Genomic DNA, 144,179 nt, shown 5'->3' with positions numbered 1-144,179 from the left:
AGTATTTCTCCCAATTTTATGAACACTTCAGCAGGAGCATTCAGGTATGTTTGCACTGGTTTAAAAGATTAGCCGACTCTCGCACTGTGCAAGAACTGCCAGTATCCAGACAGGAACAATAGAACTTCAGTCTGAAGACTGGGACAAACTGTATCTCCCAAATCAAAGTATGGGAGTTTGGTGATGCAGAACCACATTAAGACCCTTGTAGATTCTCGGTCTATTTATCTTCATCAGTTCTCACTGCAGTAATAATCCAAAATACTAAGATTATAAAGGTATTTCCTGCACTTATATTTTCAATGAGTGAGTGATATTTTGTTGAAGGGCGCATGATGTCACAAAATTAAATTGCAATAAGTATACATGTGATGAAGTAGTAGTTATGTCTTAAATGTATTTAACTTGGATGGTATATGGATTTTGATTTCCCTCACATTTTTTCAGGTGTTTTTTTTAAAAAACCTTGAAATATATTAATAAACTCCAAACGTTCCATAAGCCCTAGGCCAGTATTTCTCAACCTTGGCAACTTTATGATGTGTGGATTTCAAGTCCCATAATTCCCCAGCTAGCATGCTGCCAAGGTTGAGAAACACAGCCCTGGGCACTGTTAATAATATGAGCATACCACAGTAATATATTCGTATCCGCTTTTTGATGAAAGTGCACAAGATAACTGAGGTTTATGATTGAATTGTACTGAAACCTGAAAACATATTAATCAAATATGTCCTTTAAGGGTTAGCTGCAAGGTAATTCATATTATCTTATTAAGTCATGGTATGTTTAATCATAATTTACTGAAACAGTCACAAGAGACTGGTTCACATAATACGCTAAACCAGCAAACCAATAATATGTAGTATGTATGTATGTATGTATGTATGTATGTATGTATGTATGAAATCTCACCATGTGTAAACCTAGCTGTTACCAGATATCTTATATTTTTCAAGGGCATGTGGTTTGTTTAGGCTCATCATGTTGTATGAACCTACTCAATATGATTGCATTAACTACTCAACTGTGTCTTATTCATAAAATCAGGATGAAACAAAGCATGGTTTACAATCGTATATAAATCTGTCCCACAGGCTCCAGCCAGAACTCTGATAACTGCCTTCTGAATGACAGCTTTGAAGCTATCATTAAAGACACAAGCCATCTAGAACACTTCATATTAATCTGTCCTGGAAGTGATTAGGCAGGCCAGTTTCTCCAGAAATGAGCACAGCCAAAACAGAGGCAGCATTCATGTCCCATGAAGTTAATTATTGAATTAACATGTTTTCTGAGCTTGCAAATACAGTATATGAAATCATCAACTAACCAAATATGCTAGTCTTGTACAATATACAAGATGAAAAGCAGTGACTTGGTTAAGTATGTAGCATGACTACAGATACAAAGCTGTAGAAGGCAATAGTGGATTGTTTAGCAATAAGCTTCAGGCTGTAAAGTTGCTGCTTTAAGGATGAATGGAAATTCCCACGCAGGGGGTGTAACTCTATTCTATGTTTTCAGAATGCCCAACTCACTATAGCTCCATTTTCAATCAATCATTTCTTGGCTCAACTTGGTCTTACTGTACAATATACTGCATGTACTGAGCCACCATCCTTCCCCAATACTATTGTTTGGGCAATAGGCAAATTCATTTATTTGAATTGATCAACCACATGTTGAGTAATAAAGGAAGGAAGAGTTCAAAGAAGAACAGCTCATGAAAATATTATGCTTTAAATATAATCATCTTAAGGATTTGAGGAGGGAGGGAGAAAATCAAAGAACACCCCAAAAGTGGACTTCTCCAGCAACTCGATGGAACAGTGAATGTGTGTTTGTGGATATTTTTAAGAAATATTTTAATGTTATACATTATATCGGTGACATTGGAAACAAGTGTATCCAGAAAAGCAGAAATAAATAAATAAGTCAATTGCAACACATTGCTCACTTCAGTTGTTCTCGGAATACAAGTTGGGTTGGATCAGGTTAATGTTTGCATAAGAGATTATCAAACAACTGCAAGGCTATAGACTATACTAAGAAATTGAAAAATGATCTGGGAAGAAACTTATAGCTAACTTTTCAATCCTGTTCACACAAAAACTACACTGGTACAGCCATGCAATCACCAGAAGTCATATTTGACACAAAGAAAACTTTGCCTTTCAGTGGTATACAGAACCTCATTGTATATCATTATAAAAATGTCATAGCCACGTTGATAACAAAGTTTCTTATTTATCCATTTTGCCTTCCTACAATAACTATCACATCCTCACTAACTCTGAAGAATAAGTTGGGCAGTATGAAATATCAATCTTACATTCATCCATTTAAATAAAGGCAGTTCTGAAAGTCTAGGTCCAGAGAGGTGTGTGTGAGCACACAGGCACATACACACACACTCCTCGCAAAATAACAGAATAACACATAAGAGACCTTGGAAGTCTTCTAGCCCACCCCCCTACTCAGGCCCAACACCCTGCCTATGGGCTGTGTTAAATCAGGATGGAGCATTGTAACTACAGAACTCTATGCTCCTTACTCCTTGGCCATATTGGATGGGACTCCTGGGAGCTGTAGTTCAGCAGCACCTGGAAACCCACCGACAGCTGTCCCGTGCTATTGTGAGTTTAGGATCACACCGAGTGCAATGAGACTCTACTGCTTCAGGTAAACAAAATGCACGCGGGGAATAAAGACGTCCCTTCCTGATCCATATTTGGCACTGCAAGAAGGGAGATGAAGCTGTAACGTACAGGTTCAAATCTTGTAGTCACTTACTCTCTGTGTTAGATGTATGGGGAGGAGGAGGCGGGACAGACGGTGTGGAGGGAAGCTGTCAACCAACATCTAATAAACCAACTTTTTTCCCCCACTGATAAACCGAGGGTGTGGGGGTGAGAGCTGAAAATGGCATCCTTCAATCCTGTTCATGGAAGGAAAATGTTCCCAACCTCAGCCTCTTAAAGAAGGACGCTCTCATTCGGAAAGAGAGGGGTGGGGAAAGGGAAAAGATGAAAGATCACGAGTTTCTGAATTTCCCTCGGCTGGACTTTTTGAAAGCCATTCCGACTTCGCCGAACTTCATTCTCTGTCGGCTGGGGATTGGTCAATCGGAGCTGAAACTCCACCCACCCTCTTTCCAAATCCCTCTCCCGTGTCCGTCGCTTGACTCTTGCTTCTTTATGTCCGCGGAGAAGGGACGGCGACGAGAAAAAGGAAAGAAAAAAAGGGGGGGGGGAGAGGCTACGATTGAGGGACTTTTAACGTCACTGGCATTAAGAGCCCCTCCGCTGGCTGCGGTGCTAAAAGAGAGTTTCCAGAACTCCTGTTTTCTCTCCGGCAAGTTTTCTTCAGTGGAAAAAAAAAAGACTTAAGAAAATTCAGAAAGGCGACAATCTGTGTGGTTTCCTCGCCACCCCCTCCAGGACAGGTAAATTCTGAAGATTAGAATTTAAAGTTTTTATACACTCGGCAAGTCGCGGGTAAATTTTAGTACGTTGTGCGGAGGAATGTGGGAAAGGGAGAGGAGGAGGGAAAAGAAATTATGGGGTAGAGCTGGAAAGGTTGAAGAAGACATTGAAAGAGATGAAGGTTATGGTGGTGATGGAGATGGGACAAGGAAATTAAGGGGAAGAAGAAGTAAATGGCCCCATACATACATACATACATACATGTGTGTGTGTGTGTGTGTGTGTATATGTATATGTATATGTGTGTATATATATATGTATGTATGTATGTATATGTATATGTATATGTATATGTATATGTATATGTATATGTATATGTATGTAGGGGACCGTGAGAAAGGGTAGCAGAATGAGGAACGAAGAAAAGATAGTAAGATGGAGAAATGGTTTGAGTCCAAGACAGATGTACCATGTGGAGCAGTCAGGGGTGGAAAAAGAATAACTGCTGAGGTAGAAATTGTGGTGTATGTGTGTGTGTAAAATCGGTGGGATTTTATATCATACGCTTGAAGGAATAGGACTCCTTAACTTTTTCAAGCATGAAACAGAATTTCTTTTTAACTGTACAGTGTGGAGTGTGATCATGTGAATAGAACTAAGTACAGTAGTACTTTAAGATGCCAGACTCAAACATGAGCCTGTCTGGAAAAAAAGTATTCCACACACACACACACAAATGTTCATACACAGAGAGAGAGAGAGAGAGAGAGAGAGAGAGAGAGAGAGAGAGAGAAACCTCTCATGTTTCTGCTGTGGCTTATGAGTCTAATTTCTTAGGCCTGGAAGCAACTAGAGATCTTCCAGATGTTGGTAGTTCCACTTCTAGACAGCATTTTAATTTAGTGTTTAACTAAATAGCTTATGTTTTAATTGCTGACTTGCTAGTGAAAATTAGCAAGAAAGCAGTCCTTCCAGCAAATATTCTGGATTTCATCTCAAAACTGGAATACAGCAGGATTAGATCCTTTTCAGACTATCCAGACTCTCTTTCCACTTTTTATATTCCTATCTTTGGGGGTGGCTTGGATTGCAGATATCCCAATCAAAGAGCCATCTGGACCTTTTCCTTCCATTTTTGTTCATTTGTTTGCTAGAACCCTTTTTTCAAAGTAGTGTTTCTGGTTGAGCCTTTGAACTTGTAAACTGAAATACATTCTAGTGCTAACAGGCTGTTCATGTTTTGTGTAACTATGACCGTCTGGATAACAGACAGGAATTTTCTAAAACAAAAGAAAACGCTGATCATAGTTTCTAATTTCACTCCTAATTGTTTTAGGATTCTTGTATCAAGGCAAGACAGGAATAAAACAAACCTGTTGTTCAAGAATGCCTTTTAACTTTGAGAAATTAAGATAACTTTGCCCAACTCATCACCCTCCATATGTGTTATGTTTTTTCCCCTTCATCTGTGGCTGGGTTGAGTAGGCATGATGAAGATTATTGTGTGTTACATCTGGGGGAGGGGGATTTGAAGTGGACAAATCAGTGTGGACACTGGCGAAAGCAATAAAAGAGATGTAAAACAATAAGTGCTATTTAGAGTCACATTTGGAAGTAAACAGCATTAGATTAAGTAGTAAAGTAAACAATCTTATGAGAAGAAAGGGGAGGGGAGGGAGGGAGGGAGGGAGGGAGGGAGGGAGGGAGGACCCCAAGGTAATTCTGGAATCAGGTAGCACCTAAACCAAATAAATTAATTAAATTAAAAGATGGATGGAGAGAGAGAGAGAAAGAGAGACAGATGCCAATGCAGCCATTGTTTATCTGTATAAACTTTCCTTACACAAAAGAATAACTAGATTTTGGGTTCCTGATAAATTCAAAGGAATAGGAAGAACTTTTGTTGATTATGTTGCTCCCGGGGAGCAGAGTTTGGGAGAGTCCCTGCAGTAGCAATTTAGGCTGGTTGGCAGGAAAAAGAAGGAAAGGAGGAGCAAAACCAAAGACGGATGATAAGGAGGCACATAAAGCTGTGGCTTTTGGAAGAAGCCAAAGTTCTCTAGCAAGAGCAGGCTGAGGTGGCTGCTGGCAATGGGGCATCAAATCCAAAAGAAAGCAATGCTTTTGAGTTTCTGAAAGTTGTGCTGGTTAAATAAGAGTTTGTGTCAAGAAACAGAAAATAATCTCCTGCTTGGCCTGTCACAGCTTTGGAGCAGATTCCACCTACAAGTATCTTCCTCTCCTCTTTTGCTTCCGTCTTCTCCACCCCTATCTCCTATCAGCATTTTGTTTCATATTTCAGCATATCCTGAATGCCATCACTCTGCTAAACAAATAATTCCCTCAACCCTGTCAAATTATTTACTAAATCTGCAGTACTACTAATCTCATCATTCCCATCACCCGTCTCCTTCCATTTATGACTATATGACTGTAAATTTGTTGCTTGTATCCTTATGATTTATATTGATATTGATTCCTGATTGCTTATTTGTACCCTATGACTATCATTAAGTGTTGTACCTTAACATTCTTGATGAACGTATCTTTTCTTTTATGTACACTGAGAGCGTATGCACCAAGACAAGTGTGTGTCCAATCACACTTGGCCAATAAAAAATTCTATTCTATTCTATTGTCATGATGATATTAGTGAGATCTGCTAGGCCTCAGTGAAAGGAGGGTGATGGAAGGTAACTGAGATGAGATGGAGAAAAGTCACAATTCTTGTGGATTGTTTAGAGAAGGACAAAAAAAAAATCATAGCTTTTCCCACTAGCATGGGCAAATTTTAATCTCCCTTCCAGGAAAGAAAATTGATAGTTTTGGCTACTTTTCAGTAAAATACAAGTCTGATACAGTTAAGCAGGATCCAACTAGAACAGCTTTTCCTGATCCATGTAATAGATTGGTTATCTATCCTACCATTGTAGAGGGTCATATGTATTTAGTCTTGTTGTTTCCCTTATACTCATCAGAAGAAAGGAAGACCTGTGACATCATTACTGACAAGGGACACAAGGGATGCTACCTACCTCTCCCTCTTCGTGTGACATGTCCTGCAAAAATGTGTTACTTGATTGGGTGTAGGGAACCACCATGGACATAACTTGGAGAAGGCATCCAAACACCTTTAGAACAACAACAGGTACAGAAGCAATGGGTTATGCCCAAGAGCTGGGAGAGGTAGTAGAAAAAGATTCAAATTGGCTTCCCTCTGACTTCCTGGAATATAAGAGAGAGGATAGTCCCAAAGATGCTTTTTCAAAAGGCATCTGGACTTTCTGGTTTTTCTTTGAAGACATTTCGTTTCTCATTCAAAAAGCTTCTTCAGCTCTGAGCTGACACAGCTCCTTGGATGAGAAGTGAAACATCTTCAAAGAAAAACCAGAAAGTCCAGTTGCCTCTTGAAAAAGCACCTTTGGGACAACCATGACCTGGATGACTGTGAATCTCCATAGACATGAGAGAGGGATAGGAAAAACAGAGGCATCTATACTTCTATTAGTATAGATTATCTCAATAAAGTATAGTTCTAGCTTTCCTGGGAGTCAGTTCTTGTTCTGTTCTACCTCATTGGGTCAAAGAGCCCCCATCCCCAAATATGCATGGGGATGAAATCCAGCAAGATGTCCCAATTACTCCTATCACCTATATGTATGCAATCCTTTTATTATGTTTTGATATGCATGTTTCCTCCTAGGGAGAAAAGCTATGGTAAACTTAGACAGCATAGTAAAAAGCAGAGACATCACCCTGCCAACAAAAGTGCGTATAGTCAAGGCTATGGTTTTTCCAGTTGCAATGTATGGCTGTGAAAGTTGGACCATAAGGAAGACTGAGCCCCAAAGAATTGAAGCCTTTGAACTACGATGCTGAAGAAGACTCCTGCGAGTCCCTTGGACTGCAAGACGATCAAACCAGTCAGTCTTAGAGGAGATCAACCCTGACTGCTCTTTAGAAGGTTAGATCCTGAAGATGAAACTCAAATACTTTGCCCACCTAATGAGAAGGAAGGACTCACTAGAGAAGAGCCTAATGCTGGGAACAACTGAGGGCAAAAGAAGAAGGGGACAGCAGAGAATGAGGTGGCTGGATGGAGACACTGAAGCAGTTGGTGTGAGCTTAAATGGTGGTGGGGAGGGTAGAGGACAGGAAGGCCTGAAGGAAAGTTGTCCATGGGGTCACGATGGGTCGGACTCGCAACTAACAGCAACAAATGCATGTTTCCATCAGCCTAGGGGACCATTACTTTCTTCTGTTTATGTGTATAGGCTAAACTTACAGGCCACTAAAACACTGAACTGCTTCTTTGCAACCCAATCACATTCCCCTTAAAAAGCAGTTAGTATGTGCCATAAATTCCAACTGAACTTACTCAGGTTTTTTTTTTAATATTTGCCAGCTTCTAAACTTAGTAGATAAGAGTAACCCTGAATGAACAAATAGAGCAAGAAAAAAAAAGGAAAAACACACAGAGCTGGGACACCACTTAGTGATTCAGTAGCTATTCCTGCTCTGCCTTTCTGACTTTTCCAAGGTGAGCCACAACATAGAAAACAAAGGAGACATTTGAAGAGATTTCTGGATATAGTTAAGTCAGCACAATGGGGGAGAGAACATTTTCCACTGAGAAAAGTGTATAAAGAAGCATTTCATTAAGCCAGTACATTAATAATGTGCAAATGCTAGTAATATTTCAAATATCTGGCACTTTAAAATGTTGGATATTGAGCAAAAACAGATGCATGTGGGCTTAAGTACATGCCAGTCAGTGTGTAGTGTTGTATAGACTTTGGTTCACCAAAGCAGTATCTATGCAGGATTGTTTCCATGTTCAAAGAGTTAGTTTGTAAAATAGCTTTCCTATCCTGATGCTCTCCAGATGTGACACTATAATCCCAATATTCCAGCAACCAATTACACTTATGGAAACACTGAATGTTGTCACAAAGTCCTAACTACTTGAAAGGATTGGATCAACTATAAGCACATCTGGCCAGGGCATCTTCATTATTGAAATCAGGAATAGGAAAGAAGAATTTTGCTTTCCTCAACCAGATGTCCTTGGATGTATTTAACTACAACTTTTGTAATATTTGGCTAACATTTGGATAATGGCAAATAGCATCATGGTGACTGTACCATTGAGGGCAATGGCAGGTGGCAGTGCTGGGTTCAGGAGTTAAGCATGGTCAGATGTGGTTTGTACTGGAAGGGAAGACAACCAGGAAATCTCAGGATTTTGGGGAAGACTGAGAATTTTTTAAATATTATTTCATTATTTATTTATTTAGTGAATTTATTTGCTACCCATCTCTTAATGAAATGACTCTGGGAGGCTTCCAGCATTAAACCATTAAAATCCTGGCAAATATCTCTAAAACAATAAAAATAGAAACCCCAATCAAGATAAAATTGTAGTTAAAAGATGGAGAGGGAGGGAACAGGATTCTTGGGATGGAAGGTGAGTTTGCTTTTTAATTCAACTACCACTGCTCCTCCGTTTGGGCCTCAAGCCATCTGGCAAAGCCTGGACTTCAGGCTCTTGCAGAAGGTCAGATGGGTGAGAGCCAATCTCATCGGAGGGGGCAAGGATGTTCCAAAGGGCAGAAACCACAGCAGAGAAGGCCCTTTTCCTGGACCCCACCAGCCGGAATTCCTTGACCGAAGGGGTTCACAGCATGGGTCCTCTGCTGGTGTGAATAGGGAAGGCTAGTTCCAGTGAGGTGAGATAATTTCTCAAATAACCTGGATTCATGCCATGCAGGCCTTTAAAGGTAATATCCAACACCTCGAATTGTAGCCAGAAGCAGACCAGCGGCAAGTGTAGCTCGCACTGTGGTGTAACATGGGTCATCCTAGGGACCCCAAGAATTGCCTGCACCGCCATACTCCGCATCAGTTGAAAATATACACTGGGAGAGTATCCTGGGAGAAAAAACAAGAACAAACTGTTTGATAAGAAAACTGCATGGATTGGATATGTCTGTAAGTCATCAAAAGTTGACTTTGACTTGACGGTATCCTAACTACTTTACTTTGCCCCAGAATCCCATGTTAGGAAAAGATCCTCTTAAGTCACATATAGCTAGGATAGGGATCAGAGGCTCTGCAGAAAAAGAGTTGGGAAATTCTTGCAAGATGATGCATCCCCGGCCAATCATTTGCCTCTGACCTGGAGGGTACAGACATAGAGATATAGCGTATTGCAGCAAATTCTGCCATCAAGCTCTATTTCAACCTAACAATAATTCCAGCCAACATTACAGAGGAGGCAAAGAAGAAAGTCATTTCACCTATTAATATGTAATCTCTCTAGAACTGTTTGATCAACTGCACAGTGTGTTAAATACAAATGTAAATGTTGCAGACAGAAAACCATCTCTGCCACCTGGTGGAGGACTCCAGAAGGAATCTGCTCAATGTACTATGTAACTTTTCTCTTCCTAACCTTGTGCGTTGTACTTTCATCACAGACTAGGCAGCGTCCACTTTCAAATTCATCGTTTTTTAAAATAGTTTGGGAACTTCAACTATGACTTTGTCTCTTTTATCTTCTCTGTAGGATGCTGTGTGGCAACAATCCAGGCTCGGGACATGAGATGTGAGACTCCCACTGTGGCCCTTGTTACTTGCTGCCCCCATGGTTTTGCTGCTTCTTACAAAAGAAATTGAGAAATTGAGAAAGAGAGATGGTGGAAGACGGATCAGCTCAATAATATTGATTTTCCAGCTTTGCACACATTGAGTCAGACAAGTGCAAACACTGTTTTAATGACCATTGCTGTTCAAAGAGAGAAACCGGGATGCTCCTTCAAACCTTCAAGAAAAAAATCAGATAAGTAGCTACATGAAAACTCTGAAAGGTCACTATCAAATTGGACCGGGGAGAACAGTGCAAATTAGGCAACATTGTCCTGGAAGAAACCCAGAAGTTCCACGATAGACCTATTTTTTTAAATTCTTTGTTAAATAGTCTAGAAGAAAGAAGAACAGCGAAAGAAAACATAAGCAATGGGGGCTGCAGGTGTGTGACCATTCTTAAGTTACACCCGTACACTTCCAGATTAACATCAACCTTTTCTGAAGGACACATTGAATTTCTGGGTTGGGTTTTTGTCAATTGGCCAGGAAATGAGTCTTGGAAAGCTACCCGTGATTGGCTGGGTGTCTGGCTCACACAGCAAACGTCGATTCAAAACAGAGTTGACCCCAGACATGATCAGCCCACCACTGGGGGACTTTCGTCACACCATGCATGTGGGACGTGGTGGTGATGCCTTTGGAGACACCTCTTTCCTTAGGAACCATGGTGGAGAGGAAGTCAAACCCCACAATTTCTTTGCTCGGACATTGTGGCATGTCAGGAGGAGCCCGCTAAGGAACCGGGGAAGCCGAAACAGGGATCAGGGCTCTTCTGCACCTCCTGCCATCTCACCCATCATCAAGAATGCCGTGTCACTGCCTCAGCTCAATCAGAGTCACTATGACAGCGATGATCTTGGTGTAGCATTTGCCTTCAAGAAACCCCCAACGAGCTTCTCTGACTATGGTAGGTGGCTTCTAAGGTAACTCATTTGAGTCAAATGGGTTATCTTGCTTTAGGTATTCATTCTTTCTGTGCTTTGGTTTATTTAGATCAATGTTTCTCGACTTCGACAACTTTAAGATGGGTGGACTTCAGTTCCCAGAATCCCCTTGCCAGCATGGTTGGCTAGAGAATTCTGGAAGTTGAAGTCCACACGTCTTAAAGTTTCCAAGGTTGAGGAACACTGACTTAGATACACGACAAAAACATTTCATAAGCACACTCAAATAGACATTTCAATAATATTTTTAGAAGTCTATACTTTTTGGATTGACAAGTGCCATACTGCAGTATGTGTTTAAGGGAAGTCTATCACACATTATCTTACATTACAGTTTCTACCATTCTCTGCTGCAGTAATTTTCTTTTCTCGGTCTCCCATTCTTTTCTTGAAAACAGATTTGTAATATGTGATTACCAAATCATTATTTTGAATAATATACTGGCTCTTAAATCGTAGCATTGTCTTAGTACATATTCAAATGACATCTTTGAAGAGTTCCTCAAAGGCTTTGCAACAAGAAGTTCCTATAAGTATATAAGTCTATTTTTTTTAAAAAAGTATAAAATAAAAGACTGAAAATGGAGTGTTTCTAGTAAGAAATCACAATGTGACTCATAGCTTTCAGATGTCCTTTTTGTGGCCTTTCAGCCAAGTGCCAGCAGGCATCTGAGAGTGCTTTAAAGTTTCATCAATTTTTTTTGTCCGGTGGTTCTTCTGCTACATATTTTCAAGTCTACACAAATTTTATAAGTCATATGTTTCCAGAATGTACTTGGTATTTTCCTGGAATGATAACGATAAGGCCAGAAATAGCTACAATTATTTTCTGGTTTACCCAACAATCCATAGACAGCAGATTAGAAATGGGAAGTGTGGTTATAAATGGAAAGGAAAGGGAAGGGGTGGGGTCATCTCAAATGGCAACTATGCATGAGATTGGCAAGTGCAACCAAAATGAAGCAAGTATGTTGTGAACAGTCTAGAAACTGCAAAAATAATATTGTTAGAGCAACTTTTGCTGCAGAATAAACACCAGTACAGATGGTCTCCCATGCCAATTATTTCTTAATGCTTAATATATCTTCAGCATCCTTGTTTATCTATTTGCTAATAACTTTTATTTTTATCTATTACTATATTGTTTATTCTAAATCAAAACCTTACCATCTGCAGTTGAGTAAACTACATCAGTGGTACATAATCAAAATAAACTTTGGAAGAATTAACTTGATAAAAAACAGAACAGAAATAATTCAGAGCAATAAGATCTACCTGGAAGGAGGGGGGTATAAGGTGGCAACATAACCTTAAATTTTAAAAGTGAACAGAATGTAAAAAGCTATTGCTAAGCTCTAAATAACCAGCAACTAAGAATTTTGCAATCAGAATAAATTGAGACCTAGGATATGTTCAACATTGACGTGAGAAATGGCTACCTGTGTACAAATTCTGCATCAGGAAGACAGAATCCCTGGAAAAGAAGGGCCTTCCAACTCTCATATAGAAATACATGGCTACAATCAGCCTATGTACTATATAAGCCAGGCATTTCTCCATGCGTAGGTCACTTCACTTTATGCTGGATGTAAACAGAGGGATAGGAGAAAAAATAAGATGTGATCTCTCTCCACTTATAAAAATGCACATTGCATACCTCCTGATTATAGCTTTTTAGACTTGTCTGTAACTGCATGTAGACATCAACGCATACCTATGTTGCAAAGGGTTGATGGATAAGTGTGGGTTGCAGAAGGTTGCAGACAGGCTGATTGTTGTGACCCAAGCCCAAGTAGGTAGTAAGAAACTCAGTCCGTGAAAAAACGAACAAACTTTATTCGAACTGCTGAGAATTACTTCATTCCCAGCGTCGTTCAACTCAAATTAAAACAAATGCCTCCCAACGCAAATTCCTCAGTCCTATCGCAAACCTTGGTCCAATTAGGAAAATTGCCAAAGGTCTTTCTTGGCAAACATTCAGAAGTCACAAAAATAAATGCAAGATGTAGACAAAGCAGAAGACGAAGCTACCAACATTGCTTTCTGGCAAAGCCCAAATGCCCTTACTGGTCTGTTTTAAGCCTTATGGGAGGGGCCAATTGTCTCTTAGCCTTACTCCCTAGTTATTCTTTTTGCTTGAGCTGCTCTTGCCTTCTGGCAGCTCTTCTCGTGTGCATTAGAAACAGGCTCCTCCTGTTCCTCTGCCTCTGGAGGCCCTGGAGTCCACACCTCACTCCCCGATGGCCCTGGCATCACCTCAGCCTCATCACTGTCTGACTCCATTGCCAGCTCCGCAGACTGCTGGCTGACCACAACACTGATGCACATATTTCCCATATCTCAACTACATGTTTTGCTGAGATGTGCATCCTGCATGCTGATTTACTGATCCAACTTCCTGTTGGCTTGGCTATTTGAGCATCCTCTAGCTAGAACATTCAAATTCACAGAAATATAAATGCAACAGCTATGCAACTATCTCTGGACAGGCAGACACATATGTTCCCCGACAAGTAGCGACTCTGACGTCTACTCCAGGCTAATGGCTTTAATGCTGTAAATGTATTTGATTAGCATCATCTCAAATGAGATGCTTTGTTCCACTGATTTCACCTGAACCACATTGGAATCCTTTTCAGCTGAAATTGGTGTAACAATAAAATACTTTGAATCAAAAAATAGATCATGACTTTGACATTGAGCTTTCAGAAGTTGGACATTTCATTACTCCACTGTAAACAAAGAATTAACTCTGGATCTATGCTAATACATGCAATGACATATGTCTATTTGGAGATTTGGTAAATATGTCAAAAGAAAAGTTATTCAGAGCAATGGAGAAAAATCATCATCAAAGGTTTTGGGGTTTTTTTTAAACTAGTTTTGGAAGTTAAGTCTTAATGAGCAAATGCAATCAGACATGCATCAGTGGAAACAGATCTGGGATCAGGTTATAAATCTGTGCTGTTTTGCTAGGTTTGAGTAGATAGATATGAAAGATGTTGGGAAGATTAGTGCTGGAAACATGGCCTGTGTTGAGCAAGGGAATTTGTATTCAATACAGAATGCCAAGCAAGCAGCTGATAGGAAAAGAAAAGAATCTGTATGTAAAGGAAGGAATTTATGAAACAGGAATATTTGGATCACGAGAGGAAACCAGAATGAAGTAGAACAGATCTCCTCCCGTGTCAAATGCTAAACCTAGATGTTGCTCATATGTTTCCAGACAATCTTCTGTGCACCCACCTAATCAACATAGGAATAGAATTGGACACAGAATAGTCCAATTCTGATCTCAACTCAAAACAGTGGAACATGTTCAGGTTTTATGCTGTTTAATTGGCAGCTGCTTTCTTTACCTCCTGTGGTGTCTGCATCTGCAGTAGAAAACTGCAGCATTTGCATTGAGGTGGGACCAGGAGAATCACTCTGAGCAACTGCAGCTGTACAGTTATCTTTGCCCACATTGCCAGTCTAGTCTTCTTGTTCTTTCCCCGGCTTTCTTCAAAAGAGACACGCGACAATGCTGCCCTCTGTTGTACATGATGAATTGTGCAGTTGTTGCAATAATCACATTCCCCTTTCCAGCTTTTTACACTTTATCATCCCTCCTAGCTGCAAATTCCAGCTTCATGAGCAAAGTGCAGAAAAGATAAGGTTAACCAATCATTTAGAGAGAAAACTAGTTCCCCATTTTTTCTGCTTTTATCCATTCGATCTTCAGAGTGTAATCAAACCTGCGGTTCCATTGCTCCCAATGTATTTGCTCTCTAAATAAGCATGACCAATATTTCATTGCCCAGGCCAGCTGCCTCTGATGCATAATTCATACTGCTCTTAGAATTACATGTTTAGCAACAGGCAGGAGGATATTCACAGAAGATCTTGACTAAGGCAGTGCCTATGTACCTAAGGCATCTTTATTCCAAAGATGAGAATGAGTGAAATGTGCCTTGGAAAATTAAGTAAGCAGACTGTACCATCATAAGATCATTTATTATGCTTTTTAAATAAAAAAGCAGGGTGTAAATATTTTAAAATAAAACAAAGGGTCAATGTGATGGAATGTGTACCTGGAGAAGAGCTTTGGCAGCACAGGACTTTCCTCGGGAGAAGGCAGTAAATTCTGTCAGAGGCCCAGATTAAGAGACTGCACAGTCCTGAGCTGGATGGGGACGGAGGTAGAGGTTCTGAGTAACCACACCCTAGAATCTCTCAGGATATATCTAGTAGGTTATAGCTTTAGTTTGGCAAGATTCTGTCAGATTAGAGGCAGAAGATTCTGTCAGATTAGAGGCAAGATTAGATATAAGCAAATAAAGAATTGAATTTGATTGGATTTCGGTGTGTGGGCTCTGGGTTTGGACTTGACAGTCAGCTAGATCTGTCTTTACCAATAATCTCTTTTCCCCGTAGAGACCACCCAAGATTTTTATAGGATGTTCATAGACTTCCTTGGTTCCTCCTGGCACATGTTTCTTTGGCAACTGATATTCAAAACATAATGCTTCCCACAATATAAATCAGGGGTCTCCAACCTTGGCAACTTTTAGACTTGTGGACTTGTGGACTTCAACTCCCAGAACTCCTCAGCCAGCAAAGCTGGCTGAGGAACTCTGGGAGTTGAAGTCCACAAGTCTGAAAGTTGCCAAGGTTGGAGACCCCTTATATAAATAATACACAGCCTTGAAGGCACCATGTTTGGAAAGACTGCTCTATGAAGACAATCTAGCACTTTTTATATTTAATGGAAGATCTGTCACATTATCCCTTTCATTCTTTCTGCCAATATGTGACATAGAGTAATACTGATTAAGGATAGGAGGACAAATGAGCCAGAATGTCACAAAATAGCCTACTTTGCATCTTTTAGATACGAGAAATCCCATTGTTCAGGAATCATAATCAGAACTCGCACAGCAGATTGAACAAGGTTAAAATTAAAATGAACAATAAATCACCGTTTCTGGTTCAATACGTTATGATATTCTGCCAATGGGTTAGCACTTTGTAATATCAGGCGCAGGGGCATTCCAGAGGGAGGGGCAGCAAATGACATCATGTATGTGTTCATATTAACCCACAACAGCCATGACTTACAAACTGATGTTAAATGGCATGCTGCCAGCATGTAACAGAACTATTTTTATGATGATGTTAATATTCCTGATTATGGGCCCCATGAGTTTATATATTTTTAAGAGTATAGTATGTCTTCAGTTTTAGTCTAGAAATAGAATACATATATGCCATGTGGAAATAGACACAAGATGTATGCCATAAAATGGGAAAACAGACACAGAAATGTAATATAACGCTCTAATTCTGAACCTGTTTCTATATATTTCCTTTACTGGCTCTGGGAGTTCACTGTTGAAGAATGGCTCCTAGGTTAACTCAGGGATGAAAAATTTGCTCTTGGCACCAAGCACAGTTCATTAGGAACAGCTCACAATCCCCTGAGCTGTGACCAATTTGCATATTTTAGCTGTATGCTATTAACACAAATGTGCATGAGGTGGCAAATGTGAATCAATGTTAGTCTGGCATGGTGCACTTGCTCCACAATAGTCTTATCCTGAAATGGTAATCTCTTGCAGAGAAATCTTGACTAAGCACTAAGAGGAAGAAATAACTCACCTCTCTACCTTGCTCTCTCGTCTCCTCCCCACCACATCCAAAAAAAAAACTACATTTGTGGGCTTAAAGAAAAAAAGAACCATTTTGAAATCTGATCCTAGAAATCCCAGGTGCAGTCAAATATATATGATTGGTTTTCATTTCCTTGATTATTATTATTTTTTGCCTTTAACCCAATTGCTGTCACATTGTCAGCCTTTTGCCCAGATATTTGCAACATGAAAGCTACAGTTATGAATAGGGTACATGAAAAACCTCTAGTTTCCCTAGCAGGGGTGAAATGCTCCCGGTTCGGACCGGATCGGCTGATCTGGTAGTGATGGCGGCAGGTGGTTCAGAGAACCGGTAGCAAATATCCCTGCCCCCCCCACATGCCCAGCTGAGCCGCGCGACCATCAGGTTTTTTTTTTACTTTTAAAAGAATTTTTCCTTCGGCCAAAAAAATGCTTTTAAAAGTAAAAAAAAAAGCCTCTGATGATCGTGCGGCTCAGCTGGGATCATCAGAGCCTTTTAAAAGAATTTTTTCTACAACCTATTCGGCCAAAGAGGTTGTAAAATATGCTTTTAAAAGGCTCTGGCGATCCCAGCTGAGCTGCACAATCATCAGAGGCTTTTTTTTCTTTTAAAGGCAAAAAAAATGCTTTTAAAAGAAAACAAAAGCCTCTGAAGATTAGGCAACTCAGCTGGGATTGTCAGAGCCTTTTAAAAACATTTTTTCTACAACATAAAAATGCTTTTAAAAGTAAAAAAAAACAAAAGTCGACCACGCCCACCCAGTCACATTACCCCACCACCAAGCGACACCCACAGAACTGGTAGTAACAAATTTTACATTTCATCACTGCCTAGAATTATGAAATAATATCGACCTGCCCTCATAATATTTCACATTCCACAAATATAGAACTGTCACCTTCCGCTATAACAGATAATGCAGAGTAGTAGTTTTCTTTTTTTCTTTTTCTCATTATTGATTTCATTGTCTTTTAGGATTAGAATCTGGATTCTGCACCATTCCACGTGTTCCCCGGTCTGAGAAGCCTCCTGAGAGCTGCCATCCTGCTGAGTCGGCATTGCAGCGTTCAGATTCCTTGCTGTCTTTCCGCCTGGATCTTGGCCCCTCTCTCATGAGCGAACTTCTTCATGTCATCAGCTTCTCAGGAAGCAACAGCTTTGACTGCAAGGAAAAGAAAGAAAGCGAAGAGAGTAAACGCCCAAGCAGCAGTGAGTCTCATTCTTCCCTTCATATCAAGAGCAACTGGTCAGAGGATTCACTACCTGAGAAGTCAGAATCTCGTCATGGTAATGGTGAAGAAAGCCAAAACGTATCGAGCCTTTTGGATTACTCCGAGCTTAGATCACCCTTGGGACATTTGGCCTATGCCAATGGAGATTCTCATTCTATAGAGATGTCTGAGGAAGGATCTCCCTGTTTGAGAAGCCGGAGTTCTAGTTCTGAACTGGAGGCAGTGCCAAAAGAGACCTATGGGCAAAAAGGGCACCACAAGGACTGTAATATGGAAGCAAGAGAATTCAACCATGCTGCCCGTGTCTTAGCATGCCATTATGGGGCAGGAAGCACCTACTGCAGTCCATCTCCCCAAGAAGATCGAAGGAGACAAGCCTCATGGGAAAGCCCAACTGCCAACTCATGGAACTTGAAAGTAGGTGCACCTGAGCAACAGGAATATTCTACTGGGTGGCGACAAAGGGGAGAAAATGTGGAGGAGGAGGAGGACGAGGAGAACCACAGCAAGTCTGACAGTGATGAAGAAACCATTGTTAGAGAGGGACACAGTGATTCCTTTGACTATGTTGATGAGGAGGATGAAGATGAAGTTAAGGTTTGAACGGACATACATGTTCTCTTGTGGCCTCTTAGGAGATATCAGAGCAAAATGAGACAATGTAAAGCTATCTGGCATTCTGGATATGTGCAGATTCACAAGGTTAGCCTTCTTTCCAGATGATAAGTTCTATAGAGTGATAAGTTCTATCACACTTACAGAGTGCCAGGCTAGGAAAGGCAGATGGAGGACCGAAGTCATTTCTCTACCTTGGTCTCTCTCCTCCTCCTTGCTTTGTGGGTTTAAAAAAAGAAATAGAAAAAAGGAACAATTTAGAACAAACAAAAAAGTATTAATTGCTGACAGTTAAAGATGCTTATGACTTCACATGCTCCTTCCTTTCCCACTGGCTGATTGATTTCATCATAACAGATGATACCATTATTTTTCCATTCCCTAGAAATAAAAACATTTATACTTAAGAATAGAGACCACTGAGACCTTTCATATATCTATCAAATAACTATCAGGAAAAATGCCACTTAAAAAAGAAGAGTCTAGAAAAGGGAAGAGAAACCGTACCTCCATTGGGACAATATTCTCCTAACAGCCTTGCGCTGAAAATAAAGATCAACTCAACTATTTTTCCAATCCAAGATACTGGGACACCAGATAGGCAGGATGGTTCCTCTCCTCTTTTTACAAGAAATACAAAATTTGGATTGGATCTGAAACCAGTTCATCAGCACCCTGTCCATTTTTCCTGCATCAGAACTCTGATTGAGATGGGATTATTATTTGTTGTTTATTATACACCCTCAGAAGGAAATGCAATCTTAGTCTTCCAACTGATAGCATTCCAGGGAAATCTCTATGTTAAGCTTGCTGTTGTTTTATATACTTCCAGAGAGTGCACAGAATTCAGTTTATGTTATGGATCTAGTTTACTGACATGGGAGGGCTGAAATATAACTTTCCATCCTGTATCTCCTAATTCAGGCATTGGCAACGCAAAAACCTAAGTAACAGCTTGTTTCTAGCACTTACAGCTTTGCACAGCTACTGCAGCAGTTTATCCACAGTGCTTGTTCAGGAAGAAAAGGAAATTATTTCTTAAGGTAAAATCAGATTCTGAAACAGGGCTGCTTTTCATGCTTCCATGTTCCAAGAGGACAGTTTACACGTTGCCTTGGGAAGCCTTCCAGGTAGCCCCTGGATTTGCTGCTAGTGCCATATACAAGGCTGTTGCTTAGCTGAGAAAGAGGCTGAGTACTGCACAATCCCTGCAATGATTCCACTTCACAATTACGATCTATAGCGTGGCTTAAACAGGGAGGACAGCATGCATAAAGTCATCCTTGTCTGTTTCCCTTTTCATTTAAACCTCGTGGGTCTGCTACCCTGCACAACTGCATATTCTTGGAAGCAACTCTTCTCCATACTAGAGAAAGAGGGTCAATGAAATCTAAAAAGGCAGCTTTGCATGTCTTCGGCCAAATGCTCTACCAACATTAGGGTACGTGGTGGCTCAGTGGCTAAGACACTGACCTTGTCAATCAAAAGGTCGGCAGTTCAGCAGTTCAAATCCCTAGTGCCACATAACGGCATGGGCTCCGGTTACTTTTCCCAGCTTCTGCCAACCTAGCAGTTCAAAAGCACATAAAAAATGCAAGTAGAAAAATAGGGACCCCCTTTGGTGGGAAGGTAACAGCGTTCTGTGTGCCTCTGGCGTTTAGTCATGCCGGCCACAGGACCAAGGAGGCGTCTTCGGACAGCGCTGGCTCTTCGGCTTTGAAATGGAGATGAGCACCAACCCCTAGAGTCGGGAACGACTAGCACATATGTGCGAGGGGAATCTTTACCTTCTACCAATATACTTCTGCACTTCTGCCCACTGATATAAATAACTTTCATTGATCAGGCAATACTCTGACTCCCCCTTTGCCTCAAAGACCATTCAGATAACCATAAGTTATATACCAGGGGTGTCCAAAGTTTTTTTGGTGAGGGCCAAATACAGAAAAATAAGCAAAGGCCCGGGCCACACCATTGAACGGGGGGGGGGGAACACGGCTAATTTTTTGTACCAGTTCTGTGGGCGTGGCTTATTTTGGGGTGTGGCTTGGTGGTCATGTGACTGGTGGGCGTGGCTAACTGCTCATGTGACTGAGTGGATGTGGCTATGGGCATAGAAACTACTCAGAGGGCTAAAAAAAGTAATTTTTGACCAGTCCTCACACTTATGACCATCCTCACATTTATGCCCATTGCAGCATTTTTAACAACCATATCACTCATTTCACAACTGCTTCTCTTCACCACGGTTACAAGATAGGGTGCAAAATGTAAAGATAGTTGTAGGTGTGAGGACCAGTCAAAAGTGTGAGGACAGGTCAAAAATAACTTTTTCAGCCCTCTGAGTAGTCCTTATGCACAAAATGCTGCAACAGGCATAAATGATGACCGGTCATAAGTGTGAGGACTGGTCAAAAGTGTGAGAACCTGTCAGAAATCACTTTTTTCAGCCGTCTGGGTAGTCCCTATGCACAGTTTAGGCTTAAGTATATGAAAGTTTGGTGGTTGAGACACGAAGGACTTCACAGAGATGGCTATCAGTCATTCTGGATCTCAGTCTGCTTTTGTTCTGATTTAACAGAGAAAATGTTTGTTCACATATGTATGTTGAGCCGAACAGGCTCATCATTCTTTTTGCGTGGCGTCTCATCAGAGGAAACTTGGCATGATCCAAACTCTGATAGAAGTCAGGGAGGGAGAGAAGCTGATGTTGACTCTTCAGAGAATCATCACATTGCATTTCAATCAGTTCTAACTGCAGACTCTCCTCCACTTCTTCTGCATCCACCAGGAAGGGGGTCGAGAACAGCTTGATTTGTTTTTCAATGACAGAAAAATCTTGAAAACGCTGGTTGAATTCTGTCACAAGAGATGTAATTACAGAAACATATTTCTCCTTTTTAGCAGAAAGGTCTGCCTTTGGAAAAGCAGACTTGATTTCAGACAGCGCAGGGAAGTGTGCAGTTTACAATATGTGGATATCATCTTCATTTAAGGGGGGAAAATGTTTCATATTCATTCATCTTGGCCAGGGGTGTCCAAACTTGGTCTCTTTAAGACTTGTGGACTTCAACTCCCAGAGTCCCTCAGCCAGCAAAGCTGGCTGAGGAACTCTGGGAATTGAAGTCCACAAGTCTTAAAGAGACCAGGTTTGGACACCTGATCTTAACTTTGTTTTGTATTTGGTATGAACTTGAAACTCCCTTCATTATTCCCTGCCCAAGGGGTGGAGGCGCGAGGAGCCTCGCCAGGTGGCCCGAGGAAGGCGAGGGTAGAACTGCTGGGGTCGGGCATAGCCAGCAGCCTCTTTCTCGCTCGCCGTCGCCTCCTCCGCCCCCTCCCTTTGTTATTCCCTGCCCAAGGGGTGGAGGCGTGAGGAGCCTCGCCAGGCGGCCCGAGGAAGGCGAGGGTAGAACTGCTGGGGTCGGGCACGGCCAGCAGCCTCTTTCTCGCTCGCCGCCGCCTCCTCCGCCCCCTCCCTTCGTTATTCCCTGCCCAAGGGGTGGAGGCGCGAGGAGCCTCGCCAGGCGGCCCGAGGAAGGCGAGGGTAGAATGTTGGGGTCGGGCACAGCCAGCAGCCTCTTTCCCGCTCGCCGCCTCCTCACCTGTTTCTCGATGGCTGTCACTGCCGCCACGCGTGTCCGACATGGGGAGGCGTGAGGAGCCTCACCAGGCGGCCCGAGGAAGGCGAGAGTAGAACTGCTGGGGTCGGGCACGGCCAGCAGCCTCTTTCCTGCTCGCCGCCTCCTCACCTGTTTCTCGATGGCTGTCACTGCCGCCACGCGTGTCCGACATGGGGAGGCGCGAGGAGCCTCACCAGGCGGCCCGAGGAAGGCGAGGGTAGAACTGCTGGGGTCGGGCACGGCCAGCAGCCTCTTTCCCGCTCGCCGCCTCCTCCGCCCCTTCCCTTCATTATTCCCCGCCCATGGGGAGGAGCCGCGAGCCTCGCAGCGAACCACCGGGCAAGCACCGGGAGGCGGCCGAAAAGGGCCATATTCAGTTATACTTTCAAAATTTGCTGCGGGCCAATAAAAACTGACCCGCGGGCCGCAGTTGGCCCGCGGGCCGTAGTTTGGACACCCCTGTTATATACCCTCCTTAAGAGAAGCAGTATCTATGAAATTATCCTTGAGGGGAAGATCAGACTTTTAATCTGAAAGTATCTCAGTATGTAGTTTATTCTCACAGCAACAGTTGACCACCCCCAAAAGGAGAAAAAATGGGTAAAATTTTTCTCTCTGGCTAATTATAGCAGTGATCATTTTTTACACGGAGATATTTTGGAAGCATCGCTAGTTGAGATAAGTCAGTCTGAATCATGTCTTTGTGCTCATTTTGAAGGGGCTCTCAGACAGTTATGTTGGCTGGGAAAGAAGGGTTATCTTGTCCTAGGCATGGAAGAACATGAGAATTAGGCTCCTCACTCCCCCTCCCCCTACATATTTTCAGAAGATACTCATACATTGCCTTCTTCCAGCTCCCAACCATCTGCCTGCATTTTTTCCTGACCAAATCACTCTCTCAAGGAACTATTCTGCTGAGAAACCAAAGTAAAGATGTGGATGTCATACAGCAAACTCTTTAGCGGATTAGCTGCTATGAAAAAGAAATGTTGCCAAAGGATCTAACATGCGTGGCAGTGAGATTTCTCTTATCAACTGAAATCAAGTTTTAAAAGCGGGTACAAGTATGTTTTAACATTCTTCCTTCCCTCAAAAAGGATCCTTGAAGTTGTTTGTTTGGGTTGGTTTTAGCTAAGCAAACCAAAGCAATCATAGTACATGGAGATTCACACCTCCACACCTTAATTGATAATTAAGATAAGGTGATAATTAAGATTTTTTCTTCTTCTTTACCAATGTCTGTATTACCAGTAGGGTATCTTTTTGCAGCCAAAGACTGTAGCTCCTTGGAGATAAATGAGGGGGCACATAGACAGGGATAAAGAAATAATTAATAGGATCCAAGCCCCCCAAAAGATATAGATATTTGCTCTGTCTCTTGACACTCATTGCCAGTTTTTGGTTTACTTGCTAACACCTTTCCCACTCTCTTCCAAGTAACAGGCCATAGATAAAGGAAGATCTCTGTTAACCAGAGGTTTGAACAAATCACTTACATCAAGGGTGTCAAACTTGCATCGTCACGGCACCGTCATGTGACATGTCGGGACTTTTTCCCCCTTCACTAAACCAGGCGTGGGCGTGCCCCAGTGAGTGATGCATCCGGCCTGCAAGGTTGACAGCCCTGATTTACATCCTATGATAGGAATACAAACTACCTACCTTGGTTATAATGTCCTTGTGCAGGGGTGTGAAACTCGATTTCATTGAGGGCCGCATCAGGATTGTGTTTGACCTCGGGGGGGGGGGGGGGGCAGGGTGAGTGTGGCCAGGGTGGGTGTGGCCAGCTCGACATCACTTATTTTGGGGGCGCCACTGGTGGCCCAAGCACTCTGCCAGCAAAAATGAGCTCCCAAGCTCCGTTTTTGGCTGTGATGGCAACCGGCAACCTTCTGCCAGCAAAAGGAAATCTGCCCCTGGCCCTCGCGAGCTCTGTTTTCGGCTGCGATGGCCTCCTGCAACACTCTGCCAGTAGAAACGGAGCTCAGGAAGGCCGCACGTGGCCCTCCCAAGTTCCATTTTCACTGGCAGAGGCACCGCGGGCTGGTCCTTTGCTGTTTCTAGGGCAGCCACACAGGCCAGATCTAAGCACCCCCCAGGCCGGATCTGGCCCCCAGGCCTTGAGTTTGATGCCCCTGTCCTAGTGAGTCCAGGTAGCCTTCATTTAGCAATCTCCTTGTTTAGCAACAATTCACAGTTGCAACAGTAATGAAAAAGGAACAGTTATAACCAATATTCACATTAATGACCTTTGCGGGTCTATAAAGCAAAAGAAAGCTGAAGTAAAATCATTAGACACCATCAGGGATTCACTTAGTGACCACTTCATGTAACAACTACGGTAGTTAAGTGAGTATTACCTGTATAGAACTCTGTCCTTCAGAACCACTTTATCCCATAGTCCTGTCTCGTGAGGTAAACCATTTATATATTCTGGCACTTTTTCAGGAACTTGAATTAGTAAAAGTGCTTTTCTACAGGCTTATTCTTGGCTTGTCTTCCTGAGATTTGGATTCACTGGAGCATTAGATGACAGTCTCTGACTACATTTGGGATGCCCTCTGATAATATGGATTCTTTGGAATGAACAAGTTCTTTCCATGTTCACAGAAGAATTTTTTCCCTTTTTTTTTTCCTTGTGGCAAGCAGAGATGTCTGGGAGATGAGATCACCAAAATGTCCCTCACAGCACGGTGATTGTTCACAAGTTGGCAGCAGCTGGAGGAAGCCTAATCCTGCAGTAAGCTGTACGTGGCAGGAGGAGGGAGAAAAAGCAGGCAGAAAGAGAGAGACTATAGTCAATAGGCACTATGTGGCGACATCCAGCTAACTGATTTTTTGTGGTGGATGGCTTATAACAGGCTAACTTCAACCCCACTGCCTAAGCAACAGAAAGGACTGTAAACAACACATCACTAGTGATTTGGCATTTAGCTGGTATTCCTGATGGCTAGAGATGGACTTTAGGAAGGGTTGTCTTAAACACTGAACAAGGTGGGATGTTAAGTACATCTTTGCAATCAAGTGCACATTTTTTTTTAATAAAAATTAATTGGCTATATAAAGAGCTAAGCCATAGGCTTATCTAGTACTGATATTTGCACTGGCTGACATTGATTCAACAGGCCCTTTTCATAGCCCTATCTGGAAAGATTGAGAATTGAAACTGGAAATCTAGTATATAAAGCTGATTGCATCCCACAAAATAACACTATTAATAGAAGCTTTTTCTCCCTATATATAAAGGAGGTTCCCCTTCCCCAGTCGCTGCTATTTCAATGATTTTCACATGCATAAATATCAACAGCTGCTTGTGATTTTTTTAAAGTGTGCATTCTAAATGCAAATGGTATTGAACATTATGTCTAGCATGACCCTAACAGCTTGAAAATCTGTAGAAAAACTGCCATATTTATATTGCTTGCCCATTTTTCCAATGCTACCCTCAGCAATTTGGAAATCTTAGCAAACATCTGTCTGCTCTGGGTTATCGGATCAGTTTCAAAGTACAGATTCCGTCCTTTTCTTCTATATATTCCTGGCACTTGTTACCATTCTTACTGTCACAATTTTTTATATGTAAATCTGTATATATAGACTGGTTGGTGTCCTTGTGGTTCTTTGGATTTCAACTTCCAAGTATATTCCAATTCTCCCGAGGCAGTTTTAGGAGTCAAGAATACACAAGCTTGTACTAGCCCACACTTATTTGTGCCATTTAGATTTTGCTTCTCAGCAACTCAATATAATTTTTCTATAGAATAAAAACATTCTGTTTGGGTTGAGATGAAAGCATGACTAATCACTGTACCAGGCTCCTAAGAAGAATCTCATCTAATAAAGGAGCATGTTTTAGCTCTGACTAATCCTTGATACATCAGAAAGTTTAGTAACTCAAATAATCAAAGGAAGGATTCTTTTTTCTGCACAGAATTACTTCTAGTTATTTTACTTTAACAAATCCAAGTTACTAATGCATTTGTCTGAAAGTCCTCACATAAACTCACATTTGACAGAAAATGTATCACATGAATCCACAAGTCCAAAGCATTCATAATCCCCTTTTGATTCACCACCACTGCAATTTACAAAGGGTTCAATGCCCTATCATTAATGCTGTTGTTTTTTTAATTTTGAAAAAATACCTTATGTCCACCATTCCAATAGGTTCAAGCGCATTATTTATTCTTAGGCCGCATTATGTTAAACCAGATTGTATAATCTTATATACAGTACGAGATTTGTACAAACATGGTTTACAGGCCAGAACTGGCTGGATTCACACTATAAGTTGCAACCAAACAAAACACATACAAAGCATGCTATGTGAAGCAGATTTTCATGATCAGTAATTCATCCCAGCTAAGGAGAACATGCTGAAACGATGTGAAAATTTAAAACCTACTTTAGTGGATTAGAGTTAAGAATTCTCTAAAGCCAGATCCCAGGTTCATCAGAACTTCACTAGATTTTATTTTTATTTTTTTGTAGCAGATAGCATCTGTCTTTCATGCAGGTATCAGAAGCTTTATTCTCCCAACAATTATCTGCCTCTCCTTCCCACAGCTGGAATAAGATAAGCCTTGGCAAGATTTGAGTTAATTGCTAACTATCTGGAATTTCCCATGAAGATAATGACAGGGAGAGATAACAAAGGCAAATGGAGGAAGATGCTTTCCTTTATTTGGAAGCACTTTTAACACCTGGTGGCTTGTTTCTCCAAACTGCAAGGCCAGATACCAAGATGAGGCTGTTGTTACACAAGACAAACAACCATCTTTAGGCTGACGAGTCAGGAAGCGCTGCTGCAATATGATGTCAGCTGCAGAATGCAGATTGAGCTGTTGCTTTCTAAAGCAGCTTTCTTCAACCTTTGCAGCAATACAGCAGGAATCTTTGCTAAAGCAGAAGCTTAATAGATGCAATAGCCCTAAGAAATAGGGACAAAAAAAGCAAATATAAATAATAGGGGCCAATTCAAATCTTGGCTGCTGCTTACAAATATGCTGTACCCTGGAATTAGGACTTTTACCTTCAGGTAAAGGGATTGCCATTTTTTTCACCTATTCATGGAAGCAATAGCCCAATAATAAAAATCTACAAATAGATTTCTAGACTTCAATTCCCAGAATTCCCCAGTCAGCACAAAATTCATGCATCTTAAAATTGCTAAGCTTGAGAAACACTGGTCCAATCCAAACTTCTCCAGCCTAGGCCTAGCCACATGCATTGTGCTAAAGCTTATTTGAATGATGGGGGCAGTAGCCAAAACATGAACAAGGTACTTGATGGTTGAAAGCAGTTCTATCAACCAGATGCATCATCAAAAGGGTGTTTGAGGACCCATAGGATTGGTTCACATAATATGTGCGGTCATGGTTTGTTCCAATTGTTCTGATAAATTAGTCACAATTGTTACATTCACACATTATAATAGCAATAGTTTAGAAACTGCAGTGATAGGATTTGCAAAATGGGTTAAACAAAAATCATATAAACTTCACTGAAATGTGTAAATTTAATGGGACTTTTCCTCACAACCATCTTAACATGCAATTTTTTTAGTTCTTGTACTAGCAGAAAATCCGCTACCATAAATTGCCTTGCCCCATATACCAACAGCAGTTCCAGTAGTGGGTTTCAATTTCGGTCGCTAACAGTTCACTGGCATGCGGCGGGAGCTCACATGCACAGAAGCTTCTGGGCATGTGCAGAGACATTCAGGTGGGTGGGCAGAGCCTCCCGCTGCTGCCACTATTGGTTTGCCCAATCCGGAGCGAACCGGTAGCCACTCACCACTGGTACTTTCTTATAGTTTTAATGCAGGACAAGTTAAGGAATGTTACCCCTCCCTCCAAAAAAAAAGTCAATGCAGTCCTAGGCTGCATTAACAGAGGAATTTATCAAGATCACATGAAGAATTAGTACCGCTATATACTGCCTATATACTGCCACACTTGGAAAACTGCATCCAGTTCTGATTGTCACAATACAAAAAAGATCTTGAGACTCTAGAGAGTGTAGAGAAGAGCAACAAAGATGATTACGAGTCTGGAGGCTAAAACGTAGAACGAACATTTGCAGGAATTGGTATGTCTAGATCAGTGGTGAAATCCACTTACCTTCACTACCAATTCAGGAATGGGAGCACGTGTGCCTCTTCTGCGCATGCGCAGAGGGTAAAAAATGGGGCGTAATGGTGTGCTGGCGGGTGGGTGGAGCCTCCCGCCACCGGCACTACCAGTTCATGCAAGCCAGATAGATCTGGCCGGATTTCACTGCTGGTCTACACCAGGGGTGTTAAACTCGCAGGCCAAATACATCACATGCTGGCCATGCTCACCCCTGGTTTAGCAAAGGGGGGGGGAAGTCGTTTTTTTATTTTTTTTATTTTATTTTCGCATTTGTATACCGCCCTATCTCCCTAGAGACTCAGGGCGGTTCACAGCCAGATAAAAATACATATAAATACACAATAAAACATCCATTAAAAAACTTATTACATAAGGCCGAATGATTAAAAATAGCAATACAAATAATAAAACCCCATTAAAACCAAATTCAAAATTTAAAAATTCTAGTCCAGTCCTGCGCAAATAAATAGATGTGTCTTAAGCTCGCGGCGAAAGGTTCGGAGGTCAGGAAGTTGGCGGAGTCCTGGGGGAAGTTCGTTCCAGAGGGTGGGAGTCCCCACAGAGAAGGCCCTTCCCCTGGGCGTCGCCAGACAGCACTGCCTAGCCAACGGCACCCTGAGGAGTCCCTCTCTGTGAGAGCGCACGGGTCGGTGCGATATGTCACATGATGTAACAACATGAGTTTGACACCCCTGGATTAGACTAACAATGAGAAGGACTAGGATGACCTGACTGCAGTTTTCAAACATTTGAGAGGCTGTCACAAAGAAGAGGGGGGCAATCTATTTACCAAAGCACCTGAGGATAAGATAAGAAGTAATGGATGAAAACTTATCTCCAACCTAGAACTAAGGAGAAATTTCCTGACAATGGAAACAATTAATCAGAGAAACAGCTTGCCTTCAGAAGTTGTGGGTGCTCCTTCACTGTAGGTTTTTAAGAAGAGATTAGACAGCCATTTGTCTGGAATGGTATAGCATCTGCTGCTTGGGCAGGGTGTTGAACTAGAAGACCTCCAAGGTCCCTTGCAAATGTTATTCTGTATTCTGTACTCTAATTAGTAGTTTCTCCTGCCTTCATTTCCTTGATCACCATCTTCTCATCACTCGCTTGTGGGAAAATGACAAACACTTGAGGGGGAGGGGGAGTAGCAGGTTTGGGCAAATGTAGATGAATGCCCAAGATAGAGGGCGTAGCAATTTCTCAAGTTGTCCAAATAATAATTTATCTGTGACCTATTAATCAAGGTATTTCTGAATATAAGACTGACTCCCTTTTGAAAGAGCATTGTGTCCTAAAACAGTTTTGGTAGAAGAGTGTGATTGAAATGGGATGGATGATTTCACAGGAGCCACTCCTCCTGACTTGCAATGGGTCAGCCAGCTGAGATTTTGCAACTCCTAGAGAGTTCCTGTGGCAGTAGGACCTCTCTGTGGTGGGAGAAGAGTGAAATGTCAGCATTCCAGAAAACTCCTCCTGCAGAAAAGACTCTGAAACCAACATCTTTCAAAGTTCTTTTACTAGCATAGGTAAACTGGCACAGTTGGATGAAAACCGAAACTGGGGATTCCGGTTCATCCCTCAGTAATACAACCCCCAAAATCTCCACCCTCATGACCCCTCTGCCGGTCACATTCTCCAATCCTCAACTGTCCCATGTCGAAGCATCACTCCAGCCACTCCTTCTCCAGATGCGAATTCAGCCTGACCTTGACCGGCAGGAAAAATGTTATGTCTAATCATCCCTTGCACTACCACCCTCCTCCCCTCTTTTCCCACAGAGGAGAATGTGGCAGCGTGTGGAAGCCTTTGGCCTAGTATGGCTTCCAAAGCTGACAGGCATCCCCCCCTTGAAGAAGAAAATACATCCTAGAAAACAAAACAGACAAAAGCCAAAAATGGGGTTAACGTCTAGTACGTCCCCTTCTAACCCCCTCTCCCACCCCCCCAGGATGGGATTCTTATTGGTAGGAGAAGTCAGGATGGCACTTAGGTAAGAACAAAACAACTGAACTTGATGCCCTGTGGCAGGAATGGCCAGGAATTCCTCCAATAAATCTCTTGTTCATGGTTCCTGTTGGCTACAGGGAGGATCTGGCTGTGCTATCAAGAGAAGAAGGCTTCCCACTTCCTCCAAAGTGATTGCTGCCACAGACAGCAGACAAGACGTGTACCTCCCACTACTTCTGCCTACTGTGTCCTGTATTGCTGCTCAACTGGGGTTCCATTGATCCCTTAGCAGCCAGATCAAGAAGGAAGCCCAATCTGGGGTAGGGTTGAAATAAGAAAAACAATAAGAAGATATTATAATCCTGAGTATACAAATTTGTTTTAAAATGAATGGCATTTGCCTTTGATTTACATCAACTTGCAATCTGAAAAAAACAGATTTTGCTGCCTCTGAGGGCTGAAGCCCTTCACACAAAAGTATTACTTCTATTGTAAGCTTGCAGCAGCCAAGTCAGTTTTTATATATGATTAAACCTACTAATACCACCACTGGTATTTATAATTTTTAAATTATTGTTGCTGCTTTTATTAAAATGGCCCCTGTAGTAGTCCACTGATCAGCTCTAGAAGATGTGGTTGATGAGTTTCCAGGTTCTCCTAAAACAAAAAGCAGAACAGTGGCAGAGGAATATGGGCACTACACAGAAGGGGGCACGTCTACAATGCCAAGTACCCAAAAGGAATTGGAAAGATCTGACTCTGATCTCATCATTAACCATATTTCCAGGGAAGCATCACAGTTCATGTTCATAACAAAAGCTATGTTGGGAAAAGAGGAAAATGCTATTCCAAAATGAACAGTTAAAAACTACTCTAAACTTCCTCTGCTACGGGCTGAAAATGAGATGAAAGCAACAGTATTTAAACATTACTTTAAAAGGGTTAGCAGGCATATTAGAGAGATATGATGATGAGCCCAAAGGAAGACTATCAGGGAGAGGGACAAGAACTTGCCAGCCCTTAGAGGTAGCCCAGACAAGCACCAACCATGAGTACTAACACTACCTTTATTGTAAGACTAAGGAACAGCATCTGAAAGTACAGCTCTGTGTCTTCACTTTTACTGTCGAACAAACTAGAGGCTCCTTCCTGAGACATTTGCTATGCTTCCCCATTTCTATTACAGGCTAAGCTGCCTCTTATCTGACCATTGCCTGGGAGGCGGCTGCTGCTCCTTGTCCTGTCTCCCAAGGACATTCTCACAGACCATCAGAATCATTATAATGCAGAACAGTATTTCCTTTCCTGCTACATCCAATAGGTTCCTTGGCTTACATTCCTCCTTTTAGAAAAGTTAGGCTTTCTTGCTCCCTTTTTACAGTATATAACACTTGTTTTTGCTTATGATGTTATTTTAGCTTCTTTTTTATTCTATCTACTTCTTTTAACCGAGCTGGATTCTTGTGTTTCTTTGGATTATCCCATATCTGTGCCCAGAACTGCACTGACGGATGCAATGCAGTCTCTCCATTGATTATTATTTGTTATTTCTGATTCTGGATGTTGTACTTTCCAGAATTGATACATTCGCTTCAAATATCCTCTTCTTGTTGGATTGATCTGTTAATAATAGTAATTTCTTTGTTTTCAATCTCTAGATATTTGTGATGGGTAAATACTTTTTCTTCCAGCAGTTCTGCAGCTGTTGGCCCTGCTTGTTTAGCTAACAGTCCTGACTCCTGCAGCCCATTTTTCACCAGATATCCCAGGGGTGAAATCCAGCGGGTTCTGACAGGTTCTGGAGAACCAGTAACGGAAATTTTGAGTAGTTCAGAAAACGGGCAAATACCATCTCTGGCTGGCCCCAGAGTGGTGTGGGAATGGAGATTTTGCAGTATTCTTCTCCTGCCCTGCCCACCAAGCCACGCCCACAGAACCTGTAGGGAAAATTTTTGAATTTCATCCCTGAGATATCCAGGAACTCCAACACCTAGCATGATCTTGGTTGCCTAGGGTGACAATCAAGCCAGTATGTGTTTCTGTAATTTATGTCTCACCATATATTTTTTATGGGAGAAACACTCTTCATCTCTAGCTCCTCTGGTGAGACATGTCAAGTATGGTTGAACCTCTAGCATAACTCTAATCTTCCTCAGAGCACAGAAGCCCCACAACCAAATAAAAGTTATCATGGTTCATCACACAGTTAGCCAGATGTTCAAACTGAATTTGGCATTTTTGTCCACCTTTGCAAGGACCTTGAATAGGAAGGTGTGGACATTTGATGGTCTTAAAGGTATTGTCACAAAGGATGCAAGCAGCTCCAAGCAAAACTGCCTTTCGTCATTGACTGATAAGGGATTTTGTCAATGCCAGTGGTGTTCAAGTTGAATTCCAGTTGTTTTGGGATTGCATCCAAGGCAGCTATTATTATTACCATAGTACTACCTTTACTTTTTTTTTTTTTTTTTTTGCCACAATCGTTCTACAGAATTTCTATTTGTAGGTCTTTGAATTTTGTTATTTTCTCCAGTTCTTTCTCTTCTATTCTGTTGTCTCAAGGTCCATTATCCAGACTTTTTTGTCTTTCTTATCGACAGTTGTTAAGTCTGGGGTATTATGTGACAAGTGCCTGTCTGTTTGAATTCTAAAGTTCCAGGGCACTTTAGTTTTCTCATTTTTTATTACTTTCTCTGTTTCATTGGTCCCACCAGTTCTTGTTTGCAAACAAATAATATTTCTTGTAGACCTTCCAATGTAACACTGCTGCTACTTTGTCATGCCCTTGCTTGCAGTGAGTTTGTGCAATCTTCTTGCAGCAGCTAACCAGGTGAGCCATTGTTTCTTCAGCTATTGCTGTCTTCTCAATTCTGGTTTTGTATCAGGGGTGAAATCCGGCAGGTTCTGGAGAACCGGTAGCAGAAATTTTGAGTAATTCAGAGAACCAGCAAATACCACCTCTGCCTGGCACCAGAGTGGGGAGGGATTGGGAATTTTGCAGTATCCTTCCCCTGGAGTGGGGTGGGAATCAGGAGTAGGTTCTACTTACCTGCGCTACCGGTTTGCAACGGGAGCGCATGTGCATGCGCTTCTGCACATGTGCAGATCATTCATGAAGATGTCTGGGCGGGTGGACGGAGCCTCCCACCGCCTTTACTACCAGTTCGCAAGAACCAGACCAAAGCGAGAGCAACCCACCATTGGTGGGAATGGAGTTTTTGCAGTATCCTTCCCCCACCACACCCATCAAGCCATGCCCACCAAGCCACACCATGCCCACCAAGCCACGCCCACAGAACTGGTAATAAAAAAATTTGGATTTCACCACTTCTTGTATGCATTATTATTATTATGACTCGTCGCACAGTCACCCAAATGTTCAGACAGGGTTGGGCACTTTGGTCTACCTATCAAGTCCTTTCCAAGGCCCTGGGATAGGCAGATTTGGATGTTTGTTGGTGTTACATATATCATCACAGGATAGAAACTGTTCTGAGTAAAGCTGCCTTTTGCAATTGATTATTATTATTTATTGTTATTGTTGAATAGGTATCATGGGTTGTGTATATTTGGGGACTAGAAAGAAACAATACTCTATGAGAAAAGAAATTTTAATGGAACATGAAGAGAAAAACCTTGCTATTTTGCCTTCGTTATAGATTAGCATATATTCCTTTTTACACAGGATGATCATATATTCAAAAGGGACTCAGAGAACAGCCTTTCGTTTGAATGCATTTTCAGTTCAGCATTTCACTAGTTGTGAGTGAAATATTAAATACAAACTGAACTACAATATAGCAATGTACACATAGTAATTGGTTCCACAGTGTATATATTATAGTTAGCTCTTTTTCATGTTTTAAGAACAGCCTTTGCTCTTCAGAGCTCGCCATATATTTTGGGCTATAATTCCAATCTTCCCCAAACAGAATTAATTAGTGTTCTGGTTAGATTTGATTGGACAAATACTCCAACACAACTGAAGATGGCAGAAAGGTTAGTCCTAGCAAGACTCATGCATCGGTTAAGAAATCCCATATGCAAGTTTCAGGAAAGTTTATTTACTTGTTTATGCTACACAGAGGGAAAATAATGTTTAAAAGATCCTTACTGTGTGTACCAAGCTACAAATCCCTAGAATTAAGTAAATAATATCAGGGGGTCTTTTGCAAGAACGCCTATATAAATGATTGCATTTTTGGCTCATCTAGGACAATAAATGGCACACAAAGCATCCATAAAAATTGTGAAATGAAGTCATAAATTGTGCAAACAAATAATAATGTTTTCAGGTATAAACTTTTACGTGTTTTAAGTGAGGTATAAACTTTAAAGAACTTTTATGTGATTTGAAAGTGTATATTCACTGCTCTGCATAAAGACATATTTTCAGATCCTTCTGGAGAAGCTCTGGGGGAAAATGGTAATGCAAATTTCTAGTTTTTCAGATATAATGGATGCCTATTACTAACTCCTCATTTCCATATCAATCACTGCATCAGTAGTGACACTGTTTTTAAAATAGCCTATAGTCTAAAGGTTCCTTAAATATTAACAAATTTATTGTGAAAGATATTACAGCAATAATGCATTTGTTATGAAGAATACTCTTCTTCCACCTCTCTTAATTCCAAAAAAGTACATTTTATCTAGGAATGTACTTAATAAGGATTCAGCACAAAATAGTGCATTCAACCTTTCTGAATCCAGTTGGGATTTAATCACTGGGGAATAACAAAGGCTTGGCTGGGTAGTCTAAAAAATATCCCAGAAAAAACAGTAGTAAATACTTCCATATTATGACTAAGGTAATTGCAGAGATGTGTTCATGAAACCAACCAAAGTCAAGGCTAAACTTGACTCTCCTTTTTTTAATGTATTTATAATTGCAGTCTACAGTATTTCATTTCAACATTTTTAAATATATGCTTTAATAATGTGCTTGGTAATCTTTACTTTGGTAACTGGTAATCTAACACAGCGGTATACTAATGATACGAGAATGGTATCAATGAACGCATCAGATACTTTGACTGTGAACATCACACAATAAGCAGTAATTGGTGCTACTTCTAACCTGTGCAATAAAAATTAAATCTGTACTTTGTAAACTGAGAGCACAAAAATGTGTTCTATGGAGGAATAACATTGAATAGATGAATGTATGAGGGGAGTAAAAATGAAAATGTCCTCCATGGGGCCTGGGTACCATAACTTCATCTTCTAAGGCTAAATCTTCTGAGGTTCTCTGGGAAATTGCGGGAAGTTTCTTCACAAAAGTCGGCCACACTCAGCATCTTGCAAAGATAACAGCCTTAAAGTCATATTCTACAGTTGAATATCAAGCTGGAAACCATATGTCTGAAATACATTAAATAGAACATATTCTTTTTGATTGCCTTTGCAATAATGCGACAAAGCTGGAATAGGAGAGTGGAGACTGAAGTGGAAAAGCTGCTACTTAGTGGAGGGAGGGAAACCGAGAGATTGAGACTGTGAAGTGGAGAGAGAGAGAGAGGGAGAGACAATTTGAAACTCCCCAATAAATGGCCTGCTGCAGGAAACTGGCTTCTAAAGTAGGAACTTCAGACAGCTGAAAAAGAACTAAGAAAAGAAAGAGAACAAAATGAAAACAGCCTGAGTAGAACTCTTTAGAACAAATAAATGAGAGGACTCTGACAAAAATACCAAGAGAGAAAGGACTAAATGTAGTATACACAGTGGGTAGGAAGAACCACCCCCACCCCCCAAAAAACCACCAAAATGTTATACCACTATTGATGCGTTGTGGCTTGTTTTAAACCAACAACATATTTGAAAAACTAAATGTCTCTATTGAAAAAGAAAAATTATGTTAGCTTAATCATAAGTTCTCTTAAGATGCACTCCTTTCCCCCATTCTTGCACAAGAATAGGCATATTTTTCATTTAATTCACTAAGGCAGGCAGCCCCAGTGAAGAAGGTCTTTTAGTGGTGGTATCCTGTTTATGGAACAGCCTTAAGAAGGAAGCTTTCAGGGCCAAGCCTAAAAGATACTTTATTTATCCCTTTATCCAGTTGGCTTTGTGCCTAAGGCAGGACTACAATTCATGGTCTCTCAATTTCAGCCTCATATCTTTAACCATTCCACAATCTGGCTCTCTATTGCCTCTTAAAACGAGGCTAAAGCTGCAATTGATTTCATGCTGGCTGTTCTAGATTTATATAAAGGGTTAATATTGGATGTTATTACAGTGTTCATATTTTAATAAATTTCCAATGTATTGCTTCAAGCATTCCTATAATTACTGAGCTTGGTTTAAACATTCATAGTTTTATTAACCACACCCAGAGAATTTGATTGATAGGCAGTGCAACTATCAGAAATAAATGAATGAAAAGATAAGCAAACATACAAATTAATTGACACCGAGTCATATATGTCCATCACTAACCCAAAACTGGTTCAAGTTATTTTTCCCCCCAGCTCTACCAATATTATCCCATTTGCTCAACACATAAAGGGCAATAAGAAGTTGCAACTCTTTCTGGCCAATTGGCCCAGCTTTCCAAATGACACTGTAGAGTTGAATTATTCATAGATGCTTCCAGTTAAGAATTTACTCATACAAATCAGTCATTGATTTGCCAGGTTTTTTTCCTATTACAGTTCTCTGCATCCCAGAATTTGCCCTTTTTTTTCTTCCTGCTTTTCCATATCTTGTTAAAATAGATAGATAGAGAATGTCAAAATTTATCCAGGCTTCTTTTTCCCATAATACCCACTGCTAAGTCTTTCTTTCTAGATACACCAGGGTGCATATTCTATTGTTATTTTTTCAGAGCAACTGTGATCTTACGACTGTACAACTTACGCAACAGATTTCCTAGAGTAAGCATGTGACATCCTACACAGACAGGCAAAGAGGAACCTCTAAATATGGGTCAGAACTGGGTAGTTGGAAGAAATGTCATGCAAATTGGTGTAGGAGAATATTATATGCATCAGTCTTCCCCAAACTGTTAATTTCCAGAGGCATGAAAATTATAAATCTCAAAATTTCCATCAGGAAGAGAATTGAAGATAGATCTGAAGCAGGCTAAACTTATATTTGTTGGCCCAAAAGTTATTTATCAATCAAAAACATAGGGGGAGGGGAGGGGGAATCTGATAAAGTCACATTCAGCCAGGAGAAGATACCACTAACAATGTAATCTACAAAATAGCTCTCATGGACAGAGGGAGACATTTTTTATTTGCTGCACTGTCAAAATGCAAAGTGCACTACAATTTAAAACAATATAGTGGAAACATACAGAAACAAGGTGGAGTGCATACCCAGTACAGTTACTTGAGTACATAATGTTTATTTTATTTTAGTTGAATTTATTAGCTGCCTGATCCCAATATGAGGATATTCCGGTGCCAGACTTCGCAACCTGGACATTGCATTGTGTGTAGGGCAGCTCCACATCCAGTTTAATACAGTAGTCTGTGAATCTATTCTTTAGATGTGAACAATTGCAGCTATCCTGCCCAGGAAAGGGTAGAGATGATAGGCCAACCAAAGCTGGCAGCAGCCAAGCCTTGCCATATCCAGCTATATATACATATACAGATCCCAACTGTGGCTGCTAAATGAGGACTCTCTGTAGTCATTTTGATCTCCAATGAAAATGATAACTACCTAAGCAACTCCACAGCAGTGCTCCAATATCTAAAGGACTGCCATAAAGAACACAGGGTCAACCTATTCTCCAAAGCATCTGAAGCAGGACAAGAAGAAATAATCAAGGAGAGCGTCAACCTAGAACTAAGGAGAAATTTCCTGACAATGGGAACAATTAATCAGTGGAACGACTTGCCTCTAGAAGTTGTAAGTGCTCCAATACTGGAGGTTTTTAAGAAGATATTAGACAACCATTTGTCTGGAATGGTATAGGGTTTCCTGATTGAGCAGGGGGTTGGACTAGAAGGCCTCCAAGGGCCCTTCCAACTCTGCTATTCCAAATTATGAATCTTTTTTTCTGAGGGAATCACAATTCCTATACTTGGGAATTATTGACCAATTATGTCGCCATCTTGTTTTGATTTATCCCATAGAGATCTGCAGGATACGTAGAAAGTGACAAAAATGCATTGTGACATGACAATCTTTCTGACCTCCTTGCTTGCATCCAACATCAAAACACAACAACAACAATAGCAACAACAACAACACAGACATGACAGTGTCTGTCATGGGACATGATGGTGTCTGTCATGTGTCATGACAGCGCAGCACACATTTCATCATGGTTTATCATCATGGTTTATATTGGATGTTTATTATTCAACTTCAGTTAATTGTCCTTCATCAGCACTACATTAGAAACCAGTTCAGGACATGTTCAACATCTCCTAATTAGGATATTATTAAGCTAAGTGTCAGCATACTGGCGATATTTTATCCCTAAACTTCTCACGGCCACTAGCAGTGCCTTCAAATAGAAGTTAAACAGCCCTGGAGATTTCTGGCACCCTGCAGCATAGCTGTTAATCTCCAAAATTATAGTCATCTTCTCTCTGAGATCATTCCCACAGGAAGGAGTGGAACTGCCACAGCACAATATCCCAATTCACAGAGAAAATCCAGGAGAAAAACAGTTTCAACAGTTGATCAAACCCTATCAACAGTTAACATCTTTACTGTTTGCTTTCTGTACAAGGTGATCCATCAGGACTGATTCATTTCCCAAATCAGACTTGAACTCAGAGTTAAAATAGTTGAGATAGTGTTTTCAAAGAATGCCTATAGTTGTCCAACCCTGAGTGCCAGCCAAAAATTACAGAAATGCAGTCAAGTAACTGCATAATCCTGCATTTTTCTCAAGTTATATAATGAATTATACTGAAAGTCAATTTATTTGGTCCCAGGAAAAAGAAGAGAGGTTGAAAAAAAAATTTTATTATTATTTCTTTTCTTAGGTTATGGTGCCAAAGTCAATAGAAAATTGCTCAATACCTATGTCCTTTCTTACAATAAATATGCACAAAGAAAAAAAAACAATCAGGTAAAAGAACAGGTAATTCCAGAAAAATAGGAATTAACAATGTTCAGAGCAATGAGCAAATAGTTCTAACAGGAGTCACCATGGGAATTATCAATGATATAGACACTTTGGCTGGATTCAATGGTTTCTATTTATTTTAAAGAAAATAACTAAACTATTGTTAAGAAATATAGATAGAAACTTTGGTATATAAGAGGTACAAAAACCCTTGTGTTCAAGCTGACCTCTGTTTAGTAGAAGTAGCAAAAAGGATTTCTTCCAAAGCTAAATTATTCCATTCCTAGTTATTTCAGGGATATCTCGGTTCTCTTTTTCTGGAAAAGTAGTTAATTACTTTTTTTTTATTTTGTCACAACATTATATACAAGTACATACATTGAAAGGAAACAATAGGACAGGAACGGTAGGCACTTTTGTGCACTTATGCACGCCCCTTATAGTCCTTTTAGGAATGGGGTGAGGTCAATGGTAGACAGTTTTTGCTTAAAGCTTTTGGGAGACCACAGAGTCAGGTAGTGTATTCCAAGCATTAACAACTCTGTTACAAAAGTCATATTTTCTGCAATCAAGATTGAAGCGGTTAACATTAAGTTTGAATCTATTGTTTGCTCTTGTATTATTGCGATTGAAGCTGAAGTAGTCTTTAACAGGAAGGACATTGCAATAGATGATTCTGTGTGTTAAACACAGGTCTTGTCGGAGTCTGTGGAATTCTAAGTTTTCTAATCTAAACTAGGTGTAGAGAAGACTAATAGGCTGATTTGAAATAGCAATCATCCAAAAAGTGGCTGGCTTTAAATTTCACATAATTGGCTTTTCTATGTTTGATTTAGTGTGCTGCATGATTCCAATCACTGGATCCATAAAATAAAATTAAGGGCATGGAACAATAGTGAAAAGATTGGTGTTGTAATAAGGAAGCAGGAATGTGGCTGTTACAGGCCATATTAAACTATTCAATACAAAATCAGACAACATAATTTTCACTTCTATACACTAATACACAGAATATGAAAAATAGATGCTATTCAACACTTTGTAACAAAATATGATTTTAAAGATATAACAAATGAGATGATTGCGAGAAGTAAAAGAGCAACTGAAGAACATTTTTTTCAAAAGAACTAGACGCAATATGAGAGGACAATTTTCACAATATCTTAAAAGTGCACACATCTGCTCAGAAAAGTGAAATGGATTGGACAATAAAATTTAGAATATCTAAATTAGAGTAAGTGGAGAAATGAATTAAGCTACATTACTGTTGATATCTACTTACTCAGCCAAAGAAATGCCAGCTATTTTTAAAGCATAAAATCTTTCAAAGAGACAAACAGTGGACTTTATTAATAGTGATTGGGAGTCAGATTCTGCCAAGCTTGGTTCTTCCAAGCAATTCTTGATTGTTTTGCTCAGTAAAGAGTTGCATTGATTCATTTGGTTTTTCCCAAGTAATCTTCCACAACCTGGACACATCCAGATGTGTTGGACCCTCTTGATCTGAACAAGTGTTTGGACAATCTGCAAAATTAATTCCATTCATTTCCAGATATAGCTATACGCTTACATGTTTTCAGTTAGCAATGATTACTGCAGTTCTCTCTCCTGTATGAATTCAAATCTGTGAACATATCTCTGCTTAATCAGACAGCACTTTGAGCATATTTGATCTTTTGTCTGTCTTAAAAGTTCTTCTGTTTGGGGATATTGCCATCATTGGTCAAATTCTTGGCTTGCTCCCTTTATGTGTGGCAGTTTGGCTCCCTCTACTTGTCACAGTCATATGGGCACAATCCAATAGGCACAATTCCTAACTGATGGAAAGTGGCATTGTTTGAGTAATTTTAGTAATTTAGTAAAGTTATTTTAGTAATTTATTAACCAGTGTTGCTACCAGCCAATATAAACCCAGGATATGGCACTTTCTTTGGATTTTATCACACTGTATAAATTTTTATGAGAGCCTGTGTTCCCACTCAACAGCAAGTGTTGCCGAAGACTATTCTGAATAGTATGTGGATTTCTAAAATCTGCACTATCACCCCTCAAAGTTGCTTGCATATCAAGTGTCATTAGTGGAAATGGTATGCTGTACATACGTGTATATTTGGCAACCGGGAAGCAAAGCAGAAGTCTTAAAAGGGCATGACATTGCCCTGCTACATCCAGATACTAAATACTTAGCACATGTCTTCACTTCAAAATTCATACAGGTAATGTTTCTGTGTTCTCACTTTATGTCCCAAAAAATATTTTGCTAATATTTTTATAGGCAGACCTAGGGATGTTAGATTGTTATCCATTTTCTTAAGACATTTCAGTCTTGCCTCTTCTCTAGCAATCATATGCAGTCTTGTATGCTATGATTGACCAGATCAAATTTGGATAGGCTTTAGAAATATCAATATTGCTATACAATTGATCAGCATTCTTCTTCATCACATTCAAATCAATGAGATTCTTAGAGCACCCTATCCCTCAGCCCTCACCTTCACAGTACGATGTGCAAGTCATCAAGTAGAGGAGTCTGCACTTGTCAAGCTGACAACTTCTCCAAGCATTAAATTAAAAATATTGTACAGAGTTAAAATGCTTTATTGCTACAAAACTACTGGAGCAGATAGAAGACAAGCTATTATTATTAACTATCATAATTGCAGCAGGATAACTTACTGAAGGAGCAAGGACAAAAGGACAAATGATATTTAATTATCTATGTAGAGAGCTTATTTTTTACAGCCATTAATAAAGATATCAACAATATCATCTAGTTTGGAAGATAATGGATAATTTTGCCAAGAAAATAAGTCAACAAATCAGAGTTATCAACACCATTCTTTAAAATGTCACTATTTATAGCACTGCATAAATGTAAATTAATGTATGTCTGTGGTAAACAACTTAATGTTAGGCTCATACATGGCACTAAGCAATGGTTGGTTTGTTATTAGTGTGGATACCCTCAATAAATCAGAAAGAGGCAATTTGGTTTAGACCAGAAAACAGGAAACAGTGATTTCTAGTCCTACCTTAGGATAAAACCAGCTCTGTGACGATGGCCCGATTACTCTCTTAGCTCTAGGAATCAGGCAACAGGAAACCAGTTCTGAAATTCGCCAAGTAAACTACAGGGGCCAGCCACCAGGAGTCAACACTGACTTTAAGGCATCAAAAGAAATGTCAGGACATCGCATCTATTTTCTAGTAATTGGGATTCAGACATTATGAATTGGTGTCATTTAGGTTGTGAAAGTAAGAGTGCATTTAATTGAATAGCAATAATGGTAAATCAGAGTGGAATATGGAGGAACCCAAGAATGAATGGAAGTATCGGTAGTAACTGTTTGGCCAATAATGTATCCATTACGGTTTGGAATACATACTGTAGCTTATGCAGAAGACCATTGATACATACAAACATCAAAATAAAGAAAACAAATCCAAAAGAATGAATTATTTTATTATACTAAAAGTTGAATAAATTACTAATGAGAAGTTTTGAATGTGGAACAGACTATTTCATGGTAGCATCTGAACAGATTTTGAGAACATAAACATCGAAGGAAGGAAGGTAATTGTGTTTTATCAAGTAAAATGGAGTGAATGTTTCCAAATTAGACAAGAGGGGAAAATTAAAGCAATTAAATGAATTCCTGCATCTTAGTAGAATATTTATTACAGATGGGAAAATGTATAGAGATGTTAAGGTGTTTATAGGAAGGATGTCAGGTAGAAAGAGTGTTGATGCTTTCAAAACAGCTGAGGATCCCATGGAAAGCTAAGAAAACAAGCAAATGGATCACTGAACAAATCAACTCAAGAGTTCTTACATGGGACCAAAATAGCCAAGCTCATATTACTATATTTTGGATATATTATGCAAAGAACTAACTCCCACAGTGTCGTGTCCCACTCCTCTGCTGACGGCCGGGTCAGGGAAATCCGAATCAGGCGTGCCTCTGCAGCTCTGCCAAAGTCCTAGCAAAGTCCTCAGGGCAGGCAGGAGATCAGAAAGTGACTTCAGCAAGATATGTTTAGACTTTGCCTGACTCAGAGAATGCCAGAAAGCAGATCCTTTATATAGGCCATGGGGTGTGGCTCCATGACTCAGCACTTATCCAGGCCTGCCCCTCCCTTCCTTCTGTTGCCTCCGCCTATCAAGTCTTCTGATGTGAGGGTCACTCCAATCGGCAGCTGTTGGTAATTGACCTTCCTCAGGCTCACATGCTGTGGAGGAGGGGGAGGGGTCTAGTTGCTCCGTTTGCCTGGGCATGGAGCCAGAGCTGGGGGCTGGAGATATTTCCTCCTCTTCAGCCTGTCTGGGCATGGAGCCAGGGCTGGGGCCGGGAGGCATACTAGAACATTCCTCCGTGTTTGGAAGCAGATAAGCAGGCCCCGGCTATGGTGAGATTGGGCGAGACACAACACACAGAAGGTTCTGATGCTAGGAAAGGTGGAAGGAAAATGAAGAGGAAGACCAGCAGCAAGGTGGACAAACTCAGTTACAGCGGCAATGGGTGCACCATTAGAAGAACCGAAGGACCCACCATGCAAAAAAATCTATGTGGCCACTGACTTTTGAAGAAGAAATATTGAACCCAAGATGGCTCCACTAAAAGCACAACCAATAACCGTGGGGGAAAGAAGACCCGGCGAGTAGAGTAGACTGGATCTTCGTAATTCCTCTCCTGGCAAGGAGATGGACTGAGATTGTACACACATGCTCCAAACAGTTGGTCCTCATAAGACCACAAGACAGCAGTCTTCAGCAGATTTAGAACTCTCAGAAACAAGGGAATAGCCTATTTCTCAAACTACAGTCTTTAGGACACTGGGCACACATACTTCCTTTTCTAATGACTTCAGAAATTGCTTGTTATGCTTTTCAGCTAATTAGGAACTTTTGGATCAACAAGTTTTATAGCACCAGGTGAATCCTTTCATCCTTAGCGACAGAAGTTTTAAAACAAATTTAAGGACTTTAAAAAATTATGTTGGAACAAACAGCAAAAAGATGATTAGAGCTTTGATTTTGAAAAGCTACAAATGAACTAAGGATCCAGATGGATCTGAAGTAAGGTTTTAAAATTAATTATAAGAATCCCCTGTGGGAAAATTGTTTGGAATTCTATTTGAAAAATATGATAGGATCAGACTTTGAAGGTTGGACACTAGAGGGACCAGGAGGAATTAAGGATTACAAGGGAGAAGTCTATAACCATTCTAAGATACTGAGATTTCTTCAACTCTCCAAATGATTTTAGGAACTAGCTTGTTCACTTAATTGATTTTGGAATTTTCTTACTGAGTATAGTAGGAAAATGACAGATCCCTCACATCCAGGACATAAACTGTTTCAACTCCTACCCTCAAAACGACGCTTTAGAGCACTGCACAACAGAACAGCTAGACACAAGAACAGTTTTTTCCCGAAGGCCATCACTCTGCTAAACAAATAATTCCCTCAACACTGTCAAACTATTTACTAAATCTGCACTACTATTAATCTCCTCATAGTTCCCATCACCAATCTCTTTCCACTTATGACTGTATGACTGTAACTTTGTTGCTGGCAATCCTTATGATTTATATTGATATATTGACCATCAATTGTGTTGTAAATGTTGTACCTTGATGAACGTATCTTTTCTTTTATGTACACTGAGAGCATATGCACCAAGACAAATTCCTTGTGTGTCCAATCATACTTGGCCAATAAAAATTCTATTCTATTCTATTCTATTCTATTCTATTCTAAAATTTGTCTTACTAATACAGAATGAAGCAAAATATTTTAACATTGGACTTTAAGTTTTTTGTAAGAGTGGTTTTCCTAAAGTGTTAAAAATGGACATTGTCTGAATTAAAAGCATCTATCTATGGAAAATTCTTACTTTAATACCTTCTATTCTATTCTATTTCTATTTTATTCTATTCTATTCTTCTATTCTTTGGTATGTTTCTTAATTTTTCTTTATATTTGATGCAACTACTGTTGAATATGTTTTTACTTTATAAGCCACTTTGGTTGAAGTGGCAAACTGCAACTGTCTCATGAATAAATAAAGAGATTGTGATATTAAATCATTTCTACTAAGCTACCCAGAATGGGAATAAGAATAACTACCTGTAAAAATAAGCAAAGAACAATTCAAAGGAAGCATAGTTTCAGATTTAATTTGATATAGAGGACCTATTGACTAGAGCTACTGGGATTTATTTATTTGCAACTAAATAGTTATCATATACTTCAGATTCAGTCTCCAGAAAATGGTTTAATTCATACTGGTACACAAAAATCTCAGGATGTGCAGTTTCTATTGGTTGAAGGACTACACAAGGCTGTCAACTCTGTTTGGGGAAGAAGGCTGTTGAAACATTCAGCCTCTACAAGAAGTTAAGACTATTGTCATTTAACCCTGAAAACTTTAAGAGAAAAAACCAGATTCTTCATACACACAATAAACACAGAGTTCTGTTAGTCCCAAAGATCAACATCTGTTGATGTTTGTCATTATTTTATAATTTTTTTAAAAAGTAACTTATAATTTTGTTTTACTTATTGGTTATATTATATTGTACATGGCCCAGAGTCCATCTTTGAGGGAGATGGGTGGTTTAGAATAGAATAGAATTTTTTATTGGCCAAGTGTGATTGGACACACAAGGAATTTGTCTTGGTGCATATGTTCTCAGTGTACATAAAAGAAAAGATACCTTCATCAAGGTACAACACAACACTTAATGAGTCATAGGGTACAAATAAACAATCAGGAAACAATCAATATCAATAGTAAGGCTATAAGCAATAAAGTCACAGTCAAACAGTCATAAGTGGAAGGAAATGGGTGATGGGAACGATGAGAAGATTAATAGTAGTGCAGATTTAGTAAATAGTTTGACAGTGTTGAGGGAATTATTTGTTTAGTAGAGTGATGGCGTTCAGGAAAAAACTGTTCTTGCGTCTAGTTGTTCTGGTGTGCAGTGCTCGATAGTGTCGTTTTGAGGGTATGTCCAGTTTATGTCCAGGATGCGAGGGGTCTGTAAATATTTTCACAGCCCTTTTTGACACTTGCAGTATACAGGTCCTCAATGGAAGGCAGGTTGGTAGCAATTATTTTTTCTGCAGTTCTAATTATCCTCTGAAGTCTGTTTTTCTTGTTGGGTTGCAGAACCCAACCAGGCAGTTATAGAGGTGCAGATGACAGAATCAATAACTCCTCTGTAGAACTGGATCAGCAGCTCCTTGGGCAGTTTGAGCTTTCTGAGTTGGCACAGAAAGAACATTCTTTGTTGTCCTTTTTTGTGCTCTCCAAGCTTACTTTCTTGCAGACATTACCCCAACTAGGCAACATCATCAGTGCTAATAAGGAGTGCTGTACTTACTAGGTGCAAGTACTAGGTGTAAGTACTTACTAGGTGTGACTAAGTAGTTCAGTGGCTAAGACACTGAGCTTCTAGAAAGGTCGGCAGTTCAAATCCCTAGTACAGGTCTCCGTGAACAGGGGGTTGGACTAGATGACCGCCAAGGTCCCTTTCAACTTTGTTACTGTTAACCCCTCAGATAAGCTTATTTAGAGTTGCTTATTTAGCTTTGACTTCACAAATGGTTGTGAAGTCAAAGCTAAACAAGTTGTGCTTTGTTTACTAACCCAAAAATAAACAACCAACGGTATCTGCAGGTGGATAAATGTGGTCTACAACGCCTGATCTCCACTAGCATGTTTCGACACTCAGCGCTCTGAGCAAGCCGCCTTCGTTAAGCAGCCCAAAGCAGCCAAAGCCCAGTTACGTTGACAGAGAAACCGTGTCAATCTCGGAACACGCTAACGAAATGTTTTGCTAGGAATTATGGGTTTGGTAGTCCAACCCATATCAAAAATACTGAGTAGGCAAAAAATGGAGCGCGGCTCTACTGACCGCTCCCTGCCCGTCTGCTTTAACCAATGGTGCCACAGTTCCCAGAATGCACCACTAAAGGGGCTTGTTTTCATAAAGCATGACTATGGCAACAGTGCGCCTTTTCAACAAGGGACGGCAGTTAAAGCGCTTTCCGGTCTAGTCGTCAGAGAAGTCTGACGCAGGCAATCCGAAAATAGAGTGAGACGTTCTAGCGTTACTCAAATGTCGTTCTCTATGATGTTCTGTCAAAAGCTTCCGTTCTATTTACTCGGTTTAATATCACAGAGATAGAAAGAGCACAAGAAACTTGTACGACTATACTCAAATTTTCTTTCTCTAAGTATCTGTCTCCCTGGTCCTTTCTTTGGCCCTGAGGTCGTGAAGTGTCTGCCTTCCTTCCCGCCACAGATAGAAAACCCGCCGTCCTGCCTCAGTAGAACTTCCCTTCGGCCCCGTCATTACTCTCTAGGCAAAGCCTGTCCATCTCAGTGATTCCCGAGGAGGAAGTTGAGAGCAAGTTTCGCACCGCTCCCAGAGGGCGTTCCGGCTATAACTTCCGAAGCTCTATTGTTTCCAGAACGGCCCTCTCGACTGTTTCTTCTCTATGGCTCCGGGCTGCCGGAGCCGGAGGGCGGCAGGAATACTGAGCCTTTGAACGGGACCCGCCGGGGGGGCGGGGCAACCGAGCGGGAACCGATGGAGCCCGAGATGGAGGCAGAGACGTTGGAGTCCAGGATCAGTAAGTTGGGGGAAAGACCGCCCGGGTTTATCCCTAGCGACAGCAGGTGCTTCGGGCCTGTTTGGAAGAGGGCGCTTCTTCTTCGCGTGACCCGCTCGCCATCACATGCTCTGCGGTTCCCCTTTTCCATCCAGGGGTTCAGGGCTTGCTAGGAAAGGCGTCGCCACGTTTTGCCTCTTTGCTGGGCCATCCGAGCGAGGAAGAGGCTTGCCCTCCATCCCCTCCTTTAGTCCTGGAGGGTATTTTTTCCTCCCTGTTTGGCCCAAGCGAAGTTTCCCACTCACTGACTGCCAAAAGGTTAGAGGGTCTTGTTATTGCTTGTAACCTGGCTTAGTCGCATCAGACAGTGAAATCCCCAGAAAGTGTCACTGGATTAATCACATAATATGGACAAGTAAATGTTGCTGGTACCGAATAACATTGATTTTTTTAAAAAAGGAATTCTGAATAGGTTTAGTTACGAATATAACTCATCAAAATCCAGGCATGTTCAAGAAGATCATCTTGTAATCTTTAGTCACCATGAACTACCCTAAAATGAGGTAGTTTGTAATTGTAACAGAGTTGGAAGGGACCTTGGAGGTCATCTAGTCCAACTCCCTGCTCATGCAGGAGAGCTGTACTAGGGATTCGAACTGCCGACCTTTCTGATCAACAAGCTCAGTATCTTAGCCACTGAGCCACCTAGTCAGGTGTGATTTTTTAAAAATATCATTTATTTAAATTTAAAATGATTTTTTTTAAAATAATAATCAGCAAAGTGATTTTTTAAAATACCTTTATATGTGGTGAAAGGAAAGATTTTTGTGCAGCGTTTTAACTTTTAAGGTGTAGCAGATTCTGCATGCTACTTGTAGAAGGTCTTGCAGCCTCTTTTGTATCACTTCGTGGTGTGATATTGTTCCCCTCTCTTTTGACTTGACAGCATTCTTCTTTTAATTAAGTTTGCTGTGTGCAGAAGAGATGACTTGTATATTCCTCTGCTCTGTAGGAATAGAAGCTGTAGCAAGTTTTTTTGGCTGCGGTGCAGATGACAACAACATTGATTTTGAGGTTACATTATTGTAAGGGTGGATTATGTTGAGACAACTTTGATTTGCATTTTTTTAAAATAAACACTTGCTATTCAGTAGCATGGATAATTAAGACTTGAGTCTGGTATTTTCTTAGGGAATAGTGTGCGCAATTTGATCCCCCCCACCCATAACGTCATGTTCCAATTTCCATTTGTAGAGCTACCTTAGGTTGAGCAAGATGTTTCATTCAGTTTGTTGAGGACTGTCAACTCATTTAGTAATACTTGCACATGCTAAGTAGATAGCAAGAAAAAAGATATTGACGATTAAACCTGGGACCTTTGTTGGGTAAGCACATGGTTTACCACTAACAATGGCGTCTCCCTGTTGTGTCATTCCTGTTGTGTCTGATGCTAGCATTGCAAGAAAATTTTTAGAACTTCCCTTTTTGTATAATATGATTGGTAAATCGTCTCTGATAATTATTTATTCTGATTACAAGTAAAATTTAAGAAAACTTTATTTTTCTCTCTTTTAATTCAGATAGAGCTACAAATCCTTTAAATAAGGACTTGGAATGGGACAACATCAATGCTTTTTGTGACCAGCTGAACAAAGAATTAGAGGGGTTAGTACACCTGGTCTCATATTTGACTATCTGGGGTTTATCTATGCTAAAAACGTTATAATAATGAGATAAAGTATTCCAAAGAAGCACTCCAAATAAACTTATGGCTATATCTGCATCCCTTTGTGTTTTTCTAATGTTCAAAACTGTGTACTTAGCTGTAGTTACTAAATTAACTCACTATTCTGGGTTTGCATAATCCATTTTGCCATACAGTCCTGATCATATGTGGCTAGATAAATCCAGCAGCAGCTGATTTGTGAGGTTGGGATGCTGTCCAGCAAAGTGGATAGCCTCTTTTGCATTACAGGTAGTCCTTGACTTACAACAGTTCGTTTAGTGACTGTTCAAAATTACAATAGCACTGAAAAAAGTGACTTACGAGCTTTTTTCACACTTACAGATGTTGCAATATCCCCATTGGTCACAGGATCGAAATTCAGATGCTTGGCAACTGACTCATATTTATGACAGTTGCAGTGTCCCAGGGTCCTGTGATCACCTTTTGTGACCTTCAGACAAGCAAAGTCAATGGGGAAGCCAGATTCACTTAACAACCATGTTACTAACTTAACATCTGCAGTGATTCACTTAATAACTGGGAAGCAAGTTTGTAAAATGGGGAAATACTCATTTAACAAATGTCTCACTTAGCAACAGAAATTTTGGGTTCAATTTTGGTCATAAGTCGGGGACTATCTGCGTTGTACCCATCTCTACCATTTTATATTCTGAAGCAAATATCCACAGTGGATAGCAGCGGCCTGTAAGGCAGAATAGCTTTTCCCATTTACTGGGCAGCTCGCCAATTCTGCCAGTGAACTATCTAGCAAGCTTCCTTTGACAACGGCTTTAGTGTTCATTTAGAATTGCAGGATTTTTATTTTTGATTTGATTTTACTTCAGTGCCACATGACTCCAAACTAACTCTCTGTAGCTTTTTTGAGAGAGCCAGTTTATTGTCTTATGATACATGCTGAACTACCCTGGCTTTTGATAGATATAACCTCTTCACCTGGAAGGAAAAATATAAGAATAGTAGAGGATAATTCCTTATATTCCAAGGAAAGTCACAGGCTTCCAGAAGCCTGAAGTAGCCAATGAATGCCAAGCTCTACCTACCTCCTGGGTATCATCTGACAAAATAGTAAATCACAACAGGTTTTACCCACTTGGCCAGTGCTGTGCATTGCTGCTGGCTTAAGGGGGAAAACGCTGCTTTAAAGTTAGGACAGTTAAATGCAACTTACTCATAAGCTAAGGACAGTTTGAAAATATTGTCATAGGCACTTAGCAAGAACAAGAACTTACTAGAGCATGTTTATAACATAGTTAAATGCCAATAGGGAAATATTCTACGTATAAAATGTGGGAGTTCTGGATAGATAGAAAAAATAGTAAAAGCAATTAGTTAAGACTTTATATAGGTGTATATATAAATCAGACACCTAAAACACTACAATTAGTAGATTAAAAGGTAAAGGTTCCCCTCGCACATATGTGCTAGTCGTTCCCGACTCTAGGGAGCGGTGCTCATCTCCGTTTCAAAGCCGAAGAGCCAGCGCTGTCCAAAGATGTCTCCTTGATCATGTGGCCAGCATGACTAAACGCCAGAGGCACAAGGAACGCTGTTACCTTCTGACCAAAAATGGTCCCTATTTTTCTACTTGCATTTTTTATGTGCTTTCAAACTGCTAGGTTGGCAGAAGCTCGGACAAGTAATGGGAGCTCACCCTATTATGCAGCACTAAGGATTCAAACCACTGAACTGCCAACTTTTCACTCGACAAGCTCAATGTCTTAGCCACTGAGCCACCATGTCCCGCACAATTAGTAGTTAGAATGATGTAAAATTGCATAAAGGATAGTTGGTTTAAATTGATGACTTTTGAAGAGGATCATCTAACAGGATGTTAAAAGGAATTTCAAAATGGTGCTTATATATCCTCTTTATTGCTAGGGCAGCATAGGTTTTCTGGAGTACTTGGAGTAAGATATTAGATATTAAATCTAATATCTTAGATATTAAATCTAATATCTTAGATTTAAGATATTAAATCTAGGAGATATTTTTAGGGAATGGACTAGAATCATAATCAAATTTTGACTACAAAAGTGATTATCTTTTTGAAGTCAATTTCAATTAGTCTTTTAATACTAGTTAGCAATTTACTAAATTGCTAACTGATACTATTGCAATTTACTAAATTTACTAAATTGCCTAACGTTTGCTGCAAAGGAAGTATAATATCTTTAAAAAGGGATACAAAGTATTTGCAGAGTTTAAGAACCTGAGATTTTCTTGAAGCCAGCTAATAGAAAGTTAAAAAATGTGAAGATTACATCAGGGAAAAGTGGGGTTTCAGATTCCTATAGCAATAGGCAGCATCTCACCAGCGCATCTGCTCCATTTCATAAATGTGTCAGCCTCAAGGCGGACTTGAAAAGAATAGCCTCTGGACTGACAGCTGTTATTCCAGTGAATGGCAGCTTGTATGTTGTTATGAATGTATAAAGCAGGGGTGTCCAAACTTGGCAACTTTAAGACTTGTGGGACTTCAACTCCCAGAATTCCTCAGCCAGCAAAGCTGAGGAATTCTGGGAGTTGAAGTTCACAAGTCTTAAAGTTGCCAAGTTTGGACACCCCGGTATAAAGTTTAAAATAAAATGGGGATTAGCGAGATCCAGTTTACAACTTCATTAACTGTTTCTGTGACTCTACTCACTGTTTCTATGTCTCACTCACAGCCCACCCCTAGCAACCCGGCTCCTAGCCCACAAGATCCAGTCTCCACAAGAATGGGAAGCCATGCAGGCTCTCACGGTAAGATGCCAATGAACTATACCCTGCTTGATTTACTACAAGTTGGAAGGAAATAAAGCTTCTTGGTAACTACCTGAATGAGAGCAGGTACAACTTAAGCAAACTTGGGGTTATCTTAGAATATGTTGGAAGAAGAGTAGCGATATAATCAGGACTAAATGTGAAACATCAGGATGATTATTATCTCTCCCATCCCACTCTGCACTCTGATTTCAAGTGCCACACCTTTGACAGATACAGACATTCTTCTTTTCATGGGATGCCAACTATTTCAGAAATGAGACCATAGCTTCACTGTTTTCTGGCTTCAAGAAAACTGCTGTTCTGTTTGGTTATTTATTTGGAGCCACAATTTGGCTTGACTATAACTGTATTTTTATTATTATGGCTTAATTGAAAGGATCTTTTCAGCATCGGGGTGTCAACTGAGACATTGCCCTTTCTAGAAAAGACCATCTGACACACTTTTATGGTCTCTTCCCTTTCCATTGAAAATTGCATTTCCTACGCTTTTCAATTTTTCAGCTTTAAAATACTTCCTCTTTCGATTCTTGCACTGGTTCTCTTTTACTCTGGTTTTATTCTCATGCAGTCTTAGGTTACTTTAGATTGTTACAATATTCTTGTATATGACTTGGTTTGCAGCTTTTAAAGTATGCAGACTTTTGCCCATGGCAATAAAGTAAATTAATAAATATATTCCCCATTCATGTGAAACAATTGGTCTACACATAGAGAGCAATAATCACAGCAGTGGTATTAATACATGAACTCTAAAAGCTAATCCTACCTGATGCCTAATGAATTAATTCTAAGGTAATGGAAAAGGTCCTGCTGCAAGCTGCTATTCCCATCCTCACAAATTGTGACCATAACCTCTCTTTATGACTTTACATGCAATCTATTTCTAGCAAGAGTAAATACCATCTGTATCTAATCACTTGGGAAAGAGGAAATTCTCATCTGACTACAAGTCACTGACGTTTGAGATTTTGGATCAGGTGTCTAATAAGGACACTCCTGCTTAGCTCTCAGCTCGGTGTTTCCAATGATTCCTTATCATCTGTGCCTGCCACAAAACGAGAAATGAGAGATCTCTGAGTTTCTGAGAGCAACTGACACTTTTTTCCTGGCATTTATATCATATTTAACTTATATTTTATAGAATGAATTGTAGGTTCACATTCATGTCCACGCATGTATTATTTGTCTGACTAAGGCACTCTTAGGCTTAATACTGGAAGCCATCATTTAGGTTGTTTGTTTTTGGCTTAGCATATTGTTATTACAAGGCAATGCTCTTATCAATAAGCCAAGGTGGCTAATTCTGTACTAAGCCATGATGGGATTGCTTTTAATTATCTCCATACTTTTAATGTGCACAAAATATGTCGCTTTAAGTGCAACCAGTTTTCAAATCTGAGGTCATAATTTGTGATTTTTGGCAGAGGAGCAGGCTTTTTTATTATCTTCCCAAAATAGAGCTTTCCAGATGTAAGAAAACTTCTGGAAATTATAATCTACTCTCTAGGAGGCACTATTGAGGAAGACTGGTTTATATTGTTTTTGTGGTAAAGTACGAAAGCTTCAGAGCAGGGATGAAATGCTACCGATTCACTCCAGTTTTGGCAAATCGGTAATGATAGAAAACAACCAGTTCAGGCAAACTGATAGTAAAAAAAAGCTACCAATTCAGGTGAACTGGTAGTTAGCTACAGGTTTGGTTGAATCCGCAGTTTAAAAAGCTACCGGTTCGGGTGAACCGGTATTTCCGATGATCAGCTGTGCAGTGCAGTTTAGCTTTGCTAGAAAGCAGGAAACCCTGCTAAATCGCACACCACAGCTCATCTCCCCCCTCCCCCTCGCTTCTACTTACTTTCTGAAGTTTCCTTTTGGTGCGCGGGCAGCGAACCAGTAGCAAACCGGTTCAAATTTTACCACTGCTTCAGAGGGCATACTTTTTAAAACAACATTCTTCTCAGTCCTCATCCCCATCCCCCCATTTCATTGCATTATGAAATGAAACTTCCTGCTCTATTTTGTAGGTGCTGGAGGCTTGTATGAAAAACTGTGGCAAGCGCTTTCATGATGAAGTTGGCAAGTTCAGATTCCTTAACGAGCTCATCAAGGTTGTGTCACCGAAGGTGAGTGCTCATTATTCTATGGCCTATGGGCTAATCAATAAAGTAAACTAAATTAAACTAACATTACTAGTGGGTCAGGTTCGAAGTGTAACAAATAGAAGTGACAAACAGAGAACAATTTCATATTTCAACATGTTGAATAAAAAGTAATATTATTGGCTTCATTAAGAAAACCTTGTATTTTGAGTCATTTTCTTTTGAGTCCTGTGCTAGTACACTGTAAATGAAAAGTGAAGAATTGCTGATGGTGGTTTATTTCATTAATGTCTGATATTGTCAGGATTGCAACAGTTGGGTTTCTCTTCATCTTCAGTGTAGAACCAAACACATGACACGTCATCTCATACTTGGTATGGAACACCCTGGAACCAAATTCTTGTATTTTTCTTTAACCCCTTCATGTTAAATACGAGATGTGATTTGTTTCTTCCTCAGTATCTAGGAAACAGAACTCCAGAAAAAGTGAAATCAAAAATCTTAGAATTGATGTATAGCTGGACGTTGGGTCTGCCCGAGGAAGTGAAAATTACAGAAGCATATCAGATGTTAAAAAAACAAGGTGGGATATACTTTTCTATGCTCAGAGGTTTTCACTTAATTGTACAAGAATGTGGACATTCCTTCCAAACTTGGATTAATACCTTGGGGTTTTATATTCTGGGCTACAGAAATACTGAAGGGGCAGGGTAAAGAACTGGGCATTTTTTCAATTCTAACTCATCTGTTTGCACACTCATGCATACAAATTAATAAATGATACAGAGGATGGTTAACTTTTGCTTCATATCTTAGTTACAATGTTAGGTAGAAGTAATAATAGGAGATGTGCATCCCTCTTTCTGCCAGTAATAGTCATCGAAGCAGCTATTTGATTCTTAAAGATGCAATTAATTAGCATTATAATTAGGTTAAATTTTTATTACTGGTGGTGTGTCTGTATATTCTTAACTTTTAAGCAGTGTATATAGTTTGCACAGCAAGTATTGAAATGAAAATATAAATATATGTACCTTGCAGCATTCAACCTTCTCAGCATTATACATTTCTCAAGTGAGTCAGGTATTTGCCAAATATAATAATTTGAATCTGGTCAATTAGGCTTGTCGTGAGAACTCTGGATTATTTATTAACTTGCTAACCAGAATATTCTGAGATAGTTTGTCAAATTCATTTCTAAAAGTAAGTTGTATTATAGCCATTGTATTCCCACAATCTATTAAAAAACTTACCCAATTTTTTAAAAAATGAAATAAGTTTAGTTTGATAAGATTTATTACAAATTCATACTAATTACTGCATTGTATTCAAGGAGATTAGTTTACTTCTTAGATAGCAATATCAGAGTGGCTGGTTTATACCATAGTTTACAGATCCTTCTTTTTCTCCTTTTAAAGATAAAGGTAGTATTTGTTCATTTCCTTTGGCCTTAGACAATCTTAATCATTAATTCATCAAGTTTCTGTCATAGGACTAAATTGCCATTCAAACTTCCTTTCTCTCATTTCAAAAATTTCTTCAAGACTTTTTTAACCTCCTTTTGTAAATCCTATAATAAGTCATTGTCCACATCTTTTCCCATCTCTTGATATGTCACTTGTATTTCAAATCTATCATTTTATAATAGTTTGATAATTCACAATTTCTTGAAAATATTTCTGCATTGTTTAGAATTTTCACTTTTACATGACTTCTTTAAAATTTCAAAAAATATGTTGGCAGATGTAGACATTATTGATGTTAGTTTAGTTGTAAGCTGCTCTCTCAATTCTTCAAAGACCCTTTGAAATGTCTCTGGTATCTGACATTTTTTAAAGTCTCTGCCTAAAATGTTAATCTACTATTCCATTTTTGTATTTACAAAATCTCATTTCTTTATTTTGAAGTTTCCATCAATAATCTCTTTCCTCATAGGCTCCGCAAGTCCCATTCCCACAAAAGTGTTTTATTTACCCAGGGCTTTTGGCCACTTGGGAACTCTTGGTAGGAGCTTTCCTTTTTTTTCCAGGCATTGTAAAATGTGACCCCAAGTTGCCAGATGATGCACCTTTCCCTCTACCTCCTCCTAGACCAAAGAATGCAATCTTTGATGATGAAGAGAAATCCAAGGTAAAAAATAATTCATTGGCTAGATACTTTACAGTAATAGCTTTGCTTTGCTTTGCTTTGTCTAAGGTTTGAAATGCTTAGCTTTTCAAGGTACCGCATCACCTGAAAAAGTTTTGGGTGGAAAGTGAACTGTTGAAAGGTTGCAGTGAACAAGTACTAGCAAGTTTTAATAAGTTTGGATAGGACTAGGTTTGGATGAGGCAACCTGTAAACATGCATTTTTTTGCTCCTCAGTTCTCATCATTTTTGTTTTGGGCTTTTTTGGGGGGGGGACTGGTAGATTTGTAATCAGACAACTAGAGCGCCCAGATTGCCCTGGTCTGGGCTAAAAGATGAAATTGTCTTAGTACATCACAGATTATGCTAGCCCGCTCTACAGAGAAAGCAGAAAATATTAAATTTATCCTTAATCTATTGTTGATTATTATAATACTTTCTGGGGTGTTTTAGGTCTCTATCAACGTATATAAGGCTGAGATTTCTAAATGTCTGATTTCTAAATGTCTTGATTTAAAAGGATAACATTATGTGGAAAGTAATGCTCTTAAATTATCCTGCTCTATATCTCATATCTATTTTTTCAGATACCTTTGTATTGTAAGCTTTCCACAGACACCTATTTTTTCTGATTTCTATGTCTTTGCAGATGCTGGCCCGCCTGCTCAAAAGTTCCCATCCCGAAGATCTCCGAGCCGCCAATAAACTCATCAAAGAGATGGTTCAAGAGGCAAGCTTTGCTTCCACCTCCATATATTTATCAATTGGCATTGTTTGATAATCTTGTCTTTGAAGTTTTCATGCTAGGGCTTTTCCTCACCACAACTTATTTCGCAGGGATTTTTTCCTGTGCACATGAAAGGTAGAAGTTTTCAAGATTCAGAAATAAAATATGGTCTTGAAATACATGTCCGGTGAGCTATAAGAGCTTTCGGTGGCATATTTTAATGTCTGGGGTTTCTTACGATATTTAGTTAGCCATGGTATCTTAGCATTCAGTGATCTCAATAGAATAATACTGGGATAGCGTCAGCTGAGGCTCTCTTCAAAGTCATTGAAAATAATAGGATTGCCATGTTGTACATTTTCTAGTCTTCTAAGGAGTAGAAAGAGATTGTAACCCTTCTCTTCTTCCAGGACCAAAAGCGAATGGAGAAGATTTCCAAGCGAGTGCATGCCATTGAAGAAGTAAATAACAATGTGAAACTGCTGACTGACATGGTGACTAACTATAGCAATGGAGAGATGACAGAGAGCAGCGAGGATCTCATGAAAGTGAGGAGATACCCACATTTTGCATTTTTTTTTGCAACAAGTCCTAATGGAGGACTTGAGATTCTTAACTATGAATACATGTGGCTTTCTTACATCATAAGCAGCAAATGTCCCATTTATGTTTGCATGAAGAATCTAAAATTGTTAATCCAATATGTCCTTACAAGGCATCATTGAAAATCCTTGATTACATAATTTAACGTAACAAAGGTGCTCACAAAGATTGATCTTCTAAGTATCTCCCCAGTTATCCTTAAGGCTCCGCTGCCTGATTATTTTTTCATTCAGCCAATGCCTGCTTTACATTTCTGTGTCTGTTACTTTAGCCGCATTGTAAATGAGTAAATCAGTCACCGGAATACAACTAAGATTTGCAAACATTGGTGTGTGACTGTGCTAATAATTGCATATATTCAGCAAATATACACATTCAGCAAATTTACTTTTATTTTTAAATACTATTATCTAAATAGTTTATAATATTTCCACTTCATTTACTGTTAAGTTGAACAGGTTCCATATCATAGGTTCCAAATCACATTACACCATATTACATTTTGGCATAATGTTTTGTGCACTACAGCCGCCTTCAGAAATTTCCATAGATCTGCTGACATGGACTTCAGTCTACAGAAAATGTATATGTTGATACTTGTTAATCTTTAAGCTGTCTTGAGTCTGCTTATCTGTTGCATCAAAGATACGCTAAACTTTATTAGCATGGGGTTTTTTGCCTGTCACGTATAATACTTTGTAACACCCTTTCCTAGAATTTCTAGGCTGGTCATGATGTTGAGAATTCTGACAGTGTAATACAGAGGTCTTCAAACTTGGCAGCTTTAAGACTTGTGGACTTCAACTCCCAGAATTCTCCAGCCAGCTATGCTTAAAGTCTTAAAGCTGCGAAGTTGGAAGATCTCTGGTCTAATACTCCAGAGTTGGAGGGGAAAACTGATAGAATCAGAAACCAATTAGAAGATTAATCTGACAATCCACCAGAAGGTGGCAGAGTATGTTTTTTGCTCTTTGGTTCTACAAATTAGCTACCATAAACAAAGCAGTATCTGGACAAGGGGTGAACTGGTCCTGGTTCTGGCCGGATCAGTTCAGCGGGTGGTTCGGAGAACCAGTAGCAAAAATCCTTGTCTCACCACCCCCAGTGGCCCGCTTGCCTGCTTGCCGCTTCTTTCCGGCTCTCTCACTTTTTCCGCCCAAATGATAGGAATAGGTTGTAAATAATGCTTTTAAAAGGTAAAAAAAGGCTCTGACGATCACAGCTGAGCCGCAGGATCATCAGAGTCTTTTTTTTTACTTTTAAAAGCATTTTTTACAACCTATTCAGCTTTTAAAAGTAAAAAATAAAGATTGCGCACCACAGCTGATCACACACATCCCCCGCACGTTTTACTTAACCCATGCCTCCTTTTGGCGTGCACTGTGTCCGCGCGCATGCACCTCACATTTGTTGTGTGGTGAGCACTGCATGCACGCACAGCGCATGTTTGGCACACTGCGCATATGCACAGCCAGCAAACTGATAGTAAACCGGTTCAGATTTCACCACTGATTTGGACTCACATGTGAGATGACTAACCCATTGTGATACCCAGCTTGATTTGGCTTTATGCACTGACTGAATCCCTGAATTTCTGCCTTATTTCAAAAAGAATACTTAAACTATAATTCAGTGCGTTGTGTGCACCCAACTATTGAATTTAGCCTTTAAACCTGAAATTTAGTAAGTGATGTCAATTAATGATTGAAAAGGTGTTAATGTTTCAGGAATAGCTCAGTAAAAGAAATCACAACTTTTTGTCTTATTGAATCAATCACTTACAGAGCAAACACTGGCTGCTCCTTTCACAACTGGAATTGGGACATGCAACTCATTCAGGCATGTTCCTCATAATCTTGACTTATATGTAGGCATAAATACACACTCACCTCCGACTGCACATTTAATTGCAAATGGCTGAGCATGCTCTATTTAGATCTGTTGCTTCAAGGTCATTCAGATCCAAGAAATCTGTTATCCTGAGCCACTTTGTTCCCGTAATTAGGACTGAAGGATTCATGTTCTAGAGCAGGGGTCTCCAACCTTGGTCCCTTTAAGACTTGTGGACTTCAACTCCCAGAGCAAAGCTGGCTGAGGAACTCTGGGAGTTGAAGTACACAAATCTTAAAGGGACCAAGGTTGGAGACCCCTGTTCTAGAGAGCTTCTGAGTGGGGCTTCCCGTGTCGTCTTTCTTTTCTACTTTTTTCCCCTTTTGCTTCTTTTCAAATGAATCATGCTTTAATATTCCTCATTATAGGAGCTGTATCAGCGCTGTGAACGCATGAGGCCCATGCTTTTCAGGCTTGCTAGTGACACAGAGGACAATGATGAAGCACTGGGTAAGTTATCTTTGAGCAAGCATTCAGTTACACATTGGAATAATTTCAGGTAAACCCTAAGATATCAATAGATTTCTTCACATTCCTTTATAAGTTACTCTGAACATGAGTTTCTGAATTAAAGTGTACCCAAAGTTACCTTGTGCACAGGTAGACTTTGTGACCTTTCACTTCCGACATCTCTGTTGTCATCCCTGGTGAGCATCTTTATCTAACCAGGTTAGATAATTGAGTGGAAGCAAAATTGCTTATCAATGTATAGACTTGTTCAGTGGTGAATTGCAAATTTTTTACTACTGGTTCTGTGGGCATGGCTTGATGGGCGTGGCAGGGGAAGGATACTGCAAAATCTCCATTCCCACCCCACTCTGGGCCAGTCAGGGGTGATATTTGCCAGTTCTCCGAACTACTCAAAATTCCTGCTACTGGTTCTCCAAAACCTGCTGGATTTCTCCCCTGGACTTGTTGCATTATGTTGGTATTTTATGAGTAACAACGAAATGTCAATGTGACTTTCAGCTGAAGGTTTTAAACCTACTAACAATGTAGGCTTAAAACATTTGTATTTTTTATTGTAGAAAAGTTAATGCTAGGCTTTATCTCTATGGAGCATTTGATGTGGAGCATTTGATTTACTCTCTGAACCTTCATTTTTATCATATTGGTCTTGTTGCAGCTGAAATTTTGCAAGCTAATGACAACTTAACACAAGTGATCAATTTGTACAAGCAAATCGTGAAAGGAGAGGAGATCAATGGTGAAACAACAGCAGGTTCTCTCCGAGGTAAGGAGGCTGGATATTAAGCTGCTGACCTAGGAGGAGAGGGCTCAGAGTCTTGTCTAAAGTAGGAATCTGAATATGATATCCAACTTTAGGATTCAAAAAGTGATTTTATATGACTAGCTCACTCTCATTTAGTCCATCTCTAGGACTGGAGGGAAAAAACAGTAATCAGGGAATGAAGTGGCTCAGTGGCTAAGACGCTGAGCTTGTTGATCAAAAGGTCGGCAATTCAGAAGTTTGAATGTCTAGTGCCGCGTAACAGGGTGAGCTGCCGTTACTTGTCCCAGCTTCTGCCAAGCTAGCAGTTCGAAAGCATGAAAAAAATGCAAGTAGAAAAATTGGGACTACCTTTGGTGGGAAGGTAACTGCTTTCCGTGCGTCTTTGGCATTTAGTCATGCTGGCACATGACCACGGAGACGACTTCAGACAGTGCTGGCTCTTCAGCTTTGAAACGGAGATGAGCACCGCCCCCTAGAGTCAGGAACAACTAGCACATATGTGCGAAGGGAACTTTTACCTTAATCAGGGAATGAAGGCTGAGGGGAATTGAGGTAGGGTAAGGATTTTCGCAGAGCAATCTCTTGACTGACAAGGCAGTGATTGCTATGAGTTGTGTTTGTTGCTATTCTGTTCTTCTTGGTATAGACTTTATTTCTTTGTTTAGGCAGCACTTCTGCACTTCTGGATCTGTCAGGACTGGACATGCCACCTACAAACCCTGCCTACCCAGCTGTACCAACTTTTTCAGGCAGTAGCTCAGCAACTGTGCCAGAGCAAAGCAGCTCAGTCTCTTTATTGGACGATGAGCTCATGTCACTAGGTAAATCCATGGTTCTGCAGGATAGAAGGTGACGATTCCAAAAGTGGTTTGAGCAGAATAGAGTTAGGACCAGGTGGGAACGCTTTTAAAAATGAAATTTGAGAAGAATTTAACTCACTTCTCAATTTTTTTTGCTTCGTTCTGTGGAAATAGCTCTTGCAGGATTATTGTTGTTCATCAAATGTTGAGTATATCTTTATGAATACCAGTTTTTCTTCTATAATAGCAATAGCACTTAGACTTTTATGCCACTTCACAGTGCTCTAAGCTATGAGATCCACCTATAATTTGTGAATAAATTCTGCATTTGTAAGAAGAATTCGTTATGAATTCCTGTAAATCAAGAATTGGCAATTTGGGAAGGATTTAAGAACATTTGTAATACATGAACTTAAAACATACCAAAAATTACTTTAGGCCTTACTTAATGGCTGTGATCTTGCAGGATTGCTATATTATTAAACCTTATTCTTTCCTGTTTAGAACATCCTTGTTACAGTAAGAGCTGTAGTGGCACAATGGTTAGAATGCAGTGTTGCAGTCTAATTCTGCTGACTGCCAAGACTTTGATCCTCACTGGCTCAAGATTGACTCAGCCTTCCATCCTTCCGAGATTGGTAAAATGAGGATCCAGATTGTTGGGGGCAATATGCTAAAACCATAATTAATTGAATTTATTGGGTATTGGGAGCATTTTATGACTATTGGTTAATTTACTGTTTTAATCGATTTGGATGTTTTAATGTGTTTTCCATATTGAGTTACTGGATTGCAGGGGAATACTACTGTAGTTTGGGCTCCTCACTTTTAAATTAATTGGATCTCCTTTCTCATGTCTGTTCTTTCTGATCCCCTATCTAGGGCTTACCGATCAAGCAACTTCTTCAGTCCAAGGCGCAGACAACAGTGGGTGGAACAGTTTCCAGGTAAGGGTTATCAGAAAGCAGGAAGGACATCATTGGTTGATAAACCCTACAACTTTGGAACTAGAAGTTAATGGAATAATAAAGCTGTGAAAACAGATTATTCTCTACGATTTATATTGTAATATTTATATTATTTTTATGTTTTATAATTTTTTACTTTTTTATACATTTTTTATAATTTATATATTATTTATATTATACGATGTATCTCTATTATTTATATTGTTTTATTTGTTTCATAGTATGATTTTATTATTATTATTATTATTTTTATTATTATTATTTATTTGATTTTTATACCGCCCTTCTCCCGAAGGACTCAGGGCGGTGTACAGGCAACAATAAAATACAGACACTACAGTATACAATTTAAAATGCAAGTTAAAAAACTTATTATAATTAGCCTAGAACTTTAAAAATTTATAAAAACCAAAACCCCATTAAAATTAGTAAAAAATTTAAAATCGATAAAATTTATGTAATTTAAAATTTAAGCCAGCCCCGCGCGAATGAAAAGATGTGTCTTTAGTTCGCGGCGGAAGGTCCGAAGGTCAGGTATTTGGCGTAAGCCTGGGGGAAGTTCGTTCCAAAGTGTGGGAGCCCCCACAGAGAAGGACCTTCCCCTGGGGGCCGCCAGCCGACATTGCTTGGCGGACGGCACCCTGAGAAGTCCCTCTCTGTGAGAGCGTACGGGTCGGTGGGAGGCATACGGTAACAGCAGGCGGTCCCGTAAGTACCCAGGCCCTAAGCCATGGAGCGCTTTAAAGGTCGTAACCAACACCTTAAAGTGCACTCGAAAGGCCACAGGTAGCCAGTGCAGTCTGCGCAGGAGCGGTGTTACGTGGGAGCTACGCGAAGCTCCCTCTATCACCCGCGCAGCTGCATTCTGGACTAACTAAAGCCTCCGAGTGCACTTCAAGGGGAGCCCCATATAGAGAGCATTACAATAATCCAAGCGAGAGGTAACGAGCGCGTGAGTGACTGTGCACAAGGCATCCCGATCAAGGAAGGGGCGCAACTGCCGAACCAGGCGAACCTGGTGGAAGGCCCTCCTGGCGACGGCCGTCAAATGATCTTCAAATGACAGCCGTTCATCCAGGAGGACACCTAAGTTGCGCACCCTATCCTTTGGGGCCAATAACTCGCCTCCAACAGTCAGCTGCGGCTGACTGTTGATTGCTTATTAGTAACCTATGATTTGATTGCTTATTAGTAACCTATGACTATTACTAAGTGTTGTATCTTATGATTCTTGATGAATGTATTTTTTTTTCTTTTATGTACACTGAGAGCATATGCAGCAAAGACAAATTCCTTGTGTGTCCAATCACACTTGGCCAATAAAGTGTTCTGTTCTGATCTGTTCTGTTCTGTTCTGTTCAAGCTAATTTACTATATTGTACTCTTAAAGATGCTTCAATCAAAATGTATCCAGATTATCCAGTGGAAATCTAAATGGAGATTATTCTAGTTGACTATTTAGGTCTATAAAGGTGCCCTTGCATGTTGAAATGTTTCTATAGCATAGCAATAGGAAAACCAAGCAACTCAATAGGAGTTGCTTGGTTTTCTGGATCTGCTTTAATTTGAGATTGTTAGATCTCGATTTGAGAAGACGAAAATCAGAATCTTGTTTCAGAAAAACAGACACAACCAAAGTGTGTTGCCTGTTCTTGTTTTTTCCCCAGCTATCTTTCTGTAAACCAAGGGAGACCTTACTTTCTTTTTTTTTTTTATTGAAAAAGTTTTTAAAAAAACAAAAACATTTCCCCCCCTTTTCCCCCCTCCCTCCCAGAAAACCCCCTTCCCCCCTCCCTTCCCCCCCCCAAGGTATTGTTATACATAAACCAAACAGAGAATAAAATTTTCCCTTCCAATCCAATTAACCTCATCCAAAGCTTTTCATCTCCCAACCCCCTCCCCATTACATAAAATAACTTACTTGAAAGGGATATCAGAAGACCAGCATTCTTGAGCCTCCCCTTTTTCAGACAAAAATTATGTTTAAAGCTTAATGAAAAGGCGCACGGAATAGAGATGACCACAAATTAGTAATTGAATCCATGTGATTTCATGAATTGTGTAGACCTTGTAGATTCTGCACAAATCTGATCTGCTGTGCAGAAAATTGTAGACTTTTCTAATCGTATCTGGGAGGACTGCAGTTATTTGACATTGCTATCAGTGTGTGTGAAAGAAACCCCAGGGTTTTTCCGTGCTTTGTATTGCATGTAATACACTGTTCTTTTATCTAAGGCAGGGGTGTCAAACTTGTTTTATTGAGGGCCGCATCAGGGTTGTGTTTGACTTCTGGGGGGGGGGTTGCCAGGGTAGGAGTGACCAGCTCGATGTCAGTTGTGTTGGGAGCGCCTGTGGTGGCCCGAGCGCTCTTGCCAGTGAAAATGGGGTCCTGCGCTCTGTTCTCGGCTGCCACGGCCTTCTGCAAGAGCTCAGGAGGACCCCCTGCAGCCCTCCCAAGCTCTGTTTTCACTGGTAAAGGGTTGCAGGAGGCTGTGGCAGCCAAAAACAGAGCTTGGGAACCTGTTTTTGCTGGCAAAAGCTCCGCGGGCCGGTCCTTTGCTGTTTCCAGGGCAGCCCTGCAGGCCAGATCTAAGTACCCCGCAGGCTGGATCCGGCCCCCAGGCCTTGAGTTTGACACCCCTGATCTAAGGATTATACTTAAGCTATTCAGTTCGGCTGTGCTTTTGTGAGGAGCTGTATCAAATTTTCTTCTTCTTTTTTTAAAGTCATCTGAGAGCCCAGAAGTCGGTGTCCCTTCAGGACTACCGGGTCCAATAGGGAAAGCTGAAGCTGGACAGCCTGCATCTCCTGCTGCCACTAGTGGCATGGATGACCTGGATCTGCTAGGCAAGACTCTGTTACAGCAGTCTCTTCCCCCAGAGTCTCTTCAAGTCAGATGGTAGGAGGCAAGGAGGGGAAGGGCCGAGGGTGCTTCTGAAAAGGGAATAGCATCTGCTGAGGGGGAAGCCAGTTCTTGGCCCCTCTCTTGAAACTCTCACTCTCTTTCACACTTTGCAGGGAGAAGCAGCCACCTCCTCGATTAACTTTGCGTGATCTCCAAAACAAAAGCACTTCCAGCCCATCTCTGAGCACCAATAGCACTTCCTCCGTCTTCCCAAATCTCTCTTCAAACCCTGCTGTCACCCTGCCCTTGGAAAAAACAACCCCTGTTTTGGCCCCTCAAGGGTCACCGACTCTTTCTGGAAGTGCAAGCCTTCCAGCAGGTCTCCCAGCTTCCACACAGCCTTTGGAATTCTCACTGACGAATGTCACCGTGCCTCTGGAATCTATCAAGCCAAGTGAGTTTGAGCAAAGTTTTGGAGAATGGTCTTATCCCAAAGCATCTGGCTTAGCTCATTTATTGTGGTGGACTCTTCAGCTTGGGGTGGGGGGAGAGGGGAGTGGAAAAACTGGGGAGCTTGGTCCTTGCAGGGAGGGAAGCGATGGAGCCAGGAAATCTCCCCTCTCCTTAGAATTCCTGGCAGCCTTTAACTTTCTGTTTCCAGAATAATGTAGTCAGTCTGATTAGATTCTTGTAAATAAACAACTGTAAAGAATGAACGAGGGATGCGTTGGCTCAGTGGCTAAGACGCTGAGCTTGTCGATCGAAAGGTCAGCAGTTCAGCGGTTCAAACCCCTAGTGCCGGTAACGGGGTGAGCTCCCGTTACTTGTCCCAGCTTCTGCCAACCTAGCAGTTCAAAAGCATGTAAAAAATGCAAGTAGAAAAATAGGGACCACCTTTGTGGAAAGGTAACAGCGTTCCGTGTGCCTTTGGCGTTTAGTCGTGCTGGCCACAGGACCACGGAGACAACTTCAGACAGCGCTGGCTCTTCGGCTTTGAAACGGAGATGAGTACCCTGCCCCCTAGAGTCAGAAACGACTAGCACATATGTGCAAAGGGAACCTTTACCTTTTCCTTTAAAGAATGATCAGCTCACAATATCGCTCTGTTTCCTTATGTCTGACATTAATGCAAGTTGGAAAACTTGGGAAAAGGTTTGTGGTTTGTAAAAAGAATTCTTCTCGATTTACGTTTGCAAGATACCTCCATTGCCTCAACCTGGCTTTTCAAAGACAAGGGAAAGAGGTTGAGGAAAGTTAAAATGTGGGGTTCCCACTAGTTGAAACATAAAGGTCAACCAAGCTAAGAGAGGTAGAATTTGTGGGAGGTGGGGCCTGGCCATTCTAGTCTTACGTTTTATGCCTGTCCTGGTGGTACTTATTCTAGGCAGCATCCTCCCAGTGACTGTGTATGACCAGCATGGTTTCCGTGTCCTCTTCCACTTTGCCAAGGACTCTCTGCCTGACCGACCTGATGTACTAGTGGTGGTCATCTCAATGCTAAGCACAGCCCCTTTGCCTATTAGGAACATCATCTTTCAGTCTGCTGTCCCCAAGGTAATATTTTTTTTGCAAATGAAAATTTCATGTACATCTATTTATTTATTTATTTATTTTTATTTATTAGATTTTTATACCGCCCTTCTCCCGAAGGACTCAGGGCGGTGTACAGCCAATTATAAAAACAATAACAATATACAATTAAAACAAAGAATTTAAAAAACATATTCTATAGTCGGCCGAAATTTAAAATAATTAAATTTAAAAACCCTTAAAATTCATAAAATTACAACCCCAGTTAAAAGTAATATTTAAAAATTTAAGCCAGTCCCGCTTGAATAAATAAATGCGTTTTCAGCTCGCGGCGGAAGGTCCGAAGGTCAGGCAATTGACGCAAGCCAGGGGGGAGTTCGTTCCAAAGGGTAGGAGCCCCCACAGAGAAGGATCTTCCCCTGGGGGCCGCCAGCCGACATTGCTTGGCGGACGGCACCCTGAGAAGTCCCTCTCTGTGCGAGCGTACGGGTCGGTGGGAGGCATGAGGTAACAGCAGGCGGTCCCGTAAGTACCCGGGCCCTAAGCCATGGAGCGCTTTAAAGGTAGTAACCAGAACCTTAAAGCGCACCCCAAAGACCACAGGTAGCCAGTGCAGTCTGCGCAGGAGCGGTGTTACATGGGAGCCACATGTGGCTCCCTCAATCACCCGCGCAGCTGCATTCTGAACTAACTGAAGCCTCCGAGTGTACTTCAAGGGGAGCCCCATGTAGAGAGCATTGCAATAATCTAAGCGAGAGGTGACAAGAGCGTGAGTGACCGTGCATAAGGCATCCCGGTCAAGGAAGGGGCGCAACTGGCGAACCAAGCGCACCTGGTAAAAAACTCTCCTGGAGACGGCCGTCAAATGATCTTCAAACGACAGCCGTCCATCCAGGAGAACGCCCAAGTTGCGCACCCTTTCCATTGGGGCCAATGACTCGCCCCCAACAGTCAGCTGTGGTTGCAGCTGGCTGTACCGGGGTGCCGGCATCCACAGCCACTCCGTCTTGGAGGGATTAAGCTTGAGCCTGTTTACAGTATATATACTGTATATATACTCTGATATATCTACAGTATATCAGAGAAATGAGTACAGGCCCTCACATTTTGTAAATATTTATATCTTTTCATTGACAACACTGAAGAAATGACACTTGGCTACAATGTAAAGAAGTGAGTATACAGTTTGTATAACAATGTAATAACTGCGTTATTTTGAGGGGACAGCACATTTACACTGCTATACAAGCTGTATACTCACTCCTTTACATTGTAGCCAATTATGATTTCTTCAGTGTTGTCGCATGAAAAGGTATACTTAAATATTTACAAAATGTGAGGGCCTGTACTCACTTCTCTGATATACTGTATTTTAATTGTTTGACAACACTAGGAAGTCACCTCCCATCCTCAAATTACCTAGTATAAGTGCCAAAGTAAGCACTTATCTATCTAGTACTTACTTTGCCTACAACTTCTGCTGATTATTTTCCAACTGAGTTAAGGAGAAGTCATAACGTACCAGTGAAAGGCATGACTGTCAGTCCTGGAAGCCATCTTTTACTTTGGATCTTCAGGGCTGCCACATTTAGTGCTGTGGGAAACTGGGAGGGGGGATTGTATGGAGTTGGGAAATATCTAGCCATAACAACATTCTTTTCTCTGAGAGTCAAGGACATCCTTGGAGTGGTGTGACTGGGAGGCATCTGCAGTTGGGACGGGGCATTGATTGGACCATGTGATGGACATGTGGGTGCTGGGGCAGGGACTTGGACTTTCTTTTGGGTGGGGAAAACCTGGAAGCTTTCGGATTCGGGTTTTCCCAGATGTGCCAATATGACATCTCTAATAAAATGGAACTTTGAGGAACTTCTAGCCTCGGAGTCTTCTTTCTTTGGGGGTGTTACTTGGAACTCTGACAATAACTTGGTTTCATTCCTTATTTTCTCTTACCTGAAAGAGTATTGCTGATTAATAGTTTAAAATGTAACATTTGTTAAAAATCTGAGGCTTTGGAGAACTACTACCAGTTACAGTAGAATAATTCCGCTTTTTTGTTTGGGGTTAAGGTTTCACTTCTATACATTCATGTTGATCTGGAGGGAGCAAGTTCCATGGGTGATCAATATGTTGATATACTTCCATGCTGCCCTTGGTACACTGATTGCAATGGCCTGTTCCTTGAAATAATTTTGTTTAGCTAGTTAAAGAATTTAAAAAATGATTGCTTTCGTATTTCCCATTGTCTTTTCATTGAAAGAAAGAAATGTAATACTTGTAAAGGCTGTAAAACAAGCTTGAATTGGAATTATGAACTAAAAGATCTGGAGTGTCAGATTATTACATTAATCAGACTTCTGATGGATGTGGTTTAATTTATCAGTCCAATTCTTCCAGAGGGTAGATACAAAACCTACAACCTTTTTAATTACTGTATTTTTCAGAGTATAAGATGCACTGGAGTATAAGATGCAGCTTAGTTTTTAGGGAGGAAAATAGGGTGGGGGGGAATCTGCCTACCAGGTATTCATCTGGCTAGCATCCTTAGTCTGGTCAGCTTCAGCACATTAGTTTGCTGGTTTTTTTATCCCCTGCTTGGGGATAAAAAACAGCTTCTAAGGCACAGCTGAGAGGAAGCAGCAATGAGAAAAGGAGGCAAAGCATGAGGAGAGAGGAGATCGCTTCACTCGGCTAGCGCCTAGTTAGGGCTGAAAAAAAGCTTCTAAAGAACAGCTAGCGCCTCTTTAAAGCACAGCTGAGAGTAGTGCCTCGTTAGCGCCTCATTAGGGCTGAAAAAAAGCTTTGAAAAAGCTACATTCGGAGTATAAGATGCACCCAAATTTTCAGCCTCTTAGAGGGGGGGAAAGGTGCGTCTTATACTCTGAAAAATACGGCAGATAATGCTATTATTTGGCTGTATGGAGGCAACTTTTGTTCTTTAATGGCTAAATCATAGAGTTATATTGATGTGCTTTTATTTATACAGGTGATGAAAGTGAAACTACAGCCACCTTCAGGGACAGAGCTCCCACCATTCAACCCAATAGTGCCCCCTACAGCAATCACCCAGGTCCTCCTGCTTGCAAATCCACAAAAGGTAATGTTACCTCCTGCAGGGAGATAAGTGGGGCTGTGTTCTTGATCTAGAGTTGTCTTCCTCAGAAGTCCCAATTCCTCTACTCCACTCCTTACCCTCCATTTGCAAATCTCAGCCATCATCCCCGAGTCCTTCTCTTCATTGTTACACATCTTTTTCTCTGTCTAGGAGAAAGTAAGACTACGATACAAGCTGACCTTCACCATGGCAGATCAGACTTACAATGAAATGGGGGATGTGGACCAGTTCCCCCCTCCAGAATCATGGGGAAACCTCTAGTGCCACAGCCAGTGTGCTGGGTCACGTTTCTAAAGATTCTGCCTCGGTCAGGACCAGAGCCTTCCCAGGATTGGCTGCTGTTTGGACTCTGCTTTCAGATTGCAAAGGCAGGCACAGGAGGAAGAGAGGCAGAGAAGAACAAGAGAGAATGTCTTTCTTGGGGTCAGAGGGACAAGAATGATTGAGTTACTCTCTGTTCTTTGATTTCTGTTCTTATTTGATTTGTCCTTTACCCTCATCTTGTTGTCTCACTTTTTGCTTTTCCTTCAGCGGAACAATATCAGCACAGATGAGCTTTGAAGAGACACTTTAGACCTCCTTCTGTACAGCTTTCCCAACTGCTGAAGTAATATCAGATCTTACACTTCCCCATTAATACCACTTCTGCACAAGCAACCCTGACATGTTCAGGTTAATAGATCAGTTCTGGGTTTGTTTGTTTTTTGCTGCAACACAAAAGATGGGGCAAGTACCCAGGACTTTGTCCCAGGAGAACTAGCTGTCCCATTTAAAACTTTGTGAATTAAACATCTTTAGGACTACAGGGTAGCTGTTTCTGTTTTGCTCACGAGCCTTCATTCTCCCAAAGGCTAGACAAGGGGAGGAGCGTTGAGCTAATTCTCAACATATCAACACTCCAGGAATCAGAACTAGACTGAGTTAACAGGATGGGCAACAAAGTTTATAAGGGAAGTTTGAAAACTGCTTTGCTCCATGATTTGTTTTTCTGGGAATATACTACCAATATACTGCGTGCAGAAAGTTGCAAGATCCGTCTTCAGATCCACATTGTTGTATGCAAAGCTCTTAGCTCCACCTTACATAATCCAGTCTTTGAAACCCATTAGAATACCACAGAAGAAATAGTTGAAAGAGAGTGATTCCCCTAATATGTTTCCCTTCAACCCATTAGCAGCTATAGCTCCCCTTTTCATTTCCATAAAATGGCATGCTCAGAGATAACCAGACTTGGAAACATGCAGTCTGTGGGGCTGCTCGATTTATTTTCATGAGCGAAATATCCATGGAAGCGTTAGGAGTTCTCAACTGGTTTTATAAGAAATTGCACTAAGAAGAATGAAATTAAGCATTGCCAGCAAAATGTAAATGGGATTGAGAAGTGAATGATATTTTTACCCAATGGAGTTGCATACTTTCTTCAGTCAAATTAACAGTTTTGTTGGGAAATATTTCTGGTTAGGTTCTGCTATGACTGGTTACTTTTAATTTGTGGTCTCTTTTTTCAGATTTATCTTTGCCCCTTGCTTTTTTTAGACTTGGTTTCATTTAAGTTTTGATGTCTCTATGTTTTTGTGTGCGTATATCTACACACACTCTCACACACACAAATTCTGCACATAGAGAAGGAGCCCTAAAATAGACAGTTTGAAGTCTGTGGTATTAATGAGAAATATTTTTCCCAAAAGTGCATTCTAAGATCTGGGACCTCCTGAAATAGCATGAGGATCCTACATAGAATTGTAGTCTTGCAAGTCTCTTGTTTTTCTCCTACTGGTAATTTATAAACTTCATTTTTGAACTTGAATGGTTTGCAGTCACTCTGTTTTTGGTGGAAAAGGGTAGTGGCTCTTCATATCATGACTTACATGGAACTCTGCCTGTATCACCTCTATTTTGGGCCAAATCCATACTATGTACAGTATAATCTGCACTTTTAAAAAGATGTACTGAAAAACTGAATGTATTATGCAAATATCTCATATTTTTGTAACACTTTATGGTGTTTCTACCAGTTAACTGAAATCTTACCTTTGTGAATTGGTGACATTGCTGGCATAGTCTTTTAATGCAGTCTGATAGGCGACAAATGAAAGGGGTAAGATTCTCAAAATGCAAAAAGCATCATTGATTCCTTGTTTCTGGATTTCTGTAACATATTTGGGATATTACGGGTATTCATGTCTGCTTTAAAAACTGCCCTGGAGGTTAGTCCTGAAAAACGCTTGATAATCCACAAATACTAAGCATTTTTATAAAACTACTAATGCGTTTTTAAAAAAAAGCAATTTACTGATATTTTATGCAGATCACTTGACTTAGTTGAGGGATAAGTTGTAGGAGCAGTCATTTACAGTCATAATGAGTTATGTTCCTCAGTCTCAATTCCTGTTTTAGTGCAGTAACTTCCAATATAACTAAGATATGACTGTATCAACCACAGTTGCCTCCATATTCCATGCAAGGTAGTGTTTGTATAGTGATCTGTAGAGCAATTACAGAGCAACGTTATTTGGCAGAAAGCAAGAGATGGCTGCAAATGCTAAGCATCGTTTATAACTCTAGGAAACCTTGCCGATCGTTCTTCCTACTCCTGTTCTAGGCAGGGTTATTGTAACCTCAAACTGTATAACATAGTTTGTGGCCAAATCTGCTCTGCATATATTAATAGCTCTCACTTCCTCTTCCTGCTGCTTTTTGCAGGGCCTCTTCAGCAGTAATTTCTGCTATGCGATAGCTGGACTCAGTGGGAACGGGAGGAAATGCATACTTGCATTTGAGATATAGCAGTAAGTACAGGTGGAGATTGATGCCTTATTTGGGCCTTGATACTGCTACTGTCTACAAATTTTCATCACACACAACTTCTCAGATGGCTACATTATTTTGTGAATTTGCTTCCTTTCTACTTTTGGTGGACATTATTGTACCATAACTAAATGTTTAAATCTTTGTTGGTAATTTTCTTTGTAGCTTACTTAATTAGATTGATTGGATTTTAGAAAGGAAGCTGAAAGTGTTCTGTAAGAAGGAAGAATAATTATATTAGATTATACCAGTATACAGCAGTGATAGGTTAATAAACTTTAACAGAAAAGCCATAATTATTCCACACAATAAGGGCAGCCGGACGCTTCATCATTTTTGCAGGTTGTGAGATAGTGACTAACCTCCCAGAAATGAATTTTTTTTCATATTCCCTTAATCTGTGCAAGAAAACTTTTTTAACCTTGGTGAAACTGAAATTTAATATCTTAATAAACATCTTAATTTAAGTAAGCAAGGAACTGAAAAGAATACCTTCCCTATTTTAACACACCTGAGAAGTATCCTGGATCAAACATTTTCCTCCTGTATTAGGCAACATTGATCTATTATGTGCCATCACTTTGGTGTTGACTCTTACTGGCCACAAAGCTAGGCCCAAGTGAGTGGTCATTCAGATTTTCTAACAGGGCATCCACTGCTGTTGTGATCATTCCCATCTATTTCATTGCCGGCCATTCTCTTTTAGATTTGTCAAGAGTGTTAGGTCTTCGCATACATTAATTAGAGTCTGGGCATCCGTGCCTTGAAGGAGAACTCCCGGTTGATTTGTTATATGATCCACTTGGTTATCTCTACACCAGCCTTCTACACCAACATTCTCATTTTTTTTTCTTATCCTGCTTCTTCAAAATCCAAATTCTGCTTCCATAGAATAACAGAAAAAAGTATTGAGTCCACAGTTCTGATCTTTGTAGATACAAATTTTTCACACTATCTGTGTTATCTTTTCCAAAGCATTCAGTTGCGATCCTATCAAGTGCTAATCTGCAGCGTATTTCTTCACTGCTGCTTTACTGTTGATTGTCAATTCTGAATGGCAGAAACTGTCTATCACTTCAGTATGTTTATTTGTCAGTTTTAAGGCAGTGGTTGTATCTCTTGTCAATAGTTTGGTCATGTTTATATTTAATCTTAGTCTCGATTTTTCCATTGGTTCTCCTTGGCTTTCTTTACTAGAGCTTGCATATCATTTGCATTTTCAGTTATCAGAGTAGTGTCATCAGCATACTGCAGATTTGTGATGTTTCTGCCTCAAATTTTAATTCTATACTTTATTGTTTTCCAATCCAGCCTTTCTCAGTATATATCTGAATGAATCGGGAGAGAGTATACAACCTTGTCTTGTCTTTTACTGATTGAAGTCAGTTTGTTTAACCATTTTGTACTCAGACTGTGGCTTCCTCTTCTGTTTTGCATAAGATCCATGAGACACTCTGAAATTGCTGTTTTCCTAGGGACATTACTGTACATAATTTGACATCCTCAACAAAATCCAAGGCTTTTCTATAGTTCTGAAGCAAGTACTGATTTCACTGGGGTATTTTTGGCTTTCTCACTTATCCAGTGCATGTCAATAATAATATTTCTTGTTTCTCAGTCTTTTCTAAAACCGGTTTCAACATCTGACATTTTTCTTTCCTTGTACGTCTCTAATTTACATTGTATGATCCTAAATGTTGTTTTGCTAGCCCGAGAGATTAAGAATATTGTACAATAGTTTGGACATTTTGCTAATTTTTCTTTTCTTTTTGTATTGGGATACAGATCTCTTCCAGTCTGTAGTCTACTGTACCGTTCTCCTAATTTGTAGGTATAGTTTGATTATGTTGGCTGTTTGAGGTAACCCAGGCAAGAAGCTCAAAAGGGAATATAAGTTCTACCTTTATTGTGAGGTTAAATTAACAAAATATTACAAAACTGAAAATATTTTGGCCCTCCTCCCCTTTTTCTCTCCAGAAAGTTAGGGACAGTTTCTTCTGAAATGCTTCTCATGCCTCCTCTCCTTCCATGGACCAAGATATATTTTAGATATCAGTTGTCCAGTCTGAAGCTTTTCCTCCTGTCTTCCACATATCATTAACAGATTAGAACCTTTATTAATTCTTCTGTCACTTGCATAGTTCTGCAGATATTCTATTCTTAAAGACCTCTGACTTGCTAATGTTGACCTGTTTTTTTCTACCACTAGAAAATAGGAAGTATCTTTAATAATGCTCAAAAATAGGAAGTATCTTTAAAGGTATCTTGCTATAATTATCCTTACTGTACAGTATTTCAGCTTACTCTTTCCATCTTATTTGAGCTTTTTGGAGTCAATTACTAGCTGTACTACCATCTCACTGACATCATTTGGTATATCAGTTTGAGGTTGGAACATCTAAGTTCTCAGATCTTTTGGAAAACTTGGGGGGGTTGTACCTGTTTTCATTTTTAATGTGTTTACATTGCCTCTGCTTCTTGTCTCACTCAATTGTTCTCTGAAATTTTTGATAATTTTTTTCCTGAGATGTTAGTCTTTAACTTTTCTTCTCTTGGCTATTTACCCACTTTCTTCTGCCATCCATTTTACTTTCTTCTGTTTCTTGATCTTTGGCAATCTTTTTTCACATTAATACTTCTTTGATTTTAATTCACAGTTCTTCTAGTTCCCTATCAACAAGGTTTAAGATTTCAAAACAATTGTGATCTTGAAAATGGTTAGCACATACTCAAAGATCATATAATGGAAGCTGATGGCCTTTCTTTTTCTGCTTTAGCTTGATTTCAATCTTGCACATATGTACTTCAGGGCTATTACACAGCCGGCCTCATCTTTGCTGTTACAACCAAGCTCTTCCACTGCCTTGTATCAATAATATGGTCAGTCTGATTTTTGTGCACCCCATCTGGTGATGTCCAGTTATACAGGTGTCATTTGGTTGTTGTTAGCAGACAGAATGTTAGCAATAAAAAGTATCACTGGATTAGCAAAAACAGACTATTCTGCTTCAATTCTGTTTCTTAGACCATAAGTCCAACTTTCTTTTCAACCTTAAACAATTTCCTACTTTGGCATTCTATTTTCCAACCACAAGCTTACATGTTCTGCCAATTTCACTTTAAACTTGAGCCTAAAACCCATTTCTGTCCTCTTCTATGCCTGTGATTGGAGGATACAAGTATGTAACCATCATATTAAAGTGTTGTCTGCAAAGTCTAATATTCAGTTATTGACTGCACCATGTCCAATTATTCTGCTTGCTACAGTATCTCCTTGACTATGAAAGCAACATTGTTCTCCCTTTGTTCTTCATGTTCTGAATAATAAACATGATCTTCTGATTGAAAGAGTCCAATTCCAGAACATTTCAGTTCACTGATGCCTAAAATGTTAATGTGTTACTGGTTTGTTTCAACTTTAACTGTGTTGAGTATCCCATGTTCATATGTCTTATGTTCTGTGCTCCCACTGTAATTCTGCCTTTGCAGCTCCAGCTTTTCTTTTTGTACATGGCAATATCAGCAACTAGCCATTCCAGGGTCTTTAATCTGATTGCATTGTAAATACCATTAACACTCTGAAAGAACCTCAGCTTTTTCTCAGGAAAACATTGGATGCCATCTGACCTGAAGGGCCCATCTTCTGGCACTATATTGCCAGTCACTTTATACTACCTTTCTGAGTGGCTTTCTTGCTAAAATAGAGGAATGGTTTAGCATTGCCTTCTGCATGGTATGAAATTACGCCTTTGCCATTGTCACAAAACCGATCATCCACCTCCAGCATTTCCTATATCACTGATGCCTACTTGTTTTAATTAGCAGACATTATCTTCATATCTGGGTATATCATCATCAGTTTAGCCATTGTCTTTCCACTGCAGGATGAAGGCCTCTTCTGCATGTTTCCAACTGAGCTTTCTTTTGCCAAGTGGGCCCACAATACTTGCTGATGTTGTCAATTGATCTTGTTTTAGATGGATCGACAACAACCGGGTATGCATGTATATATGTATTTTTCAGTGTATAAGACACACTTTTTCCCCCTAAAAAAGGATGAAAATTTGGGTGCATCTTATACTCTGAATGTAGTATACTACGAATACGGTATATATGTATGTATGTATGTATGTATATGGTGTGTGTGTGTATGCACACACACACACCCCACTCATCACTTCCAGGGATACCACTACAATCAACTAATGTAGCAGAATTACTTCAGCAGAATGATTATATAATGGCTTTCTCTAAGATGGAAGTCTGCTAAGTAAGTTATATTTCAGTTCCCATAATTCCTGGTATTAAAGAGATTGCAGTCCAATGGATGACTGCTACAAATAGAACAGTGATTAGAGTGCTTGTTTATGCTATTTTGAGCTGAGAAGAATACTCTGCCGATACTTCCTTACACAATTTACAAGAATCGAGCTCTGTCCATGCAGTGGATCAAGACTTTAGTTTAAACATTTCACTGCTTTTCTATATGTTATAAAGTGCATATCATCTCACATGCAACACATTTATGAGGAATCCTAAGACAGAAATTTATTTATTTAGACAATTTAACCCTGACTCTTGGAAATACAATCCTAAATATTTCAGAATTAAATAAAACCCATTATAGATGGTCAATTCAAAGTAATCCATCTTATGCTTACTTTATTCACTTGTCTTTTAGGAATTTTTACAAAACTGAGTTATGCAGAATTATCTGACCAGTGCAGTGAAAAACTCTTTGATTCTGACCACTGTTATCCCAAGAATTTTTTTAAAAAAAATTATATTTGCAATCAACCTTTATCACCACTATTCATTTTACAGATACAGTCAAGCAACAATAATTTAATGATTTTTCCCCATAGCCTATGAATCAAAAGTCTTGCTTCCACTGAATTGAAATGACTACTACTATGATCTACTTTCTCATAATAATATTCATTTGCATTATACCCCCTTACTCTGTGCTTTTGCAAGATAGTAAAGGGTGTCAGCACTTGGCTAATCTTGTTTAAGTTAAAAAGGGTTGGAACATGCTTAGGATTTAGATAGAAGACCTATGTAAAATTCTAGGCCTCAGAAGCAAATGCAACAACTGCTCAATAATTTCAGTTACATATACAATCCAGAACGTGTGTAGCAGTTCTAATTCAATTCCTTGAATATCTAGATTTAGGGTATTGTAGGTGCTCAGATATATCGTTCATATTTTTTCTCATCTACAACTATAGGTAGTTCTTGCTTAGCAGCCACAAACTCAATTGTTAAACAAAGCAGTCACTAAGTGAAATTATGACTGCTTATGATCTTATTTCAGTTTGCTTTATAAACTTGTGAATATCATAAGTGTGAACATCATAAATGCAAAGATTAGTTGTAAAGTTACTTTTTCATCACTGTTTTAACTGCAAACACTCATAAAACATAAACTACTTGTATAGAACTGATTTCTTCTCAACTGGACTATGACTGCTTTCCTGCCTTGTCCTTCAGGTTTCCTACTTCTCAGACCATAATTTGAATCAAATTCTTAATTACAGGTCAAAATCCCAGACAAAATAAAATCTATAGAAAATAGCTACAAAAACTGATTAAAGCATACACCAAATAAAACATGTATAATTATGCTTGCACTTGTTGCTATCAGCCATATATGAGTTTTATAAGCTACAGGAACGAAGTTTCCATCTGCTAGTAAAAAGTAAACATAAATTTCTTCAGTCAATTCTGGAAAGGCGTCAGCAGCTCTTTATGTCGCCGTAGAAGTTACATTACAATAATCCAGTTGCCTCTTGAAAAACCATCTTTCCAACAACCATGATCTGGATGACTGAGAATCTCCTTTAGCATTTACACTACAATAATATGCATTTGTTTCAATCTTTATGAGGGCACAACCTTTCTCCATATACAGCGAGTGAATAGCACCAAGCAGTTACTATGGCGATTACCTATAGATGAAGAGGAAATTTGGAGAAGGAAGCAAGTGGTCAGCAGTTAGGAAAGTAGTTACACCTGTTAGAAGAAAAACAAAGATATGTGTGTTTTCTGTAATCATACAATAAGGTTCTTGTCTGACTCTCAGCTGAACATGTGAATGACCTCCAGTTAACATAGCTCAGTGGTCCTATCAGATAAGACATTTTGTTGGAAGTATATAAACTGTTATGGTTATTCTCAGTTATAAAAGCAGAATTTAGGGATGGGAAGCAGCTGAATGATTCAAGTCTGTTTTCTGAAGTTATTTCCAGTAGCGCCAAGACAAAAGTTTCTGGAAGGGCTCAACCAGGATATGAAGGAGATCACAGTCCAGAGCTGTTCATCACCAAGATGTACTTCAGACCTACCTGAAAATCCATTTTACATTGTGAATGATTGCTGCTAATAAACTAAACCTTCAAAAATGTTCTTAACCTTTTTTTAAAAAAAGACTTCTGGCCACAATCCTATCCTGTAATACTGAATTTCATAACCTAACCAAATGATATGAAATGAACATCTTTTATCAGTTGTGAATCTGTTACTATAATCAACATCTGGGTATGGGGACATGTATGTATACATTTCAATACATGCCTATGCTGCTCTGTGCAAAGATTAAGGCACCATCCATCAACATTATGATTCAGTATTTGGAAGTGGTTATTTCTGGGAGGGAAATGGTATTACAACAAAGTAACTAAAAGGATATCCAAACTTGCATTTTTCACATTCACTGATTTCTTAGTTTGAATCTGTAAATAATTGCATGTAAAAAGTAGGATAAAGCTGTGTTCCCCATTGTTTCAGCTTCTGTTCATTTAGGGATTCCTTGAAACATATAGCTTGGGAGTGCCTAAACTTTGGCCTACTGATTTCACATATTTTTATATCTGTATCTTGTTTCTGTATTCCTGTTGAAAACTGACAGGTAAACTCATGTTTAAATACCTGCCTGAACCAAACAAAAGAAGAAAAATGTAATTACAGAAACATTAGAAAGATTTTAAATTTGGTCCATGTGACTTCGTATTCATAGGAATGGGGTGGATTTTTTTAAAAAAAGCATGAAAAGATGAAGTTGAAAAAACATGCACTACAAAGTTGTATAATTTACCTACTTCCACAAGTATCAAGGAGGCCAGCATGGCATATTCATGGTTTTATTATGGAGGCTTTGCTTAAAAAAAAACCCAAAACCACATTTTTAGCTGTTGAGAAGGTGTTGGTAACAGCATTAAATCTCCAGAACTAGAGATGATGAAGAATAAATCAGTAGGCATGAGTGTAATATCAGCATGCAACAGAATGCTGTATCTTGCATACTTCAGAATCTACATTTCCTAAAAGTACTTGTTATTCTGATGTTTCTTTTCTTTGGGCATCAGAGGTTAATCTGTAGTGCTGGTGCAAGATACAGCCCAAAAGGCAGAATATCATCATTTATCATTATGGATGTTTTGTTTTTGTGGGCACAACTAAACAGTTGGTATCACTGCACATTATCAGCTTTGCTTGAAGCGGTCCAGGCTTTTGAAAAAACCATTTGTTTTTGCCTAAAGGTAATACTGATCAATTCTATTTGTGATCCTGTCTGGGAACACTTATAAATCAGATATGCATGAGTGTGTATTTTATAGCTAGTTTTCCTCTGGACCATTCACACCGCATGCTAAGCCACAAGGAAGCTTGTTCAGCCTTAATACAGCTTATTGAGTGAACCTAGATATGATGGCTTATTTCATAAATCATGACTCAGAGAAGATGCGGGCTCATTTTCTACCTATTCTAATCAACGGCCTGTCATCTTTGCACAAACCTTTATGCTAATGTGTCAAACATACACTAGTAAGCACTGGAGAGAGAAAAACAGAAAGAAAGTAGGAAGTGCTACCACATGAGCCTTGCAGATCAGCTTGTTCTGCCTTGTTTCATGTTTGCTGTAATCATATTTCCCCTTTAAGACTTGGCTGAAGTTATTTGTGTGTGGTTTTTTTTTAAGGGGTGGTGACAGGAACTCGGAGAAACAACAACAGATTTTACCTGACGAGCACAAGGAAAGGTAGTGTTTGAGGCTAGAAGGAGCAAGAGAATTAGGAAGCTGGAAAGTTTGCCCCCCCCCCCAAAAAAAAAGTAAAGCGGCACCCAGAAAAAGATGAGTAAAGCTCATTAGTGGAAGGGGAAACCATGAGAAGGAAGTAGACTTGGGAGGAGAGGCATAAAGACACAAAGGGAGGATAGGTGGAGAAGAAAAAGGAGGTCAAACTAGAAGATGACAAGGAAGTGACAAGAAGAAGCCTGCAGTGAAGGCGGGGAGAGAGAGCAACGGATGGCAGCAAGTGCAGCTGGCTTGTATTGAGGAGGCACTAGAGCCTCTGGCTTGTTTTCCTGCCTTGGTGGTACTATTTCAGCTTGGCCCACAGGATGATGAAGAAGCAGTTTAACTGGATGCGGCAACAGCTCAGTTACCCAAGTGGACGGTAAGGACTAGTTGTTTGGCTAGACTCTCTATACAGTTTGGGGTGTTAGAGCTTTGTGTTTAAAAGTTCAGATGGAATTAAATATTGTACCTCTAGCTGGAGGGTAGTTACTTTAAAAACTCTCACAGGATAGCTCTCGATTAAGATACCCACCCCCACAAAGTCTAATACTGAGAAACCCTACTTTTTCCCTTCCATGGGATTATTTAATTACAGTAAATAAAGTAAATAATTACAGTAAATACAGTATCTGTAATCCAATTAATGGCTTTCAGATCATCTTCCTATGCCCCACCCTGTTCAATCAGCAGACTTCTAAAAAGCTTCCATGGTGATTATTTTCCCACAATGGAATAGCCCTCATTTCTGCAACCCTGTTAAGACTTTAACACCCAGATTTTGCAACCAGAAGGGGAAAGAGTTCTGATTCCCAACTGCTTACCAAGAACAAAATGACCTCTCCATTCTTATCATAGCTTGTTGCTGAGCCTGATGCTGTTGATCTCACTGTTAAAATTAAGAAAGCCAATGTGGTATGGTGGTTAAGGTGCTGGAGTAGGAGTATGGACGCTCAGATTCTCCTCCTCCCTTGGCTGCAGAAACCAGCTTGATAACCTTGAGCCAATCAATCTGTCTCCTCAACCAGTTGCGCCCCTTCCTTGATCGGGATGCCTTGTGCACAGTCACTCATGTGCTCGTTACCTCCCGCTTGGATTATTGTAATGCTCTCTACATGGGGCTCCCCTTGAGGTGCACCCGGAGGCTTCAGTTAGTCCAGAATGCAGCTGCGCGGGTGATAGAGGGAGCTTCACGTAGCTCCCACGTAACACCACTCCTGCGCAGACTGCACTGGCTACCTGTGGTCTTTCGGGTGCACTTTAAGGTTTTGGTTACTACCTTTAAAGCGCTCCATGGCTTAGGGCCTGGGTACTTACGGGACCGCCTGCTGTTACCTCATGCCTCCCACCGACCCGTACGCTCACACAGAGAGGGACTTCTCAGGGTGCCGTCCGCCAAGCAATGTCGGCTGGCGGCCCCCAGGGGAAGATCCTTCTCTGTGGGGGCTCCTACCCTCTGGAACGAACTTCCCCCGGGTTTACGCCAAATACCTGACCTTCGGACCTTCCGCCGCGAATTGAAAACACATTTATTTATTCGCGCGGGGCTGGCTTAAATTTTATTGGTTTTAAATTTTTATTATTAATTTTTAATGGGTTTTAGTTTTATATGTTCCAATGTTTTTTAGGCCAATTATGTAATAAGTTTTTTAATTCGTATTTTAATTGTATATTGCACTGTTTGTTTTACCTTGGCTGTACACCGCCCTGAGTCCTTCGGGAGAAGGGTGGTATAAAAATCAAATAAATAAATAAATAATAATAATAATAATAACAACAACAACAACAACAACCATTATCAGCAGCAGGCTCTGCAACAAGCTAGATTCTAAACAATTTATCCTCGCTGCATCATGCATGGTTAGATTCACCTATAAGAATCAGGTTATGCAGGGCAAAACAAGCAGAGCCTTAGCAGGAGAAGTGCTACCAACAGCAACTGTTGAAATGAAAATAGTGGGGCTAATCAGAAATTGATTTCAGGGTAGAAAATGCTGAATCCATCTATTATTCCTATCAGATAATGAGAGGGGGCTTTTGAATTATATATACCTTTTGTGTATATAGTTCAACTGATAGTCTCTGGTATTAGTGAAACAAAAACTGGATTCTGCAGAACTGAAAGCTGCCTTTCCCTGCTGTAATTAAAACTGAAATCTGTGTGTGTGTGTGTGTGTGTGTGTGTGTGTGTGTGTGTGTGTGTGTGTGTGTGAACGACATGCTTTGAAACCTCATCTAAAGAGGCATAGACACTTTTGCTCTTTCCTAAAATAAAAGCGGAGGTTTTTCAGATAGCAGATTCCGTACAATATTTTACTCGTAGGCGATGAGATTGCTACAACTAAAGCCCATGGGATGTATGTATGTATATATCCTGAGTCATATCAGTTTCATGTTTAGTCACTTTCTTGAGCAGTTAAAATAGCAGCTATCGATCAAAGGCTTACACTGGTGAAGCCTGTTACCTGTTCCTGAAATAATAACTGGAGATTGGTAAACTTCTAAAGATGCAAGCGATAAGTTATAACTGGCAAGGTAGAAAGAATTATGGCATTTACAACAGTTCTAGAGAATCATGGGATCCCCATTCCTGAGTTACGAATAAAAAGAAAAAGGCCAAGGGTGAATTTTTCTATTAGCTCATGTTACCAACCTAGTGTTACTAACCCTCCATCCCAATCACGTCACACTTAATCAATGTGGTGCATCTAGTCCAACATGCCTGAAAAGTACCAGGTTAGAAACTTTTTCTGGCCAGATATGAGCAAGAGGATGAGCAGCATGTTTGCTCCAAGAGAAGCCAGCATTTGCTTGGCCGGAGGATAGGTAACTTTATTGTTTGTTTTATTTTATTTATTTGTTAAAATTTATTTGCCACCTATCTAACTGTGGGGCTATTCTTGTTGATATTGTTAGAATAACTCTGAATTATTATTGCCCTTCAGAAGATTTAAATCAAAATCCAATTATCTCTGAGGAAGAGGGGCAGTTTAAAAAAAATTAGGACATATCAATAAAATAAATAAACCTGATTCCTGATGATTCTTGTATTTCTGGGCTGCTCTGCAACCATTCAGCACATCTATAGATGGATAGGCTTTTACTGTTGGTCTCCCAGTGGCAAACCCATTTCACTAGCCCAACGATAAACAACTTAGTGCAGGGATGTCCAACTCAAGGCTCCCAGGCCGGATCCAACTCATGGGATACTTAGGCTGCCCTTGAAACAGAGAAAAATTGGCCTGTGGTGCCTCTGCCAGCGAAAATAGAGCTTGGGAGGCGACGACGGCTTTCTGCAACCCTCTGCCAGCATGCAGCCCTCCTGAGCTCTGTTTTTGCTGGCAGAGGGTTGCAGGAGACCGTTGCAACCTCCCCAGCTCCATTTTTCCTGGCAGAGTGTTCGTGTCCCCACAGGCGCCCCCAACATGAGTGATGTCAAGCTGGCCACGCCCACCCTGGCCACGCCCACCTGCCCCCCAAGGTCAAAGACCAAGGTTTTGACACCCCTGACTTAGTGCCTTTCAAATATTTTGATTACAGTTCCTGTAATCTCTGGCTCTTGGTTATGCTGAATGGGGATTTTGAAACTCTACTCCAAGACATAAGGGACACCTGGTTGCCTATACCTGCACTAAACAGTCACAAGGGAGATTCCACAGAGGTTGGAGGAGGAGGTCTCTTCTTAGCTTTTGTTCCTGTCATTTTTTTTAGGCCGGAAGTGCAAGAGAAATTTGACTGCTTACCATACATTTAAAAACGCAGGCATGACATCAGTAGAGTTAGGGCAGGGTTCTCCTCCTGGGAGTCCTGAAAGCTGCTTTTCCTGTCTTCCCTGTCTAGCTGTTGTGAAGTTACTCATCCCATTCCAAGATGGGGGTGGTGAAGAGGATCTTTGCAGACTTGCTCACCTAGGCTAATTGCACAAAAGGACACCTAAGTATTGCTGTTGTTGCATAAAACAAGCAGCCGTGTTTAATAACATGTTTTTAGGTTTTAACTATTCTTTGTTTGCAACTTTCATTAAAATGCCAATGGGATCAGTCACAACACAATTTTTAAAAAAATGCAGGGAGAAGAATTCATCATCTCCCCAGGATGGTTGGGGAGATGATTTCAACAAAAAATTTCAACAATGCAGCAGCAATTAAGTACCAAACTATTAACATTATGATACTTGTGTTTTAGCAGAGGATTCATTTAAAATGGGATTTCCCCCTCCCCCGTAAGATAATATGTTACACCCAGTTGTAACAGTAATTTTCAGCTCATTAGCAACGTGAATGGATCCATAGCTATTGGAGTCATTTTAGCCATAAGCTTGTGCATTGCCACCTTTCCATTTTTCAGAGAATAAGGGCTGAAAGTTGAAATGTAAGAATCCATTTCTTGAGTCAGCAGAGCACTATTGCAATATAAAAACTGCTGCTCACAAAGCCCAATCCTAGGCTGAAGTACAGGCAATCTTCAATTTAACCAGCATTCATTTAATGTTTTTTCAAAGTTACAGCAGCACTGAAAACAAATAACTTACGACCAGTTCTCCCACTTATGACTGTTGCAGCATCTCCATGGTCATGTGATCAAACCTTGGGTGCTTGGCAACCAGCTATCAATGTTCCAGAAAACCCCAACTCCAATTAAAAACTCTGAGGCAAGCATTTTCTCAAAGTTCCATTTATTAGAGTGGGTATACTATTTTGTCTAGATACATTCCAGGGGTGGGTTTCAAAACCTGTCGCTACTGGTTTGCTTGTGGGTGCGCAGGCGTGACACTTCTACACATGTGCAGAAGCTTCTGCGCATGCGCAGAAGTATCCAGGTGGGTGGGTGGAGCCTCCCACTGCCGCTGCTTCTGGTTCGCCCGATTCAGGGCGAACCGGTAGCGTCCCACCACTGATACATTCCCTCTACTAAATCCCCCCTCCTACTTTCCCCACATGTGAAGGTGGCAGCGTGGAAGCTTCCGGGGCTAATATGGCTTCCAAAGGTGACACTAGCATGTATTCACAATGGTTGCAGCATACCAGGATCCTGGGATTGTCATTTGCAACCTTACTAGGGTGCTTATGACATTAAGCAAAGACAATGGAGGAAACCAGATTTGCTTAACAACCACATGATTTGCTTAATAACTGCAGTCATTCCTTTAACAACCATGGCACTGTTGGAAGAAAAATCCAGTTCCAGTTCCAATCCAAGAATAAAATGGAGGCTGACTGGAAAGAGAGTTGGTTTATTGATGAGCAGAACCACCAACAGCATGTGATTCTGGGACAGCTGACAAAATGGAGTGGAGAGTGGGTGGGTTTTTACATCTTCTTTGGGTTTTGTATTTGAGCTTCCAGTTCCTGTGCAAAAAAACATATCCTTTAATATTCTAATAGCTGTTGTCAGATTCCTGTGCAAATCCTAGGTGTTGTCTGAGTTAATCTTGTCAACCTAATTGCTTATCTGGAGTTTCTGTCTGGTCCAGTCTTTCTGAACAACAAATCTGCGTTTCTAAAAGTTGGCCTCCTCAGTTTCTGCTTGGGGCAGGGAGATGGGTGCAGGTTTCTGCCTCCCTTAAGCTTTTTCCCATTTCTCCTTTAGGGAAATATTCTGTCCTGCCTTTTTAATATTCTCCAAAATATTTCATTTTCTAGGAGGGTGGGTGGGTGCTGACTTTCTACAGCACAAAATGTTGGTAAAAGGGGGCAAGGCTCTCTTAACAACTGCCTTGCTTAGCAATGGAAATTTTGGGCTCAGTTGTGGTTGTAAATCAAGGACTACTTGTGTTGCTTCTGTATAGGACATGTTATGCAAATCAACTGGATAAATGCTCTGATTCTCTCCCTTTCTGAATGTTACCAACTAGTAAATTTATCCATCAATCTCAATAGCAAAGCAGAGAGGTTAGAAAAGTGATGGTTAACCTTTTTGGTGCCGAGTGCCCACGCATACAAATGCACACACGTGTGCCCGAACCCCCAAAATGCAATGCACCCCCCTGGTGCATGCACCCTGCCCTTGGCGCATGCACATGTGTGTCCACTGCATGTGCCTTGCACATGCGCAGCAGAGACCTGAAGACCAACTTGCCAGCGGCAGGCGCATGTTCATGCGCAGTGGAGCTGGGCTGGAGTAACGGCTGGTGTGCCCGCAGAGAAGGCTCTGCGTGCCACCTGTGGCATGTGTGCCATAGGTTCGCCATCACAGGGTTAGATCTTGGGGGAGGTGGGTGACAAATTTTGATAAATGGCACAACCTACATCTCCTGCTTTATTGTACACAGGGAAACTCATCGCAAAGTCCGCAAGCCTTTAGCCCTTGATCTTTTTCATGTGCTCTGAGCAGATTTGAAAAGGTGCGAAGTTTTGAAATAAGTACAAGGGTTGTTTTTTTTCTTTTAAAAAAAACTTGTATTGCACATGGAGGATACAGATTTTGAAAGAGTCACATTGTTCTGCCTTCCTGCACGTAATCTGGAAAGCATGGCACTTTCAAAATATGGTGCCGCCACCAGCCTATCCCTCAGCACTTTCTGCAGGGAGATAGAAAAAAACAAAGTGGAGATGGATGCCCAGGATAAAAGGATGTGCCCATACACTAGTCTGAAGTGACATATAGATGCGGAACTGGTCCCATCCACTCTCTATGTTCATCTTACTGGGTAATGGAAAAAGCAGTTGACAAACTGCATCGGATTATATATTTCTTTAAACTGTTACAGGTTGTTTTTCAAGGGGAAAACATTATGGTTTAGGTAAAGACAAAAGAAAGCTATATTATACCTGGTTAGGTACAAGATGAAGGTAACATGTTGGAGACCCAGCAGAAAGAAGATACTGCCAGCACATGTTTCCCATGATATATACCAGTGTTTCTCAATATTGACAACTTTAAGAGATGTGGACCTTAACTCATAGAATCCCCAATCCAATCCCAATTCTGGGAATTGAATTCCTCATGTCTTAGTTGCTGAGGTTGAGAAACACTGATATACAGAAATGGGGAAAGGCTTTTAACATCTTTGATTTCCTGATTTTTGTTCAGTTTGCTGTGAAATTCAAACTAAGCATGTAAAGGTAATTAAAATCCCATATATTTCCTCTAGATCAGAGTTTGAAGTGTGTTTCTAACTGAAAACAGACATAAAAAAAAGGAAAGGGATGATATTGTCAGGCATAGGGCTAAGAATAAGAAGGTGACAATATTTCAGGAAAGGCCATTTCCCAGACTGTGAGAATGTTTTTCTGGAAGATGCCCTAGTGATTATTTGACCAAGAATCGGGGGGAGGAAAGAATTTGACCAAAACATCCATTGTAATCTTTTGAGTGAGATGTGTTCCAGTTTTTTGCCAGTCCATTTTGCCCCAATCTCTGGAAAGAACTCCAGAACATCTTTTGAATTCAGAAAACTCAATATGGATGTTCAGGTAATATTTTGAGCTTTGGACATCTTGCATGGCTCAGATGGGCCTCATCTAATGGTGACAGTTGACTGATTCTGTGTGGATAGGAGCTGGGATAGGAGATCACCAGAAATGTCATGGCAGAAGGCTAGTCTGGAATAGCAGTCATCTGGGAGTAAGTAAGAATGGCAACGGGCGGGTTTCAAAACCCGTTGCTACTGGTTTGCTTGTGGGCTTGTACACGTTTGCGTGCACACGCGCTGCTTCTGTACATGCGCATAAGCATCCAGGTAGGTGGGTGGAGCCTCCCACCACCACCGCTACCTGTTCACCCAAACCGGGGTGAACTAGTAGCAACCCACCACTGAATGGCAACCCATCTCTGCAATCAAGAAGATTCCAAAACAATTATATCCATATATTCAAATGGAACCTACTTTGAACTGAGGGCATCTTTACTATTTTGTTTATCAATGGCAAGAATGTGTTGCAGAATCTGGAAAGCATTTCAATTTTCCACAAAATAGCATTGTGCTGTTGAAATAGCAGTTTTCAGGCTCCATTTCCAGAGTACTGGAAACAATTGTTTTCAAAAGGAACCGAGGGTAGATTTTGAGGCTTTTGATGTTTCTTCATGCTTCCATTTATAGGCCTTGAACCTACATTCAATTTCAGGTTGGATTGTGAGAATTAAACCACAGCTAACATTTGAACATTCTAAGCTTGCATTCGCCTGTTGCAGCTGCCCAAGAACCCTTCCACTGTGTATCAACATCTCTGAATAACTGCGTGGATTACTGTCCCCATTGCTATCCACGTTTTATATTTTTTTCTGAATGCTAACCAGGCATATTGTTAGTGTCAACTATGAGCCTGGAAAGTTCTGATTCTATTCTTCTTTCCCGGGGGTAAATCAATCTGTCTTACAAATAACCCTACCATTTTCCTGAAGGTATAATGCTGATCTAACATGCAAGGCAATAGTGGGTTTCAATTTTGTGCAATGCTTCTGCGCATGCACAGAAGCTTCTGTGCATGCACAAAGACGTCCTGGTGGGTGGGCAGAGCCTTCTGCCACCACCACCTGTTTGCCCGAACTGGGGCGAACCGGTAGAAACCCACCACTGATTCAAGGAAGTGGCTTATAGACATAATAATATAAAGTTAATGTACAAGTGTGTTGGTGACCTCTTTCTTCCATTGCTGCTCCTCCTTCTCCAGAGCCCAAGAGACAGCGGATTACTTGACTGAAGACTTGCTCCAGGTGAGGCACTGGGTTTCATCTGTGGGCATGTGCTTACCTGTAGCCTTGTGCTGGCAGAGAAGGCGTCACTTGTCTTAGAGAGCAGTTTGTTTTCTCTCTATGTCTGAGTCACAAGACAATCTTGGACTGGAATCATCCTCTCCCGATACAATCCAGGTCTACTAGTAAGCTGTATCATGCAAGCTGAGTACAATAAGACTCCACTGGGTGGGGGAGAGAGAACACCCCAGAAGATGCAAAGTGTTCATGAAATAATTCAGACTAGCAAAACTTTAGAACATGCAAAGCTGCAGATGTTCTGTGAACTGGGTCTCTGTCCTTAAATTAATGGATTTTTGAAAGGCAGTGAAGTGGCTTTCAAATGGATGAGTCTTAGTGCCATCACTCACAAGACATCCTAAAGTCATTGGGCCTTTGTTAATTTAACTGGGTTTTATTCTGGCGTAAAAAGCTTAGAAAGAAAAAAAGACCATAATATTTGTATTCAACATAAAATTCTGACAATGAGAAGCAATAGCACTTAGACTTATATACCGCTTTACAGTGCTTTACAGCCCTCTCTAAGCAGTTTACAGAGTCAGCATCTTGCCCCCCAACAATCAGGGACCTCATTTTACCCACCTTGGGTAGTTACATAAATACAAATGATGACTGGAAGTGCCACAGATGAATGTAATGTACATATTTTAGTTACAATCTCCAAAAGGAGGAGAGGATCAAACTATTCTGGATATGCTTTCAAAAGTGGCTGCATTTTTTAACTCCTGCTGTGTCATTTTAATAACAGGACAATACATTTTAAGCACTGCAGGAGTCCATGAATAAATATATATATATATATATATATATGTATGTAGGTCTTTGGTTATTCGGGTTTTCTCCCACGTAAAATTGGAAGTGTCTTGGCGACGTTTCGACGAAGTCTCATTCGTCATCTTCAGGCTTCAGCTTCGTCTTCTGGGAGCAATGTGTGATTGCAGCTGTGTGACATCACACATTGCTCCCAGAAGACGGGAAGTGAAGATGACGACGAATCTCGTCAACGCCGCCAAGACACTCCAATTTTACGGGAGAAAACCCCAATAACCAAAGACCTACATAAAACACCGCGAAAACCTCAGAAAACAAATATATATATATATATATATATATATATATATATATATATATATATATATATATATGTATATATATGTAGATCTTTGGTTGTTCGGGTTTTCTCCCACGTAAAATTGGAAGTGTCTTGGCAACGTTTCGACGAAGTCTCATTCGTCATCTTCAGGCTTCAGCTTCGTGCTTCTGGGAGCAAAAAACATATATATTTGCATATATATATATATATGCTTACAGTATGTATGGGGAACTACGGTGGATGCATAGAAAATGAATTTCTCCTTATTTCTACTCTCCTAACTGTTCCACTTTCTTTTTAGGTTGAACAAAGAATTGAACCAGTCAAACGGGCAGCACACAATGTGCACAAGAGGCTTGTGGCTTGCCTCCAGGGGCAATACGGGGCAGAACTGGACAAACGGGTGGTAAATCTCATTTTTCCTTTTTGGTTTTTTTTTCTAAAACTCTGGTTTAGTGGCTAAGACACTGAGCTTGTCGATCAGAAAGGTCGGCAGTTTGACGGTTCGAATCCCTAGTGCCATGTAACGGGGTGAGCTGCCATTACTTGTCCCAGCTTCTGCCAACCTAGCAGTTCGAAAGCAGGCAAAAAATGCAAGTTGAAAAATAGGGACCACCTTTGGTGGGAAAGTAACAGTGTTCTGTGCGCCTTTGGCGTTTAGTCGTGCCGGCCACATGACCACGGAATTGTTATCGGACAGCGCTGGCTCTTTGGCTTTGAAATAGAGATGAGCACGGCCCCTGGCTCTTTGGCTTTGAAACAGAGATGAGCACGGCCCCCTAGAGTCGGGAACGACTAGCATGTATGTTTATCTTTATCTTTACCTTTTTCTGGATCTCAGTTCACAATATGGGAAGCACATTTTTGGTGCTTCATGCTAGTCCTCAATTATAAAAACATCTTTCTTTCCCCACCACACCATTTTTAGAAGCTGATACTATTCTACACTGAGAAAAAAACTGCAATGGGTACACAATAATTTGTGCCTAGAATTTTTCCTCTCCATGCCTCTGGCTCTGGGTGCTGATCTAGATTGCAATACAGAGTTTTATTTCCAGCTTTGCTACTGTATATCTCCTGTGCAGATCTTCAAGATACTAAAGAAACTTGGGAATTAAATTTGTCTAATATATAAAGCCCTAGTAAGGCCACACCTAGATTATTGCATCCAGTTTTGGTCACCATACTATAAAAAAGATGTTGAGACTCTAGAAAGAGTACAGAGAAGAGCAACAAAGATAATTAGGGGACTGGAGGCTAAAACATATGAAGAACGGTTGCAGGAACTGGGCAGGGCTAGTCTGGTGAAGAGAAGGAACAGGGGAGACATTAGCAATGTTCCAATATTTGAGAAGCTGTTACAGAGAGGAGTGGGTCAACCTATTTTCCAAAGCACCTGAAGGCCAGACAAGGAATAATGGATGGAAACTGATGAAGGAGAGATTCGATCTAGAAATAAGGAATTCTTTTCTGACAGTGATAACAGTGAACCAATGGAACAGTTTGCCCTCAGAAGTTATGTGAGCTTCACCACTGGAAGCTTTCTAGAAGAGATTGCCATCTGTCAGAAATGGTGTAGGGTCTCCTGCTTGGGCAGGGGATTGGACAAGATGACCTACAAGGTCCCTTTCAACTCTATTATTTGGTTAATAATAATCCCCGGCTCTAGCTGTAACATTTATCCTAGGATTTGGGAGATTTGAGTTCCTTTGCCTTTGTAGATAGAGAGACTCTTAAAATAGTTTTCTAGTCTTTGTTTTGTTTTGTTTTTTGTTTTAGCATATGGCACGTGTTAGCCAGGGATCACCGAGGTGGCTGCCTGCCTCTGTGAAAGGATATTTTTCAGGCAGTGTTATTTTTACCCATGGGACATCTGAATCCCGGTAGGCAATTGGGGGATGCTCCTTTTCTGTCCCTTCCATGGTTTATTCGTTCACGTGAATCAAACCGCCAAGCTGCTGACCTCAGCGGTGCAAAGGTCCAGCGTCTTACCATGTGAGCCACCACGGTTCCCAGTCTTCTAGTATTTGATGTCTTCTGGATACATTGAATTCTTCAGCCAATATTGCCATTGGGCATACTGGCTAAAAATTATGGAAGCCATGTTCTCATTTATCTATTGGTATGAAAAACCCATTGTAAGATATCAAAGGAAGAAGTAGGGAAGACATCCTGGAGATTAACATGACCTGTGGATCATAATCAGTTTTAAAGGAATATGACATTGAACAGAATTATTGGATTTTGCCCATGGAGAGATACAACTAGGTGATACAATATCTTTATTTATATCCATACATATTTTATAATCAGTTTTGGAATTAAATACAGGCAAAATCCAAATATCGTATTATTTTTCTTCAGTACTTCATTTTTGCTTCTATGTATATGTATGTATGTATGGAAGGAAAGAAGGGAGTACACTATGCAATTACCCTTTTCAGACTAATATATGGTACTATACAAAACTTTTCTGATAATTAAAAATTAAAAAATAGAGAATGATAACAGACTACCTGCATTCCTTTGAGGAATGGTAAAATATTGGCTCTGCGCATGCGCAAGATGGCTGCTTAACCGGGAGATCGGGAGGACGATGATATGGTGAAGTGGGGGATGGCGACGCCCAGGTGGCCTGCCGAGCAGCCTGCGCCCCCCGGTTAGGTGTATTATCATCTGAGCAGCCGTGAGAGAGGTCTTGGGACCTCCTTGGACTCACGGCTGCCGAGACCGAAGCTGGGGAAGGGCGAGCTGCGAACGGCGGCCATCTTACTACTCGGCCGGGCGGGAGCCGAAGAAGGAAACAGCTGGACATGGACATGGAGGAAGGACGCCGGTACCCAGGTGGCCTGCCAAGCGGTTTCGTCCCTCGATCCGGTATGTCATCTTGCGGGCAGCCGGGGGACCCCCGGCTGCCGGGAACGAGGCCGGGGGATGGGCGAGCTGCGGATGGCTGCCACTGGGCTACGGACGAGGTTGCGGCTTGGATTTGGTTGTTGGGGAAGCCGCAGCTGGGTTTCCCCCCGTTTCGTCATCTCTTTGACATCTGGCGTCTTCGGATGATTTCGGGGCTCTCCAGCTCTTCTTGATTTCCCCTGACCCCCTTTGGACTTGGTGGAGGGGCCTAGGGCCTAGGGCCTAGGGTGAAGGGCTGTGAAAGATCCCCCTTGTGGCCCCTACTGGAGGTGTCCTGGCCTAGTCTGGCCTGGTCAGGCCTAGCGGGGCCTGCTTCTTCTCGGACTAGGAGTTGCATTGTCATCTGCAACATGGGTCAGCTGCATTCGTCATCTTGCACTTTATATGGCCGGCTGGAGTTTGTGGGTTATGGCCATTTTTGGAACTGTCCGGGAAGGTGATTGGAGACCGAATGGTGTATTGAGGCCCTACTCTGCAACATCTATTGAGGAAACATCCATTTTGGAAATATCGGTGACGCCACGAACGGGGGAGATGAATACCACCTCTGTTAGGATGGATTTTAGGACTGAGCTTTACGCAGAGTAGCAATAACTTTTTACTACCAGACTGCATCTGCGACTCATACCAGCTTGTATCAGCTTTAAGCCAGCCACCATCTGAAGACATTTTGGAAGATGGGTATCCACTTGGACTTGGCATTGCATCCTGCCACCCCAGACATTACATTGCTACCTCACGCCTGCTCTCTCCTGTTTATGCTTTTAACTTATTTATGCGATATTCTGCCTTAGAACTCTTGCGCCTGCAGGTGCCCCCGCCGCAGGAATGGCCCGCAGATTATCAAGGGCTGGCCTCAATGACGGGTCCTGGGACCCACAGAGGTGGCATGCGAAAAAAAAGAGCCTTTGGGGGTTTTTAGATAGGGCTTTTTTAAGGGGTGGGAGGGTTAAGACGGGCATTGGGGGTAGCCCGTCGGGAGGGGAGCCAGTCCTTGCGCGTGCTCGTGACGGTTCTTTAATAGGTTCGGAGGTTAGGGGGGGAGATTGCATTCCTGCTGGTGAGGGTGGCCCGATTTGCACGGTAAGTGGGAGGGGCAGATATGGCGGAAGGGGGGGATCATATCGTTCTGGGGGGGCGCGCGCCTGATGTTTGCAAGCGGTCACGCGCCCCGATCCCTCGTCCTTTTCCCGTTCCCCGGATGGCCTAGACCCCCAGAGCCTGGGCCTTCGGCTGATGTTATGCAACGCACGGTCCGTAGTTAATAAGGCCCCCCTAATATACGATCTTATTCAGGGGGGCGCTGCGGACCTTATAGGCGTTACGGAAACCTGGCTGGGCACGGAAGGGGGAGTGCCCCTTGTCGAGATGTGCCCGCCGGTGTTGTGACCCAGGTTCCTGGACCCAGACTCCTGGACTCGGATGATTCAGAAAATGAGGGAGAAGACCTGGCAAGCCCTGTTTCTCTTGAGCCCTCTCCCTCCCTGGCACCCACTCAAAGGGAGGGGCCGGCAAGGCCTGATTCTCCCGGGCCTTCTTCTGATTTGGCAACGCCCCAAGAACAGTTTTGGAGGGACGCAAGATTACGAAGGCTTGATCGAGCAAGATGAAGCGGAAGAGTTGGGACAAAGCCAAGTCATAATTGTCATGCAGTGACATCTGCAGAGACTATAAATAGGAGGCGGACTTCCTGGTTTTTGTCTTGGACAAAGTAATGAATTTGGCGAGCTAATTCATGGAGGGAAGAATATATTCGTGAGTAATTCTGGCCTTATCTATAATTTCCTCGTTATCTCCAGAAACTTGGCAGGCCCGTGGGTAGACGTGGCCAGGACATGTATCTATGTAAATAAAAGGAAAAAAGGAAGGGCTCTGACGGAGTCTTTGCTGGGAGTATTGGGGAAGGAAACAGAACATTTTGTCCAAGACCTGACTAAAACATCTTCCACCAAAGATGGATCAGCAGCAGGTACAGCAGCAGTTAGAGCAGCTACGGCTAATCAACAGCTCCAGCAGCAAGTGGCTCACTTGGCAGGCCAACTTGCTGCCAGGAATGTGCCTGCAGCCCCCATCCTCCCACTCCTCCTCCTCGCCGCAAGTGCCCGATAACCGTGCGGATAAGTTTTCTGGGCAGCCTGAGATGTTCCCGACCTTCTTGGGACAGTGCCAGCTCTACATGGCTATGAGGCCAGAGGATTTCCCAGACGACCGGGCTAAGGTGGCCTTCGTGATTAACCTTCTTTCCGGCTCGGCTGCTCGATGGGCCACGCCCTCTTGCTCCAGGACAGCCCCTGCTGGCGGACCAACAGCGTTTTGGCAGCACCTCGCACCATGTATGAGGACCCGTTCGAATGCTGACGGCAACCAGGCGCCTTAAGGAACTCCGTCAAGGAAACGCCCCTGCAGGAGTACATCGCGAATTTCGTCTTTTGTGCCAGGACTCTGACTGGAATGATGCAGCGCTGGTGGACGCGTTCAGGAGGGACTCTCAGAGGAATTGCAAGGCGAGCTGGCCCGTGGGCGCGCGGACCCTCGACAACTTGGTGCCCTTTGTCTCCGCCTCGATGCCCGTCTGCAACGGCGACCGTCCCGTCGCACCCCCCGGGACCCTCCGTCGACATCTGCACCCCCACTTCCTGCACCACCAGCACCCAGGGTCGCCCCACGTTTTGTAACCGCTGCGGAAGAGCCCATGGAGTTGGGAGCGGCCAGACCTCGCCTAACAGCCCAGGAGCGGAACCGGAGGCGCCAAGGGGGATTGTGCCTGTACTGTGGGGAGCCCGGCCACTTCGCCGCTTCTTGCCCCAGAAAGCGGCGGCACGCACGCCGGTCCCCGAATCACAGCGTGACCAATCGGGAAACGGAGCAGGCCCGACCTCGGGGAAACCCTAGGTCGGGCACGTACTAAGCCCCCACTGGACGTTGCGGAAGTAGACTCTGGGCCCCCTCGGCATCTGATTCTGGACACACGGATATGGTTGGGGAACCAGTCGGACGGGCTCCAGGCGCATGCGCTGGTGGACTCAGGGGCCACAACAAACTTTATGGACCAGGCCTTTGTGACCCAGTTTGCGGTCCCCGTGGTTCCGGTGGACCCTCCGATGCGGGTAGAGACAATTGATGGACGAGAACTGGTGTCCGGCCCCATTAAATTCGCCACCCAGCCTTTGCGCCTGGCTATTGGGGACCATGAGGAGGCGATCCAGTTTTATGTCACGGCGGACCTTCATTTTCCCTTGGTCCTTGGGATGGCTTGGCTTCGGACCCACGATCCTCAGGTGGCCTGGTCGCGGAACGCCATCTCTTTCCCGAGTCTGCAGTGCGTCGATCACATCCGCCACACCTGTGCCGGCCAGAACGTCCCCACCGCTGCCATCACCTTGCCTCCTGAGCTGACGGACTTCGCCGACGTGTTCAGCGAGAAGGAGGCGGACCGACTACCCGCGCCGGCCCTCGATTGCCCGTGGACCTTCTGCCCAACGCACCACTGCCTGTGGGACGCCTGTATTCCATGTCGGAGCCCGAGTTGGCCGCCCTCAGGGACTTCCTGGACAAAAACCTGGCCCGAGGTTCATCCGGCCTTCAAAGTCCCTCTCGCCCCCGGTCCTCTTTGTGAAGAAGAAGACAGGGGACTTGCGCCTATGCTGTGATTACCGCCGGCTAAACGCCATTACGGTGCGGAATCGCTACCCCCTGCCGCTCATCCCGGAGCTACTGGAAAGGTTGCGGGAGGCCACGATCTTCACCAAGCTCGATCTCCGGGGGGCCTACAACCTGGTGCGGATACGAGAAGGAGGCGAATGGAAGACGGCATTCGCACCCGATACGGACACTACGAATACACTGTCATGCCATTTGGGTTGACCAATGCTCCGCCGTTTTCAGCACTTCATGAGCAGCGTGTTCGAGACATGTTGGATCGGTTCGTGGTTATCTACCTCGACGACATCCTGATTTACTCCCGGTCCAGGGAAAGCCACCTTCGACACGTCAGTCTGGTTCTGCAACGCTTGCGGGAGCAACAACTCAATGCGGAGCTGGAGAAATGCGTCTTCTTCCGGACTTCCATAGAATTCCCCCGGCATAACAACTCGCCCGAGGCATAGCCATGGACCCATGTAAAGTAGAAGCTTTGTGTAGCTGGGAAGCCCTCGTCGGGTGAAGGATGTTCAGCGCCTACTGGGCCGCCAACTACCACCCGACCTTCATCCCGGGCTTCGCCACACTGACAGCTCCACTTACCCAGCTCCTCAGGAAGAAGGTTGCATTCCGGTGGGGTCCCCCGCAGCAAGAAGCATTCACAGCCCTCAAGAAAGCCTTCGTCACGGAACCCGTCCTGAGGCATCCCGACCCGCTCCGGCCTTTTGTGGTGGAAACGGACGCGTCCAATGTGGCTCTGGGGCGGTGCTGCTACAGGCTCCGGCGAATGGTGGCACACTTTTTCCCTCGCTTACTCCGGAAACTCAACCCTTCCGAGCGCAACTACACTATCTGGGAAAAGAGTTGCTGGCTATCAAGGCTGCATTCGAGGCTTGGCGACACCATCTGGAGGGCCCGACATCAGGTGGAGGTCGAGCGGACCATCGGAATCTCGAGCACCTCACCACAGCTCGGAAGTTGAACCAGCGGCAGATCCGGTGGTCGTTGTTTTGCCGGTTCAACTTCGCGTGACCTACATTCCCAGCGGTCACAACCGGGCGGATGCCCTGTCCCATAAGCCAGAGTACCTCTGCGCCAGGACCCCTTCCTCCACGGACAGTGCTGCGGCAGAAGCCTTGGCCGCAGCACGGGAGCCAGTGGACTTGCGGGCCCAGGTGCGAGGCGCAGCGCCAGGACGCCTGGTCGCAGCAAAGGAGAGCGGAGGTGGGCCCCACGTCTCCTTGGACCTTGGAGGAGGACTTACTCAAGTTTCGGGGCGATTATATGTGCCCACAGGACCACTCCGAGCCCTCGTCATGACCCAGTGCCACGACAACCCTGCAGCAGGACATTTTGGGTTCTTCAAGACCCTCCACCTGGTGACACGGACCTTTTGGTGGCCCAGTGCGGCATGATATACATGCCTACGTGACATCCTGCGTACCGTGCCGGCAAGCCAAGACCGCCACGGGGCCCCTCCCGGCTCCTCCAGCCCTTGCCGACACCCGACAGACCCTGGGGCGATCTCTATGGATTTCCTGACAGACCTGCCGCCGTCCTCTGGGTTCACCACGGTGCTGGTGGTGGTGGACATGCTCACCAAGATGGCACACTTCATCCCATGCCGCGGACTGCCCACAGCCGCAAAACGCCCGTCTCTTTCTGCAGCACATCTTCCGCCTCCATGGTCTACCGGACAGGGTGGTTTCGGACCGCGGAGTTCAGTTCACAGCCCGCTTCTGGAAGAGCCTGATGGCGCGTTGGAGGTGCAGGTATGTCTGTCGTCATCGCACCATCCGGAGACCGACGGGGTACAGAGAAGGTCATCGGTATACTGGAACAGTATCTCCGTTGCTTCATCAACCAGCAACAGGACAACTGGGCCGACTACCTGTCCCTGGCGGAGTTTGCTTTTAACAACTCTCAGCACACCTCTACTCAGATGACCCGTTCTTTGCCAATGTGGGTACCATCCGCGGCTCTTCCCTCTGGCACCACCGGACTCTCCTGTTCCCGAACGCAGACCTTCCTGACGGAATTGCATGCGGTCCAACAGTTGGTACGTCAGCAGCTGAATCGGGCAAAGGAGGACTACAAGCGTCCGCTGACCGCTCCCGACGGGCAACGCCCCGCTGGCAGTTGGAGACCGGTGTGGCTCTCCACCAAACACCTCCCGTCCGACCGCCGGTAAAGAAGTTGGACCACCGATTCATCGGCCCGTTCCCTGTCGAGGCAGTCATCAACCCGGTAGCCTACCGACTGACCCTGCCACGATCCATGCGGATCCACCCGTTTTCACGGTCCCTTCTGGTTCCTGAGGCCACACCGAGTCCCCTTCGGTGCCCAACAGCACCATCACTGTCGCCGAGGACGGGTCGGAGGAATCTGAAGTCCACAGCGTCGAGACTCTCGCTGGCTAAAGGGTCGTTTCCAATATTTGATCGCGTGGAAGGGATACGGGACTGATTTCTCCTGGGTAGATGCCTCCGGCGTTCATGCCCTGACCTGGTGCAGGCCTTCCATGAGCAGAACCCAGCCCGACCGCATCCCGATCGTCAGCCCCGGGGGAAGGGCCCTGCGGTGAGGGATAGTGTTGTGACCCAGGTTCCTGGACCCAGACTCCTGGACTCGGATGATTCAGATAATGAGGAGAAGACCTGGCAAGCCCTGCTTCTCTTGAGCCCTCTCCCTCCCTGGCACCCACTCAAAGGGAGGGGCCGGCAAGGCCTGATTCTCCCGGGCCTTCTTCTGATTTGGCAACGCCCCAAGAACAGTTTTGGAGGGACGCAAGATTACGAAGGCTTGATCGGCGTGCGCAGCAGCGGAAGAGTTGGGACAAAGCCAAGTCATAATTGTCATGCAGTGACATCTGCAGAGACTATAAATAGGAGGCGGGACTTCCTGGTTTTTTGTCTTGGACAAAGCAATGAATTTGGCGCGAGCTAATTCATGGAGGGAAGAATATATTCGTGAGTAATTCTGGCCTTATCTATAATTTCCTCGTTATCTCCAGAAACTTGGCAGGCCCGTGGGTAGACGTGGCCAGGACATGTATCTATGTAAATAAAAGGAAAAAAAAGGAAGGCCTCTGACGGACTCTTTGCTGGGAGTATTGGGGGAAGGGAAACAGAACAGCCAGGTTTCCGTGCATTCCATCAGCCGAGGGCTCAGGGTAGGGGTGGCGGGGTGGCGGTTGTGATTAGAGAGAGTCTAGAGCCGAGGGAGACCACTGTACCTCAGATTGCCGGGTGCGAATCCCTCTTTGTGAGATGGGGTCATAGGTGTCAGATGGGTGTGCTGATCACGTACCTGGCTCCTTGCTGCGTGACAGCTGCCCTGCCCGAGCTCCTGGAGGTGCTGGCCGGGGTGGCAGTTGAGACCCCCAGACTTTTAGTCATGGGGGACTTTAACTTGCCATCGTCCGGCTCGTCATCGACGGCAGCTCGGGAGTTCATCGCTTCCATGACGGCCTTGGACCTGACCCAAGTAGTTGATGGCCCTACTCACATTGGGGGTGGCACTCTGGACCTGATTTTTGTCTCTGGTCAGTGGTCGAGAGATCTGGACTTAAAGGAAATAGTCACTGAACCTTTGTCATGGTCAGATCACTCTCTTCTTCGTCTGGACTTTCTGACCGCCATTCACCACCGCAGGGAGACGGAGCCGATTCGTTGGTTCCCTCCCAGGCGCCTGATGGACCGGAGGGTTCCGGACGGAGCTTGGGCCATTTCCTGAGGGTCTGGCTCACTGTTCGGCTGAGGAACTTGTTGCGGCCTGGGAGCGGGCGGCGGGGCCTTAGACCGTGTCGTGCCTTTGCGGCCTCTGACCCGGCGCAGGTCCCAACCGGCTCCTTGGTTCTCCGAGGAGCTGAGAGGATGAAGCGCCGGAGAAGACGCCTAGAGAGTTCCTGGAGGTCTAGCCGTTCAGAAGCTGATCGGACACTAGTGAAGTCCTATACTAGGGCTTACCTAGTGGCATTGAGAAGCGAGGCGTAGCTCGCCTCCTCCCTCATTGCATCGGCAGATAACCGCCCAGCCGCCCTGTTTGGGTGACCCGCTCCCTCCTACACCAGGGGCGGGATGACCCGTGCAGGGGCGTGCTGAGGAGTTTAACGGTTATCTATACGATAAAATCGTTCAGCTTCGGGATGGTTTGGACCAAGATTGCAGTGATACGGGTGAGACGGCTGAGGTGGTCTTGGTGACATTTATGGGATGAGTTTGACCCTGTGCTCCGAGGACATGGACAGGTTGTTGGGAGGCTGAATGCCACCACATGTTTACTGGACCCGTGCCCCTCCTGGTTGGTGCTGGCCACGCAGGAGGTGACACGAGGCTGGCTCAGGCGATTCTGGCGCTTCTTTGGTGGAGGTGTCTTTCCGGCCGCCTTGAAAGAGGCGGTGGTGAGGCCCTCCTCAAGCCTTCCCTGGACCCGGCTGTTTTAGGTAATTATCGTCCGGTCTCCAACCCGCGGCGAAGGTTGTAGAGAGTATGGTGGCATATCAGTTTCCCTTGCACCTGGATGAAACTGTCTATCTAGACCTGCTCCAGTCCGGTTTCCGGCCCGGTTACAGCACGGAGACGGCTTTGGTCGCGTTGGTGGATGATCTCTGGAGGGCCAGGGATGGGGTTGTTCCTCTGCCCTGGTCCTATTAGACCTCTCAGCGGCTTCGATACCATCGACCATGGTATCCTGCTGCGCGGTTGGAGGGATTGGGAGTGGAGGCACCGCTATCGGTGGTTCTCCTCCTATCTCTCCGACGATCGCAGTCGGTGTTGACAGGGGGCAGAGGTCGGCCCCGAGGCGCCTCACTTGTGGGGTGCCGCGGGGATCGATCCTCTCGCCTTCTGTTCAACATCTACATGAAGCCGCTGGGTGAGATCATCAGTGGTTCGTGTGAGGTACCAGCTGTATCGGATGACACCCAGCTGTACTTTTCCACGGACCACCCCAATGAAGCTATCGAAGTGCTGTCCCGGTGTCTGGAGGCCGTACGGGTCTGGATGGGGAAAAACAGGCTCAAGCTCAATCCCTCCAAGACAGAGTGGCTGTGGATGCCGGCACCCCAGTACAGTCAGCTAAATCCACGGCTGACCATCAGTGGCGAGTCATTGGCCCCGATGGAGAGGGTGCGCAACTTAGGCGTCCTCCTGGATGAACGGCTGTCTCTAGAAGATCATTTGACGGCCGTCTCCAGGAGAGCGTTCTACCAGGTTCGCCTGGTGCGCCAGTTGTGCCCCTTTCTGGACCGGGATGCCCTATGCACGGTCACTCACGCACTTGTGACGTCTCGCCTGGATTACTGCAACGCTCTCTACATGGGGCTTCCCTTGAAGGGCATCCGGAGGCTACAGTTAGTCCAGAATGCGGCTGCGGGTGATAGATGGAGCCTCGTGGCTCCCGCATAACACCCATCCTGCGCAGGCTGCACTGGCTACCTGTGGCCTTCCGGTGCGCAAGGTTTTGGTGACCACCTTCAAAGCGCTCCATGGCATAGGGCCGGGTTACCACGGGACCGCCTACTGCGACCAGATACCTCTCACCGACCCGTGCGCTCTCACAGAGAGGAACTCCTCAGGGTGCCGTCAGCTAGGCAGTGTCGTCTGGCGGCGCCCAGGGGAAGGGCCTTCTCTGTGGGGGCTCCCGCCCTCTGGGACGGACTCCCCAGGACTCACAACTTCGGACCTCCGAACCTTCCGTCATGAGCTCAAGACACATTTATTCATCTGTGCAGGACTGGCTTAGATTTTAAATTTATAGGGGTTTTAAACTGGTTTTAATATTTATATTTCTATTTTAATAATTGGGCATTAGAATAAGTTTTTTAATGATTATTTTAATTTGTATATTGATGTTTTATATGCCTGTGAACCGCCCTGAGTCCTTTGGGAGATAGGGCGGTATATAAATTCGAATAATAAATAAATAAATAAATAAATAAAATAAAAATTATAAAAAAGCAAGAGAATTCATTAATCAAGCTTTAAAACTCTTTTATTACTTTTATTACTTGTTTACTTTAGACCAGTAATACTTTTGTACTTCATATCCTTTAGAAATATTTTGTTTTCATCTTCTTTCTTCTAGCTAGAAAAAAACCAGAGGATGAAGTAATGAATCTTTTTCAGTTTGTTCTTATTTTACATCTCTAGCTTCTGAGTGAATACAGTAAATCCAGAATATTAATTGCTAAATTCAACTAGCCAAGCTGTGGACATTTTTTAGCAGAATATGTCCCCTCATGGGTGCAGCCAGTGGGAGAATACAGGCACATTTGCAATCCGGCCAGATACAGACTTTAGAATAAGGTATAAATTGGCCAACAGCAGCATCAATAATGGTCTGTCTTAAAATCCATGATATATTTACCCATGTCTGTGGCTTATTATCCAACCACCAAAAATATTTTAAGGTGCTAATCTTAAACTTTAAATCAGTTATGCCAAATCATGTATTTTCCTGCCTAACCTATTTCATTTTTTAAAAATATATATGGCAGTTGAGAAAACCAACATAATTATCATTTAAAGAAAAGGCTTGTAGCTCTGTTATATTCACATAGTTAATCAATGTACCTCCATCATCCTTAGCTACCAGTGGTGGGTTGCTACCAGTTCGAGAGAACCGGTAGTAAACATATTTAGTAGTTTGCAGAACTAGTAGGAAAAGATGGCTGGCCATACCCCTGAACCGGTCGCCAGTCGCTTGCCCCGGCCACCTATTTCCTTCCCTGTGGCCCTGCCATGCTTGCCTGTCGCCGATACCTGCCGCAGCAAAAAGCCACACAGGAAAAGTTCCCGGGACTCCCCCTGCTGCTACTGCTGCGGCTGCCACCACCCTGCCACCACCTCTGCTGCTGCCACTGCTGCCCCCGCCACCCCCACCGCCGCCACCTTTGCTGCCACCGCACCACCTCTGCTGCCGCTGCCACCGCTGTCCCCAACACCACCACCACTACCGCCGCCACCACCTCTGCCACCCCCTCCCCTGACACCACTGCCACCTCTGCCGCCACTGCCACCGCTGCTGCCCCCACCACCCCCGCCACCACCACCTCTGCTGCTATCGCCGCCACTGCCAGGCATCTTCAAACCTGCATCCTTTAAGACTTGTGGACCAATCAACTCCCAGACCAACCGTCCAACCTGAACACACATCGCCCTGTGCGACACTGACGGCTACCAATCCGGACTCAGCAAAAGGAGGGCGTGAGGTGGGTGGGTGGGGGAAACGGAGCTTTCCGAACATGTCAAACGCAACTTTCCGAACCGGCTGAGCAGCCCCCTGGCCGAGATTGATGACCTTGCTTGGCTAATCACATGAATCCTGGGAGGTGGGTCAGCCTATCCAGAGGAGGCGGAGGTGGGGCATGGCCTCCCCCAACCTTGCCGAAGAGACCTGCCACCTCCCTTGCTCTTTCTCTGCCTTGCTCGCTTGCTGCTCATCCAGAGGTCGCTTGCTCATTTCATTTATTAAATTTCTATACCGCCCTTTTCCCAAAAGACTTGCTACACTGGAGCTGCCAAGATGTCGCTCTCCCACAAGCTCACCCTCGATAAAGTCAATGTGAAGGGCAAGTGCGTCATCATGAGGTGACGCTCCAGCGAGGGCTGCCTTTCCAAAGGGTCAGGGGGTTTCCGGGGAGGGGAAGCCTGTGGGTGCTGCGCTGATCCGGGAGGCGCCCACAGCACTGCTCCCCTTCGCTCTGAGGGGCACAGAGCACCTTTGAGGTCGCTGCAGCCAAACCTCTAGGGATTCCCTGGCGAGGGAGGGGGAGCATGGGGCTCTTCACCCAGCCACAGGTGGAAAGAACTCCAAGGCAGGGGTCTCCAACCTCGGCCACGTTGTGGACTTCAACTCCCAGAATTCCTCTGGGAACAAAGCTGGCTGAGGAATTCTGGGAGTTGACGTCCACAAGTCTTAAAGGAGCCAAGTTTGCCGATCCCTGTCCTAGACTTTGAAGGAAGGAGGGAGGGAGAGGGAAAGGGAGAGAGAGAGAAGGAAAAGAAAGAGAGAAAAAGATGGTTGATTGATGGCACAAAATAATCCAATTTGATTTGTGGCACAAAATAATGCAAAAGAGAAAGGAAAAGAGAAAGAAAGGGAAAGACAAGAAAGAAAGAGAGAGAGAAAGAAAGAAAGAAAGAAAGAGGGAGAGAGAGACAAAAGAAAGAATGAAAGAAAAAGAAGAAGGGAAAGAAGAAAGAAAGAGAGAAAGAAAGTAAAAGAGAAAGAAAGGGAGAGACAAGAAAGAGATACAGAAAGAAGAAAGAGAAAGGAAGGGAGAGAGCGAGAGAGAGAAGAGGAAGGAAGGACCACAAATCCTGGTGTTAGACGTGGCTTCAGAAGATGCTTTGAAACAGGACAGCAATCTAGGGCTGGAAGGGACCTTAGAGGCCATCTAATTCAACCCCCTCCTCCAGCAGGAAACCTTACATCTCTAGATTATTTTGGTGCCTCTAACGGAGAGGAAAATTGCCAGAAAGGAGAAGGAGTTTACTAGGTCAAGGCTGCCATGCAGAGGAAGGCAGAGATAGTCCTTATCTTATGACTAGAATTGAGCCCAAAATTTTGGTTGTTAAGCAACAGCGTTGTTAAGTGAGTTTCACCACATTTTACTCAATCCATGATCTCTCCTGGCTCTAACAGTCATGTGCAAGTTAGAGAAGAACATCTGAAGTGTGTGTAATGTTCTAAATGTACAGAAGTTATAGTTAAATGTGTGGCAGAAAGTGGACTCTAGGCGTGTTTTTCCAAATGTAGTAAGTGAGGTTGAATGTGTATAGTTTTAGAAGAGGGGTATGTCTCTGTGTGTGTATGTACATACAGTATATATATATATATATATAGTAGGTAATGTATCTTTTTGTGTGCCTATACACACGCTATACTATGTAATATGTATGTACACATATGGCATATATACATAGGATTTAATAGTATATTTTGAATGTTCAGTAATAGTAAATAAATAGACAGGGAAATTGACGTCAGTGACATCAACCTTTGACGTGAGTGACATCAAGTTGAGCACACCCACCCAGTTACATGATTACCCAGCTACGCCCACCCAGTCACATGACCACCAAACCATGCCCACCCAGTCACATGACCAAGCCACACCCACTGTCATGTGACCATCAAGCCACACCCACAAAATAAGCCATGCCCACAGAACCGGTAGTAAAAAATTTAGAACCCACCCCTGTCCAACCAATGTCTAATTTCATTCCAATATTCCTTATATATTTGCCATAAATATGTATCACCACCAAATAGTAATTTTTTCTAAACAAGTACTCAACAGGAACCACTCTAATTTATTCCTGGGCCTTCAACTGCCCAATCACTTCTTTTCCCAGACTTTTCTATACTATTCAAGTCACTTGGGTGAATATTTTTCTCCCTTTAGATAAAAGCGTGGAATGTAACTTTTTTTAAAACCAAAACTTAGCACTGGTTCCTCCATTATTGCCATTTACCAGAGTATAACATAAAACTTTCAGAATCCCCTGAATCAGGAGTGAAATCCAGCAGGTTCTGAAAGGTTCTGCAGAACCAGTAGCAGAAATTTTGAGCAGTTCAGAGAACCGGCAAATACCTCCTCTGGCTGGCCCCAGAATGGGGTGGGAATGGAGATTTTGCAACATCCTTCCCCCAGGAGTGGAGAGGGAATGGAGATTTTGCAATATCCTTCCTCTGCCACGCCCAAGCTACACCCACCAAGTCATACCATGCCCATCAAGCCATGCCCACGGAACCGGTAGTAAAAAAATTGAATTTCATCTCTGGCCTGAACTTTTATTTTCTGTGCAACAATTGCAGCATAAATGACACTAATTCACACTTTCTGCCCATATCTTGATCTTTTCATTCATAAGGTATGATCCTTAATTTAGGCACTGCCTGGAAACCAAAATACTATTACCAACATTTTACTAACTAGGAGATATACCCAATATACTCATACAAACTGCCCACAGGATTCAGTGAATTATTATTGCCAAAAAAAAATCTAACATCATATTAAGATAAGTTGTGGTGAGAAACAGTTATTATTACCTGTTAAGTCAATAGTAAAGAAACAGAAGAAAGTTATATCACTGTAAGAGTAATGTAGGCAAGAAGTTAGAGATTTAATAATTGTAATTACCAAATGTTAGCTGGTATAGGTATTTTTCTTGTCTATTCCTTGTCTTATTTTCTCACTTTTTTCCATAGAAAAGGTTACCTTTGATGGCGTTATCAGTCTCTATGGCTGAAAGTTTTAAGGAATTAGACACGGATTCCAGTCTCGGGTAAGAATTCTTACATTCTATGAGAGAAAGACCACATAGTGTTCTTCATAACTGAGGAACATATAGTCTAGTTTGTTATCTCTGAGGCTTCTCTAAAGTTCATCCCCTTTACAGATCACAAAATCATATTTTCTTTCTCAATTTGGAAATGGTCTTTGCATTAGTATCCTGACTGAACTGGTTTTGTTTGTTTTCTGAAAACATAAAAATATTGTTTTTTTAAGGGCAGTTCTTTTCAGCATCTGTGTAATTGATATTAACCTTAAAATCCACCCGTACAGAAATATATGGCAAGTTGAGCCTCCTCTGTTTGCCTTGTCTGTTTTCCTCCACCACATGCTTTCCCTGTTGGCCATGCATCTTAAGAACCATGCCAACTATGAAATCTGCATTAGGCTGTATTTTGTACTTCTGGGATTACTTTCTGTCCAACAATAGGATGGTACATGAGAAAGCAGCAAAAATACAAGAGTGGGTCTAGTTTTCGCTAGGTGAAATCCAAGCTGCAGTTCTGTCATGGATGGGTATTGGTTGGGGGATGAGGGGTTGGGGCAAGTTTTTATGGCTGGTTTTGACTCCTAGTGATTACCTGGACAAGTCCCTGAAGTTTTCTTGGCAAGAATTCAGAAGTTGGTGCCATTGCCTGCTTCCTAGGGCTAAGAGTGTGATCAACCAAAGGTCATCTAGTTTGCTTCATGCCTAAAATGGGACTAGAACCCGTGGTCTCCTGGTTTCTAATCTACTGCCTTAATCAGTGCACCAAATTGGTTCTTACACTTCTATTAGCAGAAGCCTTTCTGGGTGTTTGGTGAGAGGAAGGCCATTTCCCTTTCCCCTTGCACAGGCTTGCACTTGCCTTCAAATCTGTTTCAGAGAAACTCTTATCCTTTCAGAGCAATTGTAAGAACACACAGGAGTGACATGAAGAAAAGAAAGTCTCGTCACACAAGAGCAAATCTGCTAGTGCAGCCTTAAATTCTACTGCTCATCACTTAATAGGCACTATTTGACCTGCTAGCAATTCCTTGGCTTCCTCTATGCAGTATCACAAAAGAACAAAGGGCAGACATTTTTTCAGTAACAGACACACCAAGTCACAAAAAACAAAGTAATTTTTTACAGGCAATCCCACAAGTAATATAAGGATGTTGCATTAGCAACTGAAGCTGAGCCACAATGACCTGAAATTGCAGAACAGCCTTTGGGGTTTACCAATGTCAAGTACATGTGTCTGCTACTCAACAAGCATTTTATTTAGAAAATGAATATGGGGAATGAAGTTACTGGTTGATTAAACTGTCTTGTATCTCCAATCATCCAAGTAATTCCAAATTCTGAAGAGTATTTCTTTGGGAATTGCGTTCAGGTATCCACCTCTTATCTTTTTCAGTTGGAATGAGTTATGATTTTTACCGCTTTTAAACTAGATTTTTCAACTGCTTATTTTTACTTTTAGTGGCCCTATATAACCTCTGGGCAAAATGATGGGATACATATCAGAGAAATTAAAGCATACCTAGTAATAATCAGGAGAAGTTAGAATTGTGGCAAACTAATTGAAAAAAAATGGTTTTCCCAATTTGATGTGCTCGATTCCCATTGCACATGACTTGCAATGCAATATACGGTATCTAGAAAATGCTGGATATGAAAAGAAGCAGCTATTGAAAGATCCAAACCAGGACTCTGGAAGCAAAAGAAGAAAAACTGTATTATATGTTAGTCCCAAGAGGTGTTGTGGTAGATTGATACTCTTCACCTTCCAAGTCAGGTTTTCAATTCTTTCTTTCTTTTTTCCTCCTAGGAAAGCTCTAGAAATGAGTTGCTGCATTCAAAGCATGCTGGCCAGGATCCTTGCAGAGTTTGAAATTACTCTTGAACAAGATGTCCTACAACCCCTGAATAAACTGAGTGAGGTATCTTTAGTCTCAAATCAAATCAAATCTTTACGACTGTCAGAAACCAGCATCATCTTTCATCTTTTTTCTCTTCACTCCTATTTCCATGTTTACTTAACCCCCAGCGTTTTCACATATTGTCCAGCCACAGTGCAATTCATGCAATAAACTACTGTATGGTTAAACAATTGATGATGGAATGCTTCAGGAACCCAGCCACATAGTCCTTCCTACCAAATGGGCAAAAGCTGCTGTCACTTAGAAGCTATGGGAACTTTGGTTGTAATGTTCATTTACAAGAAAGAACAAAATCAAAAGGTTGCTTAAATTTCGTAAGGCTGCTCACAGCTATAGTTAAGGATCAATACGCCCTGGAAATATCTACTTTGTCATGCTTGACTTTCTAACTTAAGCAAAATCAGGAAACAGGCATTTCCTGTCAGGGTGCCAGAGGAAAGATCACTAACTGCTTCTGCTGTTCAGATGTAAGAAAAGCTTAGGAGGTAAGAAGCCACCCAAGGCCTCAGGAGAGCTAAACCCATTCTCAGTCACTGGAAGCTCATTGAATGCCTTTATATACCAATCACTGTTTCTCAACTCAACATTCCTCATGGAATGGTTGTTGTAAGAAAAATTGGAGGAAAGACTGCTAGGTTCTCCCTGGAGGAAAGATAGGATATAAATCTAGCAAATAAATAACAAATCTGACTATGGTGAAAATTCCCATACAGAGTCCTTGCAAGGGTCATCATAATATTAATGTCAGAAAAAGAATAAAATCCTGGAAACATAAGAAATAGGCTATTTTATGTGGATTACAAACAGACAGCATCTTAAATTAATGGCATTTCCTCACCAGTCAGTGCAAGAATTTTCTAGTGCCATCCATCCATCATTGAAGTGATATAAAGCTTATTATTATGGTTGGTCCCACAGTCAGCTAGATGTTTAAACTGGACTTGGCATTTTTATATACTTACTGAGTCCTTCCCAAGGACCCAGGATAGGCAGGAAGTTGTTGTTTAATAATTAAGTATCATTGGAGCATATTGTTCCAAGTAAAATTGCCTTTTGCAATTAACTCATCGTGATTTTTGTCAATGCCAACAGTGTACAAATGGTGCTCCAGATGTTTTGGGATTGTACCCAAGATGCCTATTAGTATTGGTTTTATCTTTGCTTTTTTTTTCTACTGTTGTTCTACTTTTATTTGTAGGTCTTTGAATTTTGTGATTTTCTCCAGTTCTTTCTTTTCTCTTTTGCTGTCTTTAGGTACTGCTACTTCCATTATCCAGACTTTTTTTGTCTTTCTTATCAACAGTTGTTAAATCTGAGGCATTATGGCAACTGCTTGTCTGTTTGAATTTTAAAATACCAGAACACTTTAGCTTCTTCGTTTTCTATTTGTCTATTTTGTGATCTCACCAGTTCTTGCTTGCAGGCAAATGATATTTCTTGAAGATATTCCAAAATATCCTTGTTACTGCTGTGTCTGGCCATTGTAGCTTATTATTATTATGGTTGCTTGCATAATAATATAATAGTCAAGTGTTTAGACTGCATTTGGCATTTTTATTATTATCATTAGTATTATTACTGTATATTTAGGTGTATCTGAAGACTATTTAAACATTTATTAGTCAAAATTTTTTGATGGGGATGGTGCTTTATGGGAGCTGATGATAGTGTGAACCAGCCCTAACTCCTTCATCCCAATCTCTTCTAGGAGGAGCTGCCTATCATCCTGAAACACAAAAAGAACCTTCAGAAACATATTCTGGATTGGAACACCATCAAAAGCCGGTACGGGGGGTGGGGAGGAATATAATGAAATAGAAAAATGGGGAGGGCTCAATGAAACCTTTAAAATTTATTTTATTTATATATTTTATTTATTTATTTAATTTCTATACCGCCCTTCTCCCGAAGGACTCAGGGCAGTTTACAGCCAACATAAAACAGATTCATCAATAAATTAAAAATAATTTTAAAAATCTAATTCAATTATTTATTTATTTATTTATTTATTTATTAAACTTTTATACCGCCCTTCTCCCGAAGGACTCCCAAGAGTACAGCCAAGATAAAAGGCAATAAGTATACAAAGTTAAAAATCAATTTAAAATACCTATTCAATAGTGGCCGAATTAAAACCGTCAAATTGACCAACCTAAAATACCCCATATAAAATTACAGAAAATTTAAAAATTTAAAATTTAGAAATTTAAAAAATCTAAAAAATCAGTCCAGTCCCGCTTGGATGAATAAATAAGTTTTTAATTCCCGACGAAAGGTCCGAAGGTCAGATATTTGGCGCAAACCGGGGGGAAGGTCGGTCCAGAGAGTAGGAGCTCCAACAGAAGGCCCTTCCTGGGGCCGCCAGCCGGCATTGCTTGGCGGACGGCACCCTGAGAAGACCCTCTCTGTGAGAGCGTACGGGTCGATGGGAGGCATAAGGTAACAGCAGGCGGTCCCATAAGTACCCGGGCCCTAAGCCATGGAGCGCTTTAAAGGTGGTAACCAGAACCTTGAAGCGCACCCGAAAGACCACAGGTAGCCAGTGCAGACTGCACAGGAGTGGTGTTACCCGGGAGCAACGTGGTGCTCCCTCAATCGCCTGCGCAGCTGCATTCTGGACTAGCTGAAGTCTCCGGGTGCACCTCAGGGGTAGCCCCATGTAGAGAGCATTGCAATAATCCAGGCGAGAAGTGACGAGAGCATGAGTGACCGTGCATAAGGCATCCCGGTCCAGAAAGGGGCGCAACTGGCGAACCAGGCGAACCTGGTAAAAAGCTCTCCTGGAGACAGCCGCCACATGGTCTTCAAACGACAGCCGTCCATCCAGGAGAACGCCCAAGTTGCGCACCCTTTCCGTCGGAGCCAATGACTCACCCCCAACAGTCAGCTGCGGTTGCAGCTGACTGTACCGAGATGCCGGCATCCACAGCCACTCCGTCTTGGATGGATTGAGTCTGAGTCTGTTTTTCCCCATCCAGACCCGTACGGCCTCCAAACAACGGGACAGCACTTCGACAGGCCAAATTAGGCCAAATTCCGTTAAAACTATTAATAAAACGATAATAAAACCCAGGTTAAAAGCTATATTACAATTAGGCCAGCCCTGCGCGGTAAAACAGAAAGGTCTTGAGCTCTCGTCGGAAGGTCCGGAGATCGGGGAGCAAACGTAACCCCAGAGGCAGCTCATCACTCAAAATGAGTGATGGGGAAAAGTCTCTTAAGATGTAGCTCATTTTCTGTCAGGGGCTGGTTGTGTTTTTGATAGGTTGGATTGTTTTTCCTTTTGTGTAAAGACAGATGCAAAATATGAGTTAAGTAGATCTGCTTTCTCCCTGTTGCTTGTCATCTTCTTGCCACTTTCTCCCAGCAATGGGCCAATTGTTTCCTTGACTTTTTTCTTGTTTTTAACATGTTGGAAGAAGCTTTTTTTATTATTTTTTACTTTTGTCGCTAGCCTTTGTTCATTGTGAGCCTTAGCTTTCCTCACTTCATCTTTACAGGCTCGGGCTGTTTGCTGATATTCTGCCTTAGTTATTTGCCCCTCTTTCCACTTTTTATATTTGTCCTTTTTGTCTTTCAATTTGTCAGATAGTTCTTTATGCATCCATGCTGGTTTCTTTTGTGATCTACTATTTTTCTTCTTCATTGGTATTGTGTTAGACTGTGCTTTTATAATCTCACTTTTCAAAATTTCCCAAGCTTCTTGAGTTGTTTTCCCCCTGAGGATTCTCATCCATTGAATCCTTCTCAAGATCTCTCTAAGTTTATTGAAATTAGCTCTCTTAAAGTCCAAGACTCTAGTTTGACTTTGTTCTACTACTTGTATTTGCTTAATGTTGAATTCCAATATTGCGTGGTCACTTGCCCCCAAGGTTCCTGTAGCTTCAACACCTTCTATCATTTCATCTCTGTTAGTGAGAATTAAGTCCAATATGGCTGATCCCCTTGTCGCCTTCTCTATTTTTGGGAAACAAAGTTGTCTGCTAGGTTTGTTAGGAACCTGTTGGATCTTCCACTTGGTGCAGAGTTTGTTTCCCAGTTGATGTCAGGGTAGTTAAAATCCCCATTACTACTGTGATGTGCTTCCTACATACCTTAGTTAGCTGACTAGCAAAAGTTCATCTACTTCCTCTGTTTGGTTGGGTGGCCTATAGTATAGACCTATGGCAATATCGTTTTCACCCTTTTATATTGACCCAAATACATTCAAGATGATTTTCATCATTGTTGTGCTCTATTTCTGTAGAGATGTAGTTATTTCTTATATATAGTGCAACTCCACCTCCTCTTTTATTTGGTCTATTTCTTTTAAATAATTTATATTCCTCTAGTTGTATGTTCCATTTGTCAGTTTCATCCCACCAAGTTTCCGTAATGGCAACAATATCATATCTACCCTCATTTACTTGGATTTCTAATTCACCCTGTTTATTCCTCATACTCTGTGCATTGGTGTATAGACATTTGAGTCCATTTGGATTGATCTTGTGTTTACTGTCTACATAACCTGTGTTGACTGCCCCTACTTTCATGCCACCTGTTGGTTTAGTGCACATGGTATGGCACTCACTGTTAAATGCTTGGTTTTGCTTGATAGCATGGTTGATAGTCTTACCCATACAGACATCTATGTTACATGCACTGATAACCCTTTTAGTTTTCGATTGCTGGGGACAGAAATTTTCCTTATCAGTTAATTCTCTGTCCCCACTGTCCGGTTTAAATGTTTATCCAGAAAATCTGTTCTTTTCTCTTTCTTAACATTTTAGGAGGAATTTCCTTCATCATTATTATATCTTGTCCTAATATTTGAAATTTATTTTCATAAAATGCTTGCAAAATTCCATACCTAATCTTCTTATTTGTAAAATAAATAACCACATCTCTCGGTAAACACTTCTGCCTTGCCCACCAAGAATTAACACGATAATTTTTTTCAATATTAACTTCAAAATCTTCTGGTTCCACTCCTTCTATCTGAGCAAAGGCCTGAATAAAAATTTCTTTCAAATTTTCTTCCTTACACTCTCTTAATCCTCTCACCCTTATAGCATATTCCATTAATTTATATTGTAATATAACCCTTTCTTCATCTGCCTTATCAACCTTAACCTGAATATCGTCTATTTATTAGTCAATTTTTTTTGATGGGGATGGTGCTTTATGGGAGCTGATGATAGTGTGAACCAGCCCTAACTCCTTCATCCCAATCTCTTCTAGGAGGAGCTGCCTATCATCCTGAAACACAAAAAGAACCTTCAGAAACATATTCTGGATTGGAACACCATCAAAAGCCGGTACGGGGGGTGGGGAGGAATATAATGAAATAGAAAAATGGGGAGGGCTCAATGAAACCTATAAAATTTATTTTATTTATATATTTTATTTATTTATTTAATTTCTATACCGCCCTTCTCCCGAAGGACTCGGGGCGGTTTACAGCCAACATAAAACTGATTCATCAATAAATTAAAAATAATTTTAAAAATCTAATTCAATTAGGCCAAATTCCGTTAAAACTATTAATAAAACGATAATAAAACCCAAGTTAAAAGCTATATTACAATTAGGCCAGCCCTGCGCGGTAAAAGAGAAAGGTCTTGAGCTCTCGTCAGAAGGTCCGGAGGTCGGGGAGCAAACGTAACCCCAGAGGCAGCTCATCACTCAAAATGAGTGATGGGGAAAAGTCTCTTAAGATGTAGCTCATGTTCTGCCAGGGGCTGGTTGTGTTTTTGATAACATCCCCTTGGCAACAAGATCTCTGCCATTCAAAGCCTTGAAGTACCAACTAACTTAACATTCTGAATTACAATTTCCTTGGATTTGAGGTTTAGGGTTTGTTTGAGCTAGCCACAATGGCTTATGATATAATGCAATCACTGCCAACTTAAAGAAGTTATGTTTGAACAAAACACAGTTTAGCACTTCAAAACTACTTCAAATCTTTAGCATATCATTTTTCTAATCTATTACCAGATGTACTGTACTTCCTATTATTCACAGTCAGCATAGCCAGTGGCATATTACAGTCCTCACTTAATAACTGCCATTGGGACCAGTAACTCCATTACTAAATGGCATGGTCATAAAATGAAGTGTCATGTAAGCATACTGACTTACAGCAGTTGGAAGCTGCAGTTGTTATGTGAATCATCCTCAATCATTAAGCATCATGTCACCTGTTAACCAGCAGTCATTAAGTAAGGATTGCCTGTATTTAAGAGATGCCAGGTTGGGGACAGCTGCATAAATGGATGATCCCCCACATGCCTGTTCAATTGTATGTCAGTTTGGGAGTTCCACTTTCCATATGTCTTACATTACTATTTGTTGTCCGTGCTGACTCCTAGAAGCACGAAGCAGTAAACACCAGCCTGAAGATGACGAATGAGACTTCATCGAAATGTCGCCAAGACACTTCCAATTTTACGCGGGAGAAAACCCGAATAACCAAAGACCTACATACAAACACCCGCAAAAACCTCAGAAAACATATATATATATATGTATTCTGAGGATACATATTCTTATATAAGGGCATACCTGGTTACAGCCTCCATAAATCCATAATGTATTTTAGGTATCATAACCCCAAAATATTACTTTAATGTTTAATAATAATAATAATAATAATAATAATATTTTAATTTGTATACCGCCCTTCTCCCGAAGGACAGCCAGAATAAAATACAAAGAAAACAGTACATATAATATTAAGAACAACCCCTTAAAAAACTTATTCGATTGGCCAAAAATTTTAAAATACAGTAACACCCTATAAAAATTTACAAAAATTTAAAACCCATAAAAGCAAATTAAAAATTTTAAAATCAAGCCAGTCCAGCTAGAGGGAATAAATAGGTTTTAAGTTCGCGGCGAAAGGTCCGAAGGTCGGATAGTTGACGAAGTCCAGGGGGAAGTTCGTTCCACAGGGTAGGAGCCCCACAGAGAAGGCCCTCCCCCTGGGGGCCGCCAGTTGACATTGCTTGGCTGACGGCACCCTAAGGAGTCCCTCTCTGTGAGAACGCACTGGTCGCTGGGAGATAGAAGATGGCAGTAGACGGTCCCGTAAATATCCTGGTCCTAAGCCATGGAGCACTTTGAAGGTAGTCACCAATACCTTGAAGCGCACCCGGAAGACAACAGGCAGCCAGTGCAGTCTGCGCAGGATGGGTGTTACATGGGAGCTCAGAACCGCTCCCTCTATCACCCGCACAGCTGCATTCTGGACTAACTGGAGTCTCCGGGTGCTCTTCAAGGGGAGCCCCATGTAGAGAGCATTGCAATAGTCCAAGCAAGAGGTCACGAGAGGATGAGTGACCGTGCATAGGGCATCCCGGTCCAGGAAGGGGCGCAACTGGCGAATCAGGTGAACCTGATAAAAAGCTCTCCTGGAGATGGTCGTCAAATGGTCTTCGAAAGACAACCGCCCATCCAGGAGAACGCCCAAGTTGCGCACCCTTTCCATCGGGGCCAATGACTCGCCCCCAACAGTCAGCCACGGCTGCAGCTGACTGTACCGGGGTGCCGGCATCCACAGCCACTCCGTCTTGGAGGGATTAAGCTTGAGCCTGTTCCTCCCCATCCAGACCCATATGGCTTCCAGACAGTACTTCGATAGCTTCATTGGGGTGGCCTGGGGTGGAAAAATACAGCTGTGTATCATCAGCGTACAGTTGGTATCTCACCCCAAAACCACTGATGATCTCGCCCAGCGGCTTCATATAGATATTGAACAGGAGAGGCGAGAGAATCGATCCCTGCGGCACCCCACACATGAGGCGCCTCGGGGTCGATCTCTGCCCCCTGTCAACACCGTCTGCGTCCGGTCAGAGAGGTAGGAGGAGAACCACCGATAAACGGTGCCTCCCACTCCCAACCCCTCCAACCGGCGCAGCAGGATACCATGGTCGATGGTATCGAAAGCCGCCGAGAGATCTAATAGGACCAGGGCCGAGGAGTAACCCTTATCCCTGGCTCTCCAGAGATCATCCACCAACGCGACCAAAGCCATCTCCGTACTGTATCCGGGCCGGAAGCCGGACTGGAACGGGTCTAGATAGACGGTTTCATCCAGGTACTGGGGTAATTGACATGCCACTGCACTCTCTACAACCTTCGCCGTAAAACAAAGGTTGGAGACTGGACGGTAATTTCCTAAAACAGCTGGGTCCAGGGAAGGCTTCTTGAGGAGAGGTCTCACCACCGCCTCTTTCAAGGCAGCGAGAAAGACCCCCTCCCGTAAAGAAGCATTTGTAATCCCCCGGAGCCAGCCTCGTGTCACCTCCTGCGTGGCCAGCACCAACCAGGAGGGGCTGGTTGTGTTCTGCCTCTTTCAAGGAAAAAGTAATGTTATGTATGGTATTTCCAGAAGTCCGCTGTCAGTGCAAAGCAATGGCCATAAAGAGTCATGTTTATACACACAAATGTTACAAGGAGTGTAGCATTGTTTCTCTTTCAGGTTTCCCAATTACTAAATTAATTTTTATGGAAAGACCTTCCACCTAACATTTTCATCTGTGTGTTCAAGTGGATACATGTACTGTATTTTGGCACATAAGAATTGTATGGATATATATATAGATATTGCAATACGAGTGGTATAAATATAAAGTCACTCTCCTGCTTCATTGTTATCAGTTCTAATACTGCATTGGGATGAACTAAGGAATATTTTTTTTTATTTGCATTTATATCCCACCCTTCTCCGAAGACTCAGGGCGGCTTACACTATGTCAAGCAATAGTCTTCATCCATTTGTATATTATATACAAAGTCAATTTATTGCCCCCAACAATCTGGGTCCTCATTTTACTACCTTATAAAGGATGGAAGGCTGAGTCAACCTTGGGCCTGGTGGGACTTGAACCTGCAGTAATTGCAAGCAGCTGTGTTAATAACAGATTGTCTTAGCAGTCTGAGCCACCAGAGGCCCTATAATTAAGGCCTTTAATTTTATAATTAAACGTTTTATAATTAAGATAAAACGTGTTACTGAGCATTAGAAATAATATTGACTAGGTTTATTTATTTAATTATTTGTTGAGTACATATTAGATAATATATATATGCATAAGCATGAATTGAATACATAAAATGAATACAATTAAAGGGAACATTAGGACAGGGATGATAGGCACTCTGGTGCACTTACAGACCTCTTAGGAATGAGGTGAGGTCAACAGTAGCCAGTCTAAGGTTAAAGTTTTGGGGGTTTTGGAATGAAACCACAGAGTCAGGTAGTGCATTCCAGGCATTGACTGTTGCTGAAGTCATATTTTCTGCAACGGAGTTTGGTGCAGTTTACCTTAAGTTTGTATCTTTTGTGCGTTCGTGTATTGTTGTGGTTGAAACTAAAGTAATCATTGACAGGTAGGATACTGTAGCAGATGATTTTATGAGCTAAACTTAAGTCATACCAAAGTTATGACCTAATTAACTTAATTAAATTAAATTAATTAAGTTAAGTTAAATGGAAAATTGCAACTTTCCATCTGTAGATAGGACTAATTCACATTTCATTTATTTAAAAGTACTGGTAAGTGATTGTCCATCAATGCCCATAGTGCTCTTGTGCTATCCATGTTATGCCAAAGACTAAAAGGGAAAGTTGTTGCCAACTTAATGGCTTGACTTGGAATAATATTATATTCATATGATATGAAGGAATCTCTTAAGTGTCCCAATCTTGACTCATGTTTATTCTGCCTTATTTCTAAACAATCAAAAGAATCAGACAGATTTCTTCCCCTCTCCCCTTTTATTCTCACAACAGTGTGAAATCATTTAGAGTAAAATAAAACAAGCCACAGCCACTCAGTAAGCTTGGACAATATTTTTTTGGATTAGGATTTATATCCAAGTGTTACAAGAACGTGATAGTGATGTTACTAGAAGAGGTGGGACTGAAATTCTTGGCTTGTTTTATGTCTTGGGGAAAATAATTACCGTATATACTCGAGTATAAGCCGAGTTTTTCAGCACGTTTTTTGTGCTGAAAAACGTCCCCTCGGCTTATACTCGAGTATATACGGCTTATACTCGAGGTTTTTTTTTTCTTCTTTTTTTCACATTATACCGGATGGTGCAAACTTGGCGGGCTTTTGCATTAGCGCGGGGAAGCCCTGCCGGTGCAGTGAGAGGGCGGGGCGGGGGAGCCACCAGCCTTCTCAGCTGAGGGAGGGAGGCTTTCCCTGACCGGTAGCTGCCTCATTTCCCTCCCTCGGCTTATACTCGAGTCCCCAGTTTACCCCAGTTTTTTGGGGTAAAATTGGGGACCTCGGCTTATACTCGGATCGGCTTATATTCGAGTATATACGGTAATCCTTTTATTTTTAATATCTAAATTTGTACCATCTACATTTGGTACTTAGATTTAGATTGCATGAAATTGCCAAATTGTGCAGAATAAATAAACTGGATGGTATTGGTTGTTTACCTGTGCAATAGAATAGAATAGGGTTTTTTTTTATTGGCCAAGTGTGATTGGACACACAAGGAATTTGTCTTGGTGCATATGCTCTCAGTGTACATTAAAAAAAAGATACGTTCATAAAGGTACAACATTTACAACACAATTGATGGTCAATATATCAATATAAATCATAAGGATTGCCAGCAACGTTATAGTCATACAGTCATAAGTGGAAAGAGATTGGTGATGGGAACTATGAGACGATTAATAGTAGTGCAGATTCAGTAAATAGTTTGACAGTGTTAATGGAATTATTTGTTTAGCAGAGTGATGGCCTTCGGGAAAAAACTGTTCTTGTGTCTAGTTGTTCTGGTGTGCAGTGCTCTATAGCGTCGTTTTGAGAGTAGGAGTTGAAACAGTTTATGTCTAGGATGTGAGGGGTCTGTAAATATTTTCACGGCCCTCTTCTTGATGCGTGCAGTATACAGGTCCTCAATGGAAGGCAGGTTGGTAGCAATTATTTTTTCTGCAGTTCTAATTATCCTCTGAAGTCTGTGTTTTTCTTGTTGGGTTGCAGAACCGAACCAGACAGTTATAGAGGTGCAAATGACAGACTCAATAATTCCTCTGTAGAACTGAATCAGCAGTTCCTTGGGCAGTTTGAGCTTACTGAGTTGGCGCAGAAAGAACATTCTTTGTTGTCCTTTTTTAATGATGTTTTTGATGTTAGCTGTCCATTTTAGATCTTTCTTTTAGATCTAGAAATTTGAAGGTTTCTACTGTTGATACTGTGTTGTCTAGTATTGTGAGAGGTACACAATACACTTTCTCAATGAGACAAGATTTGAACTCAAGCTTCCCTAATTCTAGTCTTACACTCAAAATTTGCACTACACAAACTGCTGTTAAAACAGTTTGGGCTTCCCACTCCACAGGAAATATAGCATCATATGGGTGTTTGCATCCAGAGTGTCACTCTTAGGCCTCACAGTAACAGCTCAAACCCTGATCATTAAGAAAATTTTTCATATCAAACCTATCCTGTTTCCTAATTTTGAAATACCATTAAATCTGTTTCTTTCTTTTTTTTTAATGCAGTCTAAATCAAGCTGCCAAGAATTCCAGTAACAGTGTCAGTGCTGTCACAACTTCAGGAGCCTCATCAGCTGCCTTAAAGTTGGAGAATCTGAAGGAAGAGGAAGAGGAGATGAAAAGGAAGGTGGAGCAGAGTAAGGTACTTAAACATGGAGACAGCTTGATCAAGAATTCATTGATTAATCTTAGCCCACTCTTTATTTCTGGTATAAATAAACGTGCTTGTGTAAGAAATTCATCAAATACAGGAGAGCTGAGAAATAGTTAAAAAAATATAAACTAGAATGTTAATTTCTTCTTTATCACAGTTAATCTGATTGGCTGTGTTTAGATTGTTTAATGATGGAACCAGGCTCTACTATCAATTCTATTGTGTATTGAGTAGCTTCCACAAGTGAGCTCAAAATGTCAACCAAGTTTCTAATGATTGTCACCTCAAAACCTAGCTGATTGCTAAAATAAGACTATTGCAAAACTCCTGTATCTCATTATTCTAACCTGGAAAGTCACCATGGATCTTGTAATGGCTACCAATGGGAAGCATAAGAATTTGTTGGCTTCCATTAGTTGCACACATGTATCCTCAGAGCCATGCAGTTACATTCGAGAAGTACACTACAAGTATACTCCCTATCTATATTAGAAATTTGTTAATGCTATAATGCAGTTTCCCAACCTTGGCAATTTTAAGATGCATGGACTTCAACTCCCAGAATTCTCCTGCCAGCCATGGGAAATTCTGGGAGTTGAAGGCCACATGTCAATGCTGCCTAGCTTGGGAAACTCTGCTGTCATGAATGTCAAGAAATATAGTGATGAAATTTTATGTTTAATTTTTCATGAGTGTATCAAGGAATAATATTTTCCAATACCGTTCCAGGATGAATATATGGCTGATTTATATCATTTTTCAACTAAGGAGGACAGCTATGCTAAGTACTTTATCAAAGTAAGATTTAATTCCTTTTGTTAACTACTCTACTTATATTTTATTTATATTATATTTTAAAAATCATGTAACTTCTGAAAATTTTCTCTCTCCATAGACAAGACTTATAGGAAAAATACTAATTAGAATTACAATTCTGTTTGCTTGTTTCTCTGTGACAGTTGTTGGAAATCCAGGCAGAATATCATCAGAAGTCTCTGGAATTTCTAAATTCCAGCTTGGCAGAGCTAATGAGTTCTCACAACCAAACAGGTACAACTTGAGCTGCATTGTTTGGTACGAGCAAATACCAAAGCAAATACATTAGAAATAAATAAATAGTTATTATTCAGCCAGAGCTTTGAGAATATTAAACAGAAAGGGCTGCAAATACAGTATGTGGGAATTGAACATTAATACTTTTGGTAGGGGCATCCTCTGGTCATCTGCTTAGATATGGTCCTTTTTAATTGATGTTTGCATTAACCTGTGGTAGTCAGCTAGAAATGGCTTCAGCTTTTTGCTCTGTGTACATCAAAAAACCTGATATTAGCCCAGAAGAGTAGAGAGGAGATAACTCTGGAAATTAATAGATAAACATTATTTAATCTTTGTCCTTTCTCCTCCTCCTCCCTTGTTTAGATGCCCCTTTTTCATTAGATGCAGCTGTACCAGGGGTATATGGCATGCCATTAGAGACTCACCTGAATACTGCTGGGCGAGAGATTGCACTTCCCATTGAAGCCTGTGTTAGGATGCTGTTGAACACAGGTATGCGGGAAGAGGTAGGTACCGCACTCTGTCCAGCTATTCATTTGCCATGGACCTCCTGGCTTCTCTATCATTTTTGTTTCTTCTTTTAGGGGCTCTTTCGGTTGGCAGCTGGAGCTTCTGTGCTGAAGAAACTAAAATACTGTCTTGACAGTGGCTCAAATATTCTGGATGAATTGTACGTAGACCCTCATGCTGTTGCAGGTAGGTTATCAGCAGTACTAAGAGACCTTGTCTGAGACACTACACATTGTCTGGGACACTACACATCCTGTTCACAACTGTTTTCCTTGTTACCTTCTGGGAAGAGGCTTTGCGGTTTCCGAAGCAGAACATCCAGATTCGGTTGCAGTTTTGTTCCGTATAGTATCAACCTTGTGAACTCTCAAACTTCCTCTTTCTGATATGTATTCAAGATGGACAGTGATTAATATATGCATGTATGAGTGTAGGTGTATGTATGTATGTATGTATGTATGTATGTATGTATGTATGTATGTATCAGTGATGAAATTCAACTTTTTTTACTACTGGTTCTGTGGGTGTGGCTTGGTGGGTGTAGCAGGGGGAGGATACTGCAAAATCCCCATTCCCTCCCCACTCCTGGGGAAAGGATATTGCAAAATCTCCATTCCCACCCCACTCTGGGGCCAGCCAGAGGTGGTATTTGCCAGTTCTCCAAACTACTCAAAATTTCCACTACTGGTTCTCCAAACTACTCAAAATTTCCACTACCAGTTCTCCAGAATCTGTCAGAACCTGCTGGATTTCACCCCTGGTATGTATGTTATGTATGAGTACACTTTTGAGATCAGGAAACAGAATTTCATTTTTAATGCATGCCAGTGTGCCCACAGTAAAAAATGGCAATAAAGGTTATCTATCTACCTACCTATCTATCTATCTATCTATCTATCTATCTATCTATCTATCTATCTACCTGCCTACCTATCTACCTATCTATCTACCTACCTACCTACCTATCATTTGTTGTCAAAGAGGCTTTTCAGTGAAATTTGAGTAGAGCAAAACAGAAGCAAAGCACACTGTTCTCTCACCTACAAGCATCGAAGCAACCTTCTCTTGCTGCTTCACAGAAAAATAAAGTTATTTATTTTGAACATCATTAAATGTGGCAAGTTTACTCAGCATAACTCCATCTTTCTCTCAGACAGATGTAATCAACTTAAGGTTCTTTAGACAGTTTGGAAAACAGCTCCCAAACTCTGCTCATTGGCTACAATACTGGTTCTCATAATATTGAAACATTCGACACTTACCTGGCAATTTACATCTTGTTTACAGCTAGACAGTCATACTGTGTCAGAAACATACTTTTTTGCTTCCAGGTGCATTAAAATGTTACCTACGAGAATTGCCACAGCCGTTGATGACCTCTGAACTCTATGATGATTGGCTGAAAGCTGCCAGGTGAGTTGGAAATAGAAAGATGGGCTTAAGCACACTATAATGCTTTCAGTCTTTGATTGAGTTTTATTTATCTGACAAACTAATTCTTACCGCCTTGCTTATATTGGAAAAATAGTTATAAAACCTATTTTGTCCCCTGATATAGAGTGGATATAAAAAGTCTACACACTCCTGTTTAAAATGCTGTGTTTTTAAGATGTAAGAAAATCAGACCAAGATAAACACTTCAAAGTTCTTTGCACCTTGATTTTTCTTGGTCTGGTTTTTATTTACATCTCAAAAACCTAGCATTTTAATGGGTGTGTAGAGTTCTTATATCCACTGTATGTGCTGGCACTAGTAAGGCTGCACGAGCATTAAGAAAGTGCAGATATTCTCATCTCAAGTTAATAAAAACATTTAAAAACTAAAAGGAAATTCTATATTTCAGCAGATACCTTTTTTTAAAAAAAACTCTCAAAAACAATTTTGTTTCTAGTTCAGATTATTCTTAGAGTACTAATTCAGCCTAGTTCTAGTCCTATTCAATTTCCCATAGGCAGGCAGTTAGAACAATAACAAGCCAGAAAGATCTCCTACTGGCTTAGGACCGGGATACCTTCGAGACCGCCTTCTGCTGCCGATTGCCTCCCAACGACCCGTGCGCTCCCACAGAGTGGGCCTCCTCAGGGTGCCGTCGACCAAACAATGTAGGTTGGTGACCCCCAGGGGGAGGGCCTTCTCTGTGGCGGCACCAGCCCTGTGGAACGAGCTTCCTCCGGGATTACGACAACTCCCCGACCTCCGGACCTTCAGACATGAACTGAAGACTCTATTATTTCAGCGCGCTGGACTAACCTAAGAATAAAATGTTTTAGCTAAATTTTAATGGGGTTTTTAATCGGTTTTTACCATTTTTAGTGATTTGGCTTTGATAATATTTAGTTTTAATTGGGTTTTTAATGCTTATTTATTATATTGTCTTTTAATATGCCTGTGAACCGCCCTGAGTCCTACGGGAGATGGTGCGGTATAAAAGTATGATAAATAAATAAATAAATAAATACTGTTTGTGTGTAATTGTTAATCTCCGGATAAATATTCATAGTACTGGTGATTAATTTTTTCCCCTTAGAAACTGACAAAAAAAATCTTCCTCTCCTAATACATGATGGTGCAGAAGAAAAATGTGTAATATATTCTGATCCATAAAATATAGAGACAACCAGTGGTTGGAATTTAGAATAAACTGTAGAAACCTGAGATTGAATCTCAGCTCAAGCAATTAACTCTGACAATCAAATCTACTTTCAAGTCAAGGTTCCTTTGCATTGATCTTGACTCCTGATAATTTCATGGACATTTCTGTGTAATTTCTTAGCAACAATACAAAATGGTTGCCACTGTCGTCTTTCCATTAAAACAAACAGTCAAGAAATTAACCTTAGTATTTCCAGATGATACCCCCTTGCAAATATTAACCAGACCCACCCAACTTGTTTGACTTCTACCCTCAGAGAAGCTCCGCAGGTGCTTCCACCAACTGAGAGCTAAAGACAGCTGTGGTGGCGCAGTGGTTAGAACGCAGCATTGCAGGCTAATTCTGCCAATTGCCAGCAGTTTGATTCTGACTGGTTGACTCAGCCTTTCATCCTTCCAAAGTCGGTAAAATGAAGACCCAGATTGTTGGGGGCAATATGATGATTCTGTAAACCACTTTGTAAAGCGCTATGAAGTGGTATTTAAGTTTAAGTACTATTACTATCGCCAGAGAGGATTGCTCCATCCATATCTGAGAAGCCTTAGAGCAAGGGTCTCCAACCTTGGCAACTTTAAGCCTGGTGGACTTCAACTCCCAGAATTCCCCAGCCAGCTGCTGGCTGGGGAATTCTGGAAATTGAAGTCCACCAGGCTTAAAGTTGCCACGGTTGGAGACCCCTGCCTTAGAGGATGTAAATGATAAGAAATACAGCCAGATTACAATGTCCTTGACTATTAGGCAATACGAAATAATTTGAGAAATTCTCACAAGCGCTATTATCCTTTTTATTTTCATGTTGTTTTGGCCTTCCTTTTCTCCTTTTTTTTCTTCACTGTTCCTTTTCAGTGCCAAAGAACCAGAAATTCGACTAGAATGCCTCAAGAATGTTTGTAATCTTCTTCCCAAGGACAATTACAACAACCTGAGGTGTGACATAGCTATAAATTTTTAAAACTTTTAAGGATCAATTTTATTATAATGTATAATAATATTCTTGAATGTTTGCATTTATATGTTCATTGCCTTAATTCAGAAAGTGGGCTTATTGGCTTACTTAAACGAAGATGTAAAGCTTTTCTCCTCCTTGTCTTTCTGTGATAGGTCAAAATTCAATAGGAAAAACATGAGAATCCTAAGAAAATCGAGGCACTGAGTTTTGCTTTTACAAATCACGTTTTTTTGTAGGTACCTGATTCGTTTTTTAGCCAAGCTGGCTGAACAACAGGAAGTGAATAAAATGTCCCCAAGCAACATTGCCATTGTCCTAGGACCCAACCTACTGTGGCCCCAGGAGAATGAAAGGTAAAGTATAGATGTCCCAGAAGACAATATACTGTGGGTTTCATATAGTATATACTTATTCAGTAATGAATTATTGAGAAATACCTCTCTTATTTCACACATTCTATCTATGTAATATGTTGTACCAAAAATGATATGTTATTCTCTTCCAATCTTAGTACTGCCCATCAGATGTATTAAACTATAATGCTCATTATTCCCCAACCAAAAGCATTACTGTTGGGAATTTTAGCACAAATCAATTGGGGACCCACAAGATGGATAAAGGAAAGTCATCCAGGGCAAATTCTTTTAAAACTGGGAAACATTTGGAAAGTGCACCTTTTTTTTCATCACTGCAACAATGTAATTACAGCAGTTTAATTTTTGTGATTTCAACATTTCTCATTCAAAGACCTTGTTGAGAAGGTTTTCTTTATTTGTAATATAGAGAGGAAATTTCTTTTTCAGCCACGCCAAACCAATTAAGTAAGGGGCTGGTAGTTTAAGCAGATACATCAACAGATCCCAACTCCCTAGCACAGGTTCAACTATCCAAGAATTAGATATAAAGTAAAAAAAAAGCTGTAAATAACTTCATAAATAATTAGTTAAGCTATTAAATAATTCCTTGCCTAAATTAATGATACTGCCAATATATTCCTTATAGAATACGTCTGTGTATGTAACTATGGACAATTTAATCAGGGGCAATAATTAACCTTAATTAGCAGTATTTTGTAGCTAGTGGAATGCTGCTGGCTTTCTTCCAATCAGCTTCTGCCTCTGGTCATCTGTATGGGGTATGCGTGATCCGATGTCACATCCTTCTTCATCTTTGGTGATCTTCCTATTCAAACTCTTTGGCGATCTTCCTCAATCCATCTTGGAATCTGCACTTCTTCATCAATCAAAACTGCCTAAATCCCTTTTAGTTTCTCAACTAAGTTTTTCAGCTTCTTCTGGATCTCTCCAATCACAGCTCCAAAGCAGCTCTTTTTTACTGTCCTATTTTCAACTATTTTCAATATTTTTTGTAACTGCCAGTTCTCCTAATGTGGGGAAGTGTGTGTGTGCTTGTGTGTGAAAAGTTTATTATTTCACTCTATATTTTTATGTAGCATATACTATATTTTAAGTAAATTCTCAAGAAATGAAAGAAACTGGGCATTCACTGCCAAAATGAAAGGGGAAAGAATCTAATTGCTTCCTCTCTTAAATATGTTCTTCATACTTTTCAAATTAGATTTTAAGTAGTTCTCCAGAAAACACATACAAACAGCAGTGCTTTCAACCTAATATTCTGTTCTTGAAGTAACGAACCAGAAACAGATGGGAATCCTTGTGAAAGACAAGTCTGCATGCTTTTCTACACATTTTCAAGAGCAACCAATATTGATATATGTTTTCTCTTTTCAGGGAATTAATATATATCAATATATCTTTAACAATAATAGTCTCACTTCTAGTTGAACTTCCAGCACCTTTGGAAGTGAGGACCGTGAGCTTTGTGGTCCCGTTCCAAGCTCTCCCTGTCAGGGGCTTCATTCAAAGCCATAGCTACCCTGGAGGGGTGGTGAAGCAAAGGGGGACCGCCTTGCAGGTTGAGGGGAGCCGCATCTCCCCTTCCTGACTCAGAAAATCCAAAGACTAGTAGCAGGGGCAGTCAAAATGACTGTCATGAAGCCAGGGAACATACAGAAACCATAAGTTTGTGCAGGAGGAGAGAAACAGTGAATGATGTGTTATCTGGGTGAGAAAAGATTTATTGCTGAAGCTTGACCCCCCCAAAAAAAAAAAATTAAGGGGAATACATTTTAGAATGATCTGTTACAGTGGCATGTAATTATTGTGAAAAACCATATTGGAAATTTAAAAAGTAAGTATTTGTTTAAAAAGAAAATTAACCTGGAAATTGAATCCTCAAAACAAAAGATATGATATTAAGAAGGCATATTAAGATGCTGGAACCATAACCCCACCTTTTCTTCAAATAATTTGCTTTAAGTATTGGATTTATAAGTTAAAACAAACAAGATAAGTAAATTGGATTTGTCAAAATAAAAGCAGAGAGGCAGCCGAGTGAAGCAGAGTGCCATCTGCTGATGAAAGTGATTTTTTACAACTTGGGAGTAAACATTGAAATAAATGAAAATAACTATTGAACTATACATATTTATCCTTTAACCATTGGAGACTGGAATATTAAATAATATTTTGCATTTGGAGACCCCTGAATATTATTGGATATATAAAAACGACTTGAGGAGTGGAGGATCTTTGAAGTAACTAACTGATTTGATTGAATATTGATGAGATATCAAAACTTGACTTGGAGGCTTGGTTTCTGAACTAACGATTGTGGAGATTTAAACAGAATGGAGTCAATGATTCAAAGCATTAAAGAACTTATACTGGAACGACCCAAGTACATAGTGGAAATATTTGATTGTATAGTTAGAAGATGGGAAAATTGTATACAAGAGACAAGGAGGAAAGACCAGGACAGGAAGGAAAGAATGGAATTAACAGTTGGAATAGAAGGGGAATTAGAATTGAGAAACCAGCAAAAAGAAGATAATAATGACGAGACGCTTTTAAAATGAACTAAAACAGGAGGAAAACACTTTAAAAGATTTAAAAAAGAAATGGGAGGAACAGGAAGAGGCTTGGGGGGGAAAGATAGGATTTAGAACAGAAAGCTTTCAAATTAAACAGTGGGAAAGGGCAGGGCAAGGAGAAAAAATTAAATTATGGATTCAGACTATAAACCTTGAAGTAGATGGAATAAAAGACTTAAGAGAAAAATATGGGAGACAAGTAAAAAAAAAAGGTAGAATTAAAGAATTGGATGTGGACAAGAGATAATGGCTAAGGGGAGAAAAAGAGTTATAGATACGTTATGATTATATTTTAATAATTGTATTAATATTAGAATGATATAGTCTGGATAATTAGTTGGTATGTAATATAATAAATATTAGGATAAATATTTTACTATATGTAACTATGGAAAAATTATAAATGAGAATTTACTATTAATTGGAAATGAGAAGATATAGCTATGCGTAATAATAGTAGAATTATATGCAACAAGAAAATTAGAGTTTGAATGAGAAAATTAGAAAAAAGATAGAATAGGAATATGTTGAATGCTTTAAATGATTGTAATTGATGTTAGAATTCACTACTGAGATATTAAATAATGGAAGAAAGAAAGGAACTTTAATATAGAGAGAGGGGAAGAGTTAAATAATGGTAATATGAATAATAAAACAGATTATCATGTCTTTGAATATAATAATGTGAAGGGGGAAATGTTAAAGAAAGTTTAGACTGGAAGGGTGGTAAAGCAATGTATTAATAATATGGAATAAGGAAAATGGAATGTAATAATTATGAATATGTTTATTTGTATTGAATTGTATGATACTCAGATATCACACCATTCACATAATGATATGTATAAACTATACAAAAATAAAAAACTTGATTTAAAAAAAAAACAACAATAATAGTCTTATCTTACCTCCTCCTGTTTAGTACCACATAAATATAAAAAACATTCGCTCTGGGATGAGAGGATAATATTGTTGATGGAGAGGATAGTATTGTTAAATTATTTATGTGCATTTGTTGTAATCAGGTTAAATTTTATTAGATGTTCAGAGATCAAGCTGCAGAAGAGTCTGATATTTATATGCTAACATGTGGGTGAAGCAAGGGAGATTAGGACAAATGAATTATATAGGTTGTTGCTTCAGAATCTGCTCAGTGTTGTTTTGGCTTCTTTCTCCCAGGTCCCAAGTGCAGCTAGACCTAGCTTCGGTATCCTCCATCCAAGTTGTGGGAGTTGTGGAGCCTCTCATACAAAATGCTGAGATCCTCTTTCCAGGAGGTAACTCTAATTCTTTTTTCTCAGGGCAGATTGGACATTTCCACAAAGCTTGTAAGCAGACACATGTAGTGTGTCCAGTTGAAAAGGACAGCTTAAGGAGACCAGAAAATGGAATTAATAAATGATTCTGTGAATTCGTTAGTCACTATGAAAAAGAAATCTCTGTGTGCCTTATGCAATAACTATGCATTGCAATTAATCATTCATGTACTATGTGTCTTTGTCATGCAAGTTTCAGTAGCAAGATTTTTGTTATCCAGGGTTAGAATAAGAGTTGCAAAGTGTGTGTGTGTGTGTGTGTGTATTTGTGTATGTGTAGGGGCTCTTAACTTGTGTTTCTTTGGAGCACAGAAAATATATAATTTATATTAATGATCTTTAGTATTTAAAAACAAGGTACTGTATAAAGGTGGCTACCAAATGGTTTTAAAAATACTTCATACTTTTAAAGATATAGTGGTAAAAACTGAGTATATATGAACCATTCTTGGGGAGAACTCATGTCAGTGGCAGATGCAGAAGCTGCATATGGATGATTTAATCAAGTATGATTTATATGCAGTTACCAATACTTCTGAAAGGAATGTCCAAGGCACTTCATTAAATTATGCATTGAATGCCATTATGGTATTCCAGACAAATGTATTACCTTCCTCTAGTGCTAAACCAGAGGTGGGTTTCAGCAGGTTCTGACCAGTTCTGGAGATGAGTAGTTCGGAGAACCAGTAGTAAAAATTCTGACCGACCCCGCCCCCATCTATTCTCTGCCTCCCAAGTCCCAGCTGATTGGGAGGAAATGGAGATTTTACAGTATCCTTCCCTTGCCATGCCCACCAAGCCACGCCCACCAAGCTATGCCACACCCACCAAGCCACACCCACAGAACTGGTAGTAAAAAAATTTGAAACCCACCACTGGGCTAACCCTAAACCTCGATCCTAGATGGGAGGTGCTTTCTTAATCAAAAAGTAGATAAATGAACAGATAGTGTCTTTTAGCAATTTAAACACCTAGGTTGTGGAATTAGCTTTTAAAGGCTTTAGAGGGAAGAGTCATAGGCTTCTGACTCTTAGTCGGGCTGTCCCTTCTTGATTGTGCATGAATTGACTATTCTTTATTAAAGCACTGATAAATCTTATGAAACAGAGAGGTGGAAGGAATCAACGATGAACCTTCTGCTGCTAGAGAGAACTGCAGCACATTGTAATAGATTTTAGACACTCAGACTGTCTCATTCATTGTTTTTCTTTCTTTTCTTAAGATATTGACTTCAATGTCTCCAGCCTGTTCACTCCTCCATTAGACATCAAACATGAAAACATCCCCACAACAGAAGAACCTACAGCAGTGTTTCTACCTTTGGAATCTAATACCCCTATGCCTGAAGAAAGGTATACATAGACAAATATAACCCTAAGCTGTGCTTTTAGTTTTAGTTTTACAAAGAATGCTGAGAATGAAAAGGCCATGAAAGTATTCACCTTAATTAGCATAAATATACATATAGAGCATGTGGTCACAGTTACTCTAATACTGGGGTCTCCAACCTTAGCAACTTCAAGACTTGTGGACTTCAACTGTCGGAGTTCCTCGGCCAGATTTGCTGGCTGAGGAATTCTGGGAGTTGAAGTCCACGAGTCTTAAAGCTACCAAGGTTGGAGACCCCTGCTCTAATATGGATTGAATACATTGTATTTTTTTGTTATATCAGTTCCTCAAAAAATTGTAGCGATACATTTCAATTACACAATCTTCTGTTCTCCACTTTTTATTCAGATACAATTCTTCTTTTTGGTGATGTGATGTGCCCATTTACCTATCACAACAGGTTACTGTTGCGTTGTTTATTTACTACACTGGTTTCAAAGAGACAGGGTACCCATCTAACCCTGGCTTAATAAAACATTTATAAAAATAATAAAGGAGGAATCAAATAAATAATCACTATACCTACAATAACATGTATATGTAAGCCAATAAATTGTCTTACAGCTTAACATAATGATCTGGTTTATATCCTACTCTAAGACAATGCCTGGGTTTCTAATAAAGACTACCTAACCAATCACAAGCTACTCTATCTTACTTTAGTCTACTCTGGTATGTGCTGCTGTGCAGCAGCCATATTGTTGATGCTTACAGTAAAAAAAACTCCAGAGAAGAAGACTTTCCCCAACCATCGTTATGAGATAGGATATAATTTAAAGCATTTTAACCTGACCTTGTAATACCAATAATCAGTAGCATATAAAAAGCAGCACTAATGATCCCTTCCTCAAGTTTACATTAAAAATAATCCCAAACAGAAACAGATAAGCGAAAGAGAAAGAGAAAAGGAGAACACACAATTTGGGAATCAGTTTTTAAAACTTATTCTTCTTTGGGATGCACAAAGCAACCTTCACCTGTTCTTCACTAGTCGGTGAACGGTGTAAAAACTTCACTTTAATCTTCCAGAAATGCAGGTCAGCCACCATTTTAGTGGTTTGTGGTTGATATCAAAGGATTACGAATGGAAATATTTCTGGGATTTCTCTGTATACTAATTGTTTTTGGAAGCCTACAAATGGGAATTTATAAGATTTTTCCACATTGGCAGGAAAAATGCTGAGGTTATTCCAGAAACATTGTCCTCAAAAGTGACGCAGTCATCTACTGAAACAACAATCTGCCCACCTACCTCTGTTTCTGCTGATGAGACTTCACGAAAAAGTAAGTTTCATAGAACTACCATTGTAATCATTTTACCTCTCTGATTGACGCCAGCTGCCAATGTTCCCACATCATTGAAGAACTCTTCAAATGGGATTGTAAGCAAGATACTTGCATTAAGTACAAGAGAGACAGTGGTACTATTTTGTATTCTGAAAACATAGCTTGTAGCTTGGGAGATTCAAAAGGTTTTAGTTGTGCAATCAGCGTTCCTCTGAATTTTACAGAGACCTGTTGATAACATCTTATAGTGATACTTTTCGTACTTCTTATATTTTTTTAACAAAAGAAAAATCAGCTAAATAAGGAGTAATGGATATATTATTTTATATATATTATAGCACAATATATTTTGACTGACGGAATTGGAAGCTGTCTGGAAATATGCAATGCCATACTACCAGGGGTGAAATGCTAACGGTTCACTCCAGTTCAATCGAACCGGTAGTGATAAAAACTACCGGCTCAGGTGAACCAGTAGTTAAAAAAAAGCTACCAGTTTGGGCGAACCAGTAATTTAAAAAAGCTACCAGTTTGATTGAAGCGGTAGTTTAAAAAGTTTTTTAAAAGTTACTGGTTCCTCTGAACAGGTATTTCTGATGATCAGCTGTGCTGCACAGTTTAGCTTTGCTAGAAAGCAGGAAATCCTGCTTTCTAGCGAAGCTAAATCACGGGGCACAGCTGATCCCTCCCCTCGCTGTTCTACTTACCTTCCCAAGCCTCTTTTTTACATGTATTGTGCATGTGCACACAGCATGCGCTTGGTGCACACTGCGCTTGCCCATGCAGCACATGTTTGGTGCACATGTTTGCACATGGTGCACAGCACGCATGCGTGGCCAGCAAACCAGTAGCAAACTGGTTCAGATTTCACCACTGCATACTACCTGTTTTATTCTATTTACCTCCCTACCATTCTGCTATTCTTTTGTTTTACTGTCCTGTTCAGAAAATCCATAGCATAATCAAGGTTGACTGACTAGTGCATAGCTTTGTATGTACTTTGAAATGATAAGACTAGATAAAATAGAGGGAAACATATGTAGTAAATTCATACTGCAGTTTGATAATAGTTTTTTGTTTTTTTTTTACATTTATATCCCGCCCTTCTCCGAAGACTCAGGGCGGCTTACAGTGTATAAGGCAATAGTCTCATTCTATTTGTATATTTACAAAGTCAACCTTATAAAGGATGGAAGGCTGAGTCAACCTCAATAGTGGATATAATCTGGTATAATCTGTTTAAAATAGTTAGATTTCAGATTTCATTTTACTCTACAATTCTGGTATCATTAGGAACCACCTTAGGAACCAGTTAAGCACATATATAAATATAAATAATACATATGAAAAGTCAGTACTTTTAGAAATAATTTTCAGTTTTGAAAAAACAGATACAAAGAAAATAAATAATAATTAAGAGACTTTTATATCAACTGTGACAGCATTTTTCTGGATTTCTGCAGAACTTAGTCACAGGAGTTAGAATAAAAAAATGTCTAAAATATTGGATTTTATTTCTCTTTCTTTCATTCCCCTTTACAGCAAAGCGAGTGGCTCCACCCCGACCTACCATGCCTCCACCCCAGCCTCAAATCATGCCACCTGTTCACCGTCACATGCCGCCTCATCCTCCTCCAGAGTCTTCCTCCATCCCTAAAGCTTTGCCTCGAAGAACAGTAGGGGGACCAGCAAGAGCTCCAGTTGTGCCACCACCACTTCCTCCCCAGCCTGCCAGACGGCAGAGTCACAAAGCTCCGCCATCACCCAGGCCTCCTTCAGAAGCTACGAACAATAAGGCAGCTGCAGCTGAAGAGGATTCTGCTAATGTCTGCAGTAGAGAAACACCCAAAGATCCCATCCATGTGAAGAAAGAAGCCAATGAAGGAAAGAACAGCTCTCCATCTGCTGCTGCTCAGAAAGTAGAAACTCTGGAGAACGTCTGAGAAGAATTTCACTGGCTTTGCTTTTGCCTATCCAATTTGTTGCAATTCTTTTCTGCCTGGTATTTTGTTAAGTTGTTCCCCAAATGCATCGAGGTGCAAGGGTCATCTCCCTTGGGACCCTTATGTATGGTCATCTATTTAAATCAAACAATTCCCCCCCCCAAAGAAAAGAATAAATAAAAAATCCCCCTTCCTATTTACAAACATTAAAGCTTCTGTTAGTATAGGCTGTCCTTCATGCAATATTTCAATCCTGTACATAAGCAGAAATGATACAACACACTTCACATTCCTACTATTCTATTGTCAATCTATAACGCGCAAAATAGCTTTTCATTAACAGTGCTCTGCTTTTTTATTATTTTTAACAAGACATTTGTGGAAGCTTCTGAATAAATGTTAAAGAAGAGAGACTGTTGTCTTTTCTTTACTGCAGTTATAACATACATCTTGTATTAATCCTATCTATGAGAATTATACTTACCCTTTCAAAAAGTGGTTAGTTATTTTGCTGGGTAACATTTTATCTATAACTCAACTTTAAGAATGTATCTAGTTCATCTAAATGATCCAAACAGTCCATACAGACAAAAGGCAAATCAAAGAAACTGTGTATCAGTTTTGCCTGTATCAAAGATAAATACAGCTCTTGTTTTATTGAGATAAAAGGTGTTTTGTAACATTATAAAGTCTAATAAATACACTGCCGATGAATACTCCTTTATCAATTATCAGTTTTAGAATACTGCTTCAGGAAAAACAAATGAGAGGAATGGGCAAATAAAATAAAATTGCAATTGAAAGACACTTTTCCCCATAAAATCAAAAGTGTAGGCAATATGAAACTTTTGGTAAATAAATACACTGTAATAGACAAGAAAGGGCATAATAAAAATTATGGGTCCTACATGACACACAGACAAAAAAAACTGAACAAATGCAGCAAGGCAGGAGTGTCAAACTCCCATCACGTGACATATTGCAACTTTTTCCCCCTTCCCAAAACCAGACGTGGCCAGAGCATGACACATCTGGCCTGTGAGTTTGACAGCCCTGCAGCAAGGCATTCATGCTGACACAGTACAAAAGTGGCCCATCAGAAGCAGCTGAAGAGTTCAAATCCCTAGCCTTTCCTAGAGAGCCACATTTTTTTTGTATGTTTTTGCATGGCTAGAATGTGCTTTCAAGAATGTGCTTTATTTCCCAACCTTGTACCTCTGCCAGGCACAAAAAACCAGGTCCACAAACAAAGGTCCAATTCAACAGCTCTATTTCTAAACAGCCTATGCACAGAAATCATCTCAACTAATGGTGAGCACTTGCTTGGAGTTAAATAAAGCTCCACGGAATTCAAGGGAATTTGGACTTAATCCATTTGTGACCAAGTTAAGACTCTAGGCTGATTCCACCCCCTTTTCCTACATGCTGTGGCCTTGTTTTTATTCTTTTCACAGAGGGAAAAGTAGGAAAACAAGAAGTGACAGCAGTATCTCAGGCAATTCTCTTAATTTCCAAAGCATCTATCTGGCATTTATCCTCAACCAGCTTCCTGAAAAGAGTTTACCAATAGGGGTTTTTCTTAAGGTAGCAAGAATAGCTTCCAGGAGAAAAAAAAAAGTAAATTAGTATTTTGGATGACTTGAACAGGTGTACTATTTTAATAAAGAGCCGTGGTGGTGCAGCGGTTAGAATGTAATATTGCAAGGTCCATTCTATTCCGACTGTTTGATCCTGATCAGCTCAAGGTTGACTCAGCCTTCCATCCTTCCAAGGTCTGTAACATGAGGGCCCAGATTGTTGGGGGGGGGAGGGAGATGCTGACTCTGTAAACCGTGAAACGGTATATAAGTCTAAGTGCTATTGCTCTTTTGTTCAGCCTAGGAGTCATATACATGAGACCGGCACTATTTAAATCAGATGATGATGATAATGATGAAAATAGATGAGATAGACAGAGATAGAGATATGATAGAGGTAGGTCTATCTAAGTAGGTAGGTCTAGGATATCATTTTCACAGTCTCTAACGTGAGTTTTTGAAACGCTCCTTTGTAAGAAGAGCCCGTCGAGCTTTTATCCTTCCCTCTAACAGGTTTACAACACGTGCCACTTTATTTTGACCCGCCTCTTCCTTCTTTTCTTCCACCAATAGGATAAAGCTAGAGGGGCGGAGGAACGCTACCTTACCTTTCCCGCTGCTCAGTTAGCAAGGAAGACGAGCGCCCCCTGGCGGGTCTTGCTCAGAACGCCTTCTTTGCATTCTTTTTTTTCTTCCCACCCCTCCCCCCTCTTGTACACCGCTTCTCACGCAGCCCGCCCCGCTTTCATCAACTCGGGCGAACCCTCCTGTCTTCCTCTTTTAATTGCCTTCATCGCGCCAGCAACTCGCGATTGGACGGCGGACCCCACACACACACACACACACACACCTCTCTCTCCGACCTCCCCCTCCCCGTGTCGTTCTAAGCGGGTCGAGCCCCCGGCTCTTCAGGCCTCTGATTGGTACCGTTTCCTAAGCCCGTCAAAGGAACGGCGCGCTTCCGATTGGCTGCGTCTCCGCGAGGAGGACGGGAGGGGGTCGTGGGAGGAGGGGGGCCGAGTGCGGTTCCAGCATGGCGAGCTGCAGGCGGTTGAGCGGCGCTTGTCTGCGCGAAGTGCTGGGCGAGGCGCAGGGGCTGCTCTTCGACTGCGACGGGGTTCTGTGGACCGGCGAGCGGGCGGTTCCCGGGGCGCCGGAGCTGCTGGACCGCCTGAGCCAGAACGGGAAGACCACCCTGTTCGTGTCCAACAACAGCCGCCGCTCCGTGGCCGAGCTGGAGCGCCGCTTCTCCCGCCTCGGCTTCCGCGGCGTCCGCGGCGAGCAGGTGTTCAGCTCCGCTCTCTGCTCCGCTCTCTACCTCCGCCAGCGCCTTCTGGGCGGGGAAGCCGGAGCCGGAGACTCCCCCGCCTCGACCCCGGGCCGGGTCTTCGTGCTGGGCGGGGAAGGGCTGCGCGGGGAGCTGCGCGACGCTGGGCTCCGCCTGACCGGAGAAGAAGGGGACGGCGACGAAGAGCCTCCGGGCCAGGAGGCCCTCCCGGTGCGCGCTGTCGTCGTCGGCTACGACGACCAGTTCACCTTCGCTAAGCTCTCGGAGGCCTGCGCCTATTTGCGCGACCCGCGGTGCCTGCTGGTAGCCACCGATCCAGACCCCTGGCACCCGCTTAGCAGTGGGCAGCGCACCCCGGGTGAGTGAGGGCGGCGGGCCGGAGGCAGCCAAGCTCTGGAGCCCCCTTGCCAGCTCCGGGTGGGCGTCGAGGCCCAGTTGCGTCGGCCGGCCCTGCGCCTGTTAGCACTGTACAGCAGAGGACACGGGCCGGCCTTAATCCTGCATTTACATAAATTTAAGAAAAAGGGTAGAGAGAGAAAACGAACAACCATCCAAAAGGTTCATACATCTGGGTAGGCTTAAGGCTGAGGAATGGATTTTCACTCGTTATATCATCTATTCTGGTCTTTGATATCTTGTTTTCTGTACAGTTTAATAAATGCCCCCATAATGAGATTCAAACAGACGGCATAAAGTATAGAGGTTCACACCATAATTTACTTGAACCCTGAGGCACTGAGCAAAGCTTTGACCAGATAAAGGTGGTGTGAACTGAAGGAATGTTCTCAAAGTCAAATTGTGCCTTTTCCTAAAATGCTGAAGACTTTAGCACTTTTTTCATATTTTACAAGCAATCGTTGGAAGAAAACACTTGATGTACTAGCACTTCCAGTGATCAAATAACCTTATGGAGGTTCTTGTGTGCTGCTAAGATATGAGCCTGGCACAGTTTCTATATTCAGGGTTATTGTTATTTTGATAGACCCTTTTGCATGGTTGTTAACTAACAATTCCAATAAGATGACTTTCAGTAAAGTGACTTGCAAGTAGAAAGTAAATGTCTATTAGTCAGCTGCTGGACAGTTCTTCAAATAAGATGAGTCAGCATCTGTCTCATTGCAAGCAACCCCTTTTAGAGCTTTATGAGTTTTAAGTTGTTTTTGTGGAATTTAGAAATATCCCTGCACTGAATGAGACATTCTGCATGATTGGCATTTGGCAAGAGAATTGGGAAAAAAAAATCTCAATCTCTATTGATAAAGATATATCTATGAAACTTCATACATCATAGTCTCGCCCTCATAAAATGATTATTTGTTCCCCACTATTTAAAAAACTTTACTCTAAAGTTGACTAGTTGATCTTACTATTAGCAATACTACTTGAAGTGTATACTGTATATATATATGGTAATAAATACTTATATTATACGGAGTAATAAAATGTATCCATATCTAATTCAAGTGTATCTGTTTCTGAACAACTGGGAAGCTTGTATTAATAAGTCCTTGGAATCCACTCCAAGATTTTTCCAACTGGGATCCCAACTGAGTTGATAGAATTTCTTGGATTATAATGTTACTTGCTGTAAAATCTTTAGAATCATGTGAATCTGTTTCACATAAATAGTAAAATTAAATACAAACTTTCCATTTAAGTGAAAATTAAATTTACTTTGTCTTGCTAGTTTGAACCCAAAATGACCCCTTTCACTCATTCTTTATTGGATTAATTAATTTGGATTACCTAAATTTGTCAGGCAGTGCCTGGATTGCTGCTGCTAACGGAGGTCAATCTTTTGATTGGGGGTTGTTTTGTCTCTTCTCTTTCAGGGACAGGGAGTCTCACTGCTGCAGTTGAAACAGCCTCTGGTCGCAAAGCAACAGTCATTGGAAAACCAAACACATACATGTTTGAATGCATTGTCGAGCGCTTTGGTGTAGATCCATCCCGTATGCTTATGGTGGGTGATCGGCTGGAGACGGATATACTGTTTGGCAAGAACTGTGGCCTTGATACTGTCTTGACCCTGACAGGTGTCTCTCATTTAGAGGAGGCACAAGCTTACATGGCCAGTGACAGCCCTTCGGCTAAGGACCTGGTGCCTCACTACTATGTGGACAGCATTGCAGACTTGATACCAGGCCTGGATGAATGAGGGGAGAAGTTGGTGGGTAACAGTCCTGTTTCCATTCCAGACTGCCAACCTTTCCTCCTCCTGTCTCCCCTCTTGAATCTGGGCTCATCACATTCCAGTGTTTCTTCAAGAATGAAGAGAGTGAGACTAATTCCCCTCTCATTCTTTAAGCTTAATCGGTTTTATTTTAGACACAGTAGGGGAGCAGGAAATCTAATGTGGAAAAAAAAATAGGTTGTTTACAGGCCAAACTAGTATTTATTACTATTTTTCATCACAGTAACTATTTATTTAAGTTATTGTTTTATTGTAGCCAATAGCGGTCTTCCTACTGTTGGCCTTTGCTTTACTTTGAAGCATAATGATGTGCTTGATGTGCTTTTATAGTGTGTCCCCAGGCTTAAATATAATCACTGCCATTCCATGCCCGTTTTGGAGTTCTTCTCCAAGAACCTATGCTGTGAAAAGGAAACATCAGGTACATATTCAGAAAATATGACCCTGAACCTCCACAAAATGGTCCTTTGGGTTTATTCCTGTGGATGTTTATGTAGTTGAAGTTCATTCAAACAATTTAGCTGATCCAGGAGTCGTAAGAACTAAGAGCATTTTTTAATTTGAAGCTAAATACAGGAGCCATTCTAATAGAATCAAGTAAATTCCTCCACAGGATTTGTCCCAGAGTGCTTTGTTTTGTGCAGGAAAGAAAATGACAACTGTCAAAAGAACTCAATATCCAGAGTATATATTAATGAATTTAAATTTTAATATCCTTTTTCTGTCTTGAATCTTAACAAGTTTCTTTAATCTATCCAATTTCATTTTGGTATATGGAATTGCTACTGCTGCATCGAACTAAGTTGCATACAATAATTTTTGTGCCACAGTGTTCTACACTGACTCACTATATCTTGGTAATTGTCCTGTGGTCACAGCCACCAGATAGTCTTGCCTAAGCAAAACCAAGAACTTGGTATTTTTTTCCTCCCCACCCCCAAATTGGGCAAACTGATAAATTTCATCACTAAATATTTTAGCTCCTGTCTGTGCCTGATACAATACACCACTGTTCTAGAGGAGGGGTGAATGTGTGTTCTCCCCCTGCCCTGCCATGGTGTGCTTGACTTGTGGGATAATGTTGGCATTGCCAGTGGTGTCTGTGTACCACAGTATCCCCAAATCAGTCCTTGCTATTCTTCTAATGGTTTATTATGTATTTATTAGTGTGTTTGTATAAATTATGCTGATCAATTGTGCCAAAGTGGTATGTTGCCTCTGGGCCTACTCACTAACTGTACCTCCATGATGTTGTGCGTTTTCTGACACTTGCTGTCGTTCTGCATATAATAAATTGCAGGCACCAGATGGAATTGGATTGTATTTATTTAACTACTTTGTGAGATTGCTCTATGATAATTTCTAATTTCATAATTTCTTTTCATTAGGAATGTGCAGAAATCATTGATAGGGGAACAGAATGTTCCAGAGAACTCCAGAATGTTCCATTTCTCTTACGATTGTGTTGAACCTTCTTCTGGACCATGTCTTTCTCAGATAGTTTGTCAATTTTCAGAAGTAAATTCACCAAGCCAGAAGAGGTTTAGTGTATTTTAAGAATGATCTTTTATTACAGTCATTGACCCACAAACATAACAACACATTCTATAAACAGTAAAAAAAATTAAGGTGATCCATACATTCACAATAGTTTATTAATCTTCACCAATTTTTTTTAAATAGAGAAAGGACAATTTGGAGATGAGTACTTTTAAAGTGTTCCCCAAAATGTTAATACTTTAAAAAACTATTAAGTAAACGCTAAAAAAAAGGATTTTAATACTTTAGGTTCTATTCCTTCTCATGCTTTGTAAAAAGCTTTTTATCAGGAAGAAATTTGGCATAAGTCACAAACAGAACACTCTAGCATTCTTAGGAATGTTCTTTTCATTTATTGACAGGTATTATATATTATTTTTATCTTAGCCACAAATCCTGTTAGATAGAGTACAGGACAAGGGAAACAACAATGGATTAATAGTCCTCACACAAGCCCAGGATGATTTTTGTTAAATTATTAATACCTCTATTGTCTTTTTTTTTAAAGAAAAAAATCATCCTACTGACATCATTGAGACTAAATATAGGTCAACACAATGCTACAATATTTATTATCTTTCATTCATAAAGTTTAAAGTGCCAGGGCTAAAGCAGTCCAATAAATAATGTGAATTAAAGAGAACTGTAATGATATACTAAGAAGCCATTAAATACCCTTGCACTTAAAAAGAAAAAAACCCCATCATGCTACAAGCCTTGGGACCAAGTCACCTTTTTATCCATTGTGTGTAAAAATTGGTTTGACTAATCAATCTGCTTCAGATAAATCCTGTAAAACTTGGGTTAGAATTTTTAAAGCTGGGTCAAAGAAAGAGAGAAAATTTTACAGCCAGGAAAGTGGGCCAGAATTAAGGACTGCAAATGCATGTGAAGATTAGGTGTGAAAGAAAACTTGCTAGAGATCAGTATGTTTAGAAAAAATAAAAACTGTTATTGATCATTATTCGCAAGTGTCCAATATTACTTCTGTATATAGTGCCGGAAGAAATAGCATACTGTCTAAAAGGTATTCTGTTTGGTAGTAACAATCCCTGCTTCCTCCCCCAAGATTCTTTTTCCAAAACTGCTTCGGGATGAGACATAGACGTGGTTATTGACTACACCTATACATGTCATCTTTGCCACATCTTTCCCACAAGCATAACTTCAAATTCAATTAAGCACTCGGGGCTGGAAGCACATTAATAATATGGTGAGCAGACGTGGTCATGGCAAGCCTCCAAACATACATTTATCAAAGTCAAAACCAATAAGTTGGCTCCACCGTTGGATGCCCTCTATCCAACCCTTCCACTCCCAGCTTACTGTTATCTTCTTTTATCATTCGCTTTCAAATAAAGGACTTTTCATTCTTTCAAAGTGTCTTCTGGACCTTTGAAGTATGTTAATTTCCAATCTTTTTTTTTTAATTCAAAAAATATTTTCAAAGTTCATAGAGCAGAAATTGGTCAGAAAGACTTCCTCTGATTTAGGCATTTTTTTTTTAATGAGAATGCTCTTGGTACAATAGTTTCTTATGAGATGTACTATTAGCATGCTATAGCGCAGGAGTCCCCAACACCCCCACCTGCCCTATCTGTAGATCTGCATCGGTTCATGGCATGCCAGAAACTGGGCCACACAAACAAGCGAAGCCCCATCGGTGGGATGCAGGCAGCACATGAAACCACACATCCTCCAGGCTGTAGAAAAACCCTGTTCAAGGAACCGGTCCCTGGCGCCCAAAAAGCTGGGGGCTGATGCTATTTTATAGCTTCTCTTTTCAACTTGCTGTGAATTTTACAGTGTGAGATTGTACTGGGATGCACTGGGATGAACAGCGCCAAGCAGGAGGCAATTAGCAAGTTTCTAATGTTTTTATTAGTTTGATCATAAGTCACTTAATGATTCATGCTATAATTACAGGATGTAAATTATGCAAAGAAAACCTAGAAAAATACACAGAGAAAGTACTTTCTATCTTGCCTCCTGATTCATAGCTATAGCTTAATACAGCAAAAAAACATAAAGGGAACATAAAGGTCAATTTAAAGGGTAAAGAATTGGGAGACCAAGAATGAGAACAATGC

At 41.4% G+C, this 144,179-nt stretch overlaps 3 protein-coding genes across 5 annotated transcripts; all 3 read left to right on the top strand.

Annotated features, from left to right (window-relative positions):
- Positions 1-3,207: 3,207 nt before the first annotated feature.
- CDC42EP1 (CDC42 effector protein 1) lies at positions 3,208-20,495 on the top strand. Of its 3 annotated transcripts, none has more exons than XM_058190453.1 (4): positions 3,208-3,448; positions 7,132-7,392; positions 9,997-10,983; positions 17,651-20,495. In XM_058190453.1, the coding sequence occupies exons 3-4, from the start codon at positions 10,566-10,568 to the stop codon at positions 18,508-18,510; spliced, it is 1,278 nt and encodes a 425-aa protein (XP_058046436.1). In that variant the 5' UTR covers positions 3,208-3,448; positions 7,132-7,392; positions 9,997-10,565; the 3' UTR covers positions 18,511-20,495. The 3 variants fall into 3 exon arrangements, with proteins under 3 accessions (XP_058046436.1, XP_058046435.1, XP_058046434.1); XM_058190452.1 differs by lacking the exon at positions 7,132-7,392 and adding an exon at positions 6,407-6,576; XM_058190451.1 differs by lacking the exon at positions 7,132-7,392.
- A 27,206-nt stretch (positions 20,496-47,701) lies between these two features.
- Positions 47,702-72,141, top strand: GGA1 (golgi associated, gamma adaptin ear containing, ARF binding protein 1). Its single transcript, XM_058191950.1, has 17 exons — positions 47,702-47,907; positions 49,467-49,551; positions 52,300-52,375; positions 54,421-54,519; positions 54,955-55,078; positions 56,525-56,625; positions 57,272-57,352; positions 57,760-57,897; positions 60,211-60,292; positions 60,969-61,076; positions 61,742-61,897; positions 62,759-62,823; positions 65,571-65,743; positions 65,863-66,143; positions 67,074-67,243; positions 70,206-70,316; positions 70,485-72,141. The coding sequence occupies exons 1-17, from the start codon at positions 47,865-47,867 to the stop codon at positions 70,593-70,595; spliced, it is 2,004 nt and encodes a 667-aa protein (XP_058047933.1). The 5' UTR covers positions 47,702-47,864; the 3' UTR covers positions 70,596-72,141.
- Positions 72,142-81,041: 8,900 nt separating this feature from the next.
- SH3BP1 (SH3 domain binding protein 1) lies at positions 81,042-141,858 on the top strand. The gene is made up of 21 exons (XM_058191670.1): positions 81,042-81,601; positions 89,832-89,874; positions 91,308-91,412; positions 107,783-107,859; positions 109,664-109,775; positions 111,484-111,560; positions 121,288-121,423; positions 122,165-122,233; positions 122,395-122,485; positions 122,855-122,997; positions 123,076-123,187; positions 124,333-124,414; positions 126,501-126,581; positions 126,840-126,956; positions 130,736-130,833; positions 132,095-132,224; positions 133,433-133,545; positions 135,091-135,485; positions 135,564-135,615; positions 138,007-138,714; positions 140,189-141,858. Exons 1-21 carry the CDS (start codon positions 81,546-81,548, stop codon positions 140,512-140,514), a joined length of 3,123 nt encoding a protein of 1,040 aa, XP_058047653.1. The 5' UTR covers positions 81,042-81,545; the 3' UTR covers positions 140,515-141,858.
- The last annotated feature ends 2,321 nt before the right edge of the window (positions 141,859-144,179 follow it).

Source organism: Ahaetulla prasina, chromosome 7 (genome assembly GCF_028640845.1).
Source record: "Ahaetulla prasina isolate Xishuangbanna chromosome 7, ASM2864084v1, whole genome shotgun sequence".
Classification (NCBI taxonomy): domain Eukaryota; kingdom Metazoa; phylum Chordata; class Lepidosauria; order Squamata; family Colubridae; genus Ahaetulla; species Ahaetulla prasina.
This window is presented reverse-complemented; position numbering and strand designations above follow the sequence as displayed.

Excerpts from the sequence above, each read along its gene's own strand:
- CDC42EP1 (XM_058190451.1), top strand. The coding sequence starts at position 10,566 with ATGAGTCTTGGAAAGCTACCCGTGATTGGCTGGGTGTCTGGCTCACAC. Across the intron at positions 10,984-17,650 it reads AACGAGCTTCTCTGACTATG|GATTAGAATCTGGATTCTGC; the intron begins GTAGGTGGCTTC and ends ATTGTCTTTTAG.
- GGA1 (XM_058191950.1), top strand. The coding sequence starts at position 47,865 with ATGGAGCCCGAGATGGAGGCAGAGACGTTGGAGTCCAGGATCA. Across the intron at positions 55,079-56,524 it reads TCAGATGTTAAAAAAACAAG|GCATTGTAAAATGTGACCCC; the intron begins GTGGGATATACT and ends TTTTTTTTCCAG. Across the intron at positions 61,077-61,741 it reads AACAGCAGGTTCTCTCCGAG|GCAGCACTTCTGCACTTCTG; the intron begins GTAAGGAGGCTG and ends TTCTTTGTTTAG.
- SH3BP1 (XM_058191670.1), top strand. The coding sequence starts at position 81,546 with ATGATGAAGAAGCAGTTTAACTGGATGCGGCAACAGCTCAGTTACCCA. Across the intron at positions 107,860-109,663 it reads GACACGGATTCCAGTCTCGG|GAAAGCTCTAGAAATGAGTT; the intron begins GTAAGAATTCTT and ends TTTTCCTCCTAG. Across the intron at positions 123,188-124,332 it reads AGACCCTCATGCTGTTGCAG|GTGCATTAAAATGTTACCTA; the intron begins GTAGGTTATCAG and ends TTTTGCTTCCAG.